The sequence below is a fragment of the Ptiloglossa arizonensis genome, chromosome 8, assembly GCF_051014685.1.
Source record: "Ptiloglossa arizonensis isolate GNS036 chromosome 8, iyPtiAriz1_principal, whole genome shotgun sequence".
Taxonomy (NCBI): Eukaryota; Metazoa; Arthropoda; class Insecta; order Hymenoptera; family Colletidae; genus Ptiloglossa; species Ptiloglossa arizonensis.
In genome coordinates, this window is record NC_135055.1 from 9,167,788 (window position 1) to 9,293,909 (window position 126,122).

Consider the following 126,122-nt stretch of genomic DNA (forward strand, 5'->3'; position numbering starts at 1 on the left):
CTGTAGATATATTCGTGAAGCACATTCACCAAACGCCTACAGGCGTTCGTTGCACTTAATGCAACGATCGATTTATAAACGTCCACAGCATCCAAAGGGTTAAAAGTGAACATGGCCTCAGCGTTCCAATAAATAAAGCCGCATAATACGTTAAAAGGAGGGTATGATAATTTAGTATTCAGATCGCACTTGTATATGCAGTAACATACGCAATACCTTCATTAATTTTCAACGACATTATTCTCGAATATCCAAACGCACTCACTACCTGATATAATATTTCCGATCACTCCTGGTTGCTTTCAGATTATTTTAAAGACTAATAATAATTAGACAATGGCTTCGTTGTTTATTTCCCGATTTTAGAAAATAATTGAACGTATTTCCTGTTTCGCAACAACGCACATAGACGAGGAATCGGGAACGATTTATCAGGATTTAATAATTCCCGTTAGACTTTTCCGGCTATGATCACACAGCATTCGATATTTCGAAGTTTAAAGTAATATTTTTTATTAGCAAACGAATGGAACGGAATAAAGGCAATCGACAATGGAAATAACGTATTTGTACACACCGAGGATACGCTTGTTAAAATTTCATCATTTTTCTTTTTACACCGGTTTGAAATAAAGTTTTCGATGTCTCGTGTCGTTACAGGCTCACGACTCGTGTTTTTCATATCGACGTCTGTCGCAACTACACGATTCGATATTATAAATCATACGCTGCAATCTATCTTCGACCTAGATTGATCCCAATTCTACTTATATTCGCGTCGTATAATTAACCAATATAATCTATTTCCTCTGCGTAATCGAGGAAAGAATCTTCGATCGTTTGTTCGCTCACATCGTTGAGTGCAATTTAGTATATAGCAATTTAAGATCAACCTCGACATCTTTAGAAAGAAATTTTATTCTGAACGCGAAAGAAGGAAAAAATGAGAGCACACGAATAACTGAAACAATGGATAGTAGATACTCGTGTCAAATGAAATTTTACTTAATTATTCGTACTATTTAATCCATTGTGTCAGTCGTGTAAGAAGATGTCATCAGCCTATTAAAGGTTGACTTTCTTTATACATTTCTTCCATCGTGGCTCGCGCTAAGAATAATATCCATTTTGTGGAGGAAAGATCGAGGTACAGTCCGATAATCTTTTCGTATTCTTTACAAAAATGCCAGTGTTTTGTATTCATTGTAAAATTTTTAATCAATTTCCGATTTAACGCTTCACCTCGTTTCGAAGTTCTAAATCCACCGCTCTCAGGATTCTCTCACTATTCGACCTTTGCATTATTACCCAAGAGTATCCTTCAATTAGGTTTAAGAAAAGCAATTTTAGTTTGAAACTCTTACTCTTTTTCCGTTGAAAAAACCACGATTCTGAAACTGTTCACCCCGCATACGCGCCCTCTTCGTTGCCTGTATTCAATCGTTTCATTGAAACTCGCCTTGTATTACTGTCTCGTCTTTCGTTCTCGTTATTAAAATTATGATTTAAGAATAAGCCACTCAGGGAAGACGATACTTCGTCGGCACCGAATTAACCGAGAAACAAAGCGCACCATCTCTCGTTTCCTCCTGCTGTCATTACGATCTCGATTTAACAGATATTTCTCAAACCTCTCTTGTCCATTCGTTCACTGGCATCTCGGATGGATGACGATCAGCATCGAAACAATTACGAGCAGATCGGAAGCTGAGCGATGAACCGCGTTGGAACCCATGCCGATCGTTGGCCTCTTCTTACTGATTCTTACTGTCGGCACTGGAGTCGCCACCGATGGATAACCCATATGCCAATTGATCGTGTTGTCCACGGAGAGGGGTTTGTTCTCCATTTTGTCCATTTCTGCCGAACCGTAAACGATTTCGTCCTCCTCGTCGTAGAACGATGGTCGAGCCGCCGTCTGCGTCTTCGCTGGTCCTGAAATTTCTGAAACAGATAAACGAGGAAAGTTGCTTTCCAAGTTCTGTAAATTGTATTCAGGATTCTTTTCAAACGACCGGTCGTCCGTTTATACACGTTTCCAAAAATTGGTAAATCTTCCTCAAAAATCGATCATTCTTATTACAATAGGAGTATTCGAGTAACTCGATACATTCGATATTATAAATCCGATTCTACTACAGTTTCGCAAGAAGAAACCCCTTTTTTCTCATCCCTTTGGAAACAAGTATTCCCTTTAAAATGCAGTCACCGTCTTTCTTTGTAATTTACCGTATCGGTCGTTCCGAGTGCGCGATGTAACTTGTACGCGTGCTCCTGTTCACCTTCTCCCGACCGACGTGAGCGAATTCTGTTCATTCTTTGAGGCCGTGTCACCGAATCATCGGTAGTTGCTTTCACCGCGTAAATAAGGATATACGCGTGGCTGGGAGGCTGCGCGGGAAATAAGTAAATCTCTGTATCTCGAAACGGCATTGATTCCCAAGACGTGAGCGGAGCTCAGCTTGTCTGGGACGCTCGCGACGATTTACGAAGGACATAGCCGCACGAGATCCTTCGAGCAGAGTGCTTCGGGCCCTGGCTGTGTTTCCCCTGAGTGGTCTGACCTGATTGAAAGATCCCCGGGATCGTATGCGAAAAGATGAGGATTGACCGAAAGAAGCCAGACGCTCCGATGCCGTTGAAAATCCTTGGAGGTTTCCGTGGTAAAGTGAGGATGCTTGTAAACGCGGGCGTGTTTGCCGCGAGGTAGAGGGCTTCTTGTATCTATCGCAGGACGATCAGTCTTCCAGAGGACTCACCGCGTCGCGAAGAGGTACCGGGGCAACAATTTCCACGTGGAGCTTCCGCAAAGACTCGTTAACCTCCTGCCTCGCTACGTATCAGCCGTGAAATAACATCGGCCGGAGACGGATTTCCGGCGCTAAGCGCAACAGCTATCAACCGGCTGAGCCTTACTCCCTTAGTTCTCCGTTTACCGCACTACCTCGCCTCGTTATCACGAACCTCCTCGAACATCGTGAATTGTTAACTCTTTTGTTATTCGATGCAGCTACAATCGGTGACGTTTAATCGCCGACTCGTTCCTTCGCGAAGCAATCGCGCAACGATACGAACTCCTTGAATCGCGAACAAAACGTGGGATTATAGAATTCTTGAAACAAAATAATAGCGTCACTTAAGACGTGTGATCACTAACGCATGAGTACTAGGAATGTTAATCGTGCATCGGTGTCAAGTGTACGAGTTGAATTATGCTTTTTTTAGTTTATTACAAGCAACGAACTTCTATCTTTAAAATTACAAATAGTAATGATGTCAAGAGTTCTTAATACTTGATTCAAAGATATGCAGCATTGCGGTCAATAATCTGTACATTGTTAAAGGAGACTGTAGTTATCTGACGAATTATTCGCGAGTTGTGACAAACTTCCGTCCATTTATCCTCGGTACAATTGAGGGTCTTTTGTTTACTGCTATCTCAACGGTCAAACAAGAAAGGGTGTAAGTGAAGGATATAAGTAAGAGTACAATTATCAGTGAACTGTGGTCTGTTATGCAAGGAATTATCGTGCAAACGTCATAAATGCAAGAACGCCTCGAGTATTGGTAATATCATTCGTAATATTGTTGAATGACAATTTATATAAATACAATTTTTGTAGAAAATAGTTATTAACTCGTATAAATTTTTGGAGTCGAATATTTAGTGAATAATAAATTAAACAATTGTGTACACGACTAACGATCTCATCAATTTCAATGACTTTAAAATATATTGAAAAAGAAAAGTTCATAATTGGTTCAGAGTGAAAAATTATGTAAACATATGTAAGTAAAATATAGACAGCATTTAACAATTTTTGTTTAGTTGTAAACCTGCCAGGGCTGATCTTTATTTCTCCCTATTGTACACGTGTATCTCTATATACGGAAAATAACACAAATTTAAGAACACAAATTTTTAATTTCGGAATATATTACGAGTAGACATGTCTCTTCAATGCACATTGAAATCCATGATATTTAATATTTACCTCGATAAAAGTCTCGGAATAATCCGCACCACTGTTCATATTTTTTTAAAGGATATTCTACACTAAAACCTTAAAAAAATTGATTTTGTTTTTATTTCATTTTCTGAAAGTAACGTTGACCGTGCGTTGCAGTGACTGCAACAGCAGGTATTTCGTGAAATTTGCCTCGAAGGACGAAATATTTCTTGGTCAGATCCGGCTCGATCGAATCAAATGTATCTTATTCCATGAATTGTAGGAAAAACGTAAGTTGCATACCAAGAAGGGTTACGGAAAGGAAAATACAAGTGAAAAGATTGAGGTACTGGTATGAAAAACTCCACACTATTTTCTTCGAATCATATTTTCCAAAATGATTGTCATGGTAGCTCAAATTTTAATTGATCAATTACGACCAAATTTGGAAGGTATGATCAGCATGTATGTTTCTATCGTTCGTATCAAAATTTAAAAAATATTTTTTAAAAACTTCTGAGCGATCTCGATGTTGTAACTGTTGTTGAGAAGTTTCTGTAGTGGTTAAATAAAAAACAGGTGAATACAAATAAAATACACAAGAAAGAAACTACAGTCGATTAGGTTGGTTGCAGAAGGAAAGTTTATAATTGTACGATTTCTGACTTGTATTTTTATAAAATAATTAATAAATACAGTTTCGTGTAACGATCTTGTAGACTAATGTGTGCATATAAGAAAATCTGTGATGCGTACAGACAAGACAATAAAGGGCACAAGAAACCTAAGGTATTGTAGAGGGACAGACATATCATTCTTTTTAAATTGGCCGATTTTTCTTTTTTGTTAGAGTTATTTTCACCGGAATGCTGTAAGTATTCCAGACGTTCTTAGAAGCAAGACATACTTTAGCAAATAAAAAGCCAACGTACTGCGTAGTCGATGCTCCAAGCGATTTTTCTTGCTTATCGAAAAAGAGTACTTCCTCTAAAACAATTCTGTTTCTTTAGCCAATCCGAGAAATGTTTACCTTAATTTTAAACAAAAGAAAGTATGAAATTCTAATTTTATATCCGTGAATTTATATACGTGATTTTAACATTAGAAATTCATAGTGAATCTTAAAATGTGCTGTCAAAATAGAAGAGAAATTTTAAAGTAACACTTTGCTTTTACTCGAAATGAATTAAATTGTTGTATTCCTTGGACATTCGGGAAAATAATAGTTTGTGTTATTACTTAGTGTAGGCAAATTATTAAACAATAATATCCTTTTGAGTATTTTATCATTAATGAACGTTTCGATCAAGTTTCGTTCCTATTTATACTTTTACCCACTGATTTCTAGATTAATATCATATAATATATTGTTCATTGAAATAAAATACTTAAAAGGATATTATCGTTGACTAATTCAAAGAAATATGTATAGAAAAAATAGATGCAAACCGTTCACAGTTCGTTACAAATAAATGTTAGGTTACAAAATCTGTTCAAACTGAAGGAAACAGGACTGCTGATTTTTGACGGTGTTAATAAAGTATATTGAAGTTGAGAGTCATAAATTGGCTCTGAACGAATTAAGCAATATACACTCACCGTATAATCGAATACTGCTCTCAACATCACCCAGAGAATTCTTCGCAACGCATTTATACGTGCCCACGTCGTGTTTCTGCAAATTGCGAATGGTTAGGGCCATTCGAACTTCGATCTGCGATTTCATGATCGCCTGCACGTCGTGTTGTTGGCTCGATATTATCATCGCTGGATAAACAAAAATTGTCGTATCATTAGCACGAATCTTCCTCATTGATATAGAATATTCATAAATCAGAGGTACAACCTCTATATACTAGTAGCGATTGCGCAAAGAAACAAAGCAATCTTGTACTAAACTTTCGTCCGAAAGTTAACTGATTGAGAAATATTCAATTATTTAGTTTGTGAGCCAATCTTCATACGTCTACGGATGCTGTATACAATGTAATAGACTTTTCGGAAAATGCATAATTCTATAACGATAATGTCTAACGGTAGGTAACATCTACGACTATAACATATCAACTAGGCACTGCCAAATGTGTAAATTGTACGTAACGTTACAAAGTGGTAATGTTTAAGCATTTAAAAACGTATCGAGAATGTTAAAGTACAATATACTGAAACCGAATTTGTCGATAAATAAATTCATAAATAATTTCCATTCAACGAATTTCAGCGAGCACATCGTCTTTGATACATAAGTAGTTTAAGTATAATTTAATGCGCGCGTATACACGAAATCGTCGACAATATCGAGAACGAGCCGGAGAATATGCAGAGACGTACATAGAAAAGTATGCGAAAATTCACTTCTTAAACGCGCGCCGGGTCTCCTTATTACACTCTGAAACTGTCGTATATGTATGGAATATATCGTATATCGTCTATATATATATATATATATATATATATATATATATATATGCATAGTATATATACAGTAGAGAAAAAGGAGCACAGGATTTTCCGTGCGAGGTGAAAATTACATACGAATGCATTGGGACGAAGTACTCCGGAGAAGTTGCGCTAAAGCGAAAGCATGTCTACTCGTACAGGCTACAAACTGCTCCGAGAATATATTTGCGAACGGCCGAGAGTAATTCACTCTCGCATTTGTCTGCAACTTTTTGCGAACTTCTGCACAGAAATATTAAACCTGTTAAGGAAAAGGCACGCCGTATTTCTTCGTGGTATAATCTTGGAGAAAGACGCGAAACTTGAACATGCTATTTCTTTTAATCGTGCAAGTGAATTCTTTTAATTGTATAATACAATTCGACGACGACAATATTGCATTTCAAGATACACCGTATACTTCTTTTGTAAGTTCGAGTTTTATTTCCTTTGGGTAATTTCAGACTGATATACTGGCTGATTATGCGTATATAATACGATGTACAACAATGTACAAATTACTTAATGGGATGGTATTTGTGGTGATATCACGAGGGGATGATATTGCGTGTGAACAGAAATCGAGAATGGGGAAGAAAATTAATTCATAAGAAACTTCAGCTTCAAGGAACTTCTTAAACTTGTTTCGCTCAAAGCTCTTTTTCAACTTTTTATTAACGAACTCCAGTCTTGTGAATTCTGTACGTAACATGAATTTAACCATTGTATGCAACCTTGGTTTGGTTTTTATAAATTTACCCAACCCTTTCCCAAAGGCGTTATTTTTGTCACCAAGAAAAGGGCAAATGAAGTCGATAGCCTGGAAAAATTATACATGGTGGGTATTCAGCACTGTTTTGGGGACTCAGAAATTATAAACGCCTACCTAAAAACTATTTACAAGTCGTTGCAATTTGACATCCATCTGGTCGTTCCTCAGGACCAGCTTGCATATTCCGTTGAAGAAGGAACACTTTATGTCTTTCAAAATTTTTATAGAACCACAAAGAATTTTAACGTAATCCCCTCACCGTTATCTGACCATTATTGACTATTGTTACTTGCGTTGGTATTCGTAAACATTAGCAGCAATATGGTATTACCTCTTTGCGTTGATCTTGCTATCTTTTAATTCATTAGAACTAGTCTAATTAACTAGAACGAGTTAGTACTACTGGTAATATTCACAAATACTAATAAAAGTAGAAATAATTAATAATGATTAGCCATGTTATGAAAGTCGTATTCAACTGCAGTTTGGATTTTAACTCGATTATTTTTAAACTTTTTGTTTGTGTACGATTCTTGGTTCGATAGTCGGTTTAGTAATTCCATTACAAGGTTCATAGTGTGGACTTCGATAAATATTGGCAGTGGTTTTGTCTTTTTAATTGGGGGTTAGCTATCGTGATTCAATATTTCGTATCTGTTTGATGTTGAGATTGAATTATGATCTAATAGCCATTTAGTTTTTTTTTTTCTTGATATCGAGTGTTGTTTTAGTTATTCTTTTTCTTTTCATTGTTTTCGATAAATTCCATTCTTTAAGGTTTATTTCTTTTTCCGAATCTGTGTCTAAGTAGCTTTGGCTTTCTTTCGGATCTTTGGAATGACTGGTTTGTGTTTTCATTCGTTGTAATTCTTAAATTTGTAGTTAGTGTAAAATATATATGGGCATTTACCTGACAGTCACGGGTGTCCCAGGCTGTCGGTTTGCCAGTTGAACACAGGTTGTTTACTTTGTATACATACACTCCTCACTTCACTGTTTACATTATAGAGTTCTCGTTCGCACGTTCATTCACGATGATGGTTCGTGACCGAATGTGGTAATACTTATAAAGGCTGACTACTGACATGGAAAAGGCTGAACTTAGAATTTGCTAAGCTGACTAATAGCGAAAATGACATTTTTATATATCTGGTACATTGCGACTATAAATTAATATACTATTGAATGAACTACGAGATATTTTTAAAATGCATACTTTATAGAATACAGCGATATATAAAATGTTTAGAAAACGCTTCTGTGTATCACTACTTGGTATTTTAACATACCACTGTAGAAAGGTACGATTATAATATTTTCTGATACAATTATGGGGCAGAATAAATATTGGTTTTTTATAATACTATTAAACGACAAACCATTGAAGGATCTGGCTATAAACTATTACTTCAGCTCGTTATTGCATTTATCAACACTAGGAATATTATGAATTGTCTTCTATCGTTTTGATTATCTTGCTAGAGTGTAAACTAATAGTAAATGAACTATCACGAAATTATTAAGAAAACTAATTAGAATACGCTGAAAACCTAAATAGGTTCCCAACATGTTTACGTTCAGTTTAATTTACAATTCTGAATTAACAACGAGGATAGATTAATTTTTTAGATGCTATTGATGCTTACAAATGCGCATAAACAGCACATTACGTACGATGATTGCCTATAGGTGTTCGATGAATATGTTTAATAAATACGATTAAGGGATTTTCGTACACAGCGTACATTAAATCTTCAAATCATAGTACCAAAAGGATCAATTCTCGCAATACCAACAATTTGGACGACCACAAAAGAGATCACGCTTCGGTCCAAATAGATCCGTAACTTGACATTGCGTGAACAAATATTTTGAACAAAGCTCGTTCCATTATTGTTGTAACATCAACAAATGGCAGACGACATCAAGTTCAAGCAAGGCTGGTCTCCAACTTTGGATTCGAAAACACACAGGCGTGGTACAGTAAAGGTTAAACAAGATCAACACACGAATGAACTTTCCTTTGCATTGTTGTTACGAGATATATTTCTTTATCGCATTTGTAAATGGCTCAAGTATTACAAATACCAGCAATTAAGATGAAACAAATTTTTGTTTCATTGATTTTACATTATGAGTTTCTTTTTCTACACAAAATCGATTTTTAGTAAATAAATTTGTATTCCAGTTCGTACATATGTTGCATAAGTCTTACGCAATGAGACTATTAAAGAATATTTTCTTTAATAATTATATGTTTCATCTTATTCTTATAACCGAAGATTCGTTTCTATTATTGACATACACTTTGAAGAAGTAAAAACAATTACACGTTCAATTGTTATGATTAATATTCTTTCTATTCTGTATGGTCGTTCTTAAGTAGTATAACTGTTTCTCCAAAAAGTGTCTACTGTAAGTAAAATCGAAACCTTGGACAAATTTCTATACAATCGATGTTTCCATTGATCGAAACACTGTTTTGCTACATTGTTATTATAAAGAATAAATATTACTGTTTTGCGAATGCAGTAGCACACTAGAAGGAAAATATTCTTTTCCCATTAATTGAAGACTGATTTGTATATTATTAAGGTAGACGTCAAGTAAGTTCCGAGTATTGAGTATACCACAAGAAATAGTAGTGACCTAATCATGCGTGATATGGTTCAAAATAGATAACTTATTCAGTACAGAAATGAATATTACAAAGCATTAGCGGACAATAGGTACATGCGAATTTTCCTGTTTTATGATCGGTTCTTGGACGTTTTATTCGTAATTAACTTTAACTTTCAGATCAGCTTGCACGTAAACATTGTTACGTACAAGTTCATTCTAGTGTAACTGGGGATAAATGTGTTGCAGGCATGAGACACACAGATTGGGGGCAATCAAAAAAGATGTTCATTGGGGAATAACAACAGTCAGTTTTTCATTGGTTATTGAAATACATACTTTTAATACAGTGACCATTCACAACTAACAGTGGTCCCCATATAAAATCGATCGCTCGTGGAAATTCAATGCCCCTATATCTGTTCCCATTAAGTTAATTTCACGTGAAGCGGGTGGAACTGTTACCGCTGTACCGTAGCAATATCTATTCCAACTATTTCTTTCTTCTTTTTATAATATTCTAGGAAACGCAAAGTAACTTGAACCACTACCAAGAGGATCATTTCTATTCTTCAAAGTCAACTATTAAAAGAATGATGCTCCCTTCGAGCATCTCAACAGTACTCCACGTGCACCATTTGACATAAGTTGTGTTTTGACAAGAAGTTCTACATTAGAAGCACTCGAAGAGAAATTTTATCTATTTTTATATTGAAAATAAAGCAAGCGTTAGAAAGCTCTTGTCTACAAAATAAATGGCACACAAGGAACTGTACACATCGATCAAATTTACGTACACAGCAAATAAAAACGCACATGCCAAAGTTCTAGGAACATTGTATCAAACTAAGTGTCTGAGAGAGATCTCACCGCTATCCTTGACCCAATAATTAATGGATTTGGGCGAAGCCTCGACAAAACATTCCAAGACCACGTCCGTACCCAGAGGAGCACCAACCAGTTGATTAGGTACATGAATTACCGGTGAGACTGTGAAGTAGAACCCCAGATAGGGATTGTAGTTGAGCAACACGAACGATCTCCTTTGCTCGCGGCGAAGGAAATCGGTAAATGATCAGGCAGTGCAATCACTATTACTCACAATGAACGTTGATAAAAATACGTTTGCTGACCGTTGGCGGCACACCGTTGCTGGCGATACAGAGATAAACCCCCATCTCGTTCCTCGAGATCTTCATCAGCTTTAGTTCCTCGCCTTGATACTCGGATTGAAGAACTAAAGACACTACAGACGATGAATTAACGTCAACGTTAATATATTATACACTGCTCGAGAGAATAATTGGGTTATGTTTTCGAACGAATAAGAAAAAAGGAGCGAGTATCAGGAGTAAAGGATACGTTGTACATTTTATGTAGAAATATTCTTACTTTAAGTATTTAACTAAAGTAATGTATTTCAGTTTTATAGTATGGGATACCTTACTGAATGATGAAGTTATTTTTAATTTTAAATAAATAAGCATTTATGTTGCGTTACCGATCCACTTGCAATACCCTCGTCAAAATGTAATACAAAATTTGGAATTTCTTATTTTACGTCAGTGTTTAACACTGCAATTTACTTGCGGCATCGCTCTCATATTTTATCCATCGTACATTAGAATGCAAGACTATCTTATTGCACTATCTTATTCTTGATGTGTCGTATAACCTTTCCTCATCGTATAACACATGGAGGGGCTAGCGCTTAGTTCAAGATAAAAATAGCTACCTATCTCGCTTTTAAATACACTGGCAATTTCGATTTTATCACTTGAATACGGAAATTACTAAATACTATCAAAAGAGACAAAAAACATTTCGAAAACAATTTGAATAAAAAAATAATCGTTCTATATGAAACGATTCATTAAAATCCAAGCAATACTGCATCGGATGCACTTCATTATAAACTTATTAGTCGAAGTCAATATTCTTGTGAATTCCTATATTTGCATAAACAATTCTTTTCGTTTTAATAATAATTTTCGACCTTTACTCCTCATGTTACCTTTATTCTTACTCAAAAGAGAGAACCTACTCTGTTATTTATTACTTATTCAGGCTGAGTTCATTACGCTTAAATGTGTTCAAACAGCTGAGAAGAGAAATTTGGTAAGGTAGAGTGTGTTTTAATACAATTTGTTATGCCTGTTTGTTTTCACTTTCAGTATATTGCAAACAAACGCAGAAACTATGCTCACGTGATGTTCTTGATGCGCCTCGCCTAAGATTTGCAGAATGATTGATTTTCTGGAAGTTGCGAATTGTAAAGGCCGCTCGCGGAACTCATAATTTGTGATTTAATTAGATAAGAGTAGCGAGTAACACGATTGTTTACTTTCTGAAACGTCAACTGAGTCCCTTGAATTTCATTAGCAATCATACAGTATTTTGCGTCAGAATTTATGATTGAAATGATATTAAAATAAGGTGTCACGATGCAGAAAATTCTGTTTATCACCTTGCTTGAAGCTGAAAAGCTATTTGTTACTTAATCAGTTCTGTTAGTCAATTTAAGATAATTAAAGAGAATTCATTAGACGAACTCTATCAAGTCTATACATCCCTCTTAAAAATTGTATTGTTGTTCCATTATAATTGATTTATGAACATAATTCAATTTTCCTGAATGAAATTTGCAATGAATGTTTGAAATATTCACAAGAAAGAAATGTTTCAATGAGAGGTAAACTACATTCTTCTGACAAGTATAATGAAAATGTTAACCCAGCTAACTGCTAAACTCCAGCTCATATTTATATTAATAATAGTACTTCATTACTATAAATTAAAATCTATAAATTTTTCATCTATAGTTTTTAGACACTTAAAGGAGGAATACTTTCTATATTTAAGTGGAAGATTTATTCAGTTCTAGCATTCTGCTTAACATTGTTCAAGTTTACTTTCCTAGTTGATGATTATAACGTATTATTATTCCTTCAATTATTAGATACAATTATCAAAAGAAAGAATAAATATATGTCGTTTACTAGAAGAATTAATATCGTTTATGTAGAATAATTAATCGGTATTAACTTCAACGAAATCAATTCGTTCTTTAGAATTTTGCATCTAAATGTACATTAACAGTTAAATTTACAGTAACAGAATTTTCCTAGATTAAAAGAATCACTAAGCTTTTCCGTCAACTTGTACACCAATTCTATAGAAAATTGCAGCTTGAAAACGAACTTCCACGAATCTGTGGTACAACTCACTAATTGTTTCAACAGAAACGCTAATTAATGAGTTTATAAATCATAAATCATCGCGTTCCGCTTAAATTCCCGCCGAGGCAGCATTACGTCCTAGATTCGAAAGCAACACCGATAATTACAAAAGTACAACAGCCTGGATTTGTCAGGAAATTGACACACCTCAAAGACATTTTATATTTGCAAATTGAATGATAGCTCTCGTTTTTATTATTTAGAATTGGTTTCCCGAAGAGAAATGAAATGAAGCCTCCGAAGAGATATAGTTAAATCAACCTGTCTTTAATTAACTCTAAATTGATAATACTTTATTTTATGAAAATGGCCAATTAAAAAAGAACACCAAGTTCATTAATCATATCGTCGGATGAGAGAGCTACACAATCAAACGAATGTGTGACCACTATGATAGGATTATCTTGAACAAATCTCATTGTATGATATTCATCATCAGATTTCGTGCCTATGAAGGTCTATTTGCAGACGGTAGGAATCGTTTATTTTTAATGAAAATTTGAATTGTATCGGTAATGAATATATAAAAAAGTAACGGACCGAAACACTTGCCTTAAGGAACACTTATTGTAATTGTAACAGTCCTCGAGTAAATATCATTTACGATTAAAATGTGATTAGGTATACACGTGCAACATATAAACTGATTAAACAAGACATCGCGGTGTGCTCTAATGGAAGATACCTGATCGAATAAATATTTCATAACATGAGAAACCTTTGTAGTCCAAAGTATTAAATACTTACCTGAAATTGGAGTAGATGGCGGCAACTTGATTACTTTTATTAAGAACATGACACATATAATTACAAAAATAGTTAGGTTCACAACCGCAGATTTCCTAGCAGAGATTTACGTATAATTGTTAATGCCTCGTGCATTAGTCCAATTTATGAATCGGACGTATACCTTATACATGTACAAAATTCTACCAATTAAAATCCTGATAGAGTTGATTTTCAATGGACCGTGACTACGAAACCGATAGTTTCTGATGATTATAGCGATACAATGACAGAAGGTTAACCGCCTCAATAACACCTCCACGTTTACCCTACTACAAAAAAGGGGGGAAACAAATATTGCAGAAAGTTGTTCTTTAATTCACTAAATATCTACATTTAGAATTCGTTTACATTATACCAAAAAGATGCCGGGAGAGACGAGAAATCATTTAGACTTTAGGAAAACTCTAATAGAAGTAATGGTACCCAAAGCCATTAATTTAATCAATTTACTAAAAAAAACCCCAGAACGACTACCATCGCAAATAAGGCCATAAAGATTAGTTAAAAGACACTTTCTCGACTATATTTCATCAATGGAAAAAAGAAAGCTTCGTGTAAAATTTACGTTGCCTGCGCTAGCAAGAAAAACAGTAAGAGTAAACGTAGACGCAAAGAAACAAGATACTATTGTTCAAATTGTAATATCGAATTATATACTATTTCCTGCTTTAAAATGTATCATACTCAATTAGATTTAGAATAATTTAAAACAATATAAAATTGATAGTAACACAACTTAATGTTTACCGCTGTATCGTGTCAAAAATGATCAAAAATAAATTTATAATGGATAAAAAACACAGTACTAGATGATCAATGAAAATCCCCATAAAAGAAAGCATCACTTTCGTTTGCGAGACTGTATAGTCTTAGAAATATATGTGCAAAAGCATATCACCAAACTCGTAAAATTAAGGAAGTTGTTAGTATTGTTCGATCGAGCTATTCAATTTGTTATTCGGTATCATAACACTGATGGTAAAGTACAAGAAAAAAGTAATCGATAATGTAGTGAAATCTAACTTGTGCCAAACATGCAGCGTGTGGAAAGGAAAGCAAGATGAAACAGTTGACAAGTAAGACAGCTGGTACGAAAACCACAAGGATACCTGCACCATAAACAATACCGGTAGTGCAGGCAAAATGGAGATTGATGTCACGAAGGGAATATTCATCAAATCAGAGGAACTCTATGGTGTCAAATACACTAGAAATATCGGAGACGGGGATATTAAAACGTACAAGGGCATTTTGGATATTAATCCATATGGTGAAGAAATTACTGCTCAAGAAAATGAGTGTATACGTCATGTGGCAAAACAAATGGGCACTAGATTGCAGAACATAAAGAAAGCAAATAAGGGCATCGGCTATATTTAGACACGATCCGCCTCTTAGTGATAAAATAGAATTTACAAAAACCATTTACGAGGATTTATCATCGGAAGATTTATTACAAGAACCTATGCAGAAATGAAATATTTCAGCTAAAGATATTTTCAAAAAAAGAAAAGTCTATTTTACGGTCCTGGTATTCATCGCTAATAAGTAAGAATACAAATCTTTCGGCTTTTCTTCTTTTTCGGATGTACATTATCAGTTTCTTGAGTTTGTTGATACAGTTGGATGTAATTAAAGAATAAATGAATATCGATACTCCACAAAATGGAAAAATATAGTACCTGTCCAAAACTTTTTGCATTTCTCACTTTGCAGGGGAACCTACACTCTTTATCTTCCGGCTGGATAATTGTTTCGAGTGTCACGCAATAATAACAGCCTTTCAGAAAATTGATTTCGAATATCAACGAATGAGTCATTAAACGAACGAAATATCAGAATCGGTTGCCCGGTTTTTTCTTCCACGGTGTCGCGAATGTTCCCCATATCAAATTCTGCATAGAATAACTCCCGTCGCTGCGACACGTTGGAAAATAGACGAATCTGTGACAATACCTCTAACAAGTTAGTTAGAGACAATCAGTCCTATCGCTGGCGTAGATTGTTGCAATCTGCGCAACATTCTGTTACGATTCGACAGAAATACTGTTGAAACTACAAATAAATTTCACCATTGCAATGGATCGAATCTGGTTCGCAGTCTTAGAACGATTAAGCTGCAACCCTCGTAAGCAGGATCGCAACTTCTCCCCGCGATATCCAATAATTATCGCCATTGTAGACTAACAATAAGCTATCCCTTTCTCTCGTAACTACAGCCACTGCACTTAGCACGTGTTGCAAGGGTTGCACTCGCATACACATTGCCGGCAGCATCGTCGACAGTACGCTGAAATTTGCCTGCTATTAGTAACACCATGCTGAAGCGAATACTAAATACGTCGTTTAGTTCGGAACACCAATGGAGGAAAGGCGAGAGTGGCTCCGACCCACCGTCCGTTTCTGTCTATCAGATATTCCGCGATTTTATGGACACTATCCGCCGATCGTTTTCGCCGACGCGACGGCGCGGCGTGTCCAGCAATTTCGTTTCATGCGTTCGTTGCAACACGCTAAGGGGGTTATTGCGCGGCATTCGAAGAGAGCAATGGAATTGTACGAATGGACCAGGATATTGTCGAAGAATGATCTATGCCGGGAAGAGGTCACCTTTACAATTTTTTTTTTTTTTTTTTCGCAAGGTAGATGACCAGAAACGTTTCACTTCGTTCTAGACGTCGCGTCAGGGAGACACGATCGCGTTATTATTTTACTCGGCATTTTTTTTTTATAACCGACTGATTCGAAAAATACACGGGAGTAGTGTAACGTTTAAGATTTGTGCAGGAAGCTGTACTTTCTTTAATATCAATGAGGAATAGTTAGAAAGGGGTAGAGTGGCCAAGAATAAGGCACACGTACCTGTTTTGGCTATGATGACCCAAATTTACAGGAATCCCTTTCAGTGTTTCACTTTTTGAACGAATTCCTAATGGATTTTGACACAGCAAAAATGAATAAAAAAGTCGTATAATTATTTTAACTCAAAGAATTGCGTAAACCTTAGTTCTATCCATTTGGCAAACCTGCAACGTTTCACATTACGTGAACGTTCCTTGTTGATGGTAAAGGTTACACATCATTTTATGCAAAATTAAAATTGTTCCTAAACTTAAGAGTTGTTTTTCAAAAAGAGTTTTAATCACGAGAAGAAAGTCTTGCATTCTATCGCATTCGTAAGTTTTGTCTGGATATACATTACAGAAAATAATGGGTATCGCTTGTACAAATATCATCATTTCTCGATAAAGTAACCAGCCTTAAAAGCATATTAAAGCAGCTTTGATTATTGCGAGTATTAGTGGATGTTTTCAAATTTTAGTAATCCTAGAGAGTATGGTTCAGAAGGTCCTACAAGTTGACTATAGGAATTATTTATAAGTCATCTTTTTAAATTTTAGATATCACCAACAATTTCTTAAATAAAAGCCTATAATTCTTTTTCCTAAATCGTTTAGCAAGGTAGAAGAACGATTTTGTAAACATCGAAGAACACTGTCGCCATTCATCAGAATTAAAGATAGAATAGGAGAAAGTATTCAATGGAGACATCCTTATTTCTAATAATTAGCGTAATTTTATTTCAAAAGTAAAAATTACTGTGCTGCAACGTTATTGTTAAACGTTCGCTGTCAGCCATTAATTCGTAAACAATCTTTCTAGTACACTCAAACCGTAAATGCTATTAAACTCGATAATAATGAAATATAGCGACGACACAAAAATGTTTCTCACTGTACCCGCGATTGTTAAATTTGTCTCCGTACCCACTAAAATTAATGAACAGAAATGATAAGATTTCGTTAGAGAATTGGAAATGACTTTAAAGCTTCGAAAACATGACATGTAAGTAATAGAAATGTCATAATCAACTGATATTTAATTTTAAACGAAATTTGAATCGGTCAACGCACGAAATAATCCAGATGATCGAATTATACAGTTTACTTTGTATAAGCGTTAATCATTTAATATTCCACAAATGATTAATAGTCGATAGTAAAATTTGCTTAAATGATTATTCTATGAATTATAATTGATAATTCAACAAAGTCTAATGAAAATGAAAATGTCTTTACGTGTATGGTTTGAATTTGTTTCGATGCCCTTCTTGTTATTATAAAAAAATTGTACGGCTCCCAATTTGTTCTAATTTCCAATTGGTTGTACACACATATACTTTTGTTAAAACTATTTTCTGTCAGAGTATCGAAAGTGACTTCAAAATCGTGACAACAGTTGCGTGGATTAGCCTACACATTTTATTAGTTCCAAGTTCCTTAGGAATAGAAATTTCGTTTCAAAAATCGAAACGAATCTTCGATAACTAAGAAGCGTTCGCGATCTTTTAAAAAAGAACAATTTTATTCCAAAACATTGTTAAAAATCTCGTGAAAAATTCAATTTATTATTCCTTCTACAAAACGAATTTCATCTATAGATACTCAACGGAACAATAGTAAGCAATTCTACGTTACAACAATTGTACGGAAAGTTATGCAATATATAACACGTGATAAACTACGAACCTCTGAAAACACCAAATGTACGATACGTCGAGTGAAATAAATTAGGATATACGATTAACTTGCTTCCTGTGACGAACGCATTGAAGATTTTCCAAATTTTAACCGCGTATAGATTCGATTGCAAAATATTTGGCGAAAGAGCTGCGTAAAGGACCCACTAATGCGCGGGATTCTATTGATTCGTTGCACGTTTACGTAGCGTTACTTAACAATTTCGAGAAAGTTATGTTTCCCGCAGATGGTTCGCAATGCACCCTGCCGTTGGCCGGGACGAAATAAGGAAATTAAAATACCAAGAGAATCCAGTGACTGCGTTCGAGGAAAACATAATTGTATATTTCATATTATATCGGCGGAATAGTAGGAACGTCATCTATATTAAATCTTACCGTGAGACTTCTGGTTCAAGGCGCTTCCTGCAAATGGCTTCCGAATTATAATGTTCTTCCCGTCTTCTCTGCGCCACGACACTCGGGGTGGAGGCACGCCTTTTGCACGGCACGTTAACTTCACCTGTACGTGTTATGAAACCAGAATTATGAGGTGAATCGACTTCGTTATTGCTGGCACCGCGGTAACGCTGGGTCACGTATAAATATGTTTGGAAAAATTACAGTCGCGAGTTCGCGCGCAAAATGTATCCGCGCGAAAACCATTTCACCTACTCGAGATTATACGGGATCATATAGGATCGTACGGGACGTCGTTCGTTGAAAACTGCCCCGATATTATGAGCAATAAACGAATGATCCGAAGAATAAAGAAAAATGTTGCGAAGTGGAATTGGTTTGGGATTGTTTCAGAACACCTTACAGTCATTATTCAACCCGTAGTGCTATGGACAGATATACTCGTAGAGCTTGTTCCCAAACGGTTTTAAATTGATATTTAAACAAAATGATTCATCGATTAAGGTGCGATAATGTGGACGAGTACATAAGTAATGAGATGAAATATTGGTATAAATCAAGAGAGATTGTTCTTGATTCTACGACACTGCGCACACTTCAGCTAAATGGAAATGCAAAGAGGCTAAATCGCACCCTATTAGATAAAGCTCGAGCTCTTTTATTTGAGAGTAGTATGCAAAAGAACATGTGGAGAGAAGCAATGCTAACACCGGCTTACCTTCAAAATAGAAGTCCTGCTAAAGTAGTGGAAAAAACGACTTATCAGATATGGAATGGTAGAAGACCATGATTAAAATACCTACAAATATTTGGAGCTACTGTCAAGAAAATGGGACATCAAAAGAAATTGAAAAGGAAATGTGATGTATATAGGTTGCTTAATTATGGACTAAATGCTTATCGGTTTTGGGATGGAAGTAGAAGAAAGATAATATCAAGGGGTGGAATCTTTGAAAACTCGAACTCTAGAGATGAGAAGGAAGAAAAAAAAAGAAACCACGGGTACATTTGAAGAGCAGAATGTGAATGTAAAAGTGGAAATGGAAGAAAAAGGAATGGAAATCGCAGATACGGAGGAAACGGAAATGGAGGCAGAAGAAATGAAATAAAAGCTCGAAGAAAAGAAAATCAAGAAACAAATATGGAAAGTGAAGAAACCAATAAACTTAGAAGATCGAGAAAAAAGAGAAAGCCCCCTGAAAGATATAGTGCGTATGCTGGCTCTAACCTACGAGAAAGCCACAAAGGGAAAGGATAAGCTTTGATAGCTGGAAGCGATACAGGAAGAAAAAGAATCGCTAAAAGAGAATCAAACATGGGAAATAGTCGACAAAGCGGAAGCCAAAGGTGAGAAAATCTTAACTAATGAATGGGTTTTTTTCTGACAAGGTAGATGGACGACACAAAGCACAGCTTGTTGTAAGAAGATGTGAGCAAAACGAGAATAGTGAAGACAGCTTTTCTCTATAGAGAGTCGATAGAGTATATTTACATGGCGGTACTAAATGAATATGAGAGAACTTCGGGAAAAATATGCAAATTGGGGAAAGCATTGTACGAGTTGGAATAAGCTCCTATATAATGAAACAAAAGATTTACCAAAATAATTGAAGGAAAAGGTTTAGAAAAGCTGAGAATGGAAAACCATGTTCAAAAGGAGAAACAGTTCTTTAATCGTGGCTATGTATGTGGATGATGGCACTGTAATAAGAAAGGATTTAAGAGAAATAAAAGATTTACTAGAAAGCTTAAAGTCGGAATTTCAAGTTACAATTGAGTTATAACCGTTCAGATTCCTGGGAATGGAACTACTAGAAGCAAATACTAGAAACGTATGGAATTAAGGACTCTAAGTCTATAAGTACACCAATTCAGATAGACAAGAGTAGCAAAACAACAGAAAGGATGAATGATTTCAAATACAGAGTAACAGTGAGTAGCCTGTTTTACCTGGCGAATAAGACGAGACTTGATCTGAGTTATGTGGTAAGTTACAGCAGTGGATATGTGGAGAATCCTAGTGACTATGACACAATTAACGTAAAACGTAGTTTAAGGTATTTACAGGAAACGGATAAATTAGATATCAATTATCTGAGAAGTAGACCGTGTAATAAATTGGTGGCATACATATTGCGATTCTGATTATGCTGGGGGCCCTGAGGACAGGAAGAGTATCGCTTTCCGTTGACTTGAAGTCTCGTGGGATGGCACAAGGGCAAAGAGGGATCGACCGCTCATCCCCCCACCTAAGCCGCACGTTCTGAACCTTAGCCACGCACTCTGCCATAGTAAGGCAAAAGGAATAGATTTTAATTGCAACCCTATCTCAATATATATATATATATATATATAAAGTTTGGAGACTATAAACTACTGAAGTTTTATTTATGCTTATATTTAATGCATAAAGCGTCTGCTTTTATCTCATAAGAGTTATTTAATATAAAAAGGAATATTATGTAGTATTGACAGTTTTTGTAGGGATGAAATAATCTAAATTTGTAACTGACTAGAAATTAATTAACTTTTGTCTGAAACATTTTTTCATCAGACTATTGGAAGTGCCTGAAAAATCGTGGGGAGTGTTGTGTACCACACACTGTGTATAACTTCTTTTGAAATGAATAAAAAATTCATTTTTATTTATTTCTAAATTATATTTTTATTGAATTATTTTTATTCCTGAAAAGAATTTTATTTACTTCTACCAGTAATTATATAACTAATGCTTTTCCAGCATATTGTAAAAAACTAGCAAAAATTGTTATTCTGTATTCCTTTCATGGGACTTCAAGTCAGCAGTAAAGTATACTAGAGGGTACATTATTATATATACTGGAGGACCGATTAGTTGGAGTTCAAGAAAATAACCAATAGTGGTTTTAACAAGCACAGAAGTTGAATTTATTGCCATAGTCGATTTTTGTAAAGAAATCTTGTACCTAAAACAGGTGTGTGAGGAACTGGTTGATCGTGAGGTTGCGGTGGAACTGTGGATCGATAACGTAAGTGAGATACAGATAGCAAAAAATGGAATAAACAATAAAAGGTCGAAACGTATAGATGTACGTTACCATTTCGTTTGTGAAATCATTAATAGACATAAGATAGATGTATAATATTGTAAAACAAGCGATTAACCAGCAGATATCTTGACAAAAACTTTAAAATATATTAAATTTGCAAAGCATAGAAATACGACAATACGATAGTCTGATAAAAGGCTAGTGTGAGAGAGACTGAAGCAGAGTCACAATTAAGGGGATGTGTTGGCGATATAATTGGACCCTGATGTATCGACAAAACAAATGAGTAGTTTGGGAAAAGAAATTAAGGCGTACGGTAGAAAAAGTATGCAAAAAAAAGTGTGCTAGAACGCGTGAAGGAATGAGTGCCAAAAACTTTTGTGCAATGAAGCAGTTTCAGTTTATTCTCTCTTTGTTTTATTAGTAATCACTAGGTGTTAGGCAATATGAATAAAATGATTTAAATCAAAATGGAACTTAATTTAATTAAATAAGGAACATGTCCTGAAATATATCAAATTATCATAATCAATCAAACATTGAATAAAAATTAATACAGAATGATCGATGATGTACGAAATAATAAATATCTGTAACTACCCATGTGCGGAAAGTAATTTGACAAACTGTAAATTGATTAATTGACAAAATTCAGAAGGAAAATATCATGGATGTAATGGATGTTACTTTAACCTCAATTAATTTCCAATGTTGTAAAATTTGTACGTTAACGAAAATGGCGTAAAATAAGGTCGCAAACATTTTGAATCAGTAGTCTTCCTCAAAACTACATTTGCTTGATTCTTCTAACGAATCACAATTTTGAGTATATTTATTTGAAACACTTTTTCCTCTCGTAAAGAATGAAAGATTACTCTATTAACTCGTTAAGCGCTTTAACTTGTATAAATTAATTTTCGCTTATTTAATTCGAATACAAATAATTTCCTTCGGAATTGTTCACAATCGCGATGCATACAAATTACTTATTTGTACGATGAAATGTTCTGCTAACCTTTGGTCCGGCTTTGAAGTTTTCGTGGTGAGCTTTTACGAAATTAAAATTTATGAAGTCATTCTGTGAGACTTTGCGGTACGATTGTTAATTACTGTTAGACTTTCTTCCGGTTTCTCTGTGAACTTCAAATATGTCTGAAGTAACGCTCCTTATTCTGGATGTTTGAAATAACTCTCGACATTTTAGATTTCCTTAATTGCACCTAAAAATGTACATCTTTTCCCTAAATATTGTTTATAATTATGTTACATATCCTTTCTAGTTTCACATTTCTAATGTTTACGAAACGTTCAACAATATTGCTTATGTACAAATAAGAAAAGTAGTAGTACTAGTAACAATACTGTAAAACAAACTACAATACTTTATCACTTTCGCGATCAGTTTTGAATGTGAATGTGTGAATGTAATACAAATTTTACTTTACCTTTAATACTAAATGACATTATTCCTAAATATCTCATAGCTTTCTAACGAGAAAAATTTATTCCGATGAAATTTTACGCTTTACTGTTATTATTAAATCATTATAAATCGCTCTGACGACACTGTTTCAACGATTGGGCTCCGTATAATAAAGAGAAATGAAACAGCATCGATGCGGCTGAATTCAATTGTTTTTCGTTTAGAAGCACACAAAGTCCACCAAGCAACTTCCTGCAGTGTGAACAGAGTTGCTACCTTATATCATAATGTCAAACACGGAGCATCATAAATTGCCACCCGGAGATTGTAGTCAAAACCCGGAGATCGGAAAAGCAAAAGAAGCAGTCATTTTAACAAAATTTCGTATATACAACTATAAAGTATTAATTAAGAATAAATTACCTTTACAAACATATATTTATCACAGCAAGATTTAAATTATAAGAAAAATATAAATATACAAAGCTTGGAACTTTACACTTTTTCTAAAATGATAATGTTAAAAAGAATTATCATTTTTATCGTGGATTAAAAGAAATTTAAGTCCTTTTTATTCAAAGTTATCATTTTAAATCAGCGTTTACTAAACTTATCAATATTCTATTTTTGTTTCATCGCTCTATATACAATATAAATACGTATAATAGTTATATGTACTATAAATGTATATTTTTTATGATCCAGAAAATTTTTTCGAGATAATTACAATATTATGAACTAATTGGAATTTCCTCCTTCCACACTTTCTAAGAATACTATTAGCATACATTTTTCAAGTCATATGAACCTTTCTAACTATTTGTACAGCTTGAATTTCTTGTCGTACTATATAACTGTTTCGTTTCTGGTTAAGAGTAATTTGTCAAAACTTTAAATATAAACAAGTAAAACGACCATTGACGGAAATATCATATTGGTTTATTAAGCACTGATTATTTGTTATCGTTCCAAACAGAAGAGGATTTATAACATAATACATTTAACAAGTTCTACTTCGTTATTACGTAAATCGTAAGATATAATATTGCCCATTCTTATCTGTCGACTTTATTAACTGCCTTCGTGGTTGGTAATTACAATTTTTAATACCCGATTTTCATGTAAGATATAAGTCTATTAGCAATAAAATAACGTTTAAACGTTCATATTTCATGGATTCGTTTTGAAATATACGCTAATTTTATATAAAAGATTTTCAATATCTCACCTTGGGCGGAACTCACTTTGTTTACTTTTTTCATGAATTTCCCGTCATTTGCAGAATATAAAATTGTACTTTTACACTATCTCACAACATGTAGAATTACAGAATGAATTTTTCTCAATTGATATTTTAGATGTCATACCAAATGAATAATAAAATATCCGAAGGTTTTAATATTATCCTTTATTTGAAATAAGTTTCCAAATAATACTTGCTTTTTCATTGAAAGAAATCGACTACCCCCTTAAGGGACAAACCCAATGCAGACCTGTGTTTCAAGGACACGATAAGAGTGTAAAGTGTGTGCAGTGAGACAATATGCTAGCATGAAGGCAAGAAGGGAGCAGTCGAGAGTCATTCAAACATTTCGACTGTCTTCTGGTATAAGGATAATGACGAACGTATTCTTTACGCTCCACGTATGGGTATATTCCTATTGCGTACGTTATTAAATTAAGAACAACAATGAACGTGGCTTGAAAGTATAGTGGAACATCGGGCGTGAAAATAATAAGCCATTAAAATATAAATAAAGATTTAGATTATGCAAGTAAAGTAATTCATCCATACTGCAAAATTGTTTCTCGTTAATCAGGTTTACGAGGGTGAAATCACCTCTTGAAAAATTGTATATTTTACTTTACACAAAATTCTATAAAATTAATCACCGAAAAATATTTTTCAGCTGTTTCTCTTGATGAATTCAGGTAGACAATGAAACGTTTGAGCGATATTTATAGAAACTGTTATTTCTAACAGATATTCATTTAATCTTGGAAAAGTTATTTAATTCAAATTCCAATCGGTTACAGTACTATTGAACGAATCCGAAAAGGAAGGTACAAATGCATCGGATTGTAAAACGACCGTATACTGTGGGAAGAAAAGAGCTGAAAGTTGGAATAATCGAGGTTCTCCTGTAATTTAATTCTGTCGCTCGACTAAACGAGATAAACTTTCCTTTATTGGCTTAAAGAATATCGAGTCCTCTTGATCAAATTTCAATCAGTTCGCTATTAAACAATAGTAAATTTTCGATTTAACCGCTGGATGCCGTTCCACGGTAAAAGGAAAATAAAATTGAATCGTCTACTGAAAATTGTTAAAAATCTAATCTTCGGAACTGCATTTTGATCACTTTGAAAAGCAATTGGAAACTTACATTTATTTTTAAGAAACAAAACGAGTTTGCCGTTTCATTGGAAAATTTGATATGTTTCTTTTCGAGTAGTAAATTTTTCAACAAAATTTATCTGAAATGTTCTGCCTTCAATGCAGTGAAATAATAGAAAAATTTTTTTCACCGAGAATTTAGAGAGTCCTCATTCAAAAGTAAATAAAACATGTCGAATAAACTGTTCATCATTGTCGCGCCTTTTGGGAAAAACAATTTTGAAAATTGGCTGAGTATGTGTGCAAGGGAAGTTGACAAATTTGAAAATTTTTAAATATTGTGTGCAAGTGGACTACTCCATTTATAACGCAAAATATTTTTCGTTGATGGCATAATTCGATTTCAGAGAATAAAGTCAAGAAATAAATAATACTTATAAAAACAAATTTTCATTTAATATAAACGTATGTTGGAATCAGTTAAAGAGTGTCAAACCTACAATGAGTATACAAATATGTTAAAATGTAAAGTAATATAAGGATTACAATAAAAGCAACCAATATAAAAGCCGCAAGTAATCAGCATAATCCAAGTATAACTAATATTTTGTGATTTGTATACACATTAAGTACAGTACTAAAACATTAGTTAATGAAACATTTAATATTTGTCGTGTTCGTGAGGAATGTCGAGAGTGAAATGTTTCAAACAGAATACTATAGCAAGAGGTAAACCACCGGAAACGCAAAATCTTGTTATTACGTCGAATCATGAATTAATAATGGACGCAGAAATATGATGGAATTCTATTCACAGAATATTTAGTGGGTTAATTGGACGGAAACGTACTGTAATTTTAGCTTTAATTTTGTTTAGACAGGTGTTAATTTAACTTCCAAGTATTATACTATATGCTATCATTCCTTCAGATACTTATACGAGGTTGGACATATTTTATTAAAGTTCCTATATATCCTGTATTATTTTTTAAGTATTCGTGAAAAACTCGTGTGTTCCATCGTAGCAATGGAAACGATATCGATTCAATTCTACCGGCACCAGTCAGTAAATTATCGAACAATATTAAACAAGTTGGTATCAAAGAAAACGACGTATTCTCTATCAACCAGCAGTGAATACGTAACTGAACGAGAGCGTAAAAGATAAACGTTATATGGTGAAACTTTTGTGTTTATACATTTTTGTTTTAAATTACTTTTTTTCAATTAATCTGTTTTTCGTAATATAAAATTTGTTGCAAAACTATGCCGTAATAAACTTTCTGGAAAATATAGAAGTTTATGTTCATATACCTACACATATGTATATCCATATTGATAAAGTTCTAGCAGAGAATGTTCGTTAACTTTCCAGTCGAAGTGTGAGGGATATAGTACCTTGGAAAAGACACAAGTTTAAACTAAGACCTTCCTAATAATACCTAACTGATTTATTTTAGGCAACGCACTCCAAGTAATATATATAGATGTCATAAAATTTTCCTTATTCCTTTAAATATATGGATTTGATATTTCTTCAAAGGTATCAATAGATGTTTGATACTTCTACGAAAATATCGATATTTATTTGAGACTTTTACAAAATGAATAATATATATTTAATAATTCTATCGATAAGTATCGATACATCGTTGGTACTTCTACGAAAGTATTGATACGTTTTATCACTACGAAAGTATCAATAAATAATCGATTCTTCTATGTACCAATACACATGTGATAGTCCTTAGAAAAACGAAGAATACAAATGGAGAGAAGATACTTCGTAAGTTCTCTGATTGTCGATTCATTTTCATTAATCAAACAAGTCATTTTCAAAAAATGTTACAGAAAATTTTTTTTATAGTGACCTACCCTATATACCCTACGATAAATTAAGGGGTTAGAATATTGCTAAGTTGCTTCATTTTTATAATTACTATCCAAATAGTCGTAATTAATCCTTGATCATCGTTGTCCACATTAAGCAAAATAATGACTAATTAAATAAACTTAACAAGATAAAAGATGTTCGACAGTTTAGCCGATAGTTAACTAGAAGGTTTTATCGTCTTCAAGGGAATACATTGAGCAAGCAGATTTTTCCAGCAAGCTCTCTCGAGATGGTCGTTTCCTCGATTCTATCGGTTCGTGAGGTCCTTGCGAACGACCTTATCAATTTTAAATTAGGGACACTGGTAGGCCACCGACCGATATCCTGGATGTGGGATGATACAGAAAACGAGTTTAAAAGTTCTAACCACCATCGCATTGAAATTCAAATAAAGTAGGAAATGTACCGCACGGTGAAAGAAAAATCTCAACACGCAACGAGACTTTTATAAACACAGGGACGATTACATGGAAAATATGTTGGCTACGTACCATTAATAATAATATTATCGTCAGGATAACAAAGCTCCGTCCGTTTACTCGTATCTGTATACGAAAGCATCGATCGATCAACCAATTCGCACCTTAGGGTTGGAATTGAAATTTCCATTTTTTATAACCTCCAATTCTGCACACCCGGTGAAGTAGGCACTATGGTGGTAAGAAATGAGGCCAAATGTTCCTCTTCGAAAACATTAACAAATTTTTCAATAAATAAGCAGATAGATATAGATTTGACAACATTTATAGACGTTGTTTGTAATATGAATTCTTCATACTTTGTTGATTTGTATTAAACTCTGTAAGATCGTAGTTCATCTTGGTATAAATTGACTTATTTTAGATTAGGTGTCTCATCAATTTTTAGGTTATGAAAAAACTTTGAAATATGAAATCGTGTTGAACAATTATACTATTTCGAAGAGTTATTTAGACAGATGAATTGAATTATTCGAGAGAATGAAAAGTTTTCCACAGAAATTTTCTTCCACAGTAATTCTAAAGTCTAGTTCAATTCTGTGATCATTGATTTTATGAGCCATCATCCATGGTAAGGGAGTAAATACTGCCCTCAAAACGGTTTCTAATTGTAAATGTACTTTGACAGAATCTTATCTTATAAAAGCAAAAAATGCTATTGTTGAATCTACGTCCACGATTACTCACAACCACACTATACAACCCACTGTTTCAGCTAATGGAACCTCGATTTCACCCCTTTTTATCATTTTGAACGAAGAAAATCTACAGATAGATTCAAGTACACAACAGAAAATGTTTACGGTATCGAATATCCATCGATACAGAACATCGAGGCTTCGAAAACGGGTAAATTGATGAAGAAGCTATTTAGGACGTGGCTAGCACGTATTTACCTTCCGAATACTCCAGAAAATTCAGTTTTTATTTCAGATTCATGAAGTGGTTACAGCAAAGAGATCATCCAAACTGCCATCTCGCAAAATAAACAATTACAAATATTAACAACTTCAAAAAATACTACACTAATAATTCAAACATCTAATGTTTTCGAATTTTGAGTTTGGAAAAATTTTGGGAGAAATATATCAGACTTTCCAAAAACATTAAACATTGATGTACATGTAGATCTATGTTCTAGAGATTAAATTATTAAATTACATTTGTTAATCCATAACTAATTATCAGCTTCGTGTCACAAAAATTTATTACAGATCAGCCAGCTGAATTTGACAACCCCACGGAATTTTGTTTTACTAATATAGTTGCCATAATTTGTTTTCATTGTAGCGATGTAGTAATACTTAATATTTCTGGTATTAAGAGCATTTATATTCTAAATATTTTTTTATAGAATAATACTACTGTTAAAAATTATTTAGTGCAATTTATGTAACTTTTTATTAATGCTTTTTGCCTCATATTATTATAGAGGGGACAACATTGAAGCAGTCAGAATTCTATAAATAATCAACTCTTTTCAAAGCTCCCATATATTTTACAATGTAAAAAATTTTAAGTTCAAGGTAAGAACACCATAGGGTTGTTATTTGTGTTTCAATTGAAAGCTTTTCGACCGTGAGTTAGTGGAACGCCACCTGGATCGTAAAGGTCCCTAATAGCCCTCATAGGAATGCCTTAACTGTGTCTCATAGATATCAGCTATCGAGGGATAGTAGAAGATTTTTTAATATTTTTAGTATTGTTCAAATGTAGTATAACTTCCGCAATGCATGTTCAAATAGTTTTTTTCGTACAAATCGGAGAAAAATTTTCGTCTAAAAATATATGAAACAAAAAATTTCACAAACATATACGACCTATTTTTGTCCATACTTCACACATATAAAGTACAAGAAAATTGATTAAATTTTAAGAAAAAACTGGCAACAAAAATAATGATTTTAATATATTTTCTAAACAAACTGTTTTTTGTTTAATTTCCGAAAACACAATTTGAAAAAAATTATTTTTTTCCATGCCCAGGAGATTGCGAGATACTTTCAAAAATATTTTTTTGACTCCCAATTTTGAGCCATAGTACGTAACAAACTGTGTATTTGATTGGTTTGTTATTTTGTTTCCTTTTTTTCAATAAATGAGTTAGAAAATAAGAAAAATAACTATATGTTTATAAATTATTAAACGACATTATTCAAATTTGTGTTCTCCTTAATCCATAAAGAAAAAGAAGTAGCTTTCTGTTTTATTTCTCAATTATTTACTTAGAAAGAATGAAATACGAGGATGTTACTCATGGTGATTGCAATTTAAAATAATTGTACTGAAACGTCGTTAAACGTTACTCTTAAGAAACGATGTTAATATTGATTATAATAAGAAACGAATTCTAAAATAAATTCGACTTCCATAAAGTGTTAGTGTATAATAGCTACGAGTTAAAACAGAATCTCTATCCATATTGTACAATATAATATATAAAAAATGAACGAGATGCTTATAGTCGATTAAATTTAATATCGTAATATAAAATCGTACCGAAAAACAATTCTATATTCTATGAACGCTAAGTACCCGTATTAATACTGCTTGATAAAGTGATTCGAGAATCAATTTCGATCCTGTAATAATCGATTCTAGGACGCAATAAATGAGAATTAACACGAGTTCTTTTTGTCTGCATTGGATAAATTCCCTGGTCCTTAAATGTACGTATATTAAGGTGAGTTACGTCGTCATTTCTCCGTGGCTTTTTAATTGTACTCGTGCGAAATTTAGTAGGCGAAGTAGTTTTAATTACTGAAATTCACAGGAACTAAATCTCACCGCGGTATAAGCGCGTTTCGACGCAACGATCTCGTATTGCGACGGAAGAATATCGTAATACGTCTGTAGAAGAATATACACATTCATACGTACGTATGTGCATAGGCGCGTTTCAAGGCACTTTGTCGTTCGTTCTCAGGAAAACGTAATATTCTTTGCACGAGTCGCAGCATCAGTTTTGATAAGAAAACCGGGAAATGGAATATATTTGCACATTATGCTAGATATACGTTTCGAAAGCATACAATACTGTGATACGCACACATGCAACAGGTTATTGAGACGCTTTAGCAATATTCACAGAATTTTCCTTTTCGTACTGTGAACTAGAAATTTATACGACTCTTGATTTCGATGTGAAAACATTTAACGCATATGGGTAATAAGCCACAAGTAATACGATTAGATTGAGGTCATTGGAAATTTATTAATAGAGATTTAAATTAGTTTTTACTAAACACCTTCAAATCTTAATTAGCCGACACCCCAAATATTTAATATTTATTTAACCTATTAAACCAATTAGCTTTCGACAGATTTTGGTAGTAAAATTACTCATCATAAATCTTGAAAATCCAAGGTGCAGAAAATAATAGCGTTTTTTTATATTTCAGGTAATAAAAAGTAACATACTAAATAAAATAAATTATTAGAATACAATATGAATACAATATTGCGATTCCACATAATATTAATGTAGATCAATAAAAAGAGTGTATAAAATCAATCAGATTCATATAATGTTTTATATTGTTATTTTTAATGAATTTAAAAGAAATTAATTTGAAAATACATTACACTTATCGCGATAAAGGTACTTTTCTTTAGACATAAAATATGGAACGAAAATCAAATGAAATTTGAATTTTTCCGCGAGTTAAAAAATTAAATAGCAAACAGCTATTAATTAAAGCCTAAACAGGTGACTTACCTGTCCTCCTTCGGGTATCATGACGTCACTCGATGTGTCTTCAGGAATAAAATCCGGGGGCACGACAATTGATAATACGCCTGTCTGAAAAAAAAGAAACATATTTTTCTACAATAGTCTGTTATTGTTTATAAGAATATTATATTCTTAAAATAATGTTAAAATATCATGTTGCAAAAAGTTGGTAAATTTTGAAAATAATTTTCAATCTAAATATCGTACACTATTGATATAGTTAGAATAGTTTTCTTTAATATATTCAAATTATAAATGCTATTCGTAGTATTTTATAAGGTACAAGATTCTATACAGAATACCGAAAATGTACAAAATATATATTATATGTTCAACATAAATGACGCAAAATAATAATTCCTATTTTAACACGGGGTTCAAGTGCTGAAATCATTCCCTTCACTGTTGATGTTTATATAGGGTGTAACTTCAACAAAGTGCAATATATATAAAAATAAATTGGATATGAAAATAATTTTTTAAATAATATTTCGGTTTCGAGAATTTTTATCCTCGCGATCGTGCGAAATTATTAAAAAATGTTGTCAGAATATTTTTCTATTATCACATTACAAGCATTAATATATTAATAATTGCCATTTTGAAAATATAGCAAAATTAGATTTTCTGTATCCCCGATATAGAATATTTTCTATTTATTCTGACTACAAGACTAACGTTTTGTGATACACTGCTGTGTATTTTGATAAAAGATAAATAATTACAGAGGACCATTTCACATACCGAGTGTAACTTTGAAAACGTCGAAAAAGAAGCTGATAAAAAATGCATTATAACCAACTTATACAGATAGGTTCCTCTGACCAAACAGTCCAAGATAAACAGAAAATTTAATCGATCCACTAACATCGGAATAATGAAGATGATTAAAGTATGAGCTTCACTCTGCATGTTCCTGAAGTTTCATCATTTTCGGAATATTGTAGTTTCAGAACTTCCTTTTGTTGTTCAATCAATGTAATTAATCTCAATGATTTGTGCTTATTATATAGGCATGCTTATAATAGAAGTTCAAGAGTGGTTATTCTACGTGCAAAAATGAAACGAAAATGTTCAACACAATTTTTTCATAGGAAACTTTCAGTGATGTTAAAGGGCAACTAGTGTGTCTAACTTGTTTGAGGCAAACAAAATTGTATAAGGGATATTTATAGACTTTTCTATCATAGTTTTATTGATTTTGTAATTCATGTAACATTTAGTAATTAAAAAATGTAGTATTCATACTAATTTCTACTTTAAAACTAAGGATAAGTTTTCTTCCAATAGCAAAGGTAAAGTTTGCTCATACCATTCAAAAATTTATTATCCAAAATTATTTACTAAACATGTGGACAAAAGTTTTTTGAATACCCAGTAGACATTTTCTATACCTCTAAGTTTAAATAATGAGTACGTATGATACAATTATTTGTTTTATAGGTAAACCTCCTTGCATTCAATACAAATCAAACTTCTCTGGACCGATTTTTGTCGATCGATAAAAATCGACCGCCTTCTTGTCACAAGACAAGAGTAAGCCCTAATGATTCCTAAAAATTAGAATTTACATGCCATTCGTATTCAAAGAACGTGGCACCCTGTATCATTTGAAACATAAATGTCATCCACGAATTAATAGTCAGTACGCCAGTATGTTAGGTAAATTAACCACGGGCACGATTTCATTTTATCTTCAACGATCTCCAAAAATTTACGCGCAAAGTTGCAGTTCAGCGGCTTTCCCAGACGAAACCGGCTGTACAATTGCGCGCCGTCCTACTTACGTCCCGAACAGTATTTCAGCCCGCGTGCCAAAACTCGTCCCTCACGAGATATATTTTCCGGTACGCACCGGAACGGGCCGGAATTTAATGTTAATGATACGCTTAACGGCTGCACAATGCATCAAGTAAATTTCCTTTCTTACCGAATCTCTAAATTATATCCGTACACATTACTCTATTCGGGAGCAGGACTGAATAACGCAAGAGCCCCTAAATCCTGGCTGTATTTCGCCTGCGCTCCCTTAACCCCCGCTGCAGGGGAAGCTGGAACAACATATCATGGGGTTGTAAGCGACGCTAGGTGGAGGGGGTGGGGGTGGGTGCGGGCCAGCGGTGCCGCTGCCAATGAGCGCCGCGGCTTTTCGTTAATTAACGGCACGCCGCGACGCGATGTAATAAGTAACAGTCGACGCAGTTGTTGTTGTTGTTATTATCGTATATTGCCTCGTTGCCTAACAATCCAGGGTAAAATTTTTTTTACTCCGGCCCAAGCAATCGCTGTTAACACGCACCAAGGGGAATGCGATAGAAGGAGGGGGGTGGTAACGCTCGAAACGGTGGAACGAATTCCCTTTTTTTTTTTACCCCAAGTGAGTTGAATCGCCGCGAAACTGCTCGTTCATTACACAGTTGCAGCATGATTTCGCTTCCAGCTGGAAGGGAGATTTGAGTGGTAGACTTTCATCGAGTGCAGGATGTTTCCTTAAAAGGGAGCCCCGAGGATTTGAAAAAGTGTCCTTCGCTGCTTTTTCAGCCGCTGAATTGTGCGTTCGATTCCTTTCTCGCGCAGTTGTCGCACCTGGTGCTCTGGTTGATTGCAAGAAATTCGGTGTAGAATATTTTACTACAGGCGATAGATTTCTTTTGTGCCTCGTTCTAAGCCGAGAATGAAGTCAAACGAAGGTGCAGATAACGGTTGTTGATCGTAACTTTTTCTCGAGTTAAATATCTTGTATTTCGTTTATTTGAACGCATTATTATAGATAATATTATCTTACCAATGGAAAGTCTATATTTTTGTCAAGATATGCATTATTATTGTTATTCTTATTATTATCTGTTACATAATTTGAGTTAGAAGCTGATCAATCCATTTGGTATTAAATTATTGTTTCCTCAAAATTGAGGTTTACTTTCTTCGTATTTTATTCAAAAGTACTTCACTTGAACAGAAAAATAATTTTTTCATGTAACGATGCAGATAACATTTATAGTCCTTGAAAGCAGTAAAGCTTACCGTCTATCTAAAAAGAAATTGAAGGACTATTTATGCGGAGAAACAATATTAATACAAATATAATTCTGGAAAAAACGTATCGTTTCATAATTGATTTCAAAAATATTATGTAATCACATTTTTATGTTTAACGGTAATCTAAAGCAGTTACAATATTACTTTAGAAAATAAGACAAGTACACCTAGGGGATATTATCAGAAATATGTCGTTCAAAACTGGATTCAAAGGTTTAAAATGTATCACTGCTAAGTCTAAAGTATCCTGAAGATATTCAAAATGCTAAAAGGTTCGAATTCACCTCGTGGAAAAGCATACCAAGAAATTAATAAGGAAACGCCCGAGTCTCGTAACTGAGAAGTAAGTTCCGCCTCAACATGGTAACGCGGTACAATAATAATGATAAAAATCAGGAAATTAAACGTGAAAGTTAAACTTCGACCGTTTTGCTCTGTAGATATTGTTTCAAGTGCTTATCACGTTTCCAGAGGAATTCAACATTTTTCGGATGTAAACGTTAGAAAACAAGAAAATATTAAAACAGTACGTACATTTTTAAAAATGGATTCATGATACGAATATTCGTATTCATTTATTCGGATTCATTTGTACGAAAATAACCTCGATAAATTATTAAGAAAATAGCGTTATTAGTCGAGATCGAGTGGATAAAAAGCCGAGGATTTTTATTACTAAAGTTCTATGCAGTAATCAGGGCTTAGTTAATTGCAAAAGCTACTGGGATGGTAACAGTTTTTATAGACGAACCGATGTACGTCTAACACCGGAAGTAACTAGGACAAGTTATCGTGGACGAACCGGTGTATAGCTAACACTAAGAGCCACTAGAATGGAATAGGTACATAAGCCTCGTAACTTTGTAATACGATACATTTCGTGTGGCAAATGTATGGTATATCAATATGAATCCTTCAAGCTATCGTTATTTATAATTTGTTTAGAGGCAATGTTCCTCGAATTACCCCAACTCGTACTGAAAATACGATATTAAAATATATTCAGTTAAATCAAAACGTTAGAAATGATTTTTGTCATTATTGTTTCACAATTGAACGAGCAATTCAAAAATGTATATATGTGTTTAAATTCTTAAAGCAAGGATGTAAGATAGAGAGAGAAAGAGAGTAGAAGGGAATTGTACAAAATCGATTTAATCAGGGAAAACCAAAAACTTGTTAAAATTTGACGCCCATTTCCAATTCCTCAGTAATAATACGTCACATTAATTGTGCCATATTACCTGTAACGAATCAGAATTTCAAGCCTCGTTTTTAGAATAATATACATTGATTTGAGTGGTTTTGTGTAATATTTTGATGTACGATAATATGTTGTAAATGAGCACTGATAAATAAGTAGCTATTTCTTTCGTAATTTTGTAGGTTATTATATTAACTGCGTATAAAAAATATTTCATTTAAATTTTGCAGTGTACTCGAACGCAAATGACCAATACTTGAAAACATGACGAAACTGAAATTGTTTCGGTATATTTAACTTTACCTGGAACGATTTATTGAAATTGTAAATATTTGTTTTTATACTTCAGGTGTAAAAATGGTTCGTAAATATATTACAAAACGGGCAAGTAGAACGACTCATTTTGTACGACTCATCGGACAAAACCAGAAATTTAAAAATAATAGCTTCTAATTATATTTTCTTACATTTATAAAGGACATGTACTCGTTTCTCGAGTGATATTAATTCAATATTCTCCCCTTATTCGTGTCTATATAAATCTCTCTTCCATTTATACTTGTCATAATCATATAACGCGATTAAACGTAGCTCGGAATCGGTGAAATCTAGTTCCTTCCGCATTGATCGTTTTATTGCGGCACTACTTGTTACCAATATAACTTGACGCACGTTAACTCTGCCACGAGGTGAAGTAAGTTAACTTTTCCACATAGTGTCGAATACTTTAGTCTGCTATCCATAACCACGGATGAGGAAAAAAATTACACAGTGAACGTCGTATACGTCACCATAACGTTAAAAATAACGCGTTTAATATATTTTTGAGTGTACAATTTAAAAACGGCGTCGCTGCTTGCTCGTTACGCACTCCCGCCTCTAATCACTCTCTAACGCGTCTGGCTCAATTCTTTTGTCTCCTCTCGCTGACTACATCATAAAACAAAAGAAATGTGCTTAATCTCTACTCGAATCTAAATAGTTACCGGCACTGTGTCGGTAACTCAATTATTCCCGCTACAATTTAGTAAATAAATAAATGTGATCCACATTACATCGTGTTTGGTCTAATTATAATCGGAAAGATCTGACAAATATAATAACATTTTCATTAACAAAAAAATAGTATAAAAAAGTTCATTTTTGCATTGTTTTACCAACGCAAGAATTTATATTATCAGCTAATGTTATATTGTATATCCAATTATATAAATATATGTATTATATTTCCAAAGGAGACTCTCCTCTGTAGCAGAGATAACTTTCACATTTATCGTGGACCACAGTTTTATACCTAACGCAACAATACATACTGCATATACTAAATTGTTCAATAAGTTTTGTCGTTCGATAAACGACACAAGTAAAAAATGTTTGATTATCAGATTATCTAGCTATTATATAAGAAATATGATAGCTCTTCAACAAGAATAGTGCCAAAAATGTTTATATTAAACGTATATATTAAATGGAAATCTTGAATGTCCTGGTATTGTCATTCAAAATGACGGACGACTGAAATTTGGGTTCAGATCTTTAAAACTGTTGCATATATTCGAGCTATTGTAAAATAATAATATTTTCTTATACCTCTCCCATAAAATTGACATTTTCTGAGTTGTGTCACCTTCCTTGCAGAGGTATGATATTAACTATGCATCAATCCGATAATACTATGGTATTAATCCACCAAAGTTCATTCACGAAGCTGGTGACTCTTATTCACATGCCTTGTAAATGCCTACTAAATTTTGCAGTCATATAAACAAATTAGAAAACCCAACATTTTGACGTAAGGTGTTAAATGAAAAGCAAATAGAAGTCACAAAAGATCGTTTATATACATGTGAATGAAAACTCAATACGAGCAGGAAACGCCTCGAATTTTGTTCCTTTCGAACAAACCCGGACAGTTTTTCAATCGTTCCAAGCGACCTATCGATAATTCCGTAATGAATACCTAAGCAACGATCACCAAGCAAATTGCATCCAGGACTATCAACAATCCACATTAGTGGTCTCGCATATGCAATCAATTCTAGCAGCCGAGATCTTACGAAGCGTTGGGAGCATTGCTTATCATCGAACGAGCTGCGACTGAAGTAGTATACTGTCGTAATTCCCACGGGGAGGGAGAGGGATGTAAACGGGGTGGAAGGATGAAGAACAAGTTTGGCGCGCGTCAGGACTTTTCCAAGCGGTCGTACGTCAAACCACAAAATGTCGGTACAGCCAGAAGAACTTGGCCTCGCCCTAATATCTTTCCACTCCACTTACGGTTTAAGGGAGCCAGCCGACAGTCGGCAGAACGTGGAACCACCTGCACTAGGCTGTCGTAGGCGAGGTGTGCACGTAATTACGAGGATGTAATCTATGCTATGACGAAACTTCAATCGTTATAACCGAGTTGTCTCGCAAGTCACCGAACTGCTTAAAACAGTCTCAACGAATACGTAGCTGGAACAGGCGAACGACGCGGCGGCTCTCCCAACCCTCTTGCTCGTACCAGACTTCACTCGCTCGTCTCTCTTATCCCTCGTGTGACAGTTCGGTGACAGGCAGACACGTGCCCGAGCACGTAAACTTGTCGGTGTCGCGCGAGTGAATTATGAAACTATGCGCTCCGCTCCATAAATTAATTATTGCCTACTTGGGGATGACTCCATCAGGGATGTTGATAAATATGTGCGCTAATTGGGACGTCTGATCGATCAATTTGTTTAGCGACTGAAAGTCGAACGGGCTATGCTTGTTAATCGGCTTCTAAGAGATGGTTCATCTTGCTGATAGTTTACGGTTGAACCAGATTATTAATTCCGCGCAAGAATCTGAGTCCCTTTTCTTGTACACGCCTCAGGCGCTTGAATTATTCGTCCCTCGTTATCCCTCTCACGTAAACGACTTAGGAACTGAATTGCCGAATCAAAAATCGGATTTTAGGGTACCGATCGCTTTTAAACCAAAGCTCGTGTATTTTTCGATACATTGTTTTATTACTATAATAATTTTATGCGTGGAAACGAGCGAAACAATACTTTTCATTGAAAAGCGAAACAAATATAAAGTCTGGCGTTTTGCAATACATACTCAGTGATTTTCTTTTACAGTACAATCGTTAATAATTATATTTGCCATTAGCAATCGAAGTTTATGTTTAGTCGTCTTGGAATGTTTTAGATACGTTATTTGTATAATAATATATATTATGCTTGTAGTGGAATTAAATGTAAACTGTGCACATGGGATATGAATACTTTTACAATACAGCTGTTATGTGTTACATATTTCTTCTCGCTGCAGCTGTGCGTGCAGATTAAATTGTATGAAAAGGTAAATAAAGTATCAGCTTATGACAGTTGTTAATAATATGAATATTAATATTTTGTATTATAATAATTTCCTTTTTATTTAAGAATATAAACTTAACTATTTCCGTCTCATCCCGAATTTCGCTATATCCTTGCCATTTACTGATCTTCAAAAGTGTAGTTATCTTATCAAACTTTAACATAAAACAGAGTGACAACATCTTGGGGATTACTCTGATTGACATACTGAAAGATGCTTTAATCTAGACTTAGGAAGAATTTTTAAGACCCCTTTACAATTTATAAAAGTTGTAATTTATTTACGTTAATAACTAATCGTTTTAAAGAAATTTGACATTTTTACAGATAAAGTATTAAAAATGTTAATTTCGTTGTACGACATTTTAAAAGATGAGACGAACATAACACATAAAAAAGAAAGTATAAGGAAAAATGATTTTTCAAGAAGTATATCTCAGAATGAACATAAATTGTACAGATATTTTCAAGCCTTTCGCTAAATTTATATTCAAGTATTTTCAAAGTATCTAAATCAGAATTACGTAAAAAATGTAAACGATACGTGTCTCGAGATCATTATCTAACAACTTCATACTAATTGTACAAAAACTATGAATGAATTTCCTATTGAATAAGAAAAATTGAAGTAAAAATGAATCGTATAGGGAAAATGGTAAGAACTCCTCCTAAACGAGCACAGCATCCTGTGAAACAGCACGGAAACTGGTAGGAAATACAATTAACGGGAACTACACTACTATTCGGAGATTTCTTATTATTTGATCGGGAAATATTTTTCCTTCGCGGCATTAAAATCCTATTAGATATTAATCGTGAAAACGATCGATGTATACGGTAACTTCCATAACGTGGCGAATAAATAGTGTAATTAATTGTAAGTTCACTTCTTCGCAAAAAATGATTCAAGATTTACACCCAATTACCGTGTGGGAAAAATATTGAAATAAAATTTTCGTGGAGAAAGTACCCCTACTCCTGGTGACATTTATCTAGAACCGTCGCTTGTGTGGTCATCATTCTATATGGTTACTGGTACTCCAAATCCACTTCTTACATAAAAATGAAAAAATCGAAGAAAAAGTAGGGCAGAAATTGTTGAATTTGAACTCGAGACCTCAAGATCGACGATCGGCCGTTTTTCTAACGAGCTCCCCATCGAATTGCTTCCACCTTAATATTCTAGGCTGCTTTTCCTTTTATCAAGTGAATAAAATTAATTTCGAAATTTCTCTAAATTACACATACTCCATACACAGAGTATTTCCGAAGTTGTGGATAACTGAAAAATAGTTGACCTATCGTGGAAAGTAAATAAAGAATGTAAAATAAAATTTATTCACACGAGGCTTCGTTTTCGAGGTAATTAAGATTCTATATTCATTAAATAGGTATATACATACGTATTTAACTAGTCTGCTTACAAGAGAGCTCACAGGGGAAATGGAAATCATTTCTACAAGACTGGGTGTAATTTTTAGTATACACATAGCGTGATCCTCCTACAGAGGAGCACATTTACACGCGTAATAGGTTATTCGATAAGTTTGTCGTTCGATAAAACTTATCAAGCCACCTAGTACTATACCGTGCAATAAGTTTTATCGAACGACAAAACTTATCGAACAACCTAATATATATGTACACCCGAATGTTTCAACGCGTTTCCATCGAGACTATATCTTTCGACATGATGTTCTGCATAACTCGGTCATTGATAATCCAATTGATTTCATGTTTGGAAGAAATGTTTCATTATGGTACGTTCATAGTCGTAATCAATTTTTACCCCAAAAAGTCAAATTTTCCTTTAAAATACCACAAATTTGAAAATTTATCAATTATCTCGGTTCAAAAAATTTTGTTTTTCTTTCATCTCAACTTCACCATGTAAGTATTAACTTTTTCTTCTGTTGCAATTACCTACGAGTATCGTCGCTACTATTCACTTTCGGTAAATATAGTTTTACGTTATAAAACTAACGGAGATGAATGGTAAAAAGTCGAACGTTTTTACTGTAACCTTCACTTGTTGTAAATTCCAAAAGAATGTCTATTTCTCTCCTGAGAAATTACGATTGCATCCTTAGGTATGTAGATGGTTACATTCGCTCCATCTATTATAGAGCGGTACACTATCGTTGAATTGAAAAACAATTTCTCGAGACTCTCCAACGTCGAAGCATTACCCGGCTACAAGATCGTTAAGACGCGAGCAGTAATGTTCCAAAAATTCAGTGTTTTCCGTTAAACGCATTACGCGAAGCAACCAGGAGGAATTTCCTTTAGCAGTTTCCCCCGTAAGCATTGTGAACTGCATTTTGTTAGCCGCGCAGTCGAAGCGTCAAGTGTGCTCGAAAGGAACCGCCGTGTTGGAGTCGCGCGGAAACGAGCAGAGAAATACGGTTAGCCGAAACGAAACTGCTCGTAGAATTCCCCGCGGGAAGGGTGGCGTCGAGTTTTACCACTCGACGAAGGCGAACGGGGAAAGGGAGAGACGAATTCGGAGGTGGGCCAACTCTGATAGAACAAAAGGGACAGAAGAAACCGGAATTCGCGTTGGCGGAAGGGTTTCCCACCGATTGACTGATGTATTTTCGGCAGTGTTTCTCTCGTTCATTACTTAGGGAGCATGTAAGGGATAGGGTTAAAGGAGGACCGGCAACTTGGCAACGGTCGTAACGCCTGCTGCACTATTTAAGATTACTGTTTCTTCGAGAAGGGGGTTAGAGAGGAAGAGAGAGAGAGAGAGAAAGAGATTCCTGGACGGGCACGGAAGCCTGCGAGCTTGGATTCAATCTGAAATGTCGGAAAATTAGATCTCAAAGGAGAGCCTCGACTCTATCTCGTGCCATATCACACTTTGCCGGGGTAAGGCGGCTCGTATGGTGAAAGAAGAGGGTTGGAGACTTTGCAGAGAGTGTCTGTTGATGCAGGCGTGCCATGACGCTAGGAAGAACGGTTGGTTGGCTGAAAGTCGAGGGAATGAAAGCTGACGTTTGTGCGTTAGAGAAAATAGCTTGTTAAAGACGACCCTTTCCTTCTGCTGGCGAACGTTGAATTCTTCTCGGCTATGGTGCTGCGGAGATGTCGTTTAGGAAGGTGCAACGGAAGGTTTCCGTGCATTGCGCCGGCACGAAGTTCAAGAGTTTGTTTTGTAGAAACGATGGAAAAAGTTGACAATAAAACGGGACACTCTCGACTGCTCGAGAATTTATTCGATATCATGGATACAAGAATTTGTCGTGGAATTTTTTTTTCCCACCGACTTTGTTCGAATCGCGATTGTACCGTGGCCTCTTCTTTCACGGAGCAAAATTTTATTTCACCGTGAATTCCGTGTTCACGAGTGCGTTGAAATTTTTAGCGCGGGATGGGAATAGGTCGTCTCGCTGCTCGTCAATTTTATGCAAGGTTATCTGCTTTCCGCACGTCTGAAAGAGAGAACGACGAGAGGGCGGGCAAATATAAAAATATTATGCGCGCGTTTAGATCACCTCGGGTTGCGGGTCAAGGACCTCTGGTAATAGAGTTTAAATTTCTTAGAAGATAAGTGTAGGAGATGAGTGCCTTTCGTAACGTGAGTTTATTCATCGCCATCTAAAATTGAAAAACTAATACACACTCCCCATCAACGATAAACAGCGATCGATTCACTTATTCTTTCAGAAAGGGATTAATGACTATGTATATAATTAAATTCGTTCCAATGGAGCCAATCTTATCGAACGAGGAAAACGATTGAATATAAGCATTATTTCCAAGGCGTTTATAAACGAGAGCTGACATTCCTGAAATAGCGACGGCGGCTTGTTAAGTTTCCTGGAACGCTGTGCTTCGGCAGTTCGAGCAAAATACCTTCGATACTTGCAGAGATTATTACATCGCAGGTAACTAATGCCTAGTTAATAACTGAACCTTTGTATTTCAGTCAATAACGCTGCGACTGTTATTATACCGATTCTAAACGTTACGAACTATTCAAAGCACGATAATATTTATGAAACCCGATCGTTTCCATTTCCGTGATATCCGATAATTAAAAGTCAATTCATTGTATCGTATTGACTTCTCGTTCCAACAATGATAAACATTAGGAATGAAATTATGTTTTAAATAAAGGAATATTCGATGAGAAACATTGAAAATGTTGACAAATTTATCGTTTATGTACATAACGAGCTGTTCTCTTGAAAATTAGTAACACAATTCTTTTTCATTAACTTGTCGAGGATTCAGTTTAGTACGGGAATTGACCTTTGCATTTTATATCGATCGTGTTAAATTATATAATGTATAATATATTCAACCATGAGTCGAGTTCTCCATATTACCCAATTAGGTGGATTTGTGTTTCTCGCAATGTGGTTACGGGTTACTGTTGTGTAGCATATTGCTTGGTTAGATTAGTAACATTACTTTAGCTATAACTCTCCTCTTTCCCATGATAAACATGTACCTTAACGCGTATGTACATACATACGTACGTGTATCGAAGTCGTTGAATAAAATAAATATTTCAAATCTTGCTAATATAGCTATAAATTGTCCATGATTTTGCCTGTATTTGTTGGCTCAAGATTTCGATCGTAATAGACACGCAAAAATTTTGGAACAGAACTCTTCTTCATGGATTGGAAAGTGAAAATTATGCGTCGGCGAGACCGGACCGAAAACTGCGTTTCAAATTCAGACCCGAAATTAGTACCAATTAGTCAGTATTCACAGGTAAAGTTATTTTTCTGTAACTCAAACCAGTTCGTGATATATTCTTGCTTTTTTGTAATACGCGCTGCTGTTGTATGCAAATATGGTAGCATTCGGTGGAATTAAAATGTGTAAATTCAAACAGTCGCGGCAAAGGAATTTGATATCGTGCGAAAGATCGTATCGGGAAAGCGTACAGAGTCACCTAATTGGAATTGATGGGCCCCGCAAACGACGTGCATCCCGGAACTTTATCGATCTAAATAGTGTCGGTGGTACCGTTTCCAATTAGTTATTTCACCGAGTTTCTCGGCTTACCACGATTCGTCCTGCCAGCTAAACTGCGCGCAGAAAGCTGTGATTCCGACCGCTTAGTTACTGAAAACGCTCGAAGCAGCAAGCAGTTAAACGTGTCCAATAGCTAGCTATGCCTAAGTAAATTTCTCCTTTTTCCCTTGGACATTAATGTTTCAAAACAGTAAATCGTTGTCTCTTTTGCAAAGAGATGGATGTCAATTTGGAATATAGAAATTCAAGAACTGTTCTCAACGTCTGTAACGATCATTTTTGTTCGATTGTTCGTGCTAAGTTTAAAAAATTCTGGTTGTAGAAATTTCATTTCATTTCCAAAAGAATTAAGGGAGCAATACGGTTTGACGCGTTAAGAAATAATACATGTTGTATATCGAGACCAAAGTAAAAGTGAACATTTGTTTGATATAAGTTTTCGTAAAGATGTCTTCAAAATTTCAAAGTAATCTCGAGATATCTTGCATACGGTTATTGAAAACGTATGTAGTTTCGAGAAGAATGAGTTTCCAAACAGCCTGCTATGCGTGGTCCAAGATGTTGCGGCACGTAGGTAAGTTGGTGCAGCTTATATAATAATATTTTATATGATATTTTTTAATTCGTAAAGTACGTCGTGAAATATTGTAAATTCGTAGGATGAAATAAATTTGTTAACTACGCTGGAATGATATCGGAAAAATCACTTCATGGACTTACTTGACTTTTCATGGGATTTGTGTTGATCTGACACATATAGAGACCTTCGTCCTCCATTTGCACGCCCTTTATGTGGAGATTCCACATTGTATGATCGCTATGGGACACTGAGATCCTCTTGTTGTGAGTTATTACGTGATCGTGGATCGCCTGGATCGCCTTAGTGTCTGCTTTCACCCAGCCAACCTGTCAAAAACATTCACCTTTTAGAAATTACTCTCTATCGTGATAAATGCGTCTTGGAAAAGTGTCATTTCTTTCAATTTTCTTTCATCTTAGTCACTATTAATTTCAGCAAAATATTTTACACTCAACTGTATCATCCATATCCTATAAAGTAAAAAACTATCGCTCAATCGTATTATTGCATTTGAATTTGAATCTTTAATTTGTCGATTCGTCAGTTGGTGCATCGAAACCAATATTGACAATTTTATTTAACTCGTATTTAAAATTAGATCAAATGATACACAAAAATACATAACCGAAGAAAATATATACATTCTAATTTAATACTCGTATATTGGCTTTTATTTTTGTACATTCATATGCAATTTTCATCATCGTAACATTTATTAATTTTAATTATTGATTAGAAGTAATTTCATTGATACGTTTTTTTATGTATGTAAGTATAAAACCAAAGAGTTACAAATGTAAAGATCAAACCAGCATCGAGGAAAGTAGGCATAGTTACAAATCAAATGGTTCATGGAAATCAACAGCTAAGTCTTTCAAATATGGAAGAATCCAAGCATCCAAGAAACCAAGCATCAAAATGCTATACTAGAGGTACCAAGCAAAGACCATCGATGACTAAGGCAAATCAAATAAAAGAATCAGAACGAAAATACTGGTGTTTGGACAACGACTGTATTACTCATTTATACAAAGATAAGACTAAATTTGTACAATTAAAATGATCCAATCGTGAGAAATTATATTCAGCCAATAATATCTCTACAAATATTTAGACTAAAGAAAATAAGATTGCATAATAATATGAAAAGGATTGAATTTAACGATGCTTTGTATATCCTAGTAAAGTAATTGTCAAAAAGAATCTAATCGTATTTGTAAGCAGCGACAAAAGAATGAAATTAAAAGTTAACAGAATAGGTAACCCTGCAGTATATTCAAGAGTGTAAGCCATGTAAATCGTGAAAAAGATGTTAACAACAAAATAAGTACATGACACGAAAGATTACGTCATTTGAACACAAAGCAGTAAATTTATCCATCGCAAGTGTTGTATTCAGGTTAAGCTTCATTCTAAACTATTTCCTAAAGAAAGTAACAGATGTTCTAAATTACCAGAGATTATACATTCAGACGCATATGGCCGAATAAGTACGAAATCTCGGCTTCATAGACGACTATACGCGGTGGTATCAAATTTAGTTTTGTAAAAGAAAAATGAAGTGTTTCAGGCTTTCGAAACTCTTCAAACGTGCGCCGAAACACATACAGAGAGAAAAATTGAATGTTCGCAGACCGATAATCGTGGTGAATATTGTAACGAAGAGTTTCATAGATTCCTACAGCATCGTGGGATACGAAGAAGCCTAATCGTGTGCTACCGCATACACCACAGCAAAATGGTATCGTGGAGCGAAAGAACAGTATCGTTATGGAAATGCCTATATGCATGGTGTTACAATTACAATTAACCAAAGTATTTTGCGAGGAGGTCGTTTCTTTTACATTATAATACTCGTATCTATTATTTTTCCGCTTACAATTGAAACTCGATTTATAATAAGACAACTTGTAAGAAGAAAACTTGTTGGAATCGCATACGTAACAATTTTCCGTAGAATAATTTATACGATAATCGGCGATACGACTATTTGAATGATAAATATCGTGAGCCCGCACAATCTGTTACACGACACAGCTGTGTTGAATGGCAGTACAAAGTATTTACAATGTTATTATACGCTTATCATCGTAACACGAGCCACGCACGACTCATCGTCGAATAAATCGTTACATCTACGGCACTGATTACTGTAGAATCAATGCCGGACGAGTAATTTGACGAGCGACACCACGTAATTGAACAGAAAATTTCCCCATACACGTGTCTTTTATTCGTCATGGAATAGCAGCTCCCACGCACTGCCTTCTCGAAGTGACTGATTCAATTTAGCAAGCAATTTGCTGCAACCGTACCGGCTAATCCAGTTAGTAAAGTGCAAGGTCCTCTGGTCAGATCGGAAGGGTTAATGAGACGGCAGCACGCGGAACCAACGAGGACGATCAGGGGCCACAGACGTGTTCATAGATTTCGACGCCAGGAATACCGCAATTTCCCTATAGACAGGCTGAATGCGGAATACAAACAAGCCGGATACCTACGCCATGGGCGGAAGAGAGGCACGTATAGGCGACGTATACGCGTCTTCTATCTCCTTGGCCAAACTTCGGGCGGTATTTGCATTTTCCTTCGAATATTCCAAATCTCACGAAGTCGCAGAAGCGGTACCGCCCGGGCCTCGAGAAATGCTTGTATTAATAGAAAAGGGGTTACCGGATGTGCTCCAGGGATGTCGTAATGGTGTTTGGAATTGTTTTCGGAGAGTGGCTTTTGCTTTCGGAAAGGTGTATTATTGAAATTTATTCCTACATGTCTGAACGAATGTATTCGTACGAGCGATTTAATTACAACGTTAGCGATTCGTTTTATTTTAACCGCTACGGTGTTACGAGTATGAATGCTTGGCACGCGTCGTACGTATACGTCTCATAGGTTCGTGTATTGACTACGCGAGGATTATCCAGGGAAAACAGGTATTGTCGGAAAATATTTATTTTCGGTAAACCGAGTATCAAAGTTTGAAAATCTAGCGAGGATTGTCGTTTAAAGAAATGAAAGGAAGAAAACGAAAAAAAATTGAACAGTCTTTATCATTGGGAAAAAGATATTCAGTGCTACAAAAGTATGTTCACCATGTGCCTGTAGAGGTAATTTACATTCGTTTAATATTAAGGAACATACTTAAAACATAGGTGGACATTGTCCGTTTTCAAGTACGTTAAAGAATTATAATTACGTTTTCTGTTTGTCAATGTTCGGTTTCTACCATTTTTAAACTTTATCCTGATAATAGGTACTTACATTCGACTTTTACAAGTATTACCAAACAAATAATGTCAAGCACATTTTAAAATTCATAGTTGCACAAATTTCTAAGTATATCTGTTTAGTAATATCTCTTCATTGTTCTGTGCGAAATGTATTATTCCTTGGCTCATGATCTCCAATTTATGGCTAAGTATCCAAGATTATAATTACGTAAAGATTCTTTTACAAAGTGTTTTGCTGCAGCTTATTACCTTAAATAACTCCTTTACTTTTGCTATTCTAGAAGAATGTTTCAGCAAAAATGCGTTGTGCGTGATCTTAAAATTTTTAAATCTATAAAATAAAGGACTTATTTAATGTTATATTGCAAGTTACTATTTTATCTCGTAAGAATATTATTGTATGCAAGAGTTAAGTTAAATACAACACAGTAACCATTACCATTAACTCTAGCCTTTTCACCTGAGAAGCAATATCACAGAGAAAAGGGGTAAGAAATATTAAAGTTTCCATTTCTACGTAAATTCATCTGTAGGGGTTTTATATCGGCTTATATTATATCGGTTTTATATTTTGTGGTGCACCCATGTGCTTTGGATCTACCAAAAAGGCTTAAATGACAGAGTGGACCTGTCACCGGCAATTAGAAACCGTAATTTTATTCAGCACGAAGCACACGATAGTTACTTGTCATTGTCTTGCCATAAGACGCTTGACCTTTAGTTTCACGATAGGCATTTGGCCCGGTTGGGTACGCGGGATGCTTGCGTGGTATCGTCGTGGAATTTTCCAGATGTTGAGAATTTCCAGATCAGGTTTGTGCAATTTGAGCAACCTGTTAGCGTCGTGACACCCCTTACTAGGACCCAATTGTGGCAGACCTTTATATGTATATTTGCATTTTCCATATTGGTCTACAGTCTAGATTGGCACATTGATATAGATGCAAAACAATGAATTGTATAAAAGAAAGTATAAAAATTAAACATTTATAATTGCAGAAATAAGTTTTTGGTTTAGAGAAAAATTTGGTTACTTTTATAAAGTTGTACAAAAATCGCAAACTTTCACATCTTGTATTCTTTAAAGAAATTTGAATCCAGCAAGTGATGGCTGTAACTTCTAACGTCATATTTCGATTTTATCAAGATCGTGACATCGAGTGCGGAATGTGATTTAATGTAGTGTTAATGAAATAATTCAATAACTATATATGGTGAAATTTAACCCTCAACTGGCAGAATAAAGTAGCGGCTAACGAAATTACGAGAATGGCTGGCGGAAGGGTGGGAGCGGGGATTGCATCTATCAGAGAAGTAAAATATACCAGCAATATTAGCAAATTAAAAACGCAACTGTATATTAACAATATATCAATTTACCACAAAGATGGTACTTGTAAAATCAACGTAAAAATACCAATAATCAACATGTACATTATTACATGTGACTACCGAAACGAATAATCTTCCGACAAAAATGAATGAATAATATAATGTAGCAAAAACATGTTTATATTTTTTATTCCATGAACATTATAAAAGGTCTAAAAGTATAATGGATTTAAATATGGAAAGCTTTAATGTTTCTCTTTTGTTTGCAAAACTGAAAGATTTAAATAAATGTAGTTAATTTCTTTGACGATTTTCCTCGTACTCATGGAAAGTTTAGTGATAAGATTCAGATACTTTTATCTGAAGAATTCGTGAATATTGATACTATTTATTAAAAGAAAACTGATATTTCAATTTTTATCATTTACAAGTTTACATCAAACTGGTAGACAATTCTTCAAAATATTATAGTCTGTGTATGAAGTATCAGTTTTATGCACATGTTCTGTATAAAATTTTCAAACATAATTTGCAGATTGCAACAAGAAATATTTCTTTAAAATTACCGTATTGAATTTGTAAAATTTAAAAATTTATAAAGCGTATCAATTACTAAGAATATTCTAATATAGAACATATATAATACATTTTCAGAGTGTAATAAATACTCTTCTTTCATTTATAACATTTACTTCCCTTCATGAAAAATATTACATGTTCGATTTCTTTTTTGTCGCATTAGAAATCAAATTTACCCAAATTGTCTATCAATTATTGTACAATGATATTTCGAAAATATGTTATAGGTTATTACCTAAGTAGCGAGTAAAATGGTGCACAATTTGTCGAGAAAAGGATACACAAATACGGAATAATCCTTCAAATGAACGCTTTATTCGCATCGTCAGACTTGTCATACCGACGTTAAACTATAAATGAAAAATTAGCAACAGACGCTCGTTACTACTATACTCTCGCATAATGTCATTAGACGCTCATAATCAAATTATTTATTTCTTTATAGCTGTGCCAAAGCGATCTTAACGAGAGCAAGCTAGCTTATTGCAGGACAAGTTTTCATCCTTTTTTCGAATTTTCATGGTTGCTTTATTGCTTTTCCTTTGGCTCGTTGAAATTGAAACACATGTTGTAACACTGCCACGGTGCGTCGTTCAATTTTTTTAGAAGTATAATGGAAATAATAGGGACGAAGATCGTTTTCATTCCATCCGAGCAAACACGAATTCATTCACGTAGTCGTTCCATTCATATTCAAAACCAACGATATTAAATGTTGGTAATATTGGAGGTATTAAAGCCGCAATTCTCGTAAATGGGTAATAACTTTGTTTCTTCATAAGAATCAATGGAAATGAGAATAATAATCAATTGAATTATGTACCTTTTTTATAAAAGGTATTAAGGAATTACGTTACGATGTTTTTCTAATGCAAATCTGTCCTCTGTGCTTTTTAAATGGAGTAAAAAGAAACCGATACAAGTATTTTTCACAACTATAGAATTTAATAATATTATTATATTGTAACTATATTATTCAGTCTTTCTAAATGATAGAAGTATTAATGTTGGAATAATATTGTAACAATTTTACACTTTTGCGCAAAAGGTTAATATTCAAATTCTTAAAAAAGGTGATCCTTAATAGTAGTCAACTATTAAGAATGATAAGTTTTTCTTAATTAAAATTAAGTGCAACATAATTTATTATTCCTAATTAAAAGTTATACGTATCGGTGATGTTAAAATTTCGAAACAATCTTTTCTGATCATGTACCAAAAGAAATAAGTTCTTTCTTTAAAATGTTGTACACGTATTGTTAATAGAAGAAGATCAATTTTACGTGTGCAAATTAGACGAAGCAACCTATACATACAATACAAAAGCAATGGTCACGAAATATGACTTTAAACCTAAATTAAAAAAGAGAACAGCGAAAGCAAATGCGTATTTGGTGAAAGGAATATAATGAGATACTTGAAGCACAGTCAACGTGTTATGTAAAGCGATACGTGTGAGTGTAAAGGCTGTGAAACATGTTTTTCGCCATTCATTACAAGATCGCGGAGAACTAAAACGTCTACCATGGTTATATACCTAGGCCAGCAATGTCCTACTTAGTGTCCAAAAAGTATAAAGATTGTGTATCTGGAATCTTGACTCTCGATTCAAGAGCACTACAGTTTTCATGACATCACTCTATGTATTTCTTCAGACACAGTATATATACCTCGACAGAATTCGAACTCAGATTGATGAATCACAACGTCACAGTTAGAGTTGTGTAAATTTTTCCTTAAATAATAAATAATAAATGAAAACAATATTTCAGTCCTGAATAACGATTAAATGTTCGTTCAAACAATGTTTATTTAAACAACGTCATAAATTTAATATTAGCAAATAAAAGGTTTATTTTTTATTTCCGTTTGGAGAAAATAAAAATGATAAATAATTATTAGTTTTACAGTTTGTTTGTGTAATTCATAACTGCAACGAATTGTCTAGTCGCGAAGATAAAGGTAAATTATATTTTAAAAATTATATATCTTGTTGGTGGATAAGCTAGAATCTGTATTCCAAAAAATTAAATAACGAGATAGTAATTAATTAATAAGTAATATATATGTATATATATAATGTGGATTTATTTTAAATAATAAATAACTAATTATTTCTTTATTTTAAGTAATTCATTCAGATTTTTCAAATATCGAATAATTACTTCTTTTTTTTATATAAACGTCGCACAAAATATTGAGTATCTTTACAAATTTCTGAAATCGAAGTTTAATATGTGTAAACTTGTCGCAAATAAATCTTTGTTTCGTTTTACGAGTTCCGTAATCGAGCTATATGTGTATCTGTAATTCTAAAACACCATATATTTTCCATTGCAATTATAAATCACGTTGAATATTGTAAAAGCTACATCCACTCTAATTGACCTGTTCACACCGAACTTGGATTAACACTATAACTACCGATAAATTCTAGTATATCAAGGTGTTCCTCAAATGTATCTCAGGAGAATCAATGATCGAGGAAAAAGAGGACACTTATGAAATTGATTATATTAGGGGGACCGGAAAGTAATGTCGTTTCCTTACATTAAATTCAAACACATAAATTTTTAACGAGTTTTTATTTTTAATCAATGATATAATCACCCTCATTATCAACAACCTTTTGCCATCTAGTGTGCAAATTTTCAATGCCGGATCGATAAAAATCAATTGGTTTTTGAGCAAAATATACAGAGATGGCATTTTGAATATCATCCAAATTTGCAAATCTTTTGCCACTTAGAAAGTGTTGAAGCGATCGGAATAAATGGAAATCCGATGGTGCAACATCGGGCGAGTATGGTGGGTGAGGCAGTACCTCCCACCCCAATTCATTAATTTTTGCCAAGGTTCGTCTTGCGCAGTGCGGTCTTGCATTATCGTCTTGCAGAATAACGCCTTTTCTGTTGACAATCGCTGGCCACTTTTCAATTAAAGATTTATTTACACGATCGAATTGTTCACAGTAAAGGTCTGCATTCACAGTCTGTCCAGGTTTCAGCACTTCAAAATGAACAACGCCGCGAATACTCCACCAAACACACAAAAGGGCCTTTTTGGGGTGTAAACCTGGCTTAGCAGTACTTTGTGGCGATTCATTTGGAGAGAGCCACTGCCTTTTGCGTTTTGGATTATCATAAAGAACCCACTTTTCATCTCCGGTGATCAAGCGATCAAAAAACGCTTCTGTATTGTGCCGTTGAAGCAATAAGTTGCATGTGGTGGATCGGTTAGCCTTCTTCTCTTCGGACAGATTATGCGGGACCCAAACACCTGCTCTGCTTACTTTCCCAATCTGCTGCAAATGTTCTTGGATGGTCGACCAAGGTTGGTTAAGACTGTTTGACAATTCCTCGATTGTCTGACACGGATTTGCTTCCACTTCCGCACTTAACACGTCATTGTCTAACGTTGTTGGTCTTCCTGATCGATACGAGTCGGAAAGATCAAAATTACCGGATTTGAACTTGGAAAACCACCTTTGGCATTTACGAACGTCTAATGCATTTGGATAAACATCGCAAATGTTTTTGGTAGCAACTGTTGCGTTACTACCCTTGCGAAACTCAAAAAGCATGCAATGCCGGATATGTACCTCTTCTGGTATTTGGCTAGCCATTTCACCCAAAATTGTAAAGAAAAATTTTAAATTTAATTATTTACAACTAAACAAGTCACTATAACCTCAGAATGTCTTTGCTACGACTTTAATGTACACAATGAGCTGACAAATGACAATCAAATAGTGACATGCGCAGAAACGACATTACTTTCCGGTCCACCTAATATCTATAGAATAAAAGAAGTTATAACAGCTTTTGAAAAATTGCTATGGAATTTGAAGTAAATTTATTTGTAAAAGCAATTGAAACCAATCATTTTGACTGGTTGGTAAATGTAGCGTTAAAGAAAATAAGCTTGCCCGTTTTGAAGCAACTGATTACATCATAACGAGTGAACATCGGTGCGATGCACCAGCTGCATCCCAACAGGATTTGAGAATATCGAAGAAAAACATTAATGTATGAGAAAAATCATTTCGCCGCCATGCAACGCGGATAAAAGTGTAATTAAATTTACACCGTTTTCCTCGATCTCATTAAAACAGAAACATGGGAGTTTTTTAAAATCATTATTCGTCGCGTTATAATTCATCTTTTCAACGGTGTACACACTGATGTGTAATGAAATTGTTTTCACAGTGGCGTGTATGAAATCTAATACGACAAGTGGAACGGTTCTATTTTTGTGACCAAACACAGGGACGTGGCCGAAGAAAGGATATCAAATCAAGAAGAGTGCATGTGAATTTAACGGAATGGGTTATTCGAGAAATCGATTTTGTTGAGAAATAGTTTTCTCGAGTTAAAACAAGACAATCCAAGGTCTTGATCTCTCTAACGAAGTTTACGAACGTTTTTTAAAACAATCCTTCACTACTTCGTGCCTGGTAAAAGAAGAATTCATAGATTTTGTATCAAATTTATGTCACTAATATCAAAATTTATTATCAAAATTTGTTTCTCGAAACGTTTCACTTTTATAGTATAAATTAATAAGCACGTTTAAAAACTACAAAGCTGTTTCATGTTTCAGTAGATTTATGTATCTTTGCAGAAATATCGTACCCATGTTTGTCAAAGAAAAAGTACATATACATAAATAAATAATTAATTAATTTTTCATTATGACACAATTGATATATTTATGGTACATCTGCGTAACATCTATGTAACGTGAAGATCCAAGGACATTAACCGTAACTAATAATGAGTACAAACAATAAGAATATAAAATTAAAATAAAAAGTAATAAGTAAGAGTTAAAATTAAATACATGAAATCACAGAATCTGTAAAAGTATAGAATCATTTAATAAGAATGAAAATTCTTATTCTTCTTTAAGAAAAAAGCGTCTTCCACTTTTATCGATTCTTTCCTTTGAACAACTTTTTCATCTTCAATTTAAAACGTGACCGTGTACGACCGCAAAGTGTACCACTCGAACCACTTCTTCTACATTACGAATCGTAACACGTTTTTCACGTCGTGATATTTTGTTTGGCGCTGGTAGAACTGTTAGAGAATAAAATACTGGATGGAAAATATAGGATTAAATAACGACCACTGTGAACAAGTGACGAAAGATATTTTCGTGTCGATGGTACAGTACTCAAATTACATATAATGTTATTCAAATGTTTCATTCGACGAAACATAGAAAAAGAACTTTCCTTTAAATCAAAAGTTTACTCTAAAAGAAAAAGTTTACCGTAAATTTTCCTAATAACGTTTTGATTTACTGGCTAATACTGTTTCGATTTACAAATATCTAAAATAACCACTCTTTATTTTATCGAAATATATAAATTGTTAATTGAAATATATTGATTCCTTTGTACTTGCTATATATAAAAAAAAATACGAAGTAAAGTAAAATAATATATATATATATATATATATATATGCATAATTTCTGACATTTGTGCAAAGTAAAAGAAGTTAAATACCATAGCGTATTTGAGAAGATCTTGAATTTTTTCTAATATAATATTATGTACTACAATAGACAAAAGCAGGGAGGAGTGAAATGAGCAAACAAAATGTCAGAAGCTTGCGTGTACCCTATCAATTTGCAGAAAGAATTTTGCCCATTAGAAGTTTGATAAATTTTTATAGCGGTCACTTACCCTGTAACCTCCCAAATGTTTGACCAGACACGTAAAAATTGCGTCCCTTCCGAGCGGTATCGTTAGATTCGTGATAGGACCAGCGAATTCGGGTGGGAAAGCACCCCCTGAAACAGATAGAATGCATGTGAAAAACTCTTCGCGAATTTGCATATCTTGCTCGCAGTAATTTCACAACATGACATTTATTCAGTGAGTGAAACATACTTGTTTAAAACAGCCGAGACAGAGAAACAATTTTAGTAATAGATATTTCTTATTATTATGAGAAATCAACAAGTATATATTTAGCGAGAAAAAGCCACGTTTCAATTTATTTGCGTTAAACATCTCGACACTGATATTATTCGATCTACTTGAGTGATGTTGATCCTGTGTAATCTGTTCAACGTAAATAAATGCGGAAGTAAATGAACGTTATAAAATAATATTAATAGAATAATTAAAAAATTAACAGAATTACATTAATTTCGTCGATTACATTGTTTCACACATTTTTTACTTCGGTTTTTCATTCTAATTTCCTGTTTCTCAAATGCATACAATTTTATTTAGATTATTTTACAATTCCCACTTACTCGTATACTATTATATTAGGTTGATTATGTTAAATAGGATCTACTCTTATTACTTAAGAGGACCAAAAAGGATTAGGTTCAAAACCGTATAGTAAGCACACTTGGCCTTTCTTTGCTAGATATATATTTGTCAAAGACAATGAAAAACTAACAGTTTTGTCGTTGTTACGTTTTTGAATCTCACGGTGAAAAAGAAGTAGGAGAGGTCGTCGAAATATTTGCTGATTTATTTCAAACAAACAAATTACAACAAGTATAACATGATACACTGTCGCTCAAAGGTTTAAAGCACCCTACAATATTTTTTAAATTAAATCATTTTATACGCATACATGTTTCATTAAAAATTATACCTATTCTTTTATATTAGTAAAAATTCGATTAAAATCCTGTTGACAACTGGATGTACATATTTGCTGTGATACTATAGAATTTAGAAAATCGGTCCATCGAGATAACTTTCCTGGCGATTAACTTCATCAATTTTTCCACATTGAAGCATTTTCCAATCAAGATTGTTTTTTCTATTGTGTTATTGTTTCGAAACCTGAACTGGTGGTCTGGAATTAGGTGTTTGTCATGTACTTCTTTCGTTAATTTTCCAATATTGTTTTTTTTTATCACATTGGAGATAATTGGAAGAAGAGAGATTGGCCTGAAGAAGATGTAAGATTAAGGTTCTTGCCAAGTTTTAACAGTGATACTGTTCTTCGAATGGTCATTTGAAGAATATGGTCACTCATCTGGTCTTCCTGATGAATATACTTTTAATTGATTATTTATTATATAGCGGTATAGGTTCTTATCTTTTGGGTTGCGTTTCTAGTTTATTCAAGGATCCTAGAAAGTATGTTTCATATTGAAGTGAAAAAGAGTTTTAAAGAAGTTTCTGTATTCTTCGAAGGACATTGAATGTTTTGGAGCACAATACGTCTACATCTCTGATTTACATCGAGATGTTTACTGATACTTAACAACGATGTAACCGCGATCGATTGAAAAATCGATTGGTTGACCGAATTAATGGAAACGACGAAAAGAACGATACGAAACACTCTTTGTTTTCGTTTTCTTTGTAACCAGAGTTCTCCAATACATCTGGTATGCAAAATAAAAGTGAAAAAATATGATCCGCGAGAATCGATATGTCGGTGCGCTGTTTCGGAAACAAAATAGCATTCGAATGCGCGTATTACGTTTTACATTTAATGCCGCTGTTAAATTATTTTTGTACTTATCGCGGCTTGTTATTTATTATTTTACAGATCGATGCGTAAGCTCGAAACGTTTCAAATATTTTTCACGCGGAAATGGTAATGTTTATTCTGCTTCCTCTGTGCTGTGCACATTTATTCATGCAAATCCGTCAGATCCTCCATCGTGGTATTTACGGAATATTTTTTCTAATCGCGACACCAGTATTTTCAGTTTAAAATATGTGTCCAAGTTCCTTTTCATAAATTCACCGGAAGAAAGCACTGAAAATAGAAAATGAAAATCTAGGAAATTTTGTTCGAACTCTACGAGAACTTTCAGAATTTTGTTTAATTTCACATTTTCAATTTCTTACGAGTTATTCAGTTTTTAATTATGTCATCTTTACAGATTGCATTGCACAAAGAAAAATATAGATTTTTAATTATCTCGTGAACTTTTGCACTTTTGTACAAGTTTATACAATTCGTATTTGTTTGGAAAAATGTTTATCAATATTGGAATCATTGTCATTGAATACAATCACCGATGACGTTCCAATCGAAGAGTTTTTAAACCGATGATAAAACGAGCTACAACGAGCGAGAACATTTTTGAAATTGTATTCTTCAAATTAATTTATGATACGGTAAAAGATCAAATAAATGGTATTGCTTACAAAGGTCTCAACATTTAAGCACTAGTTTTCATACCCGCAAGTAGGATATGCTGGAGAGAGGAGAATAATTAATTGAAGTCTGATGAAGTCTGAGTTCACGAGGGTCTCAAAGGACCCTTAGAGTGCAACTCAACTGAAGTTCTCCTAGGAATTAATAGTTAAAAGCGAAATGCGTACATTCGATTGGAATGAAGGTTCCGTCACATAGGAACCTCATGATTGGAATTTCATTTTTACAATAACACTGGTACATTGTTGGTACGACATGGAGGATATTCAATCAATTGTTCAAACTTTATCGCTACGAATTATTTTGTCATCGGTCAACGAGGTTACTTCCTTTTACAGAAAAGGAATAAATGAAGAACCAAAGATTCGTAGTGACGTATAATTTAAGCTGACAGTATTTTTACTTCGTGTCCAAGAAAATGTTAACCGATAGGACGTATGCATCAACATTTGGCAAAGTTTAGTTTAATTTCTCCTGCCTGTGTTTATTTCTAATGCTTACAAAACCTCCAATCTTTTGAGAAAAAAAATTACCTACACCGATACATGAAACAATTAAACAAAATGTCCTTCTTCCAATGACATTGGAAGTGGAAAGTAAATGAGATACAATAACAAGAAAGATATAGAGGGATCGCGAGCGAGGAGCCGAAATTTCAACGGAATGCTGCACACGTATCAGTGTAGCAACCACTAACACAATTTGTGGCTTGATTTTTGCAAGTTACTTGTCAAATATGTACCTGGCTTAAAAAGATGCAACGCGTCGCAATATATGCTTTGTACTTCGTGCACGCATACGTCAAATTTCACGTTTCATTTTCATATTGCAGCGTGCATGCGTAATTAGATACAAAATAAACGAGCCGTGGCTGCGCGATGCCTGTAATGACAAACCTGCCTCCCATTTCATGTAGCATTAAATGGGGCACAATTAGTTCTAACCATTCCTTATTCGAATTTTTATCCATAAATCTTGACACTCCGCTTCAATCCATATGATATGAACTCGAGATTAATGTTGTATGAATGTTAACCTATCAGCAATATTACATTAATAAATTCTTCTTACGTTCAAAATTCAAATAGCAACTTTAAATAGCATTGAATTGTATATATTGGATCTCTCCTTACGAACGACTAATGTCGTTTATATTAATTAATGCTAGCCTATCGTGATACACCATTTCTCACTTGCTAACGGAAGAATAATATCTTAAACAACACTTTTCCACATTCATTTATTAAATATTATTCAAGAATGTGTTATTTCTTTTTTTCGACCTACGTTTCCATGAATTTTTGACCCTAGTTTGATCAAATTCGACGAATAATTTCAAGCTTCAGGTACTCGATGACTAGTTTGGTCAGTGTTAATAACAAAATATTGTTATTAAGTCGAGACCCCAAATATGGGTCAACATTTTTTATAAACTCTAATTTTTGTTTGACAGATCTGATTGTATCTTCAAACGTTTCCTTATCGCTGTTGCTGATGTATTTTATCACAATTTATCGCTTTATTTTGTGCTTCCTTTTAAATTTTGTCTATTCTATTACATTTGTTACAAAAGAGATGTTCTGTAATATCAACCAAGATGCTCTCCCAGGAGGAGTGAAATGTAAATATTTCTGTTACGTAAAAGCACTCATTATATGTTCGTGGTACCGGGTGTTTCTATATTCCCGATGATTACCATTCGGCATCGTACATATCGTTAATGCAATTGTAAACGAAAACGATTAAAAAATGAACAGGTTTCCAACCGGCTACCTCAAGTACATGATCGCTCACTTATACCATTTGCGTCACGGCCACTTCGGTGAAAGACATTAATATTCATGTATACAGGGTGTCCCGCGACGAAACCGATAAACTTCGCCAGAATATTTGGAAAGTTATTTCGAACGGAAAATACTGCATAAGCAATAAATCAATTCAGTTCCGTTATCGAAATATGAACAGAAATACCGATACGTTTAGTTATCGCGTTAGAAAGAGGTGAGCCTTTGGCATGGCCCTCATGGTCACCTGACCTATCCCTTTTAAATTCTTTTCATGGGATTGGATAAAACCGAGATTATATTTAAACGGAAAATTTAATACATACGATTAGTTGATAAAGGGATAAAAAGGGATACTGAGAAATTGAGGTCATTAAAAGCCCGTCTACTCGTTTCCACAGAGGCACGAGGTGCTTATTTTAAACAGTACTTATGAATTTTGACACAACGTGTCAAAATGTATTTGATACGAAATGTATTTGAACGTATTGATACGTTTAGTGACGAATGTATTTTCATATAATTGAAAATAAATCGTTAAGCTGAAGTAAAATATTTTGAACGTGTCTAATTATTTGTAGTTGAAATTAGTGTACCTTCTATATCTCGAAAACGAAGACGAAGCGACCTATAATATATATATAATACTTTTTTTCGTAGAATAATATTCCGAAGCTTCTCGGTTTCGTCGAGGAATATCCTAGGTATTAGAAGGTATGTAATTTTAAATATTTACACTCGTATTTCGAAAATTATTGAGTTATTGTACCTGATATTGTACCCAATGTGTACAATAGAGACCATTTTGCAAAATTGCGTTAAAATTAGAGGAGAACAGATTGAATCCTTCTTGTCAGAGTTTGAATGTCTTGGGTTTTAAGGATTTTCGAAGTGAGGAAAGGAGTGATAGGATAGAAGGAGGTTTAAAAAGTTTCAGTGGAAGATAGAAAGGTCAGTTCATGCAAGGGTTGTAGGACATGGATATCACGACACAGTGTTTGCAGGTGAGAGAGAGAGAGTTAGAATCGTAAAAACTATTAGCTTAAGTGAGAAGCTGCGTGTAGAATAGTGCAAGTGTATTACATAAGATTGCAACAAAACTCGCTTAAAAATCGAAACTTCTAAAGGTCAAAACGTGAGACCTTATGGCAACAGTTTATCTCATTAAAATGTTGAACTTCTTAATTCTCTGTGTTGGAATTTAACTGGTAAACACGTTGGACAGATTAATCTAATTAAACTGAAGAGATTCCTACGAAATGTGTCAAAAGACATATACTATTTTTGAAATTAGATTTGAGTGGATCTGGAAGAGGGCAAAGTTATAACACTAATAATTCTTAACAAAGTTGATCTTTCTTTCTTCCTACAATACATTTCATATAAAATCTTTATCGCAAAAGTCAATTAAGATAAAATATATTCATATTATGTCCTGTATGAAAATAAAAATATATGAAAACATACACACATACAAAATATGTACAAGAACATAAGTCCTCACTGTTCAGTTACATATTAAATAAAGCTTTTTGTTCACGAAAGAGTATGCATGAATCTGTTTAACTCTAACTCTGATTAATTTAATAATTAAAAATAATTGAAGCGCAATAGTATTAAAGAAGTATTGATAAAACTATAAAAGAAGAAAGAATGCTCTTATAAATAACAAAAATTACCCGCAGGCAATTGTCAAATATTTTTTTTATATTCATATTATTTCGCACTTACAATGTTCCATTCGCTATCATTTTTATTTTTATTTCCATTTTCATATATGTTTTTTTATTTATCTTGAAGAGTGCTAACTCTCTTTGGCCGAAACATCGAGAAAATTGTAACTATTGTTATCGATAAATGTTTGATATCTTATTGTTTCATATTTTACTAATAGCTTTCACGTTCGATAAACGTCGATGTTTCGATATTGCAGTATGAGAGACTAATCGTGTCAAATTCGTTGATTGATGTATTTCGCGACACTGGTATTAACAATAATCTATTACGAGCCTCGAAACATTACAAATATCACTCCGAATCGAAATACCAATAATAACACGGGAAAAAATGCAAGCGCTCGCTCGTCGACGATTTTCCAATTGTAACAATCGTCGATGCGAAATACATAAGGTCACTTCGCTCGAAAATTTTTTTACTACAGCCGGCAAATGGAATACTTGATCTGTATGTAATGAAACGTTTTCACGTTTCACAAGAGCCTCGCCATTTTACCGTGCAGCGGTGTTACGCGTTGGACAGACATAGTTTTTAACTGACAATGAATTTCTTGTTAACAGAATTGTGTCGTTTAAAGTTTAAAGTACGTGGCTAATAATAAAACGTGGACAGAAGAGTTTAAACGTAATATCAATTCAGTTAATTTCACACAAGCGATATGAAATTATTTGCGCAGACCCTTTTCAATCTATCGTTTGTTTCATCAAAAGGTATAATTTAGATACGCGAATATTAAAGAGCAGCGTTTATTCGTTTTAATAAATTGGCAGCTACGTCTCTCGCATATGCTATTATATGTACAAAAGTTTTAAGCTCGTGTTACAGGTCATATAATAGCATTTAAATCTATTTCTTTTCAAACCATTTCCATCGTCGTCATACGAGGGTGAATGTTTTTCAATTTGACTTGACATAAAGTATCACATTTCTATTACTTTCTTCCCATATGAGTCCTTCATTTCTACAGTTGTTATTTAAAGTTGTATACTTTTCTTCCGAGTATCTTAATTTTTATTCTCAGTTGAATATTTCATTTCCCAACAACGTTTCTTAAAACTTTTATGTTTACATTGAACTTAAGGTGTTTTTAATGAATAACGTTGTTGTTAATAAATAATTAACTATAAGTTCCGATTCTTACGTCTTCGCTACTTATGCTTCGAACCCTTACCGAAGCAAAGGGATCGAATCTTTATATTTCTGATACTTTAGTTTCTATTTCCTTTGAAGTTTTGCACTGTGAAGTGCTTGAAACAAAATGGCGAGAAAAATCAAATCGTTTCGTGCAAAAATTATTCGCAAATATATTTATCTTCTAATTTTATTCAAACCACCATTTGTATTTGGCACACTTTAAAAATCCTGTCTTTTTACAAGTTTTAATATAATAAGTAAATTACATTCATAATTCAGGAATTATGGTCATGAAAGTGTAATCATTTACAGTTTCTAAGCGTTATTTCACGTGTCAGTCTCATTGTCGGTTGAATAATAGCCCAGATAAACGTATAAACGTTTTGATAAGAAAAAATTGTATACTTCGCTATCACAAAGTAAGGTAACATACTTTTAAGAACGTAAATGAACAACGAATGTGTTTCAGCAAATTCAAGCGTGAAGTGGAAATCGTTGCTTTTTGCCTAAAATAGAAAGGACATATTATTTCCTTCTTATCCACTTTTCTACCTCAATGATCAATAACGACACTTTTTCTGTCAATATCCCAGAAATACAGCGGCGTATTCGATTGCAATCGTTCGATGAACAAGAAATATCCGATATGAAATCACGGTAATCAGATTCCTCCCTCGGTGAGCTTTTATTAAATAGTTTTTTTTTCTTCTGTTTGAGGTAAATAAGTTCGCAGAAGTTTTGAAATACGGCCAGCACAGAAAATGAATTAAGTTGCTGATTTATTGCAGATCATTATATCTATCGAATATTGCTATGATTAAATATTTAGAATACTGCATTTCTATAATAGAAATATATAAACCCACAGAACGGTGGTGTACAATTATCATTTCCTATGTATTTTGTAAATATATAAATTGAAGATAAAACTGTTTTCTGTTATTTTATATTTCAGAAATAAACTAACACTTATTATTTCATAAATTCCAATTATTACTTGCTTCGATTTGTTTAGAAAATCGATTTCGATTGTATTAAACTTGATCAAAATCTGCAAATTATTCCGTGTTCATTGTAATAAATAAAGTGGAACTATTACATAATGATATTAAAATTCAGTTTGTCGTCGAGAGTAGAAGCAAACGAACGTATTTATCAACATCATGTATGCCTTGAACGCAAATGAATGTGAATATCGTTGTAAATAAATGGAATGCAAATTAGAAGTGGAAAGTGTATATACAACCCGAGTCTATGCCGACTTCGTTGCAATATATCCACCGAAATAGCCCCAGATTTTAAAAGCCTTCACTCCGAACGAACTATAATGATTTTAATCCTAATTCTAACGTAAATCGACGTCGAAGCTACACCAAAGTTATACAAAGTGAACATTTCTCCCAAAAAAGACAAAAGATCGTAATCGAGACCAAGGACAAAGTTTAAATCAAGGATTATGCTCGTACACTAGGAAAGATACGTGGCCGGATAACATAAATTTATAGAGTTTGCGTCTTTCTAGCGAGCAAGGAGATCACGATCAGCCTTACCGACAAATAAGCATATTCGAATCAATGACAACAACTTACTCGTGTGGCAGTTGTTGTTTTAAGTATACGACCACAAAGAGAAATTTGCATTTGTAACATCTGTATTCCTAATAATCACCAATTTTACGAAGCCGAATTAACAAATCCTATTCGTTAACTCTCAAAGCCCTCTCAACAACCACAATACACTTTAGGGATCCTCCAACACAAACATCAAAAGGAAAAGTATTGAAGATGTAATATTCAAATCGAAACTCATCTTATTAAGCAGAAACGAACCTTTCTACTTGAACATATCAAATAGATTCTATAGTTTAATTGATCTGGTTTTCTGAAGCTTCTCCATTCTATTTATTATTGTCTTTACAGTTTCGCTCGATTTATACAACAATGACCATTTTCCAATTTTTATAAAGGGAATTGGATAAACTCCTTCAATTACAGGCAAATAAACCAGTTCTTGGACAAATTTAAAGAGCTGATTATCTATGTGGCTTAAACACTATCGCCAAAAATATATATCGATAATAAAATTAAAAGTGCGATAATGTGATCAAAGAATAGAAGTATTAAACTTTTATATATGAAATGTATAAAAAGCATGAGATTTGTGCTAATTTGATAGAATTCAAAAGAAGAGCGATAGCGAGAATCACCTTAAAAGAAGCCAAAAGAAACTTATGATCAAGTCATGTTCCCTGACTAACAAATAACACTCCAAGCACCGAAATGTGAAACGAAGTAAAGATAATAAATTGAAATTCTTTTAATTTGATAAATAATTAAAAGTTCCAACAATTTAACCACTACAGAGTCCAAAGTAATTACCGATGCCCTCGATCAACACTTTCGCTATGAACTTCAATGACAAAAACTTTAACCCAAGATTCCTCGAAATTATAATTAATGTTTAAAATATTCCAGAACATAATGGTATTATGTATTCGGACAACAAGAACTCTTTTATCTCAAAAATCCTGAAAAGTGAATTCTAGTCGACAGTAAACTCTATCAGAAACTTTAATTCAGAGTTGGACAACATATCCAACATTTTCATCTAATAACTGCCAAAAGCAGGTTGAAACTATCTCTTAGAACTTTATAATTATATATGGTTGAATGATGCCTTCCTTGGCAATGGCATGATAATTCTCTACGTACTGAAACCTAGAAATAATAAAACATTCTGTCTTTGCAAATTGCTAAAAAAATTCGAAACAGGAGACTGAGTTGGTATCTAGAAGCAAACAAATCACCAGAAAACAATGAAAATCGGTTTAGTCGATTCACATTTGACTCTCTAATGACACTAGACTCGAATGCATTTCGAAGTCTTTCTCAAAAAACTCCACCAGACAGCAATACATCTAGTATTGAAAAGGCATACAATGTGTTATGCAGATACCTCATCTGTTAAATGTCGTTTCGGTTAACGGATTGTAAGGCTATCTGATACTCTGTAGTGTACCCTTTGATTAAGCGAATACACTGTGAACATATACTATAAATTATTGTAACAGAGCCATGGTGAGATTACACCCGCAAAGAAGTCTCGATATTGTGGTACTATAGTTTATTGGAAGAGTATCGATTCAAAGATTAGAGTGTAACTAAACTTTTTAAATTTTATATATCAATTATCATATTCAACAAATATAATTACAACCTAAATCTAAAATAAATACTCATATCACATAACGATAATGGAGTTCTGCATACAAATATTGCAGGACTCCAGTTATTGACATATTGGGAATGGCTCAAATTATACAATTTACAATGAAAGTTACTTAACTATTTTTAATTAAAATTAACGAAAGTACAATACGCTTACTGTTGAGTACCATGATCACACGTTATTACAATATTTACTTGTATGTAACAGAATCAAAATAATGCGAATGTGCATATAATTTACGAATTCGAGATTTATATAATAACCGTCCTATCAAAATATTCATGGACAAGAATTGTTATTCTAGTTGCATTAAATTTTTCTGTACCAGTATAACTGATTCAAATACCAACTTATATTCTATATTCGATTTACACATTTTTAAGAATCTGTACAAGCAACGCTTAATTAAAATTACTTCAAAATGCATATAAGGCGAAACACGACTAAGTTAATTTAGCATGTATCAATTAGAGCTAATTGGTTCGTCATTGGTAAGCAACGTCAATAGTTCTTTTATACATTTCTTGCAGATACCATACGTCGCTCTCACAGTTGCGATTCTAATACCATCGTTGCCAAACTGTTAAATTTCACTCAACGGTCAAATTAAAAATTGATGGGAGAAGTATCATCTTTCCGTAAAATTACTAGGTTATTTATTTGAATATCTGCGGATTTTCCCAGGTATTTCTCGTTCCATCAAGTCTAGAAATACATGCTACCAGGGTAATTATAAATTCATGATCGGACATGCTTCTCCATATATCGCCAATAAGAAAACAATTATATTAAGACGTTTAGATCGTTCGCGATGGTTTTGGACATACACGTTTCTGATAGATGTTTGGGATTTGCGCGTTATATCTTGCGATATACGCGATCTAATGGGTGTACTGAAATTTGTCGATACATTTTCTCTATGTCCACTGTCAAAACAAAGGTATGCGATTTAAAACGAATTAGTAGCGATTATAGATCGTTATCCAGTTATCCCTTCATGTTTCCCTAAATCAAGTTTGCGGGTAATTCGTTTGGTTAGAAAATTTGACTGTGTGCCAGAGTCTAATAAACCAGTCTTGAACACGGTTGAAGCTGACCGCGTTGACCTTGAATTTGAGTAACCGCAATTGATAACGAAATTTCAGGTGCGATCTTGATATTTAATGCAACTACTTTCGATTGAATCAATAGGTTCTTCAGTAAATTTGATCAGCAAATTCCACGCAATGGAACAATCAGTGGTCCTGGTAGTCAACGATTCGATATCTTCGGTGGTCTTCGAAAATAAACGATCGCAAATACACGAGTCGTCGCGAATCTCGGAAATTTGGGTTATTGTGTACTGCAGACTTGAATACGTCGCAAAAACTTGGCCAAGATTCGCACAAGCCGGCAAACTTTGGCAAGTAAATTCGAGGTAACGGGATTTGAATATCATAGGTTACCATTATCGATGAATTCGCATTTAACTCAATTTGGTGTGCACCCAATGCATAATGGATTTTATCTGCGAGACTGTACACGTTCCCGCTAGTGTGTTGCTTTCTTAGCGTCTAGTCAGTACATTTGGTTCACCAATACCAACTAATGTATCTCGTACTCGTTTCATGATGTCGTAGTGGTTATCCTCGAATTATATACGTTCTGAAAAGTATACAAGTGTTTCATCCAACGTAATTTCCTCTAAAAGACTTTTGGCGTGGACCGAAAGCTTCGAGGTCCTGTTCTAATTTTTCCATGCACGTCGTCAAGTGATCTACGTCTCCTCGCGTAGATTCTCTAAACGCGTCTAATGAATTTAAACATCGAACATTTTTTCCATCGTTTCACGTTTCCGTTTCGTGTTATCGACTGTAGCCATGCTATTGGTTTTATTGTATTAAACAGAGTGCAATGAAAAATATTGGCCAGAAATGATCGGCGATGCAGAACAAGCAAATTCAGACTCACGATTTATGTTGACAATCCAAAGATGCGGATGACGACACGGTGTTGATGTCTGTGCGAAGTGGGTGTCTCTGCGTGGTTGAAATTCTCTTGGCGATGGAAGAACGAACGGTGTGTTCTCCCTGTACGTATCCGGATTCGTTCTTAAGGCTGCTCTCTTCAACGATGGGATTTAAGCTGCTAACTTGGTGGGATCCTCCGTTGAGGATGTCTGGAACACAGCTTTGTGATCCTTACACATGGTCGCTACCAAATATGCCGCTACAGTATGCGGATATAGCAATGCTTGTTGTTGCTACTGAATTGGTCTCTGCTTCATTGGTTAGATGCTGCATCCCAGTGTAGCCAAATTCTTGGATGATAATTCCACAACGCTTGATCCCGCTCGCAGAACCAAAATGTTAAGCGTCGTTTCGGTTAACGGCTTGTAAGACCGCTCAACACGGTAGTGTACCGTGTGATGACGCAAACGCATTATCTCTACTTCAAATTAATCTAATCGAGCAACGTTGTAATTGAGATACGCTTACGAGGATTATTTGATGCTGCGGTACTATGTTTTATTGGAAGATTATAATAAACGAGAATTTGATGATGTCTGTGGTAAACTGGTTTGAACGTGTCTGACGGAAGGATGGTTGTATCAGTTTCAAGGCAGGGTAACTAACCTTTTGAATTCGTGCACGGAGTAAGGGAAAATCGTTGGGAGTAAAAAATCGTTGAAGCTGAGAGATTGTTCGTCAGGACATGGAATTGGGAAATTCTAGAAATTGAACGCATCTGGCGTTTCGAGTGCGTGGTGTGTGTTAATCTGTGATACGGCCTGGGTTAAAATCCAGGACTTGTGCATCAGGTTTGACGAAATATAAAATATTTTGATGCGTCTTCTTTTTCTAATTATATCTAAACTTATGATACAACATAAACATTCTCCAGCAACTGAATATAAATATGTTTCAATTTATTTTCCATTTTATAAAAAATAAATTCGTGTGTGTGTGTGTGTGTGTGTGTGTGTGTGTGTGTGTGTGTGTGTGTGTGTGTGTGTGTGTGTGTGTGTGTATTAATGGTGAATTATCGAATGAAACCAAAATCGAAATCAGAGTCACATGTAACATTATCTCTAATAGTAATGAATCAGGGATCCACATATTTTATTCGAAATAAAGGTAACATATAAAACAAAAATACTAACTTCAATTAAAATAATAAATAAATTTATTTGAAACTATTTATCGAAATTATTATTTACAAATAATTTGGTTATTTTAAATAATAATGCAAAATAACAGATAGTAAATACTTCAATATATACTTTCTTTACACGAGAAGTATATTTATTATTGTTAATGGCTCATAATACAATATGATATTCCAACATATTATCTGAAAGTTAGTTTGCAGTGTTATTAATTATCGTAACGAATGAAATGAATCGTATAAGTAAACCTGATAATGGAAAAGAAGTACTATAAGGTATAAATAGTTTTTGCACCGATAAGTGGTCTTATAGCAATCTATATCTCTTCATTTATTTCTTCACTTCTATTGTGAAAAAGACAAAATAAAAATACATTAATTTTTCGAGCTCCCTAGACTGATTTCTCGTCTCAGTGATAAGAAATACTTTTAAAAATAATTTTATACACAATGAAAGTGCAAGAATAATGTTATTGTTTTCAAATCATCAACGACTAACATTAATATTATATTAAAGGAAGAGAATAATGTCACAGAGATCTGTAAAATGTAGTACTTTAAGAGTAAAGTAAGAGCTACCTTCTGCAAATGACACTGAGAAATTACGAGACGATGGTTACCTTATTTAATCTTGTTTTCCTGAAATTTATCTAAATTAATCACAAACGAACACAGTGTAGAGTTTATCAAGTAGCAGATATTTATATTGTAAGATATTTCAGAAAAAAACACCTGATGAAAACGTGGATTACGTAAGTATGGAAATCTATGTACATCTTGTACATTTGCAACGTTACCAAAAATGTAGAAAGTTCGTTAATCCTATAGACATTAAATTGTTTATCACTCAAAACTACAAAAAGTTGATTAAAATCTTTTATTAACTATATTATATTAAGTTTCATTAAAATCAGCAATTTACATTTAAGTGATGTTCCTTATAAGTATTTCAGAAGAATCACTTTTATATTAAAACTATAATATACATTTTAACTTCTATTCACATATTTCATGGTCATAAAAATATACACCTCACCCTTTATTCGTATATTCTCTGCTTATATTTTAATGTTCCAACTATTTGTAACTACTTTTATTTCTCTAATGTATTATATCGTTTTCGTTGAATAGTATTAATATTGTCAAAGAACACCGTGGATGATTACGATGCAAAAGGTTTAAAGCAATTAAATTTAAACTTAGGTTACTGTTGCTACGCACATGATTCTCGAATTTCTCGGTTTACGTTTCTCAATTTTCTCGATAGAGATTATGCATAGTAAAAAGGATATCTCAACCACCGTTCCTGTGCTAATTATCAAAACCAATTCTGGAATTAAGAGATGAATAAATGATCGGTGCATTCGTCTGGCGTAAAATTCTTCCACGAAAACAGCTGTCACAAAATAAAGACGAACTCCAATTAAAACCAGCCGATGAAGGAGATCCCACTCTAAAGGTATTCAATCAAAATAATTAGCTCGGTGCAGCTTTCTCGAGACTTTTAAATCCCTTTTCCGCGCGACGTCAAAAGTACGAAGAGAACAAATGTCAGCGTAGAACGAAGTTCAAAAGAGCCGAACTAAGACCAGATAATGAAATAAGAGGCAACACTTTTTACTTGAATAGGTAGCTACGATAGAAGACGGGGTGGGGGAGGAATCAGTGGAAAAGATAAGCTCGGAGTCAAGCCGTGGGATCTTAGAAGAGACAATCTTGACCTATTTGTCTCATAACAGCAGTAATAGGATCGGAAAGTATAAGTAGAAGTGACAATCGCCGTGGGACAAACAGTCTGCCGAGTGGCCGAGAGCAAAGTAAATTGATGGCGCCCGGCATTACGTGGAAATAAAAGCGAGGAGTAAACGACCACTCGCAACCGAGCTGAGAAAACTGAAATTCTTGTATTGAGTCCGAAGCAGGCAAGTTCCCGTATCGTAATTTAAAAGTCGTATTAATTTTTTAGTGCCTCGATGCCTTCGAGATCGTGAACAATCTTTGGTTCCCTATCGCTTCGAATGCGCAAAGAAAACAATATGAGTTCATTAAACACTACTACATGGAACATTGAACATGTCGTTCGATATTTATCGTTCGATAAAACTTACTGAACAACCTATTATGTTCCAGCCTATTACTTCTCAAACATTAATATTTTTGTAGTACAAAAATTATCAGTTGAAATACTTTATACTTTTATTTAATATAAATTATTATTTCATTCAAATAATTTATACTTTTAACTCGTAATAAATAATTCGATTTTTGTACGAAGTATTGTAGATTCTTTGAACGTAAAAGCAGCATTTTTACAGATATCGAGTTGACGTTAGTTTGGACGATAGACGGATATTTACTTTATACACGTGTCAAATTTCAAGTTAATCGGTTTATTGGTTCGTGAGATATTACGTCAACCAGCTTGAAAAATGTCGTTACGAGGAAAGCGACATTAAACGGTGGCACACAGTATTAAAGTACATAAGGAGTTCAGTTTAAAATCCTGTAACATCGTCCATTTTTCGAATTTCATTATAATCTTTCCTGGACAATGCATTTCAGATTTGAATCTGCAAGGAAATATAGAAAGAAAATTGATTCACATCCAAATTAGATAAACTCATTAAGAAACATTTAAGGAATACCACCCACAGCTTTGTTGTAAAATGAAATCGAAAACATTTTTTAAGTAAAATTATTTCTGCTCTTAAGAATCGTATACAAATCCCTTTAAAAAAGTATGACGCCTAAATGTAACACGATTTCAACGATAAGAGTAACTGACGAGAGTTTCCGACATGCGTTTTTAATAAAACGATCATCCACCTTGTAATTATGAAATATTTCAAAGGCACGAATTTAATTAAAGGCTAAATAGTTTGGTACTCTACATAGAAATTCTTTCACATTTGAAGTTTCCTAATCATATAATAATCACTAAATAATATTGAATGTAATTGAAGCGTTCGTACGAATTGTGGAGTCGTAATATTAAAATAACTTTCGTTAAAGCTGCATTGACATTTTAATACGACACGATTAAGTGCATATTAAAAAGGCACAAAATATATCATCAGAAGAACGGATTGTGGTGGCACACAAAAACGATCTTCTGATCGTTTTAAAATAAAAAAATATCTTTCAAGAAGAAACGTATCCGCGAGAAAATTACGGGATAATTCATCCAATGAAACAATTGATTCTGCACGTGATCCTAAAATTTTGGACTTTTAAACAGTCTTCAGTCTTCTTAGACATTATGTAAAAGACAAAACGTATAATCGAATCTCGGTTCCAATTTTGTAATCTCGTGTTACGAACTGTGAACGGAAACTCATAAATTCTGGTCCGTCGGTAAACAAACATGCATATGAAATAAATAAAAGAATCAATACTACGTGTAACGCATGTTTTGGGATTTGTCATTGGTTCTGAAACTAAGTCGATGCCCAAAGACTTAGACAGCTCCCGGATTACGAATTCAGAGCTCAGAGCTCAGAAGTCTACAGAAGAAAGTAAAATTGCTAAAAGATAAAGAAGATTATTTAAAAACTACGCTTCTTTGTGGCATCGTCAATAATAACTCGAATACCCTCGGATCGATTTCGATAAAATTTAATGTTAACATTCTCAATCACATTGCTTATTACACAAATTTTGTTCACAGTTAGTCTCCGAAATTAATAAAATTGTATCTAGTAAAAAGGGCCCATTTTCTTCAAATACAATAATTTCTTTAAATGTTAATTAATTATCTTTAGAAGATCATACGTTGTACGATAAAGAATACATTCAAAACTAATAATATTGTTCAAGTTTTAATTTTCAAACACATTTCGAGTCATATACATAAGAGTTCGAATCAATCACTTATAATAGGTTGTTCAATAAGTTTTATCGAATGACGTAACTTACTGAGCAACCTAGTATGTGATTAAATATTCATAATTAAATTTTCCAGTAATATAAAACAACTACGTTGTCGAAAGATTGATATATTTGTCATAAGTCAATATCAGTTTGATGTTTTACTGTATTTCAAAAAAAATAATTAATCCTTGAAGAGGTTAACGACATTTGGCTGGGTTTACGTTGTGGTACATACTAGACAATGTTGTTTTTGATACCGTCATTCAGGTCTCAATTTGTAAATGTTTCTCATTGTAACCCGAGATTTAATGGTTTGTCAAGAAAAGCAGTTCAACTGGATCCTCCTCACTGACAATTTGCGTGTCGTAATTTTGTCAATATAATCCGTACAGTTATATTTCATTATAATTACTACGATATTCTGAACGCTTCAGTTTACGCAATAATTTGCACACTGTGCTCATTACAATTATTGAATGCAAACATTGAAATATATTCGCATTCCGATAATAAATCCTATTAGAGCGATACGCAATTTTCTCTTCCAGTTACGCAATTTACTTTTTCTTTGTTTGATAAATGTTGCATCTAAACAGTTGTCAATGTACAGTAATGCCCGATTATTGGAAAAAAATAAGTGGGAACGGACATTTTCATATAGCAGGGATTGGTTGCGAAGTAATTCTAGGAATTGACCTTTCTTATCTTTAGCGAAGACCCAGCCATATGTGAATCGTCCGACGAGGAGAGCAAACAGAATACTAGTATACCAAAAGTGAGATCGCTGAACTTTAAAGCGATACCGCACGTGTATCGGTGTGACAGCCGCTAATGCAACCTAAAATTTGTATATTTCTCATTGTACCTGAAGAGCTTCTCTCAATGAAAATGAGACCAAACACGACCGTATTCGAATTATTTTTTCACGTAGGATAAAATTAAAATTATGATAAATGTACAAAATTTACTAAAATACATGTTGTTTATGGTTTTACAGGATGAGCTGTTTAAAATTATTACTTTGATTTACACGTGTCAACATCGTCATCTCTAGAGACACATGGGTCACATTAAAGTCCTAATAGATCCAACAATGACGTAAAGACAATCGATTTAACACTTTTCGGAAAGAAACAATTAAGTAGAAACATATAGTACCAGGCAGCAGGTTTCTACACCACTTTATGTTAGATTCAAGCATCATATTATAGTGTTCGTGGCTGGACTTCTGTGTTTATCTGCTTGGGCAGTTTACCCATGTCGACGAGTGCTGAACGCCCTGAAACGCTAAACTTTTTCTTTGACACATCCTGCAACGTTCGAACAATTTACGTGCAGTTTCATTGAAAAGAATTTGTAAACTCTTATTAGAAAGACAACATCATTCGTGTCAAGCTGAAAAGATACCTGACATATTGATCGCATCTATAAACTGTTCATATCCATCAGATTTATCAATATATCACGCAACAGGCAACGATCTTTCAAGTTCAAAACTTTTCAGGAACAGCTTATTATCGAACTTTCCCAGGCAGCTTATTACCTATATTAAATATCGTAAAATTCTTAACTTCCACGGAATGTTCGCGTCAGCGTTGAATTAGTATCCTGGACATAACGTGCACTTCCTCTTCCGTAATAAGGAATTTTATTAATCGTGACGTGGGAAGCTTCTCCTCGCATTATTTCTCGTGCCGTGCCGCCTGGTTGTTTCCTTTTAACAAATATAATCTTCGAACAGGCTTTCCTGCTGAGTAAAAAATGTCGTGGACCACAGTTTCTCTTCGTTGCCTGTCGTACCATCGAGTCACAGATTCGGGTAGGGTTTTCTTAATTTTTTATAGTTCGTTTTATACGGCAGGAGCTCACTTGTCGATTTTAATGTACTTTTCCAGCACGTAAAATATATTCCAGATCCTTGTTAGAATACGTAGAACATGAGATATATGTACTCGATAATTTTAGAGATATAAGAACAATAACTGGCATTCGATATATCGTGGTTTATACGATATGAATGTTAACCTATCATCGAGATCATCTATCAAGAGGATAAGAAACCCATATTAAAAATAAGAAATAACATACTATAATATTATATAATATTAAATAATGGCATTTGAAAGACTACCAACAGCCAAAAGTATTCCTTTACAAACGCGAACTTTTATATCATTTGCACTTTAGCGACTATGATGAACACAGAATGTTATTCACAATATGTAGTATTGAAGCATAATAATAGTATTGTACAAGTATAGTATATCTACATTTGATGTTTTACACATTGCAATGGGGATCTTTCTTTTACTAGTTTGTCAAAGCACATTAAAATTGGAGAAGAACAGATTCGAATTCTTCATCGAAATAATGATTCTTTTTGTTCAATTCTGAAACGTCTGATCTAACCTAACGAAGTGCTTTACGGTTACTTGTGACAAGTCATCGAATCGATTAGAAAATTGCTTTTGGAATAAAAAAAAGGAACTGATTCGTTAATAACAACTTGAAACTGGTGGATACTTATTATGTAAAGAACTAAGTTTTTTCAAAGATTCAAGTTTTAAGGACTTTATCCCGAAACGATCATAGTAAAATTGAGAAATCGATAGTCGCTTTTTCAGACGAGTAACTCTGCCCACTGGACGTTGCCTCGACATTCGTATGCTCGTCTCGCAAACATATATATGCCTGGGTGAACGAATCTTTACTCTGAATGCCGTGTCCACCAGAGTCTAAGTCTTGATAACAAATGTCGATAGTAAAACTCTCAAGTGGACACCTAACGTAACATTCAACGCCAAAACTTTTTTCTCGAAACGACATTTCTCAAGTCGGTTGAAGCAATATCTCGAAAACCAATACATCGGTTGACTTACGATTTGACATATGAATAAAGTAAATATTTCTCTATATCCGTAACCAAAATCAATTCAAGATCCGTAGAAGTTATTTTCCTTCCACTTTAAAAAGTTTCGTGAGAAAATCGAACATTATATTTTAGGTTCTGTAATTTATTTATGTTCGTTCAGATGATAGCCATGTTCATGTACAATAAGAATCTTTTTCATGCTTTTGTTTGAGATGACCAGGACAAGAGTCATCATCTCAACTATGAATACAACGTATTTTGTATGCACCACGTGTAACGATTTATTATGTCCACAAAATTCATTAAATTTATCAATTCGTTAATTCGTTAATTCATTACTTGGTCAATTCACTGATTCATCGAGTCATCGATTCATCGATTCATCGATTCATTGATTCGTTCGTTCACTTATCCATTCACCCATGTTCTAGAAAATTCTTATAACTTGACAAGATATAAATAAGTACATGTACAAAGTTTGAAATTAATATGTTCAATAGTTTTTTAACATAGAATCTCAAATTTCATCGAATTTTTATACTCTCAATTACATTTAAAGGAAACATATTTTATGTAGCTACAACTCACTTTTGCAACGTAACTGTATATTTACTTTTACAGTCAATCGAGATGTTGAATGCAGTTTAATGCATTTCGTATCAATTGCTTATTTGTCGAAAACAGGTACAATTTTTATATTAATTTTCAACGAGATATTTCATACCCGATAAGATGACTTTGAATTTTCGTCCTTACGAGTGTTTCCTCCCTACAATTATTGGTTTAAGTAATTTCAAATAGCCCAGATTCGACTCTCATCTTTCATTCGCGATTATCCGTCTACCTGTCGTATACATGCCCATCATTTCTCTTCGTGCAGCTTCTTACATTCGCAATCGCTGTGAAAACCATTTCGTTGATCGTTTTCTTTGTCTCCGTTGTGTTTTTCAAACTGCTGCTTTGCTTTTGCATCCCTTTCCGGAAAATACGAGGCGCGGTGAAAGATGTTATTATCTGCAATTGAAAGTAGATCACGGCGCGTTATACGTAAACAATATTAAAAGCATACGTTATGAAAGAGAACGTAAATCTATGATACGCAATATCCCGGTGATAAGGCCAAAAGCTTTATTCGAACAGTTGTGCTTTCAGAATCGCGGCTAATCTTATGCAACAACGGCCGTTTCAGGATCGCCGCATGCAGTTTTCGTTGTTTCGTGAATGCATGCTCCTATTAAGTGATGTACACAGCGAATTAAGTAAATGTACGGGATCACCTTAACACGATTATTATAACATTTTTACCAATCGATCTATTCACTGAACATATTTCAGCGTTGGACTACTTTCGCTGCGCGAAAAAGAACGTTGGTATTTCTGTAAAAATGACCTTAATTAAAGACATACCAGAATATCGTATCAGTTACTCGACCAATACTCTGGCCGACTTTTCTGTCGCGTAAAATGAACAAATTCGTGTATTGAAAAACAAACTGCCTCCCGTTTCGAAAGTAAACCGAACTGTAGCCTTGTATTTAATTATTGTAGTATAATCTACTTAATTAACTACTTAAAGTAATCTTTTCAGTTTTTCCTCTTACTTTCAATTGAAATTGTTAATTCGTCCTGAAATTTGGGCAATTTAATTTGTGTCTGAATCAGTCAGGTGATATTAGTATTACCTTGATTAATACACGCATTACTAATTACCTAAAGTTTATAAATGTTCCAGAGCAAAAAGTATGGTCGTTCTCCTTTCCTCCAGATAATTTTTAAAAACTTAAGTTACTTCGTTGACACGTAGTAATAAACGATAGTAATAAAGTCTGAGTTGTATCTTGAAAATAAATTTTAATTATCCATTATTCATTTATATTCTAATGCTTGTAACTTCAAAACTAATAGAAAATTAAATAGATCATTCTCGTAAATATATTAATGTTTCATCTTTCTTTTTGACCCAACCAATCGATTCCTTACTGACATACTTTAAGGTTATTAAAGTCGGTCAAATGTATTTCAAACTTTATTTTCACTAAACATTTTTATGTATTCAGTTAAAAGAACTAGTATTGTAAGCAGCTACATGTTAAAATACTGCAGAGACAATATTAATATTATATGTATATTATCTACATAATATGCTGGATAACGTAACCTTCTCCAGCTTATTTGTCAGCACAATAAATATTCGGAGTCGAAGTTTATACAGTAGAACTTTGATAAATGGAAACTTACTGATTGTTCGAGAATCTCGTTCGTTGCACAGTATCGATAAATAGAAGTGTAGGTCACTAGGCAACGAGTGAAGTGAATGTAACAGATAGTAATAACCATAACTAGTCGACTATATTGTCTAAATCGAGCTTCTTATTATACCTGAATCATGGCATAAATTTCGAATATTTGGAATTTTCAGAACCATTTCGCAATAATTATCGAGATATTCATTGTTTCTATTTGTCATAAAACGACAAACATTCCATTTAATAAAAATCGAATTTACTCGTTACTTTATTGAATCGAAAGGTCTGAAATAAATATACAAGTACCTCGTCTGACTATAAAACTAACATTCTATCCTTTTTCTATTTATAGTATTATATCAAGAAACAATTCTTTAATTATCTTTTTTTATTTGTGTCATACCTTTCTTTTATTACAGTGTTTACTTCTACGAGATATCCGAAGATGTTCAAGAGGGCAGCTTTCTCCATGTAAATATAATCATGTTTATCGTTAGAATGAACATTGTAAAATGGAATGAGTTATGGAACAAAGTGATATGAAACTCTATGGTTTGAGTATCATCATTGATGTTCAATTATGACAACTCTGCTGTTAATATTGTAAAAACCAGATACAAATATTGATATTTGAACACATGAGCTATTTTATGCAATAAATGAAATGGATTGGTCAAAATATAGAGGTAGACAATTAGCATATATCGCCATAAATTACATCCAAGTAACGCTGATCTTGATGTTTAATAGTTACCATATTGTATATGATTATTTTTAATTCACAATGACCTCAAAGTCATTCTTAACCATGCATGTAAATAGATACTGTACATAAATGTGACCACCCCATTACGTACATAACTGCACCACATACAATACTTCGTTCTAATGAAACCGCAACCCTCAATCAATAGACATGTTTCAGTCACCTACTGACATTCTTTCATTAATGTTAATCAATTTTCGTATATCTGTAGAGTCTGCATAGAACTCGCTATTCATTTACATAACCAAAATAACCATCGAACAGACTCCATTTTAATCTTCGTACGATCTACGTTATAAATTATTTTATAATTATACTTATATACGATATACGATACGTCAAGGGTACAATATATCATACAGTGAACAGTGTTCTTGAAATTAAAATACGAGCAACGCAAAGAAGATGTTTCAGCGTAATTAATATACATCGAAACGACTGATTGTTGCTGCTTTTATAATATCACGTTAAATAAATTATAGTTACCAATATTTCATTTTAATCAGAATCGACAATAGAGGTATAAGTAATACGAAACTGACAGCATCACAAATTTTTCGTTAGAACGTAACGTTTTCAATTTCTATTGTTGCACACTTGTTCATTTTAAATGAAAATTTATTAATGATAAATAAATACTCTTCCTCGTTCAGAATTCGGTAGTAATAATTTATCCACGGCAGGTTTTTGTCATACATTGTTTGCTTAAGGGACGGAAAAGCGTAGACTCCGATTACCAAGATTCTGAAGTGTAAGTAATTAATTCTGAAACAGCGAGATTTAATGGTAAAATATCGCGAAACCTGCACGATATTATTTCTATAGAATTAAATTAAATGGAATTTCATTTCAGTCCGTGTACTGCTGTCCGAAATTAGTTCGGGAGTGTTTTACACCTACTGCGCTTTTCGGTATATGAAAACGCGTGCGCGTCATTAGTTTTTAATTTTTTAATTCGTTAATATAAACGCGGCTGCAAAAACGTGTAACTTTGTTTGTGAAAAAACGACACAAATAATGTTCCGGTAACTTGGACTGAAATTTATTAATCTGTTGACCAGAAACTCGAATAGAAATTTATGAATCTACTGACTGGAAACTTGAACTGAAATTTATGGATCTCATCATTGGACCGTCACCATCCAAACGTAACTCTTTCTGGCTAAAGAAATATTTGCATAGTCTACCCATGAAAGGTAGTTTCACTTCTCGCAGAAGTTGGTCTTGAGTTTCCACGCTTCATTTCCGCTTTTCCCTTTCTTCGTCTTTCATTTATTTCTTCTTACTTTGTCGTTTGTTTCCATTATGCAGCTCTTGTCGTTACTATTTTCGACACGTTCCTAGTAACTCCTTGTCTCATTAGATTCCTGATACACTTAGCAGTTAAATTTTGCTTTGCATATGCTACGTCAACTTTTCTAGGTAAATATTGTAGAGTATTGTTGCAAAGTGAAAGAGAATAATCTTAGAAAATACGTATATTTATAGAAACACGTAAAATAGGAACACACGATACAATAACAACGACTCTGGGCTGTGCAATTTTGTCCTAGATGCAGACTACGAAAAGACTACCGGTTCAGGGCCTTTTTTGTATTCTAGGTTTTTGGGCCTACGTGGCTTAAGTCACGAGATCAGGATCGTCGTGAGGAATCTGCGACAGGTGTAGGCCGAATGCTCTAGTTCTCACGGGTGCTCGCTAAAATGCTGACTAGGCGATGGGCCTGCGTTATGTCACCGTTACCGAAAAACTCTACAGTCCCATTGGTTGGTTACTCTTTGTCCGGTACAACCCCCGCGTAGGGTTGCTCGTAAGTATTTCTTACCACTGACTTGAAGTCTTGTGGCAGGAATGCGAGAAAAGTCGAAGGGGTACACCTATTCTCATGCATGCATTCAATTCTAGTCTGCTATTCGTTGCAGCAGTTAGAGACACATGTGGACTGAGTGACGAACAAGGTAGCGAGATAGAGATAATGAGAAACACGCGGTACACAGAGCCCCATTGGCGTAGTTGTAACATATTATTACTATACATTAGTTATACCTAATACCGAACAATTTTTGCTGCTTTTTTTTTACCAGCATTAGTTATATAATTACTACTAGGAGTAAATAAAATTCTTTTTAGGAAGAAAAATAATTCAATAAAAATTTAATTTAGAAATAAATCAAAATGAATTTTTTATTCATTTCAAAAGAAGTTACATACGGTGTGTGACATGTAACTGACGCCACGACTTTTCAGGCACTTTCAATAGTTTGATGAAAAACTGTTTCAGAGAAAACTTAGTCAGTTTTTGATTGACTACAGAGTTAAATCGCCCTTTCTTCGACTACCTTCGTCTATGCACATTCTCGAAACCGATATTCTACTGTAAACTATAAACATCCGCTCGATGCCGTTCGCTCTGCCCAAACACTTTTCATTCACACCTAGACATACCGATACTTATCTCATACCTACAATATTGAAATAGAGCCGCAATTAAAATCTATTCCTACTACTATGGCAGAGACCCTTATGGCTAAGGGTCAGAATGTGCGGCTCGTGTGGGGATGGGCGGTCCGATTCCTCTTTTCCCCTGTACCGTCCCGCGAGACTTCAAGTCAGCGAAACGCGATACGTTCGTACTCTCGCTAGCACCCTACAATATTGCTATTCCAATTCCAGCTTTCTTCAAGTTATGTAAATCTTGCGTCATTCAAATCTGACATTATCGGAACTATCGGCATTATCGGTCCTACTTCACCGAATTTTGATTTATACTCTGAAACGCTATTTCTCAAATCATGCCGCAATCTATCAATTCCACTTCCACTTCAGAAGCCTTACAAACACATTCAAAGTCTATGTAACCAAGGTTTCTGCGGTAACCAACGTTACCAATTCGTTACTATATCGTTATTGTATAGAGCAGGGATAGCGAATCTATGGCACACGGCCGAATTATAAATAAGATTTATTTTGTGTTGAAACTTTAAACAGCATAAAAATTTGTTAAAGTAAATGTAAATTAAAAATATTTTGTAATAAATGAACAAATCTTTCGAAAGAATGATATGTTTGATACGATACTGAGTCTTCACGTATCGATATGCTGAATCCACTTTCGACTATAGCATGCTAAATCCAGTAATACTCAAGCTAGTTAACATTTACATTATTTACTTATGTCTAGACTGAGTTTCTGCAACTCCAAATGAAATTGAGGAAATTTTATAAAGTAAGATACTTGTTACTTTCTAAAAAAAAATTAAAGAAATACCAAGATGTAAATACACGTATGGTGTTTAGGGTGTTCAAAAAAATGTGAAGCCTTCTTTCAGTATCAATTCTACGTGTCACAGTAAGGAAAATATTTTCCTATAGTAATAATTAAAATTCTCGAAAATAACATACTACTCAATATTAATAAATTTTCACGTGTTACTTCTCCAATTCCTTTTTTTTATATTAATATTTGACACGCGGTCACAAAAAGGATCGCCACAACTGATAGAGGGGAAGTTTTTAATATCATTGATGCATTTAATGTTGTTAAAGGTCTTAGCTTCGACACCAATTCGCCGATATTTTAAATCGTATAAATTCGTTTAACGTGAATTTTATGAATAAGTTTTCATATTTCATTTAAACTTGGTAATTCCCCTTAACATGGGAAACCTCTCTAGTTTCCGATTTGAAGATCGAGGAATAAGTATGATATTTAAAACTTCGAAACCATATCTATTCAAATCAATATAGCTAAGAGTTTCGACAAAATAATTGAACCAACGTTTATTTTAAGATATTTCATTATAAGCGAACAAAGTAGATTTCTATCAGATAGATCAATTGCAATTAATTTTGTATTACGCTGTTACTGCATATTAGATGGAAACTAATTATCAAGTAGATGCGATGAAATATGAATTTTCCAAAGATTTTCAATATTGCTCCCGATTTCATTAATTTAAATAAATTATATGCAATGGTTGTACAAGCTGTACCGTATTATTAATTAATCATATTTTATCAAGAATCACATCTAGAATTCCTTTCTATTCACATTACTTATAAGTTATAAGTATTATAATATCACCAACATATCGAACCACTGCAAAAACTTGCTATACTCAGACGATCTTGAACTATTATGGGCATTTAATTACATTAATAAATCAATGTGAAGCAAATGAACTGGTATTAAACATTTTTAATTGCCACGTGACATCATTTAACCGTAAGAAAGAAGTCATCATTTATCAAGTAATATATATATATATATATATATATATATATATATATATATATATATATACAAACAGTTTAGTAGTATCAATTATACTAGTTAATTCAGTTTGTCATTAAGAATTATTATAACTCTTAGAACAAAGTGAAATATGTATTGATTATACGTAATGATTGTAACTCGAGAACAAGGTGAAATAAGGCAAATTCTGATGTGAACATTTTTTCATTGGTTTTGTGTCCTCGCTCTATCACTGAAATGGATCCTACTTATAAAACATCCTGTATCAATCATATGCCAGATAGCACCGTATGTTCAAAGGACATCCGTTTCATGTTCAATTTATATTCAAACGTCCTACGTCCGTTTTGAATATCCCTAGAATACTTCTAGGTCTTAAATCCTTGTTGCCTGCGTTCCTTCCACTTCTCTTAGATTCCATAACTTTCTCGTTTTCTTCATTTCCTCTCTGTCCTCTGTTTTATCACGGTTCACAAATTTTTGCTTTTAATGTATTCCTCTGTTTTCCGTCTGATACATAGATTCATTTTCATAAATCCTCGTGCACGTTCTTTCCTTTCTCTGTCTAATCAATTTCGTTTTTCACCGACTTTATCTTCTTTCAGCCTGTTTCGTCTTTACACAGAATTTCACAGCTCTATTCACGTATCCGTTGTAGTTATTTATTTTGTTCTTGTTTCTCGAATTCTCCGTGCGCCTTTTAAACAAATGAGCGAGCATTTACAGTTCACTGCGGGTGCGAAACGTTTCTGAGCGTTAGACGAATATGCGAATATTAACCCTTCAATAATGTTGGTGAAATGCAAATATTGCCCGACCAATGTATGTAGAATAAAGTAGACATGTTTTATCAGAATATTATTCTTCATAAGAAGGGTTAAAGAAAGTAGTAAGCGAATACCAGGGAGATTAACCATAATGTTTCATCGATAAATTAGAAATTTTCAATACTTTTAAAGATATAATTATTTACGAACACATTTTTGTTTGTTTAGTTTGACTATTCAAAAAACAAAAAGTTATAGAATATTTTCGAGAGCGTATGGAATTATTCAAATAGAACATCTGACAGTTTTAAACATATTTCTCTCGACAACGAGTTTTTTGGCAGGAGTTTACCTCGAAATATAATGAATCATTATATATTATTTATTCGTTACACCAATTTTGTTGTGAATGCAAAAAATGCATTTCTAATGTATAATAATAATAAATCGCAATAACGAAAGTTATTGAGTGCAATGATAAATTGTCGATACCTATTTATTTATGAGTCTTATCCCTTAATCAATTGCAATTTTAATTTTCAGTGCAAATTTTAAAAAAATATCTCGAATTATATTCTGTACGTAATAAAAAGTATTTCATTTCAAAAGAAAAAAATGATTGGTGTTAGATTCTTTTATATAATTATTGTTTGTCTATGTCAAATCCATTTGTTTCCACATTTTTCCTTTTTTATTCATAATTTCACATGTTATTTGAACAAATAACATGACCATTTTCTTCTATTTTCATATCCATTCAATTTTATCTTATTAATGTGCATCTTTTTCTTCTTTTCGCAGTTTTATTCCGTGAGGTATTCCTCGTTTCTTTTTTTCTTCATTCGCACTACCATGCAGGTCTACTGTCTTCTAACGTTTCACCCTTCTGCTTTGCCTATCGTAATGAGATACCGAGTCAAAGCATCAATGAGACGAGACACAGACATGAGTTCGACTTTAAATCGGCGTTGGAACATTCGCGTGAATGCTAAGTGCAGCTGGCTCCATAAATGTAAATATCAGCGAGAACGGAGCGTAGAGAATACTGGAGGTTCGAGTATCGGGAAGAGAAAAATAGTTTTGCGCAGTTCGCGAACTTTTAACGCGGCTGTTTTATGAACAGATGGAAATGAACTCACAGATATCGATCTCCATTATTTTGAAGGTTTTATTCCTAGCGTCACTATAGTGCTGGATTTTCCATAGAATTAAATTTCATTTTCATTATTCTTACTTTTTGAAACAATTTTACGAACAAACTCGTACAACAGAAACTTCTTCATTTACACACTGTTGAAAATAATTGAAGGGTGCTTTAACAACTCCAACATGCTGTTTCAGTTACATGTTCAGGAAAAATGTTACTGTATTCGAAACACAGTGTTAGCTTTATCTACAATATTTAGAACATTTGTCTGAATGTTTGGAAAACTATTTGGAGCAATTTGTATTTTGCTGCATTTCATGCGAGTATTTTGGTGTGTTTAGTAAATATAGTTCGATGTGACGATTTTAGCTATAATTCGCATTCAGTATATAAGAAATCAAAGTTATGTCAAGAGATCGTAACACCTCTAGAAAATTTACCACGTTAAATTAATTCCGATTGTATTGAAACTGTCGTATTATTTTATTTACAAATACTTTCGTTATGTAGAAGTAGTCAAAGTACTAACAACAAGCCAGAGTACATTCTATTTATTGATTAAAATCGTAAAGACTTGTCGAAGAACATATTACCAATATTCAATAAATAAATGTTCCATACAGAGCTTCGTCATACGATAAAACTTGATACGCCATTATTGCACTATTATCCCTAGATTATAAGATACTCTAGCATCTGCAAATGACAAAGTGAAGAATTTCATTCTGAATCGTAATGAAAGAGAAGTGAAATTGAGAAACAAATTCGTATATTTCATTCGCAAACGTTTAAAAGGTACAAGCCACGAGTTTCGTATTATCGATTTTTTCGTTGCTGAAATGCGAAAGATAAAAGTATTCCCACTTGTGATAAAAGAACCGTACACTGAGCAGCATTCATCATTTTTCGCGTTTTTTCCCCCTTCGAGATATAATTTTTCCGCAACTGTCAAAACGGAACGTTGAACGACACTCGAGGAAGTCCGTAAGTGGCGACTCGAATTGATTTAACTTAATTTATTCTTGAGTTTGGCTGCGCTGAATAGCCTCTCCTTTCGCTTCGTCGTTCGTTAAGCAGCCGATAAGCAGAACTTCTCAATTGGCCGGAAGCCTCCTTTCACCACCTCGCACGTTCCTTCAAGACCTTATTTATCCCTTTCGTTGTCGGCCATTAGCGCTCGATATTGGATATAAGGAAAATGCTCAACCCTTCGCACTTACTCATTCCGTGCACTTTTCACAATCTCGTCCACGGTACGACAGAATTATTATTTCTGGTAAACGCTTTTATACTCCAGACGATTCCTCAATGTATTTCGCACGTAAAAGAATATCTCAAATTCGAGATTTAAACAAATTATGAATCACCGGGATTATACTCGGTCTCTGAGGATTTAACCGAACGACTAACCGCTACCAGTGCATTTTACGAGTGAAAATAAGAAAAAAGAAATCCTGTAAATATAGACGAATAAACGCTTCGTTAAAACGTTATAAGAAAAACATGAAGTTACGACGAACTTCCTTGTATATTATAGTGTAAATAAATCGATGATATTGCGGAGAAAGCTCCAATAATCTCGAACAGTGCAATTGAAAACGAATTTGTAAAACACAACAAACTTTGGTAAGAAATTATTTACTTAAAAGCAGGAATTATCGATATAAAATTCTTCACATATTCCAAGTTTTCGACGTCAAGTTTATGTAAATCCAGATGATTGAAAAGATTCCAAGTTCATTCACAATCACCTTAAGTAACACCATATATAGAATATTTACCATTACAGACAGTGAAACTGTTACATATGCAAACAAGAAGGACACATTGCCAAACAATGCCCATACAACACAGACCCAAATTCAATTAGCTCGTAGAACAACACAAATCCAAATCCTCAGCCATCTAACCGCGAGATAACCCCACAACAGACAAAAAAGAAATGTTAGAAACAGAACGACAGAAGAACCGAGCACGAATAAAGAAACAAATAATAAAGGATTATTTTAATTGTCATTAGAAAGTAACTATCAATTTAGTAAAATTAAGCGACCTATATTTCAAGATCTCTTTTTTGAAATTAATCATAGAAACAGCAGCTCGCTCAATAAAAAACAACCTACCCCCATTAATTCCTTTTCGATACATAGAACTATAGATGAACTACTCGAAGTAGTTCGAAAGAACATTGAAAGTATAGCTAAGAATCACAGACTCAATTACCCATAATTATACCGAAAATCAACCCGTTACTTAACGAACGTAATATAAACCACATATCGGACAAACTGTGTATAAAAATCAATCAAAAATTAGCCAAAAATTTCGCAAACAATTGAACATTGGACGTAAACGATTCCTTGAAGTGCGACACCAATATATCTGACGTCTTCAAACACGTAATATAAAACAAATACTAAATTAAAATTTTTTTCTTATAATCAATATCTGAGAGTAACATGATCGTTTTTTTTTTTTTAACATTGGAAATTGCACGAAAAATTCTTATTTAAGTATTCGTTCAAGATTATATAATGTCGTAGCTTTTAATTTATTTCTATGTATTTGCATACATGCGATACTAAATACGTCTTAGTGATTGACGTAAAAATGACAAGAAATTAATTTTGAATGTACTCGAGGCGATAAAATAATCGATTGCATTGTTTTATTAAAAAAAGGAGCCACCTTTAAAGGTATTTAATTTCACATGCATTTCTTGTTTACTTTATTCATTTCAATTTTATATTTAATGAAAGTCCATTTAAATATTAAACCTTGCGAATTAGCACTCGATATTAAATGTAAAACTTATACCTTTTATTATGTATTCTTGTTTCTGCAATAAATGTTTCATTAATGCATATATTCGCCGGCAACATTTATTCAATGCTTCCAATGTCGGCCATTACTGCTCGATATTTAATATGTAACGCAGTCTCTAATATGTAGCTTGTTGTGGCATCACTTCAGAAATGTTTCAACATTATTTTGTAGAAAATGCATCAAAGAATATTCCAAAGGATGTTTGGAAGTATATTTTCAACTCGAAATTTAAAGAGTAAAAATTTTTTGTCACAGGGATGACATTTTGGCTTGATAGAAAATTTATCCCAAAAGATCAGTCTTACTTGATGGGAATGGAAACAAAGGAAACTTGGCACGGTTGATAGTTTCAAAAATAAAAATTCAGTTTATAGAGTCTATTTTCGCAAAAATAGATTTATAAATTCGAAACATAAATGGAACAATGTATTGTTTTTTCGTCTACTTTTTTTAGATGAATGCGTATCAATTAAGAGTAAAAATTCTTCTTTCATAGATTACAATATAATTCACTTTATCATTTTGGCAACAATATTACAACCATTACAATGTTATTCTGTATCTCAAGTCATTTAAAAGAGTACTGTAAAGATCATTGTCCAATAATAACGCAACTTTAATTAGAATTAAATATCTAATACATCAAATGCGTGTAGAATGGGTCATCAGTAAGTCTCGGAAAAGAATGACACTCGTCAGTTTGAAACAAGATTTAATGACGATATGTAACAAATATGAATGTAAAATGAAATCAGATATACGTGCCAATCAACGTCTCGTCATCGACTGACGTTTTACCACGTGCCTCTCATATGCTCGTCATTCTCGACCGCCCATATTTATACCTCTGTCAATGTATTTACTTACACGCACGTACGAACAAAAAGTCATTTATGGGACGTCGTTAATTAAAGTTCGAAATCGTCGGGGTTGGTTTTACGACACTTTTGTCATCTAGAGCTAATCGATAGAAATCGATAACCGATGCGAAGAGCAACGTCATTCTATGCACCGCTGGCCCGTGCATTTTCAGCGTTATCCTTGTTCCTCGTTCTTCCGAGGAACGCAGGCTGCACTTATTGCGGGAACGGAAGCATGCCAGTGGAACTGCTTGAAATAACCGTGATCGCGAAACGACAGTTCCGCGCTTACAATAAAGCCTTGATGCTTGTTTCAAACGAGTTCCGCGTCGCGAACTATTCGATGTAATCGCGATTTTCCAGGCGTTATGCATCCTCGAGGGGACCTTAAACATGGATACAGAGGCGTGCACGTGTAAATTGCGTGGAAACCCATGAAATTGTCAAAGAATAATTTATATTTCTACTTGTGCTGTTATGCACCCGAGTTCGAGGTTCCCTGAAATTAGCATAGGTACATAATAATGTATAAATATATTGGCGATGTAGAAATTTTAATTCTTAAATTTTTTAAGAACGAGAATTTTCTTCTCTTCGTTTGCTTCTTTGGCTAGAAAGAAAATAATTGTTAAACTAAGATCGTGTGAATTTGAAAATTATTCAAGAAGTTCAAGTTTGTATACGCCTTGGTTTCTATCGTATAACAATGTACATAAAAAGAATATATATTATTTAATGAAGAAGCTCTGAATGATTGTTACGTTCGAAATGTTTGTTAACTTATTAATGTAAAACTGTTTTGTGTGTTTATTTGAATGAGAGTTATGTGTAGTAATACTGATCCATGAGTATCTGCTCGTGATCAAAGTATTTCTGATGTGATATTCTAGTATTCATATGATAATCTCGTAATAATCGGTATAAATGGGAATTTTTGATAGTTTCAACGAGTGTTTTTAATTGGTGGAAAAAAAGGAGAGGGGATTGCACAGTTTCTTGTATCGATTCAGATAAAATCATCGTGTACCGTTACAGAGGTCTTCGACCAACGACAGATGTTTCAGGCGCGTTTATTATTTGACTATAAGCGCGCAGAAAGCAGTTTTATTGCGGTAGTAAACTGAACCGAATGGAAGGACGAAACAGTAATTTTAAGATCTAGAATATTAATGATGTTTTGAACAAAAAATTGTATTTTACTCATACAGTTTCTCTTTGTAACATTAATGCATTATGGTTAATTTTTGCGAAATCATTATTGATTTCCGAATAGGAGAACTATTCAATTCATAATAAAATCATATAGATATTTATGAATGGCTCGAAAGAATATGTATCATGAGGATCAAAAAATTCAATTAAAATATGCTATTTAAAACTATTGAAATTTTTCCTTGCAGTGTTCAGAAACGCATACCGACACATCGTTATCGAGCATACTTGTCTTTTGATGAAGGAAAGAGATTGTTTTCGTTTAAAAATATTTTAATAATTAAAATTACGGAAATTTCTGGGTAGATGATGATATTTAGAAATCGGGGATACTGGCTCCTAAACTGGTTGTTAATAGCATTTTCGAATTATGTTTTTTTGGATTTTGTAGCGTACCCCCTTCATTGAAATCTATTGAGCCATTTAAACGAGTTTTTGATAACGAATATACACACATATAAGTTAACACGTGTATTGAAAACAAACTTTTTTTTGTTTTGTACTCTCTAAAAACAATTTGTTCGAAATTTCTTTTGATTGCAATACTTCCATACAGATTGGAAAATAAAACTGTTCGAGATACAATTTGTATATTTTGAAGAGGGAAATATAACATTGAGTTCTTCTGGGACTTCAAGATCACTGATTCGTATAATTAAAAATATTTCGAAAAGATATATTATATCTAAGATTATATTTATTTGGACTTATTTTCATCAACTACAACTTGCTAAGCTGTTGAAAATGCTCTTAATAAAGATATGGTAAATGTATAAATTTATGTTTCCAGTAGTCGACGAAATTCGATTCTATTATACATTTGTATCTTCTCGCTCTAATCCGCTGCCACCGGTGACACAAATGCGCGGATCGCACGGCCTGAGTAATCAACAGTGGTGAGGATGACTTCGGTTCAGTTACTGGCAACAAAATTTGATAGCTCGGTGAGACAATACAATACAAGGTGATTTTAGAAACTGACACAAGCTATGTCTCTTTTCTAAATGAAGACAAAACTTTCATACAGACAAAATTTCTCCTTTCGTAACAATTCTTTTGATTATTCTAACGATGAAAGTGAAATATGTACTTACACTTGCTTATTAAATCGAGCCATGTATTTTTCTTTCTTCTTATGTATAAATCAATTCTTCTCGTCATTCTGCATATAAAAATGTTAATTTAAGGCATTACCATTGAAAACATAATACTTTACGAGATATTTCATATTTGATGTTTGACAAACATTCCATTATGTTTAAATATTTTATTACTTATTTCCTTACATTTGTTACTACATTCTTAAGTTATATGACAGTTACCCTCGCATAAATGCTTCTAATGCTAATTTTCGTATCATCAATTGCAACAAAAGACTATACATACCCTTTCGTCGCTGCAACATTTCGTCCATTTTTATTGCACTTCACAGAAATCGCATTATTTATCCGACACCCGTAACCCTGGTCATCAATGTTACGTTATGTAGGGTGACGAATATAATTTCACCATGAAAATCGAGCTATTGAATACAAACATAAAACACGAAATGTCTCGTAAATAGGTATGTTTTCAATGATCGTGACTTAAAACTTTCATATGCATAATGATGAAAGAAATCGACTTTTGTGAAACGAAAATGCATTGTTCAATTTAAAAAAACAAAAGATCGTTTTACGAAAAAATGAAACTGTGTCTCGCTAAAAGACGGCCCTTTACTTTGTCAAGTTTTTGTATCTTTGTTTGGAAAAGAGATGCAATTTGTCCCAGTTTCTATAATCACCCTGTATACATGTAAATTTGTAACCGATTGATGTCGTCGTTACTTCTTTTAGATTCGGGATAATCCTTCACTGCTCGCTATTGAAAAATTCCGTGAAACAACGGCCAAATGATCGACAAGAATTTATTTCGTACAAAGGAAAGCCAACAGAGTTTCGTTCAATGTACGAAACCCCGGTGATACGAGCAAAGGTTATTGCGTTTACTTCAATTATCCATTACTTTTCATAGAAGAATTAGTGGATAATGAAGCGGAGGAAAAGTTGAAGCAAAGTCGCAATTCATTCGGGAGTACACTTAATTCAAGAGGGCACGATACGCGCTCGTATTACACGCTTTCATAAGAAGTCTACTTGCCGGGACTTAAAGTAATGAAACGAGAAACTGAGAAGGCAGTTGTCGTTTCGCTTGCCGTATTTATCAACAAGTCGGGGTAAAGAGAGAATTCGAATTAGCGCAGATCTTTTCAAAAGTATCCTCGATTGCGTGGAGAAGAAACAGTTTCACTGTTATCCAAAACTTCGTTTCGAGGCGAGCTATTAAAACTCAGAAATGTATACAGCAAATATCTCTTATTTAAGAGAAATGCCTTCAATGTTCAATGAGACGGTAGATCATTCTTTTTGGATGATACAATTTTTAAAACTACACCAATTCTCGTGAACTCGTACATTTTTCTCTCATTTTTTATCCGCAGATAACTTTTGAGCATACAGCATCGACGATCAATTTATTTATTTTCCTCTTGTATAATACAATCTATAAGTAGATGAAAAATATTATTAACACTAACGGTACCGGCACTTTATGTATACATATTCGTACTGTAACCGGTCATTTGACCGGTTAGGAAATAAAGATCACACTTTTTCGAAAAGAATGCAAGTGATGAGAATTTACTTAAATTAAACGAATGAAGGAACTAACGATTACGTAGGATTTATTTAGAGGTCGGGTGTAACAGAAATATTAATTCAACTGTCACGCAAGTAATAACAAACAACAACTGCGTATCTCAAGTAGACGGAACTTCTCGAGGTACTTTGAAATCGTAATCTATCGTGAATCTTCGTCTCGAGTCACAGTACAATCGACCACACTTCAAGACACTTTGAACTCAACAATCTCTGTCCAGAGACACGCTATTACAACCAACAACGAACGAAAGAGCGACAGCTCTTTCTATACCCCAAAATTTGGGTCCTACGTGATTTATGTTACGACCAGTTACGACCCCCATCAGAGAGTCTCTCGTACCTTCGTCCACCCCCATGCTTTCTCTCTAATGCACACATTATTCACTGGCATTTTATAATTAATGCAGAATTTTAAAATGGTTATTTGATCGGGCATGGTACGGTTAGTGTTCAACAGGTGATCGAGTCGTTCACCAATAATAATAATAATTAAAATTAATAGTAAGAAGTTTTTTACCAGCATATTTAGTTTTAACCATCTGTACAAGATCTATCATTTTCCTAGCAGTATAATGATAGGAGAAAGTCTTGAACTTAAAATACTTTGTTGTTTGTCGTTGAAAATATGTTGCTGTCTTTGCAAGTGTATTCTCAGTCGTTGAATAATCGGTTCCGCGAGCTTCGTGTTGAAGTTAAGAAATATCAAGTGTAGAAGAAATGTGTCTGTCGATAAAGTCAAGTAGAGAGACCATAGTTTTTACCCAGAGAAGCACAAGAAACACGAGACAGGTTTAAGGAATACGTATACCGACGTGATTGGCTGCATAAATTTTCAGCGGGTATTGTCACCTTTTTCGTCGGTGATATTTTCGGAAACTGGGCGATTCATCCGGTTTGCTGGGAAAAGGGAACAGCACAGCTAGCACTCGCAAAAAGTAATATTTCACCGACGGAAAAGTCGTAAGGCCAATATCATCGTATATCGTCGGTGACAGCGTGCGTTTCAAAAGCGGATTAGTTCCGGTATTGTATTTACAGGTGGTCGTGAAGTGAACGGCTTAGTTGCAAAATTGGTCGCGTCGCTCGCTTTGCATCATAACTCGCGGCATTCGTCGGATTCAGTCGCTTTTAAAATTCTCGCAACGAAAATACGTCTCTCGTTAGCTGACGCCAAATCTGGCCATTATTCGAACAAAATATTTTTAAACGGGATTCCAGGAACAATAATAAATTATCTTAATTGATCGAATGTTATTCACCGACATTTACGCGTTACTTTATTTATAGGAGCAGGTAATTGCTCGCCGAATTATTTCATTATTTATTTATAGCGAGTCCCCGAGGCGTGCGAATTCATGGATACGAAATTCTGTCCCCACTTATGTCCTTACATTTTATTTAAATTAAATAATCATTATTTAAAGTGGTCGATTGTATTTTAAATATGTAAAGTAATTTAAATTAAATAACCACGATTTAAATTGGAAAATCGATCTGTTTCAAATATATGAATTCAATTTTTGTATGTATGTACATATTTATGTATTAAGGAAAATCTTCTTTTCTTCGATTTTTCGTTACACAACGGATTACCTACATAGCCCTGTTTAACTTAAATTGTCTTCAAAATTAAGATCGTATACCAAACGTACGTGTATTTATACAACTCGACATACGTGGAAAGCTTTGAAACGAATTAACCGTGTAAACGGAGGATTTACTATAATTATTTGTTAAACTAACGAGCGAGAAACCCTTTGTACAGAATGGAATAAACGTAAAGAAGAGCGCAAAAGATGCGCGCGCATTTGCGAATCAGTAAAGACAATGAAAAAAAGTTCATGCAAACGTGTACTTTAATTACCCATGTTCCTAAGTTATAGACATTTTTGTAATCAGATAATTCTTAATCACAAACTGATCTAGTATGATTCTATTAAAGTGGTACATGTTCGATGCTCGATAATTTCTTGATATTTTTCAACCTACATGATTATTTGGTCACTGTAGTCTATTCTTGAGACACGAGTACTTGATATTTCGTTAGTTTGTCGATTAGAAATAATAAGAAGTGAGTATTCGAATCCAAAAGCGACATATATGCATTTGATACACTGATTTGGTGAATGTAAGTTAGCCAAAGCGAAACATTTGTATACAAATCGTTTCCTCAACCGAGTAAAGAAACATATCATAGTTTACACGAATATACCTCAGATACGTTTATGAACAATTCTCAGAAGATACTATCATGGATAGAAGATTAGTCGCTATCAGAATTGTTAATTTCGAGAAACATCTTATGGGATATTATTGCGACTGAAGGGAATAAAGTCATAAGATATACGGTGACTGACAGAAATATAATGATAATACACAAATGTTACTAGAACGCTGACAGTACTGCACTCGTCATCCATTCAGGATGGTTTCTTTTATACTTAATACTTAATAATAATCTTATACCTAAGGTTTTGGGCCTATACAACCTAGGCTGGCCAGGCTGGCTCTCACAGCTATTTGTGACCCGTTGTTCAAGAAACTTAAAATCTAGGTACGAAAACTTCCATCAATCCCTAGAGAATAAAGTTTAGTTACTAGGAAAGAGCGACTGATACCATAACTAGTGTCAACTTCCAAGTTCTAAGAAGTTTGGTATAGAAATATACAATGAAAAATGCAGAGCTTATTATTTGTATAACATTCAACAATAACCCGTTGTTGTTCGTTAACCCTTCAGAAATACTGTACTTCGATACTTTACCTAATCACATTGGATCTTTTGAAATCAGTCTTATAAATTCGATATTATTTATAGAGTGTCTTCAATTTCGAGATTAGTGAAGTTATACGTCTTTCAAGTCCCAAGAAGTTCAATAACGAAAGATTTCTGCTTCTTAAAAGATTCAATTTGTTTATAAAAAGTTAATTATTATATCACGTCATAGGTGGGATAGTTTCTTGGTGATTATGTACTAGAATATTTTGAAAATCATACCCTGAATACAAATCAACCTGTAGTTGAATATATTGCTTCTGATAACGTTTTTTATTGCAATGGAATTAAACGAGAATTGTTAAAAATAATCCAAAGTATTTGACATAATATTGACTTCGATAGTTAGTGTGTAATAAATTTGATTCCTAGGTGAGTAATTTCTTATCTAACTTTATATTTAAGTTTATATTGCAGTAAATTAGAAATAAAATTTTTAATACAACTCTATGCGCAAAATGTAAATATTTCGCGACTTAAAAGTATATAATTCGCTGGATAAAATTTAATGAAATTAGTTTTGTACGGCCAATTTTTACTACATATTTTTTTACGTGTTTTAATAAACGTAGTCACATATCTAAATTAATGAGAATGAATTATTTGTCGCGCGATATTTTTCTTAAAAATGAATTACATTTACAATCGTTTGAGATTAATTATGGTATACCAGTATGCAATATTTTGTGATGTACTTCTTCGTAAAGCAACTCACCAAAAATATCGTTGGGGTAAATCAGAAGAGCTATTAACACCATTAGAAGCGGTTTTTGCCGATTCACCATTTTGTCACAGTCACCGATCCACCTGGAACAATGAAAAAAATTTAATTAAACGAGTGGAAAAAGCAACAAAGCAACCGAAATAATTAAATCGCAACAATTAATTCCTCCCCCATTCATTAGTGAATAAAACTTTTAACTATACGTATTAAAATTTCAATCTCGTTATCGTTATTGTATCCCATCTGAAAAACTTCCATTTTTCTTCTCGTGTTCGACAGCTTTTTGTACAATTTAAATTTGTAAAATTAGAGGATAAAATCCGAAATGAATTAATAAAGGATAAGTACCCGTACGGACACAATTTCTCAGTCAATCAAGTTTTTTAATTTAGTTTCCGTAAAAAGTTTCGATGTATACCACTTTCGCATTAATTAACTAATACGAACTCGTTAAATGTATTGCAGCAGAAATCAAACGACGAACTGGATGTCCGACCGGATTTTGATTAAATGTAAAATCTGAGCAGGAAATCCAGGACCAGCTTAAATGTAATTTCAAATCGTTTCATGCATTAAGAGATGGAATGAAAAGAGTCCAGCTAAAAATTAACAATTTTATGGTAATAGTAATATGGTTCGATCCAACCGAATGGAGCCAGAAACGCGAAAGGAACTTTAAACTGAACTGAAGGGGCAACCCACTGGAAAGGATTACTTCGAAAGGATATAGCGATGGGTTGTTATTCTTCGTTAGTTACTTAGGGGAATAGCGAAACTGAGATTCTCAGCAACCGATCAATGAGATATTGATTATACTAGCGTACTTCTAAACGAGGTATCAATCATTTTTCGAGTATCTTCGAGTCGTACAATGCATTTTTTATAGGATTAATGTAACAAAAAGTGTGCACCCTTTGAATTAGATACAGATGTATGAGGTTTAGATAATTCAAAGGAATAGTTAATTTGGTAGATGTACAGTGTGTGTCACCGGAATTATTTCTTCTGAGTGATACGACAATATTAATTTCCTATGATAGTGTGTTATATGCCACATGTAATTGCCAACGACAGCAAAATAGTTCAAAGATTTTTGCAAAGTGTAAAAGAATCAACTAAGGTGAAAGAACGTAAATGGGTGTATAAAGAGGTTAGTCAATACGATTCAGAGGTATGTTTTTATACGAAAAAACGGAGGATACATGTTTCTTGTAGAAATGATATAAATGTATTATTTATTATGATATAAAATCAGTTGCGTTTGCGTTTTATTACACATTTTCTCGCATAATGGTTCTTTCGAACTCTATAGAACTCTACCTAGATACTGAATTAACGTTACTCCAAAATATTCTTCACATTATTATTTAAACAAAGTCGCTTGTGTAAGTAAATGAAACTGAAACTACAAACCTAAGAAACTAGCAGCCAAAGTTACGTAAAATGAAAGGGTTAAAAGAGACGTTGAAACACGAAGGCTGAGCTCTTTCAAGAATTACGTTAATAATAAAAACATTAGGTTAGAAACTTTTAATGAAACTGAAACGCTGAGATAAGGAACTAGTGTATACTGTAGACCTAAGAAACTCGCGAGATACGGGTGCGGATAAAAAAGTTGCATTGCTGTCTCAGAAAGAGAATTTGGTATACACTTGTGATACCTCAGTGATTCAAAAATACTTAGAAATCAGATTACTCTCGTTATTGTTTTTTACAATTATTTCTACGTGTATTAGTGTTTATATTACCTGATCGCGGTATAGTATTGTCTCCTTCAGATAGTTCGAACTATGTCGGCAAGCAAATTGATTTGTATAATACCGTGGATGTTTACAAACACTAATGGAAATGAAAATAGCGAGGGATGGTCAGGTATGATAGCCAAGTCGTATATAATCGCACGCGTATTAGACGAATTTTCGAATTTTCGAATGTTTAATATTTTCGATTCATCGTTTCACGAAAAATCAACTTCGTTGAAATACTATTAACGAACGATTCTGTATATCAATATTTGTTTCAACGCAACGATACGACTTATAAAACTAGCGGATGTTCAATATTGATTGATTGCTTCGCGATCTTTAGAAATTTGAAATTTTCATTTATAGTAGTATTCGTATCACGAAGGCTACTATCAATACTAATTAGACTTTTACTTTATGAGTTCACGACGTACAAAATAGAGTTCCGACAGTTTACTCGAACGAAATCCAAGTATTATTATTTTCTTATCGACTTAACCTCTTTTATTTTGTTTAAAATAAATAAAAATCCCAAAGTATGAAATCACAATCAATTAATAGAATTAATAGAAAGTTAATATTAAAAATTATGAAGATATACTTTTCTCGATAAAAATGAATGACTCTTTAAGAACTCATAAACAAGCGAACAATTTTTTAGTCTACATTTTCTCACGCATTTTTCCCATGGGCCAATCAAGAAAATGAACTGCATGTCTACAATAGAACAATAAATGAATCATTAGAACAGTTAACTTTTGAACATTGTCCTTTGAGAGTAACTTCTGATTGCTATTTGTAACTCGGAATTTTCTAATTTCGATTGCATTGTTCAATTTAAATTAGAACATTTACCGATTGGTATCCAAGATGATAGTACATAAGATAGATCTTGGGTTCCAGCTAATAATAAGAGTCAATACGCCAGTGTCTGCTGAAGAGCCAGTTCTCTGCAAACAATGGCCCGATGCAATTACATCTATATACGACAATGCACAATGAATCGATGACTTCTGCGATAATTCATTTGCAGAACCCATTATTTGTTAATAGTTGCATTAAGCATTAGTTTAATGCAACACATTCTACATATACATTTCTCCTATTTGATAATAATTTTGTAAAACGTGTCCAATGGTTCTTATACTTTAACAATAATATTTGGAGAGCAGGTAAAATTAATATAACGGAATTATAATGAGAAGAAAATTTGAGGTCAGGTAAATGAATCAATTATGCTATTTTTGAAAACGAAACAAATATCAAAAGTGAAAGAAATATTATATACTGAGATTTTGATTTCCACGTTGATGTTGATGTGATGTTTCAACGAGTATAATAAAGTAAAATTATTATTCAAACTATTATTTCTGTATAAACAGATCAATACACTGACTAGCAGTTTGTTTAGAGTTTTCATTTCAAGTTCTTAAATGTATATGCTAGTTATGGTCCAGTTCGTTTCCATTCTGTTTCATAAAACACTATTCAGATTGCAACACAGAGCTAGAAACTAACTGTTCATATAAATATACTATATGTTTCGTGCAGTTGATGAATAAGTGCTAAATCTATTATTAACATTAGTTTAACATTAAAGTTTATAAGGTGCTTAATTTTACCTTTGTATTAAATAAATGTAAATAAATGTAGTGTCGGAGATTGAATTTTATGAGGTTAACAATACATTATATCTTTCATCTATTCAGCTCTTAATTTTTACTCAAGTTTGTCTTTATTCAATTTAGTATTCCTAAACGTTTTCGTGGCTTCTTTACATTTTACGTTCTTTTCTAACCAGGTAATTTTACATTCAACCTTTTAAAGATATTATAAATTATAAATTTGGTAAATACTGAATTGCTTGTATAAAATATTTGCTCTCGATTTTTATTCGCCTATCTTCGTACACCAAGTAATATATCTTCGTGTATTAGTGGGGTCACCACTCTTTGATTGTTCAGCTATCATTCTCAAAAACAATTTTTTCTAGATGACTCTCCTTCAAGGTTTACCACGGTAAGTTTTTCTTAGTGAAGTGGGTCTGTTACGAAGACATATTAATCATGCCACCCCATCTTATAGTAACCCAACGTAAATTGCTGCTCGCAAACGCTTATAGATTCCTCTTTTGATACATCTTATGATTCCATTTTTTATTAGTACCCAAGAACAAATATTTAACAAATTATTATTCAGAAGTATAGAAAATTAAGTAACGAAAAATAATAGAGTATACGAAGAATTCTGCACTGAACAGTTAATGAAGTTTAAAAGATCTTCGTTATTAAAATACTGATATCAGAAACATGAATTATTAGTGTAAAAAGATTCCTTATCTAATTTTAAAGAAAATAATACGAATCCGGTTATTATAAAGCACATAAAATCTTTTATTTTCTTTTAGAAAATATGAGATTGTGTTCTTATCTATATCTTGAGACGTTTAAAAGCGTTTTTAAAATTGTGGACAAAAATGGACGTAAAGTTTCAAAATAACATGTGTCAAATTACATGCCACTATGAATACTTCTTTCACAATCTCTTCAGGTTACAACTCTTCGTCGTTCGTATTATAATTGTAGTCTCTTAAAACAATGTGTTTGCCAACAGACAAACAATGATCGATAATCCAAAATTTGTCTCCTTTTTGATACTGCAATTTCTACGTCCATCGATAATTTACTTGGCGTTAACACGCCGAACGCGTGGGCAATTCGCGCGGATGATGCTGACGATTAATGTGCAAAGTGACAGAATGATATATAATATCGCGACGTTACGGTCACGAGTTACTGGAGGTCTGAGTAAATTTAGTCGTCGAAGTCAGTGATCGGTCAGACGCAGGCCTCGTGTCGAGTTTGCTCTGACACCCTGAACTTCCTTAATCACTATCGACCGCCTAATCGACGTAGATGCATTGTCGTTCGCATTTTAGTGGGTCTGATTATGCTTTCCTCGTCCGTGAAGTGAAAGATTGACCACAATGTAAACGAAAGTCGAAAAATCTATTATACAAACAACTATTTTCCAAAATTTTAACGCACGATGACAATGGAAACAGAGTTCTCAAATAGGATCAATGAGAATTATAATTCAGGAGTTGAACTTGATTTTATCTATCATTTCTAGTTTAATCCTATTAAATTGATAAATTTAGACATTTTAACGTGCAGAGATTTCAAACATTAAAATACTAAATTCAATATGTGTCAAGTATTACTCTAAGTAGTATGTATCATACCGAATGTGTATTTATAGAACAAATTGGGAAAACTAATAAATCGATATAGTATGTGAAATATATTTCAAATATAGTATTTGAAATTAAAATGTTACTGTATTTCATAATATTAAGTTACTTTATAATTGCCCACGCGTATTTCATTAGGCGAATTTCTAGCCTTGACTAAGTACTTGAAGAAAGATTGATAAATGAAATTTACTAGCTTACACTTGACAATATATTCTATGTATAGTTTGGATGCAGAAGCTTTAAAAATTCCGAAGAGATTTGTTTGCATACTCTTAAGAGCTGTTCTGAGTGACATAATTTAGAACGTCGTTTTTTACAGGATACGTTAAAATAGATGCACCAAGCGTGTTTAATATTTCATGCACTTAGTTATTTTTATTTCAAGGTATTATATATTTAAAATAGATGAAGAAGAAACAACATTTAGATATACACTATGTAATTTATATCAGAATTTGTTTCTAGGGTTTGTAGAAGTAATTAATAACTTTGTACGAATAGAAAACATTTCAAAAAATGTTTAGAAATATTTCGATAACACTGTTGTTGTTAAACAGTAAACAATATTTTAAGAAAACAAACACGAAGCTAATCAAATTGATACAAACTCCTTGTCAAAGAGTAAATGCATCCACAACAAAGGAGAGTACGAGCAATCGCATTTGTTCTGTAAACGGAAATGTTCAATATTTACATATAATCCGTAATTGATCATCGGCGAATTTTAATTAATCGGAATATTCGTGGAAAATAATATAAAATTAATGTTATGCGCCGATTGTAGCCATCGATTCAAACTTTTACCATGTTAAAAAGGGCGCCGACTCGAATGGAATGTAAATTCCATTTTAATGACACGTGAAATTAAATTTCAGATCCGTGAATCACTCTTGTTCGCCGGTCGCGTTTGACGATACGATACAACAACCGAAATAAAAAATTAACCGTATCAGATTTTGTTTAACGGGCGTAGGGTTTCTTTCCAGGTGCGTGGCTGTTTGCACGATTTGATGAACGAGCGAACTTTATTTCAAAATTTCCTTCAATTAACGGTTCACCGGAATGTGTTCGAGCTGGTCGGCCCGAGAAGCTCATTTTGCATTCAATATAAATGAAATTTTAAATGTAGATTAGTTTCCTGCGCGACTGTGCACCGGTTTTAAGAGATACGGAAAGTTGCGAGAATTAAGAACAGACGAGGCCGATCGTTTTAACAAATATTTTGACATTCTGGTTAGACAATGTTGCTTCAGAGATACGAACCGCGGCCGTGTGACTTCTTAACTATCAATGAATGTGTATTTACACGGAACCAGATATACTTTGTTTCAAAAAATCTGTCCGTTATATTGAAAATGCAGTGGTATATAAAATGTAATCAGAACATATATATCTGATGTGAATAAATATTCACTTGCGCCCGTTCGAAATGAATTCAAGCAGGAAAGAAATTTGCAAGCAGGAATGCATTTTTTTTATCGAAATACCTACGTATATTACATACTTATTTATATTTGTATTCCCAGGGTTTCATCATTTTTAGAATTACCAAGTTCGATATTTTCTCGTGTAATTAGGTCAGTAATAGAATTTGTACTAGACTTTTATAATGTCAAGTAACAATTAATGCAATGTCTTCGATCTTTAATTTATTTCAACGTTTCTTTCCCTTTTAATTTCTTGCTTCATAAAATTGATAAAACATCTGACGTATGTATTTCATGTTCGAGTAATTTTATTAAAATTCTTTATTGTTGCGATAATGAAAAACTTGCAACTGTTTTACACGTTCTCGATAATGACTAGCATCATCGGTAGATCAGCTGCAAAATTGAAAAAAGGGACTTCTACTATCGCGTAGAGGCATGCTAAAAGTAATTAATTAACCTCTTTTTGCCTTCGGTCAATTTCGAGCGAAGTCGACTTGTTTGTTCGGCGGAAGTACGGTTAGTTTGCGATTAATCTCATCACACATGGGTCACTAAACTTTTTGTCAAGTAATTAGAATACCATTAAGCATTATACTGTGTTGAATATTGAAGCAATTCATGGTATAGTATATACTTACGCAAAATAAAACTTTCATAAGAGCAACGTTCTATGTTGAAGATAGAAAATAAGAATAATATAACGTATTGAATAGAGAATTTAAATTTGATTTTATATATATATATATATATATATATATATATATATATATCAATGTGTAATAAAATTATTTTACAATTAGATAAGGAATATTCAAGTACTATCGAATTATTCATACCGTTATACACTATATACTAACAACATTAAAATTGCGAGTTTCATAATTATTGCAAAATTAATTTTCTTGAAAATTTCAAACCAAATTTATAAGCGAGTGAAGTTTCAATTAAATTTAAGGAACGTGGAATTTAATTGCTAACAAGATTTAAGATTCCACGAATATTTAACCAAGTGGTATTCAATTTTATTATTTCTTATATTTTTATTGTTAAAATTTCTAACTTTTTCTAAAATACACGATGAACGATAACAGAGAAATAAATCTGAAACGAATAATATCAGCTCTGTAACATGTTTAAAAATAAATAAGTGATAATGTTACGAACCGTTTTGCATTTCACCGCAAACGTCAATACGTTTAAGTAATGTTGAATAAAGTATTTCAATCTTCTCGTCTGCCAGGGATCCCTCGCCATAATGTGGTATTAATTTTCAAATAATGCAAGGCCACCCGATACCAATTAACGTCGCTCCAAGGGAATTGACAGAAGGCTTTTCTCTTTTCTTTTGACCATTTCATTCGTTCTGACGCATTATGAGACCATTCAAAAGTCGAAAGCTACATTATGATACGTTGCCAGTGGATTACGTCGTTTTAGCGAAAAATTTATCGACGAAAGAGAACATTCAGCATTTGGCGAAACGTTCAAGCGATGATTAATGCTCAGACGGTTCATAATAATTAATTGACTGAACATGTTCAAGTGCCCGGCCCAGTTTTTTCTACTATAAAACCATGAAAATATATCACGTTGAGCTTCGATAGAAATTTATCGACTTTCCGATAAAGTAGTTTATTTCAGAATCTTGAACGAAATCAAAGAGCTGATATATTTTTCCTGACCTTTTCGAAGCTCCTAACCTCCTGAAAAATTAATGAAAATCTTCATAAACCATATGGACAAAAGGTACCGGGGTTTTTCGTGTCATTTATTTTATCATTTGTATAGTATCCGGTTTAAGTATAAAAATATTCCCTTCGAATCCCAATATTCTAAGAAAACGAACTGACAGACGTTAATTTTGCTACAAAGGAGGACATATAAAAATGGTTAAAATTTGTGTACAATGATCCAACCTAAGAACTATGCAATATTTCGTTGCTGCTACTTTTCAACTTTAAGGGAAGAACCACTTTTTATATCCGATTACGAGTCGTATATTTTATTCACGCCTATGTAACTTTTAAACAACGAAGGATATTGAAATATTTTTCGAATTAAAATTACACTGCTCTCGATGAATTGTAAATTAATAAAAAAAAAATAGACCAAAGAAAGAAACAGTACGTATAACTTTTCTTTCAAACATTGTTCAATATCCTTTGTAATTCGCAAGTTTTATAACTGACTCTGGTATAAGGAGTGATTCCTCGCTTGAAATTAAAAAGTAGCAGCAATGAAATGGGATATAGTTCTTACAGGAGAAAGCACTCATAAATAATTCGCAACATTACACACAAGAGTACACCGCACTTTTTAATTGTGCTTTACATTCTTTTGTTATTGTTTAACGAATTTTGTTTGTTTGCAAATTAAGTTTCTATTTGTTAAATAATCGGTTCCGTAAACTCTGTGGGAATTAAACATTTGGTCCGGCGAGCTGGATACGCGAATTGCGATCGTATCGGATATTGAACTACGAACTGTGACCTGTGAGTTGCAACAGTACAAGTGCCGTGAAAACTGATCGTAACAATTCAGTCAAGGAAAGAATACTTGGATTTAAATATTACCGCTCTGATGGACGACAGGTCAATTGACAGTTTGAACACAAAGCTATTACTATGATCAATCCCAAGTTTTCTTTTATCTTCTTTTACTTGTGTCGGAGTAAGTATGGGTTTTCATCCGAAACAGGTGATGAACGTAGGACAATTAAATCCTAGTTAACCTGTTTCAAATAGAATTTTGATGTCTAAACTGCACACCGTCTCACAGGTGACACTCAAGGTACGTTTAGGGAAAGTTTTACAGTTGTTAAAAATATTTAATGCGGTTAATCGAGATAGAGATCAATGGGACGAATCAAACAGAAGCGCAAACGCTAGAACGTAAAGATTTGGAAAATTTGTACTGTGATATTGCATACTTAGCAAAGAAATATATCGCACAATCGTAAATACACAAACAATCGGAATTTGTAAGGAATATTTTGACGGCTAATTAAAATTGCCTACTTTTGTTGAAATATATTATCTTTAATCTAAACTTAGGGATACATTCGAGTTCTTGATTCGTAATAAGGATATATCGAGCAATACTAAAATGTTACATCGCTTAAAGGAAATACGTTACCAGTGATTTCGACATTTCGAGAGTTCTCGAAACTTTATCCATTGATACCATCTAAAGAAGTTTTATTATTTACCTATTAAGCTTAGAATTGTTTCTTTGCAAATTGAGTTGCTATTTTCTAAATAAACGGTCCCACAAACTCTATGGGAGTTAAATAAAAAGAAATATTCTTACGTAATATAAAAGTTTGTGTAAATTTATGAAATCACACTTCGATCATTATTAAATCATGGGCCAACAGTATCAATGAATACAAACGAATGTGAAACGTAGAACGTCGTTGAATTTCTGTTTACATTTATATTCAAACTAAAATTCTAACAGTATAATACTATTCCTTCGTAATTGACCATCTTGTAATACACAGTAAAGAAACGTATAATTCTACTTAGAGACAATAAAGTTTAAAGAAAGAAATCGTTGTATCTCCTTGGTACCTCTACCAATAAAAAATACTTTCATCGGTTGACAACAATCCCGAAACCTCCGTTGAAAGCAAGTAAAATTTCTTCGGAGCATTTATTCCTCTAAGCAAAACTAACCGATTTACCACCTGTTTTAAATATCTTTGTACCCTGTGTATTCGCTAATTGCCATTCACTCGATTCAGTTACAAAATCGTACGATAATTTCCTCGATGGAATGATTTTCTTCCAACAGAGCGATCTTCAATAGGAGTCGTTTAGGATAGATTGTCAGTAGTTGAAACTATTTGTGTTCCTTCATAATTAGCTCTCGAATACCGATCCGCTCGAGTACACGATAATTTGAACGGTCATGAATCCTTACGCTTGATCCTATCCGAAAGCATGGAGCCCGGAGTGTACGGTACCCGAAACGGAACTTCGTTAAAGCGGACGCGGTCGGGCTTGCAGACGGGTCACCAACGTCGACGTTGGATTCCTTCTCTCATTAAACGGGAAAACTTTCGTGCTAAGTTCCTGGTATCAATGTATGCGACTGCTTCTGCCGTCTGTCTGGCTCGTTCCCCGGCCTCCCCCTTCTTTCTTCCGTTTATGACGTTAAGCGGCGCGGTGAAAGCACTTGCAAACAAATTACGATTGCGGATCTTCCGTCGGTCATCATCCTCGACGTCTGAATTGTCGTGCTGAATACGCCGGAGGGTTAAAAAAAAATGAGGGTGGAATTGGCCATTATGCGAGAACGGAGGGAAAAGGAGGGCAGAGTTTCCAACGGACAATCTAGCCGAGTATGAAAATGTTTTAAGAGAAACTCGCCGGTCTGTGTACCCGCGGGAAAATTAATGCCGGTTGTTCCGGGGAATAAATTCTCGGCTGTCGCGTATTTGTTTCGTCGGATTTTGATTCGACCCGCTCACGTTTCGCGCGGTTTCAAATGACGCCGGCAGCACAGAAGGGCGGCTGGTGGATAGCTTGGACCGGGCTACGACACGCTGCGCGACGACATTCTTTTTTCGGAAGCTTAATTAGAATTATCGCCGGCAGAAGTCCAGCTAAATTGTCCCACTTTTATGCCGGTTCTTGTTTCGCTCCGGATGTACGCGTTCTTTATGCGGTGTGTTGTTCCGCGAGGCGTCCTTTTAACGATGCGACAGAATTTGTTTTGTATAGATGAATGAGAATTACCGTCTGAGAGCCGCTCGCTGTTTTACTCTCACGCGTTTCTCTATTCAACGTCAGATGTACACGCTTCCAACCGGGAACTCGGTACCAGTCCGGTTTGTTCTGACTTTCAATGTGTCCACAGTGGAAGTTAAAACTACACGGTGCTACAGAATTATAGCTACAGACATGTAAATGACTATTTGGTCGATGGTTTTCATTGAAAGGGACATAACCACCGAATAAACATACGTTTGTAAAATAAGCGTTCTTTCGACACGTGGATCGAGTTCTCTACTTTACTTGTTGTTCGCGCGAGTTTGTACAGTGGTTGATGGTATGGACTTATCGGAGTTTGAGGTTACGTTTCGAAATGTTTTACGAAAAATAAATATTCTCATTACTAGTATCGAGTAACGAGTTCTCGCCTCGACGTATTCTCAAACTATAGAAACAGTATTATCGGGCATTTATTCGATCTTGTAATAACTTTGAAAAGACCTGCAAAGGTCAACTTCAAATTTTTTAATCGAAACCTACGTTGAAATTGAAATACTACGCACTAGTATTTCCAGGAAGTGTTGATGGATCAGTATTAAATATTATTGATGTCTCTATTACTTCTTCAGCGTTGAAGATCTCTCACGTATCGATAGTAAACTTTTTTCTCTGTATAAGGTAAACAATTTAATTCTGATTTATAAAAAGTCGAGATGTATTCGTCTTAATATTCACTGAACGATGAGTGTAAATAAAAAGATATAGGTTTCTCTATAAAAAAAAACTGGAGATTATCTTGAAAATTTCGAAAAAAGAAACAATGAGAAAAAATTTGGTATACTCATCTTAAAGTTCTCCCTAAATCGTGTTATACTAGACAAAAAATATTTTAAACGGGCCACTAAGAACGGAATAAATTAAGCTGATCAAGTTATGTGGTTCACCGTGTATGTCGAGATATATTTTTGCCAACATTTTGTTTATATTAGTATTTTCGTTAATATTTCGAACTTTGCCGTAATATGTTAGGACATTTCTTTTATGCAAACAGAAATATCGATTATTTGAAATCATAAAAGTGGTGTTCTCTGTGTAATTATAATTTTAAATACAAAGATTTAAAAAAAGGTTATAAAGAATAACGCTGGATTTAACTCAAAAACTACTACATATCGTACATTGCACAGCTTAAATTAAATTTTACTACAGTCTGCAATAACTCGTCCATAAATACGGAAGTGCATTTACACAGCGTATTTAATAAAAGAACCAATTTGTACCATTTCCACTCTTCTGTAAATATTGTATCTGCATGTTATATTACTCCTTGACAAAGTATTCCTCCACTTATGATTCCGATTTGTTTATTTTTTATTTTTATTTACCATCTCTCAAATACGTAAATATTAATTTTTCCGTGGCTATTTTGTTAGATCATATTTGATTAATTCGTGACAGAAGCCACTTTTACGAAAATTGAGATGAAAAAAGATTTATTTTCGTGTCGATACAATATTCGTTTCTTTTTATTTTTAAGAAAAATGACCAGTGTTGTGAAAAACAAACCTCTCTTCCCCAAACACAAATTTCATCAAATTACTTAACATTTACAAAAATATTTTACGTACATATACAATCGAGAACACACGATGAAAAGATAGTATTTAACGATATAATTATATTTTGATATAATAACGGTAATTATTAATAGCCTGTTACTCCTGTCTTTTTTACATACCAAATAAAGTCAAATTTACATTCCTATCAAGTCACTCGTATGAGTTTCCTTTTATTATATTTAATTTATTTTGTAATTCGATATTTCATTTCTTTGAGCAAGAGAACCTAGTTAATACTTGTAGCACAATTTACTTGATTTTATCAATGGTACATAACCACAATTTAACGACTTCAAAAATAACTATATACGTAAGTTTTACTTCAAGGATATTTAATTACCTAAAACTTTTTACCAGACTATTTTATTAATTTATCTATACCACAGTTACCCTGTTTCTGTGCTGGTTCTCTCATATTCTTTCTCTTATTCAATTTCCTTCTTACTTCACCTTAAGGAAACTCAAAAACGAGAATTGCAAACGTTAATAACTGTGCTTGTATGAACTAAGTTATCAAATAAATCGTCGCAAGAAAATTTTACGATCGCTGTATTTTTTCTATCGTGTACTTTTAAGAAATCGAAATAAAGTTGTGCTTCGAACTGACACACTCAATATGTTAATACATGACCACTTAACACTGGAACTGCCCAAGGGGTCAATCCGATTTGTTTCGAACTTCTGTTTAAAATTACTCGATTGTTAACAATATTCCTACAATATTCCTGAACAATTATCAAAATAGACAACCAATAGTACTCGTAAATTAATTTGCCTTTCCCCATTTAACTTCAAACATACATATATGGTCCGATGCAGATAGTAATACGTTTACCATCGGTGGTTCTAATGATAATCATTTAGAATATTTTTCTTTTAATTAATGCGACTACTAAATACGGATTTTCAATTTATTTGAATTAACAGTGTGTTTGTAATACCAATGATTAAGGGTTTAAAACGCACTACATTGTTCTCTAATGTCAGAGTATAGCGTGTAAGTGAGAAGTTCATTGCATGAACTTGTTTAGTAACTTCGCTGTTGTGTGGTTTCAGACGGTCTCCAGGTGGTCAAGGTTTTCCGCGAAGACCGAAAAGGGCGGATGGAAATTCAATGGCAGACACAGTGCTCGAGGCCGGTTCTGGTTCCCTTTGCTATTGTCAGCGACTCTCTTCCTTGTTGGCTTGTTTCGACCTAGCTACGGTAAGTCCACGATAAAAAGAATTACGACTATCATCCGCGATATTACGAAAGGATGGTATCTTAGCCGTAGATGTTCATAGCGCTGATAAAAGCAGATCCTGGTGACCCATCTATGTTTTCTTGTTCGCGAAACAACGACGCTTTTGTGTGCGAATGGTCCCCGATGCTTTTTCTTATTTTCCTTTATAATCGAAAGTGTTTGGGGAAACGACGTTGCGAGGAACTCGTTTCGTTTCTGTAATCTGTTTTACTGGATCGAATGCCGTTGTTTAACACAAATAGTAGTGTTCACTGGAAATTGTATTCCTTCGGAAAGTGTGACGAAAAAATGTACGAATATGATATACGTGGAAAAATTTTCTTCTCGATTAATTCGATTCGAACCTTTAATGCTACTAATATAACGTTTTCGACTCGTTTGTTTAAATATTTTTCTATAAATAAAAATTGTTGCTGAGAATCTGAACGAATTTTTATAATATTTGTTCGGTTATAATTAGTAGAACTTTAATTTAGAGAATCCCTTAAAGAAAAGAAATTACGTATGTATATGTATTATACAAGTGATGTCAAAGAGATTTTATGCCTTGAGATGAAACGAAAATCAAAAATGTAGAAACTGCATCGAAGGCATCGTTTTCCAAAAGAAATGCATTTGGAAAAATCTAGTACACGTATATCTAACTAATGATTGGCGTTATGGATTTTAGTTTCAATACTTGCCTATTAACGCATTCTTAAGGTGTGTAAGAGACACTTTAAACGTCTGTAATAGGGCTCTCATAAGATATCCGGGTACCCGGATTACTCGTAAGGTACCACTGTAGACACAAGTATCCGGATATCTCATGAGATACATGAAATAGTTGAGACCCTCAACCCAGGAGCCGAAATCAAAGAAGAGGTTCACATTTAAATAGGAAAATAGTGGTGAACGAATAGATTAATCACAATTTATCCAGATGAATTTCATTTTATCTCAATCCAGACGTCATTCTAAATAATTATTGGTGTTTTGCAATTAAAGAGAAATTATCATGTAAAATTGAAAAACTGAATTTACATACAAGTGAAGTGGCTTTTCCAAAAGTAAAACTTCGTATATTCTAACAGGAAAGAATTTGGTAAACTTGTGTAAAACTTTTTAAAACCTTATTCTTTATCATAAAATATACCGTAGTCGATATATATATAAAAATGTAATAAACAAGATCATCCATCTGTGATTACAGAGACATTGGATATTGTAAACAATTCCGTTTCAATTTTCTTTCGTTTTTCCATGTAAAATAACTGGAAACGCAAGATAGTTACAGAACAAGGACACTGATATAGTAGTTCCACAACAAACATAAATTCTTTAATACTATTATGTAACAAAATTGATAATATACATCTTGGAATTATTTTTGTCACAGCTTGCGATATTTCCTCTTGTCGTTTCGTTGAAATTGTTTCTTGCAAATAATTATTGCACACACATTTTACGAATGCAAGAAATAGCAAGCAACAGAAAACAATAAGGAGTCAAGAATGACACTCGATTAAAAGACAGGATTGGATAGATCCGTGAGCATTTCGAAAATATTTATAGAACAGATAATAAATAATATATAAGGTAACGCGTATGCAATAAAAAATGGTACATTGCCTTTTTAAATGGACGTTATTCATTCAATTTCAACTCACTGTTTTCAATATAGGTATTCACTTGATATTGCTCGATCGCTACAACACTGATCAGCATGTTTCGCACGTAAACCTTTTACAGCAACAGATGTCGATCCATTATAACACAGTAAACTTTTACATGTGTCACAAATCACTTTTTTTTTACTTCAAAGGAAGTAACGTAGTCCCGCATCCATCTTCTGTGTACCATGCTCGCTAAATAATTATGTATTTTCCTATAAGACTTTCAACGGAGTATGTATCTGACAGAAATAAACTGTTTCAAACTTTGAACTTCGAAAGACCAAGAATAAACAACCTTTGTTCGTACATCGTAAGTAACTGTAACACTACACAATACGGTGGTTTTCTATTCGAAGTATTTAACACAAACTACCAGCAATATGTGCACGATGTTGAAACAAAATTAATCGACATATAAACGTAATACTGCGTCAAGCTCTGAAAGCTCATTACAGTCTAATTCCATGGTATAAATTCTCCGAAAACGAAATATCGATACACTCCCTGTCTTCGATTCCACTTAAGACCTTAATACGTTTTATTGACACAATTTTTCTCATTAAAATCAATCATTTCGTTTGATCCTTCCACTTGAACGTTCACACGAGGCAGACTTGCTACGTAAACTGCGAACGTTTGTCATAGCAAAAACCGACTGACAATGTCCCTAGTATCCAGACGTGCGAGTCGCTTACATTACATGTTGCATTACACGTTACAATACACCCGTGTGCACCCAGCCAAACACAGCTGAACCTATCGGTACATGTACGAACGGACATGTCCGGCCAGGATGCATTACTTCGGACAATGTTTGACTTCCTCTTACAGTCACCGTTATTACACGCATACCTTTGTAACGAATTCAGGAAACTGATAACAATTGTAAATGATCTTTCTAGTAAATCGTATCTTATTCTTCGATTCAGTATTTTTTCCGAGAAATATTGCATAATAAATTCTCTGCATCGAGAAATTACTAAATTCTCTCCTCGAAAAATGATATTTTATTTCAGCATCTAATAAACGCTATAACAGTATCGATGTCTTTTCCTGTCATCTATATCGGATAATAATATTACGAAACAGAAACAATCTAAAGATCAATGCGAAAGCATTGTAAATCGACTGCGCTATTTCTAATGTGAATTGAATGCGTACGAACAGTATAAATGACCGAACGTGAAAAAAAATACTACAGACTGTGTGTTTCATTAACAATGAACCACTCTCCAGTGGTGACTCTAAACGATCAACGCTAAACGACCAGCTCTAAATTACGATCTCGCTTGATTCTTTACCACACGAGACACGTGTACTATTTGCCTTCTAGCTGGCAAAATTTTGCGTACATTTCTGGACTACTTTGATACAAATGTCTCTCGAGACCGATCCTCTCATTGTAAACAGTCACTCAATTTGGGTGCAACAGTCGAAGCGTCACATTCTGTACGAAGCAGTTGCCTTGATCATTTTCTTTTGCAATTTGCGACTTTCATAATATGACATCGTTACACAAATGTATTACACTTAATATTATAGATTTTACTTGTGTTAGCAAAAGTCCGTAAGTTAACATTAAACTTGAACAGCCATTCGGCGGTTACCTAAAGACTATGGATTCGCATATCATGGATTTTAAGTTACATCTTACAGCAGTAGGAGAACTATGATTCGCAAAAGAGGGGCTCAGATTATCACCCATTCGATTTTAACGAGCTTTTGCAAGATAGTAGAGTATGGGTCTCGGTTGAGATTCATGGAACATTAAATATAGATACTCGATTATTTTAAAGATATGAGTAAGCGATTGGATATTTAGACGTCAATTATAATAATAATTGATCTCACTTTTCGTATTTTGCCTTCTAAACTAAAATTACTCGTAAGATTTTCTTCAAATTAAGAAGAGGTAAATATTTAAAAGCATTCCTGATCAAAATAATTGGTTTACAACGTCTTAATATTCTGAAATTTATTTCAATCTTTGCTCCTAAATTATAAAGCCGATTTCACCCGAAAACATTCAAATCGTAAGCTGCCCTTAACAGGAGGCTTGTGTAGAGTTCTTATATCAAATTCATCAGTCTGTACAACGTATTGAAGAAATTGTCGAGAGCAAAGGCAACAGTAGGCAATGAAAACAGTAGGTTGTTCCACGACTAGACGGGTGCAAGTGGAAATTAACCACGTACATTCCTATCAAACGAGTGTGTCCATGCTACTTGTTGATTGGTAGAACGCGCGTTACCAATCTCGCTCTACAAATCGTACACCTTGCACCTTCCGTGCATTTGTGGCAGTGCATAATTTTCTCTTACACGTAACAAGGCATGCGTGAAACGTGCTTCTTTCTCGGCCGGTCAGTGTCTTGTCACGATCATTTTTGAACGCATCGAGACGATAATGGGAAACGGTGAGAGAAAACGATAAATAACACCTCGCGAAGAAAGAGAACGCGTGGCTTCAAACTGGTCACGTTTCTTTGATTTCGCTGGAATTTTTCTAACGAGTTGCACGTCTGGTATTCCAGTCGCGCGACCATCAGAAGATTACCGAGATGGAGAACGGGCAACCAGAACCGAGCCACTTGCCCCTCAAACGGCACGAATCACTTACGCTGCGTGTAACAATCTGTAGGCAACGGCTGTAACAACCAACGAATACCAAGCAACAACCGACCATTCTTTCCCTCAATTGTGTCATTAAAAGAACGACAAGAAATAAACGCCAGACACGTAACTGAAACCGCGTCCGTAAACAACTCCGCTCCGTCATTAAATCCCGGCGGCGTGGCGCGGCGTGGCGCGGCGCGGCGTGGCAAAAAGCAGCGTGGCCAGAAGAGAGTGCGCGCCCGGTCGCTTTTCTTTCTTTTTTCCTTTTTTTTTTTTCTTTTTTGGGAAGTCTCGCAGTACACGACGTCCCTTGGAAAAATAAGTCGTCCAAGAGGAAGTCGTCGCTGGGCGACGGTCGTTGTCTTTGACGTTTCTGACTAACGACCCAACCCAAACCTCGTCCACGGTAGGACGCGTATTCGCGGCTAATGATCGATTGATTAATGTAACGCGAAATTAAAGAAAAACTCGCGGGTCCCAGCCGAGTGGTTTTTAAATTTCCCGAACGAACGAACATTGGCCAAGGGGGAAGGTCTGGTCTGGATCCTGTTGGAAAATAAAAGGGACAGAGGAATCGCGAAAACAAACGTGGGAGGGATCGCATTCTCATAATAGAGCCTCGCTCCGCGTCTGAAGGAAGTCGTGTTCGATCCTGAAAACTTTCCCGTACTTTTCCCGTCCTCTGTGCTCCCTGATTCTCCCTTTGTCTCTCTCGTTTTCACCGGGAAGTCGTCTGCAAGCCGCTCTCGACACCTTGCACCCTGTGTGTTTTTACGATTTTCCGGAACTTTTGAAAAACTTGCGACCATGTGTTGGTATCTCGTTGCAGCGTCGAGTAGAATTTAGAATTTAGATGCCGTTTTCTTCGGAGGCGGCGCTAGGGGACGAAAACGCGTTCGATGTTGGCTCCGGTAAGAATAATGAGGAAAATAGTTCTTTGCTTTTCCTCTTTTTCTTTTTTTTTCTTTTTTTTCGTTGTCGCAATATTGGGGACACGTGATGTTCATGACGAACTTGAATTTCTCAAGATAGGTGGATTTATATAATTTAACAAGAGTGTACACGATTTTATCGGACAAATCACTATTTTGTTATATTATCGTTAAATGTCACTTTCCAACCGTATTAAGGTCTCGTTAATACGTTTTCCGATTAGACTTCAAAATACTGTTATTTGTCCAATTTATTTTACAATATATTTCTAATTGCTTCGATAAATGTCCCGTTTCGTCTAATATATGAAACTGTATGTAGAAATAATCTTCTTACAAAAAGTTATGTTTACTATCAGACAGTTGTACTAAGGTAAATGTCACATGTTTCGACATTGTATACCTTATCATTCTAAAGTCAACGAGTCCGGCGATCTAGCTTTACTTATACAGGATGTTTCAATATTTGTAGTACACTCGGATATTTTTCAGGAAAAACAATTTCGAAAATTCGTTCAATAAGCATACAATTTAACATGACTCGATCAACGTGTGCATCCATTAGACACTATTTCTACTTTTGTGTTGAGAAACATTGACTATGGCACAGTAGAAAGATGAACAAAATTTAATTCGAATCATAAATAAATAGGTATAAGATTTAGCGATTTATTCGTAGTATCTATTCGATTGAACCGTGAAATTTTTATTTGTTCGTTATGAAATATGTTACTTTAATTTGTATTTAATAAACAACGAATAAGACATTGTTTATCTTCTATTCGTTGTTCGAAATTTTATGCCCGAATAAGAATTCTTGTTCACCTAACTAGTCCAACTGAATGTAAACAATTGAAATAGACGATAAGATTCCATCGTGAATGTCTGCAAATAAAAATACGAGTAGAAGTAATCGGTAACAAATAGTCACGTTAACGAAATTATATTAAATTGTCATATAACAAACTAGGCGAATTTTCACATACGATTTCCTCGAAAACGAAGTCTCGTACAGAAACTATTATTTTACATTTCCGAAACACTGTCTGAATAATAAAAAAAATTTTCTGTGACGAAAAATTTGTCTACTGTTTGTTCAAATTTGAAATAATGAGGCACACGTGCGATCTAACAATTTAAAGGCTAGAGAAACCCGGAGTATAATAGGTATAGTTAACACTTAACTATCCACCTATTTCGGGCGAAACTCTTCAACCCCCTCTGGCCACTTTCGTGTAGTCGAATATGGTTTAATCCAGTGCAGTGAAAGTTTAAATAAGGAAATTGAGTAGGCAGCTTCCAAAAATGAATCACGGAAAAGAATTTGTTTAAATTTAAATAAATTACGAATACAGTAATTTTTATTATAACGAAGAAAACCGAAATTTTTGAATATCACTATTCTATATTATGGTATGTGGTTCATTGAATAAAAATTTATACGCGAAATTCGATTTACAAGAAAGAAAGCAAAAGTATACTAATTTGTAACATTTTACTTAGACAAACGTACTTTTTTTTTTTTGCTAATTTAGATTGCTGAATTTAATATTGAACAATACACAACTTTTATATTTAAATATATTCATTAATTTCTTTCGAGATATAGAAGCAAATAGATTCTTTACAATCTCTCTCTTCAAATTTTAAAGACTGTTTTCTTCCTTGTTTGATAATAAAAAAGAGTGCAAGTCGAATATATCTGTAGAAACTCCATCATGTAAAATTTCATCAATCTATCCTAGATTCTTTTAGCTCTTGCTAAAGAATCATATTGTTTATAACTGTATTTACTGAAGTAAGCTTGCGATTGTGTAATAACGAAGATGTTTATAACTATGGGTGATTTGTAGGTTCAGATAGACACGAGAGTGGTCCATCATGGTTGGATTCGTAAATTCACGCAGACGTAAGAGCGGTCAATCACGGTTGGATTCCTGTACTCATGCAGACGTAAGACAGGTCAATAACTGCTAAATTTGTGAACTCGTGTAAACGTGAAACTGAACGGTTAAGTATTAGGTTCGTCTTTTTAAACAATAAAAAATAAATTTAGTTCGGACATTATAAATAATTTCTACACGCTGAAACATCTAGTTGTTCGTATTTCATCGGCACCCATATCTGTAACGAGAAAAAGTATAGTTGTGTGTAAGAATGCACAAATTTAAAAATCAGAGCTACCCATTCTATTTATGTCTTTATAACTCTTACTTTGCAAAATATATTGAAAACATTTTCAAATTAAATGTCGTACTGTTTCCAATGGTTCGTAAATTAGTAGAAACAATTTTCGAAAAAGAATATGTATTTTGAAACATGTTTCCCTAATGATTTACAAGCTTCTAGAAACTTTTATTTCAAACATTTCTCAATATATTTTACAATATAATAGTTACATTACTGTAAAAAACATGTGCATATAAAGTTTCTACTGAACGCTTGTCTTCCAAAAAATTTTTCAGAGCCTCTAAGATTAATTTATACCTTTATACCGTCAAAGAAAAACTTTACTCTTGATTTACTGTCAAGACTCGTGCAAAATCATTAAACAACGAGCACCCAAGACACCTTTAAACCTCATTTTAGGCCAATAATTACTCTACGCAAGTATCTGTACGAACTGAACACGTAAAATTTTCAGCCTCGCAGTTTATTTAAAATTTCGAACCCTGGGGAGCGTGTTCCATGAAACCTTGGCAATTCTGTCGGTTCTTCCCATGGTGTAAACTGTAAATTTACGAAGAGCACACGAGACAAACTCGACTACACATAAGAGATCCGCATTGAGAACGTTTGATCATCAGCGACACGAGAGAGAGAAAAATTGCGAAAACATTGTGCCACAAACCGCAAAGGGTCCGAAAGTAATACATGTTTATCTTCGAAACGAAGGAAACGCGATCTTTGCAGCCCTTTTATCCTGTGTTGCGAAACACACGTTCTCTTTTTCTGTAACAAATCAAAGGATGAATATCCTTTTCCACCATATTATATAATACAATGTTTTATCAACCTGCGATCGCTAAAAGCTCACTCTCCGAAACGAAACACAGGAGTTTCTAGAATGGCACATACAGGAAAATTGTCCAGCACCCTTGTTCTATTTTCGTTCATAAATATACAGGGTGATCATAAAAATTGAAACAAGCTGTAACTTTTCTCTGAATGAAAAGAAGTTATTTAAAGCCGCATCGACTGCTGAGGTTGTTAGCAACTATACATCAGTCGCGTAATTATATTAATTGTATTTTAACACAGTTTTTGTATATGTTTCGAGCGTTGTTTCGATTGTACACCAGTGTACTCTGTGATGACGTGTATGCACTATTTTTACTGCACATTGTAATAGAGGTGCACTTACAAGTATGCATGCTCGATAATAAGGTACGATGGTTTATTGGAAGAGTATAGAGAACAAAAGTGACCAAAGTTGGCCAATTTTGGACCTCGTCGCAAAACAAAAGTTTTTTGTAGAATACGTTTCTCTAGGGCTTAAGGAATCCGAAATGCATAATTATTTATCCGAAAGACGATGGAAAAGTTATAAAAAATTAAAGTAAACTTTAAAATCTCATTAGTAAACCTCACCTATTTAATCTTCGTTATCTTCTTCCGATGATGATCTTCAAAATAATTATTTAAGAAATCAACCGGTAAGTTAATCGTAGACTGGTGTTGAGCATATCCAAAAAACTATAAAATTATTGTTACGTGAGTGTAACAACCGTGAGTTTTACTGATAAGATCTTAAAGTTTATTCTTATTTTTTATTATTTTCCCATAGCCTCCAAGATAAATAATTTTGCATTTCGGATTCTTTAAGACCTGCAGAAATGTATTTTAAAAAAAAACTTTTATCACCGACGAGGTCCAAAATTGACCAATTTTGACCACTGTCCTTTGTCGTTCGAAATAAAAAACAATTGGAGGTGAGAGGTTCAATAGTCACACCATTGAATTGAAAAATTCCACAATCTGAATGCATCTTCTAACATGGCCTGCACCAAAATCCAGGATCGTGCTTCGAGTTTGACGAAATATTACGAAATATTTTGATGGACCGTTTTTTGTAACCATATCTAAACTTGCGAGGCAACAAAATTATTAAGAATTTAAGACTGTGAAAAGATTATCAAGATTTATTCTTTAAAAAATGGGACTTTACCTGAACAGTAAAGCAAAATAAAATTAGACATCTTCTTGACAAAGAAATTTGTATAATATAGTTAAGCTAATTATATTTCACATAACAGTTTCGTTTAAAACAGCTGAAAGAACTTATTTCGATCATTTTCTTTTTTAAATTGCATATTTTTTCAAATACGCACCGTATGGCGATTCGAGATACAGTACCGGAGTAAAAAATTGGTTTTTAAGTTTTACTTTTTCTCTTTCAAACGCGTAGCAGAATTCTGAAATCACCGACAAACAAAGTCAAAGTTATTTGAAAAATAATATAAATAAAGTAAAAACTTTCCTTGCGCGTGTGTTTAGGAAAATATTACGTAAAATACTTATTGTAACGTTACAAAAGTTTTCCATAGAATATTTTATAAATCTGCAATGGTTAAAAGCTCGCTTCACGAGATGAAATACCAGAGTTTACATTCATCTATGTATACGGAACGTTTCGAACGGAAAACCTGATACGTTACACATGTTGAATTTCTTATTCAGTTTCTCTCAAATGCGAATTGATTCACTGTATATAAAGAAAAATATTCGATGCCAACAAGCGTATTTTATTCTTATTTTATTATACAAGTACTAGATTTATATGATAATACTCAATATGTAATAGTGTATCGATTCAATTCATTTTCAATCACATTTCCTTAAAATAAAAGTAACATTTTCAATTTTTTAGTTACTACAGATATTCCAAGTCTCCAGTTATCAAAAACTCGATTCATTATCACGTATCCCGTAACTTTGTTTAAACGTAATATTAATCGACAGTTATTCATGAAGATTTATTATTCTTACTGTTTTTTTTACTACTCTTCTTTATTATTATTTATAAAATTATAAATATTTGTAAAACTTTATTATGAGCTGTACAAGCCTAAAATAAGAGGTAGTAACATTTATATTCACCGTAATAAATTAAAGCATTTAAAATTCTATGAATAAAAAAGCTACCCTATTTCGCTGCTACTTTGTAACTATAAAGTAGAAATCATTCGTAACATAAAATCCATCCATTTGATTTATATCTATATAACTCTTAAATCACCAAATACATTGAGAAACGTTTCAAATAAAATTGTACCGTTTCTTTTCTTTTCGATTATTTTCATTTGCCAATTTACAAACTGCCAGAAATAGTACAACTTTTATTTGAAACATTCTTAATATCTTTTGTAATACAAAAGTTGTATAGACATTTTTAAAACGTCGCTGCTAAATTAATCAATAGTAGGAAAATCCTTTATGTTCGAATAATTTCGCAATGTATTTCCTAACAATTACGCGTATAAATTCATGTATGTAAAAACGAAATAAAGAAGTAAAAGACCTTGCAAGGCATATCCACAAAAGTCAACGTGTTTGTACACTTGGTGTTTTCTTTGATTTTCACGACTATATTCGAGCGTAGTACATAAAAAGATTAAAGTCGAGAAGTAGCGTCAACCAAACAGAGTATAATTTTCTGATCGATCCAATAAACACTTGTGCAAAGATTCGTTACAATCGACGTCCAACGGTATGCGTCCCTTGATTAGTACGGTGAGAAGTCAGGTGTAACTGTAAGAAAGGAATAAGTAGGTATTCGCGGTAAGGAATTTAAGATTCCGAGCGGGACGAGCAAATAGACATAGACGTCTGTGTCTGTCATCGTAATTGGGAAGTTGGCGCGACAAGAGGTGTTTATCTCGAAGTCGACAGGATCCCCAAAATTCCGTAAATTCCGTATACACGAGGTGTACGCGAGCACGCTGGGAGGCTGCTGACTTTTCGAAATTGTAGACGGTTCTTGCTCGTCGGCGTAAAATAAATCAGAGTACAGGGTGAGAGATGTACCGGGCGATATATATCCTGGTACGTCAGGTATATTCCCCTCCTTAAGTTCTCGTTGGCCTTCGTACGAACGGTTCCGACGCCGACGCCGACGCCGAGGCCGAGGCGTCTATAGATTTGGCTCACGTCGAAGTCAGAGCACAGGCTCTCGCCTCCTGTTCATAAATCTTCTCGGGATTCCTTACCTACTGCAACGATGCGAGCGTCCAATCTGGCGTGTCCGTGTTTTTGATACAATAAGCGGAAAACTTGGTCAAGCCTAATTGATTTCGCAACGGAATTTCGCTGATCGTCTTACGATGATGTTTTTCCCGACTCTCTTCGAAAGAGAAAGAGAAATTTACGATACATTTAATCCTAATGTGTACCACAGATAGGATATTATTTACTTTTTACAAATGATAGTAACGAGGTTTTTACAAATGATAGTACCGGGGTACCGTAAATTTCACGGTCTAAATTCAGTAATTGTAATTACTATTCAATGTTGCTACGACGTTTTCTTACAAGTAATTAGATTCAACAGAAGACATATCCTTTGATTATTTTATAATTTCGTTTATGCATACCAGTTCATACTTTCAAAAAGTCGATTTACACTCTAGCTTTCATTCTCTTGTATAGCAATTCATTCTTCTACCGTCACCATCGATATTTGGTACACAAATATACTTGGAGTATATTAGTTACTATTACTTAATTAAAAGGTTGTCCTTGGGTATGATTCCAGGTGTAAGTATGTTTGTTGTATTATCTTGATCGTGTTGTCTTTTACGATGGTTAACTTTTAATTACACGTAAGATAATTGTTTTGGTTACTCGACTCTAATGAAACTAGGCAATGAGAATTAATTTGTTTTATTCGTCAAGTCACAGTAATTTTTCATTTGCATTAGGTGAGGCATCATCCATGTGATGAAAAGCACCTATATTAATGAGTCATTACTTTATATTATTCTTAAGAAAGGATTGTAACGTTTTAAACGAAATTAACAAATAATAAAAGTAGGATAAAAAATAACATAACATTTTCCATTTGCTGGATTTTCACTTTGTTTATTGCTTCATTAAGATTTCTTTCAGGTCACGATACCCTTAACGCAACTGTTATATATTTTCGCGGCATTTCTATTATTAATTAATAAGGAAACGTATTATCTTACGACGATAGGAACAACCTATGCTAGGTATAAATTTAGCAACAACGCATCAACCAGAGTCGTAGATAATATTGATTTAAAAGGTTCTGTTTTCCTATTTTCTAATCGGATACACTTTGATTTATTACAAAGAAGTATTGATTGAAACAACTGTGTTTGTTCAGTACACGTCACAATTTGTTCGGAGACCGAAACTCCAAATTTCTGTATCTTTTTTCAACGAACATAATAATTACGCTTAAACTATAGCAGCGTTTGCGAACAGCTGTGGTAGTTCCGAACGTGTCGCTTGCAGCAGTATATCCCTACCAATTTTACGATAATTATATTATATAATAATATATATAATAACATAATTAATAACATAATTATATCATAATTAATCTAGACATAGCCTAAATTTTATATCACCGTTCGATCAATTTCATTTAAATTCCATTCGAACGATAATTGATCGCAATTAAAAAGGATTCATTCTTTCGAAACGAATTTTCCCAAACTAATAAAAATGAACAGTATTATTTATTATCAATGGCGTGATCATTTACGCGAAACAACACCGCCAGAATCTCCCTGTCAGGGAAATCGACGTCATATGGAGAATAAATGATAAATGAATGGCATTTTAATTTAAACAAGTACCCGTTCGGAGCACCTTCGTGAAATCTCCTGGAAGCCGGCGTAACACACATCCGAAAGTACTCCAATTTCCCTACTGTTCGCGTTCGCTGCACCTCAATATTTAATCCCTCTTAATTAGGTCAGTTTTTTCCGTTTCCAATTTTATCAGGAGAACGTCTGGTGCAGCAAATCACGGACCCGAATCCTTCTTGAGCTCTCCCGCGATTTCTCTTCCCCTACGTCAGCCGGTATATTCCCTTAATGTCGAAGTTGGTTCAAGTCGGGATACGTCCACATTTCCCTGTAAATATTTGAAGAAGAATTCCTCTCCGACATCCTGGTTACCCGTCCCACATCCCCGCGCATACCAGCTACGCTGCTGGCAACCGTACGTGGTACGGAGGTGCGAAGGTTAAACTGCTCACTATGTCCCGTATACACACACGGAAATTCCGACTTAAATTATTTCGAGAGCATTTCCAACAAGAAGTTCCGCAAAGGAAATTTGACAGTTCCTGAGATCCTTATCCGCCGAGGTTTTTGTTCGGCTTCTCGGCCGAAGCTCTTTGTAACATGCACGCCTCGAAACTTTGTGCTGACAGTCACGTCTTCGCGCGCTCCGTTTTCAGTGATCGTAAAAATGGAAAAAAGGCTTCTGACGGCGGGCGCGCATCGTCTTTTTCCGGGGGAGATCCTATTCCAAATTGCAGTGAATAAAGTCTTCGGAAGAAGGGTGTGATTCAACGTAGACACCCCGATTGTTTAAAAATCACCCGAAACACGATCCGATCGATTCCAGACGAAATGTTTATTTGTGAGATTCTTCGAATAAATTCGATTCCAACTGACGATGAAACTGAACATTCGCTCCCACGTTTGTGCTCGTTAACACTGCGGTTATCTGAAATATGTAACTGTCAACAGCCGATTGTATTTCGACTCATTCGATATACAGTGTATAGAGCAACGGTGGCGTAGCGACCGTGGAAATAAAGCGTCTGAGTTGAATCGTGCCTGTTTAGTTTGTGAAATTTCACAATGATGTGATTAGTACAAGGTATACGGTTCATTCGATCCGTAATACTATACAGTTGACTGAAATAGTTTCCAGTTCGTAATAACATTAAATGTTTCAAATCGCACGCTAAATGCTTTAATTTAGATGGTAGTGACACTTGTTTTTCGGGTAATTTCGTTTCTCCACAAACTTCTACCATGTTTCTTCAGCACAAAGTTGCCTTATAAACCTACAATATTTACCCATACATTGTTGTACCTCCTATAGTTGAAGAACCTTAGTGTCATTGTCACGAAACAGCTAGACTAATTGTAAGTACCTTTATGTGTCGAGAAGTCTCCAGAAAATTCAAGCATACTGTAAACAATGTCGCTATTGTTTACATTTTTTGATAAAATGTTTATACACTCTAAAAAAATTGTTTCATTTTCACGAAAAAAAAAAAAACGAAATGACTTTCCGAACAACCTAATGTATTGTATATTTATTTCCATTACTTTGCACGATGGCCAACTGTGTGCTACGAAGTCGAAGACTTTTTTGTAATCTATGTAACGTGTGATCAGGTTTCTAAAATGGGATGTTGCTAAAAAAAAGTAGTAAATGGCTATCGGAACCGTCCACTGTCCATCGTTACCGTGTAAATGTATTTAGTTCCGTTAACACAGTGCACTAATTATTTGTGTACCAAGTGACATCTGTCGCCGTTACCTTTGTGCAAGAAAAACAAAACTGAATACAAAAGTGGAGAGGAAAACTCAGAGACTATTATTAGAGAGGCAATGCGCATCACGTATTAATAACCTCACCTGTGCGAGGAAAAGGTTGAGGAGTTAGTTGCGCGTGAAAGTGTGCTAACATCCCTCGGCATTACCTCTGCAAGCAGTATTCATAGCAATCCCCTTACACCGATTGGGTATTCTTTGGAAACAATAATATATATAATAATTCGAGTCCAATATACTAGGTTGTTCGATCAGTTTTGTCGTTTTATCCATTGTAAAAAAAATACTACGACACTTAAACTTCGAACAACTGTAAATATACGAACGAGTCGACGAATCTACACGAATATGAATACATCTTTAGAAAAATAAAACAACGAATCCAATAGCTCTATTTCTTATCGAACGACAAAACTTATTGAACTTACTACGTACAGATCATACAAAAATCCATTTGGCTAGAAAAATGCTGTTTTCTATCTTTTTGATAGAAAAATGCGAAACATTGAGTTTATTTTACATAGCTCTGTTCGGCAAGGTAACATCAAAGAGTGCTGTAGAACTTTACTCAGCTTTATGTAACTGCATATTGTTCGTAGCCATTATCAAGAATTGTCATCAGGTTTCGGATGGTCTGTTTCAAAATGGTAAAAAATTCCTAACGACCCTTAACGCTTCCGCATTCATTTTCCCACTCATCATCGTCATCGAAACGAGTTATCGCTCTGTGTCGGTTGTTCAGATCCCTGTGCTGACATCTTTACGCATTGTTTGTTACGATCAGTCTCGAGAATAATTCATGACAGTTGTTCCAGTATCTGATACGATCGATTCATGCGTGGCTTTCTTCGAGAAATAATAGATCATTGTCTTGTGACAATACATCGAAAAGTAGTCAATATTTTACGCGTTCAATGTACTTTAGGTTTTCTTGATTGCAATTGATTCCGACGTAGAAACATTTTTCACAATTCAGCCATTTGAAACGAATGCAGCACACTTGTATACCAAGTTTTAATCGGGATACAAACTTCAATTCTAAGTGCAAACATAAATTATAGAAGTGTTAAAGTAAGACCCTCACTTTTGATACATTTTACGAATGCTTTCAGCAATTAATAACTTCAACGCACAATCTCAGATGCAATTTTGTTCTTAATTTTCGTCTCACTTTTGCGACGTAGAATCATCTTTTTATTATCTT

At 34.0% G+C, this 126,122-nt stretch overlaps 1 protein-coding gene across 1 annotated transcript; it reads right to left on the reverse strand.

The window, feature by feature from the left end:
* Window positions 1-1,648: 1,648 nt before the first annotated feature.
* Window positions 1,649-96,232, reverse strand: LOC143150084 (lachesin). Its single transcript, XM_076318100.1, has 9 exons — window positions 96,148-96,232; window positions 55,645-55,751; window positions 44,949-45,134; window positions 31,629-31,712; window positions 18,727-18,850; window positions 10,883-11,026; window positions 10,651-10,770; window positions 5,550-5,717; window positions 1,649-1,944 (listed from the first exon to the last, which is right to left on the reverse strand). The coding sequence occupies exons 1-9, from the start codon at window positions 96,215-96,217 to the stop codon at window positions 1,649-1,651; spliced, it is 1,299 nt and encodes a 432-aa protein (XP_076174215.1). The 5' UTR covers window positions 96,218-96,232.
* Between the last annotated feature and the right edge of the window lie 29,890 nt (window positions 96,233-126,122).

Excerpts from the sequence above, each read along its gene's own strand:
- LOC143150084 (XM_076318100.1), bottom strand. The coding sequence starts at position 96,217 with ATGGTGAATCGGCAAAAACCGCTTCTAATGGTGTTAATAGCTCTTCTG. Across the intron at positions 11,027-18,726 it reads CTTGAACCAGAAGTCTCACG|TGTCTTTAGTTCTTCAATCC; the intron begins GTAAGATTTAAT and ends CATCGTCTGTAG. Across the intron at positions 1,945-5,549 it reads GAGCAGTATTCGATTATACG|AAATTTCAGGACCAGCGAAG; the intron begins GTGAGTGTATAT and ends TATCTGTTTCAG.